Below are 103065 nucleotides of genomic sequence, written 5' to 3' on the forward strand. Positions count from 1 at the left end.
AGGCACAGAGGAGGCTGAACCAGCAATTGATGGAGATGATGCAGAGGATGTACCCGAACGAGGTGTTCCCGGACGTGCCAGACCCGTAGTTTTTTTTTTTTCCAAAAACTCGGAATGTTTTATTTTTATTTGTGAAACTTTGAATATTAATTAATATGATTTCAATTTTAATTTTAATTTCATATTTTCGAATTTAAATTTCAGAAATTTTATTTTTTAAAAAAAATTAATATTTTTTACATTCCGAGGAAATTAATTATATTTTTTACTCGATCGATCGATGCGTTTTTGGACATAAATCCATCGATCGATCTGTTTACAAAAAAACGTTCGGAATATACCGAGGGACCTGTTCCTCGGAATATACCGAGGAACTGTTCCCTCGGTATATACCGAGGGACATTTCCCTCGGAATATTCCGAGGAACCGGTTCCTCGGAATATACCGAGGAATATGTCCGTCGGTATATTCCTATCGATCGATGTATATATGTCCAAAAATGCATCGATCGATGAACGTCCGAAGAAATATCCCGACGAAGTTCTCCCTCGGTATATTCCGAGGACATTTCCGACAAACTAGTGATCCTCGGAATTTCCTCGGAAGTTTGTTTCCTCGGAATTCCGTCGGAAAATTCTGAGGGATTTCCGAGGAAAGAAGAAATTCCGAGGAATTATTTCCGACGACTTGTTTCGTCGGTATGTCGTCGGAATAACGATATTCCGACGATTTTTTCCCTTAGAATCCTTGTTGTTTTCTTGTAGTGCAAGATGATAACAACATCAACAAACATTTAAAAAAAAAAAAACCAATTAAGTCATCGTACGTAGTTACTCAATATGAAGTCAATGTCTCTGCAAACTGATTTAACTTATCGATGAACACTATTAACAACATTGTATAAACAGGCTATCTAAACCGAAATTGGATTTGAGTTATGGTTTAGTTCTTGTCCGGTTTAGAGATTCTATCCAAAAAGGTTTATTCTTCCACGCAAATCTAAATCCAAATTCTAGGGGATATTACGCCATAGAAGACAAAACCCTATACCTCTGTGTAAGCATCAATGGCCGCACCGAAACGTTCTTTCTTAAAACAACTGTTTCCGTCTTCCTTTAACCGCTCCGCTTGCTTTGCCGAGGCCGCGCCTGTCACCATCTATGTCAGTCCGATAGAAAACGAATTTGTTTTGTTACTTGAGTAGCAAGCGAGAGAGATAAGAGAGATAAAGAGAGGTTGTTATGATCAAAATGAACTTTCTTAAGTGTCGGTTACAATGTATAACTCTTTATATAGAGTTTAGTTAACCGAATGAGCTAACCAAAACAATACATTAAACCATATTAAACCCAGAGCCGGCTCAATCGTGTCACGGACCCTGGGGCAAAAAAAAAAATTTAATTTCTAAACTATTATTTTTTTTTTTTAAAACAAATTGATAGATATATGTTTTTTTCAAAAATACCAGAAGTATTTTTAAAAATAAATCTATGGAAATAAAAAATACTTTCATATAAAAAAAATTGGACCTCTTTTTTTATTTTTAATATAAAAATACATATATTTTAATAAAAATATTAAGAAATATGGGGACAACGGATTGGGCCCGGGGCGGTCGCACCGCTAGCCCCCTATCTAAGCCGGCCCTGATTAAACCATTACTCTAATATGTTTCGATATTCCTTCGGCGGCGAGTGGGTAGAGTCTCTCCGGGTGTTTAAGAAGGCGCGAAATTTCTCGAAAGGGAAGGAGAAAAGTAAAGCAAAGGTCTTTGAATTTTTGAAATAATCGAAGAAAGTTCAGGAGTCTTTCCCGGGTCAGCCCGACAAGTCTTGGGCAAAACCCGATTGGGCCGAGCTGATTATAGCACGTAGTATGGGCCAAAATTAAGTTTGAAAATTTGATTGAGCTACTGGCCCAATTAGAATCGGCTTGACGTAATGTAGATTAATCAATGCGCCAATCCATAAAGTACAAATGTTGACCTATCTCATTATGATAGAATGTCTTTTTTAAAACCTTCATAATGATAGAATGTCTTTTTAAAAACCTTCATAAATCATAATGATAGATGTTGAAATCAGTTTGGTGTATCTTTAACGTCAGTCCTTGTAGAATCTGGAATATCTGAAACATACAATTACAAATACTTGAATTTGTTTTGTAATGATTTTATCAACACTGATCAAATATATAACGATATTGTTTAGCATATGTACTAAAACACGGACCAATATAAATAATATACATGTAAATAACGAGCTCAGTATATAATGGTGAGAATTCGGAGATTAATTAACCACTCATGCAAATGTGTTGGGACAATGATTATTGACAAATGACGTCCATAAATATGAATTTAAGGACTAAAAGGTGTGCAATTTCTTCAAACCCTTTTCCAACTAATCTTTCTTCCCGTTTCTTAGGATGCTTCCTTTTTCTTACCTCTTTTACTTTTTTCTCGTCTGCATGGGATTCGTAATACTTTTGGTATAATTAGGTATTGACTGACTTTTTTTTATATTAACTGATGATCTTCTATGATTATTTCCATTCTTTTATCTTGAATAATGCTTTAACGTACATAAAAAGTTGAGGAAATTATATTTTATATAAGTGAAATGCAAACACAAATAAAATGAAAATGTTTATACTCTAGAATTTTGTTATGTCTGATATAAACTAGACTGTCTGTCAATTAACAACAAAACAGAAACAAATGCAAAATAAAAAATGATACACACAAAAAATTCTTACTTCCCCCATATTTCTGCCCAAAACTTGGATACACAAAAAAAAATTCGTATCATATGAATAAAAATACTGTTATCTATCATATGTTTCTTGGTGAAGGAAGGCGATGCTCCGGCCAGTCAAAACCCCTGTTCGGGAACGCGCTAGGCGCTAGTCGGGCGGTCGGATTGGGCCTAGCGCCTAAAGAGAAAATCGGGGATTAATCGAAAATTATGCGGGACGGATTTTTTAGATTGTTTACTATGTTATAAAACATGTTAATCTTTAATTGTGTATAACATTAATACATTTTCATGTTTAAGATTGTATATAACACACAAATAGAATATATAAACTTAATATAGTGTAATTTTCATCAAAATTATGAATATAAATGATATTTATAAATTTTAGATCAAATAAATAAATAAAAATATTATTAAAAATAAAATAAAAAAAATAATTAAAAAAATAGATTAGGCGGCCGCCTAGGCGGTTAGACGGTCACTTAGGTGATCTAGGCGGAGAAAATCGAATATCCGATTTTTTAAACCGATTTGGCATAAATCGGAGCGTAAGAGTGACGCGTAACGCCCAGACGGCCACCTAGCCGTCTAGGTGGCCAATTTTTAGAACAGGGTCGAAACATCTGGAGCGTTAAACTAAATGAATCGATAGAGATTACAATATTTATCTAATATAAAACACATCGGTATTTAAGCAAAAATATAAAGTTATGTCGCCCAATGAAAGATACAATAAATATAAAGAAAATACTATAAAATAGCAGGACAATACTATATTTTCCAATAAAACCATGTGGACTAGAAGACACATTGGGGTTCTGTATAAACGTCACGTATGCAATAATGCTTATGTAAGCAGACTTTCTTTTCTTGTATGTTATCTTCATCTATCGTCTACATCATCTCATGGCAATTCGGAAAAAATGAGGACCATTTCCATTTTTTGTACAAGCAAAAAATACACCGACTTTTCACGTATAGATATTCAATTAAAGAAAATTCCATGAACATGATGCAAACATTTGGTGATCATCTATGGTCTATATGCCTAACTATGTTTTTATTAACTAATGATTTCTAGCCCCATAATAAATGATTCTCTAGTCGGGGTAAGCTATGGGTGCCTTGAATATACCTTTAGTCACCGATTGCGCTTGGATCTGGTTCAGATCTGAGATCTGAGATTCGCCGGAATGTACGACGCGTCGCTGCCGTCACCGCTTCTGTCTCACCGTCTCACTCCAGTCGGTCTCTTCTTCTGTGTAGCTTCAAGGTCTTTATAGAGTTTCTCCTCTCTGTTTAGAGTGAAAGGTGGCTGAGAGGCGCACCACCGAGAACCTCTCTTCCATAGTTCAAAAGACAGCAACCATGGCGTATCTATAGTGGTCGATTGGCTTCTTCTTACTGCTTTCGGCGTCGACCTAGGATTTTGAGGACAACCCTCTGTGTCGGTGCCTCTTGCTTTCGAGGAGGACCTATCAGATGCCGCATAGGTCGTCTGTTCAAGGAGTATCACTGCTTCTTCTGTGCTTCAATTTCCTTCTTCCAAAGCTCCAGCGAATTTCTTTATGTAACTTTGTTGTCTCCACCGCATCTTATGTGTCGCGTAGCCGGATGAGGAGTTGAAATGGCCGACTACGCTTGACCGTAACTTGTCCTTCACTTTCAGCGGAGTTGATACGGGCCAACATTTTTGTCGTCTGCTGCGATAGCTTGGGGTTTGTTTCGTCGGCGTCCTCCTCCAGTGGAGCTCCGGGGTGTGGGCCTGACGCTCCGTCGATGTCTGCTTGGAGCCATTTCGGTGAGTGTTCGATTAAACTTGCCTTCATGCTATTTTCTTGCTTTCTGATTAGTTATCCAGAGCAAGAAGCGCTTAGGATTGGAAGCTTAGTTTGCTGTCTTTTGTTCTTCAATGTTTATTAACTTCAAGCATCAGTGTTGGAAAGATTGAACTTAATCACCTAGGTTCTTTTGGGTTTTTTAAAATTTTTTGCGGTCTTCGAGATCCTGATAAGCTGAGAAACAGATCTTGGTTTCAATTGTATTGTAACCGAACTTTCGTTATGTTTAATGGTATTTACAATTTTGTAAAAAAAATAAAATAAATGATTCTAGAAAGGAGAAGAAAAAGAGAACTGAGGGACACGGGTATTGTATATATTCAAAGTTGCCCAACAACTAGGAAAAAGCTAATAGGGAAAAAGCGAAAACAAATAAATAATAGTTAAATGAATTCTGGCTTATTTCCAATTCACATCAAATGATTTCATTGTTCAACATTATTGACATTGTCAATAAGAAAATATCAAACATTTCGTCCATACACATTGTCTTTTCAACTCGGAACTGAGCTATAAGAAATAATTACCAGTAAAGAATCTATATGATTTTTATAAAATTAAATTAAATCAACTAGAATATGATACATAATTTAATAGTTTATAACATTTTTTTGAGAATCTTTCAAAAAGAGTAAGATATCTTGTTTTTCTCTCTCTTTTTTTTTCTATTTTATAATAAGAGAAATTTGGAGAAAACATCAAGAAAATGTTACAAATTTCAATTTTATCTCACAGTGGAGAATATGCATACAATAAATTCATAAACGCGTTTTACATATATATATATATATATATATTGTTAATAAAATATATGGAAAGATTTTCCAGCTAGTAGTTATGTATATAAACAAACAATGCATTTCAACTCATTTGACTGATGACAATAAACACAAAATCATAAGTTGACAAAAATAATATAACAAAATATCAAAGACGCCACTTGCAGTCAACTTCCCAAAAGAACACGCACTCTCCACATGCTCCTTACCCAAATTCCTCTACCGTATTAAACCATCTCAGACTTTTTTTTCACCATCGGGGACGTGACTTTTCTCATCTTGCAGTCAACTCAACACGTGGCATCATCCTAACGGTTTTACATGATTCCTCCACCGTAGACGCGGTGCACTGAACCAAACTCCGTCTATAAAAACAACGTTACATGTCTATCAAAAACACAACATCACATTCGCACCAGAACTCAGCCATGGCTTCTAACTCTTCTCTTCTTCTTGTCCTAGCCGTCGCTTGTTTCATCTCACCGGCGATTTCACAGACGTGCTCTACGCAGAACGTCTCCACCAGATTCGACAGTTGCATGGACCTCCCCGTACTCGATTCCTACCTCCACTACACTTACGACGCAGCCAACTCATCCCTCTCCATCGCATTCGTCGCTACTCCGCCTCGTTCCGGCGACTGGGTCGCTTGGGCTATCAACCCCACAGGGACTAGAATGCTCGGTTCTCAGGCCTTCCTCGCCTACAGTCCTCGAGCCGGCGCGCGTCCCATGGTGGACACGTACAACATCAGCAGCTACAACCTCACCCCAGGAAGACTTACCTTCGACTTCTGGAACCTGCGCGCCGAATCCATGCCCGGCAACAGGATCGTAATTTACGCTTCGGTTAAGGTTCCGATGGGAGCCAACAGCGTGAACCAAGTGTGGCAGACCGGCGGGAATGTGACTAACGGTCGTCCGGGAAGGCATCCTATGAATCCGGCGAACATGGCCTCTACAGGGGTGTTGAGATTGACCGGTTCTAACGCTCCGAGCTCTGCTCCGGGCTCTGCTCCAGGCTCTGCTCCAGGGTCTGCTCAAGGGCCGACCACTCCTGGTGCGTCGACCACTCCAGGACAGGCGGGAGGTCCAGGGAACGCGGGGTCGATGTCGACCAGCGTAAATTTCGGGGTTAATTTTGGAATTTTGGTTATGTTGGCTACTATTTTCATCTTTTGAGTATGATTTCATCATCTTTACATTACTTTTTTTTTTTTGCATAATAATGGAGACATATACTGTTTGTTTATCTTTTTAGTCTTAGAGTCATTTACTCTTTTTTGTATTCCACCTATCTCCCCTCTCACCCACATTATTTTGAGTTATTATTGGATTTGTATGGACCATTACTATATTATCATCTTGTCTGCTTACAATAACTACGTTTGCATCCCCCTTCAGTAGTGGACTATTGCCATTAGATTCACATAGATATTTATTTTGTCCTTCAGCTTTTATTTTCAAAATGGAATTTAAAAAGCTTTAGGATAAACAAAGCAATATTGACATAGATATTTGTTGTCCAACATTGTTTTTTTGTGTGTTCTCCATTTCATTTGAAAAGTTATCAATTGTTTTGTTTTGTTGTTGTCAGAGAGAGAGAGAGAGAGAGAGAGAGAGAGAGAGAGAGAGAGAGAGAGAGAGAGAGAGAGAGAGAGAGAGAGAGAGAGTCAGAGAGAGAGAGAGAGAGAGAGAGAGAGAGAGAGAGAGAGAGAGAGAGAGAGAGAGAGAGAGAGCGAGAAGAGAGAGAGAGAGAGAGAGAGAGAGAGAGAGAGAGAGAGAGAGAGAGAGAGAGTTTTTTAAATGTTTTTATAATAAGTACTTAACAAATTTAGTTTTACAATTACTCATGGTGTTGAATGCTACTCTATCCGTTTCATATTATGTGTTATTTTAAATTTTTTAATTTATATTATTATAAGTTTTACATTTTTAATATAAATATTAAATATTTTTTCAGTTTTTATCTTTATCTTTAGCTCATTAATTAACAAAATGGAGTAAAATAAAAATTTAATCATTTTCTTAATTTGTGTGCAAAAATGTCAAGAAAACTTATAATGAAACAAAGTGTGGCAAAATTGTTTGGATTCACAAATGCTTTAAAACACTTTGGTACAAAGCAGAGAGCATAGATGATTTAAGGAATATATCAAAGCTTTTATAATGTATGTGTGGAAACGTTATACATTATTTTCATGTAGGTTTTGATATCTTATTGCATATTACAATCCAAAATATACAATTCCCCATAATCATTATGAACACTTTGGGATACAATTCCCTTTTTCACCAAGTATGGTTAGATATATTGAATAACAATGAGACTGAGTTTTTGTGCATAAAACCTTGAGGCTGCTTTTAATTGTTTGCTTTACCCCAACTTCTATGGAAAGGAATGGCATCTTTGATATCAGGAAGTCCAGTTGCAAAGAGAAGCATATGTTCCATCTTTAGGCTTATCCCTGAATGCCTCACTGTCCCATGCCTCCTTAAATCCAAGTACCACTCGTACTTCTCCTTTGTTGTCAATCCAAATTCCTTGACCCTCCCATCCAAAATCTCAAACCGATCTTCGTTTTGGCTCCCACTGATCACAACACCAACCTGCAAAAGAGAAAGTTGAAGACTCAACTTCGAACTTCCTAACAACTTTTAGATCAAAAAGTTTGGTTTGCTTCTCTCTTCACACCTTGGGTACGACCAGATCAAACGCTGCCACAGTCTTCTTATCTTCATTCAACCTTACGTAAAACGGTTTAACCTCTTTCGGGTAGCTATGTATGATCATTACAGAGCCCTTGCAGATCTCATCAGTTAGATAACTGCAAACATTAACCATTGAACAGTGAACAAAGACTCAGTTGCATTCCCCATAAGCAAAAAAACAGTATACCCGAGATGCTCCTCGGTTAAAGCAACGCCCCACTTAGGCTTGGCCTCGAATGTTCTAGTGGTTGCCTGTTTATAGAGAAATGAGATCATTATAACATATCAACAAACTTATTTGGGATTTTTGAAAGTGTTTTTACCTTTTGAAGAAAACTAATCGCTTCAGTATAAGAGAACCTCAAAAGAGAATTAGAAGCTATTGCTACTTGCAGTCAACTTCCCAAAAGAACACGCACTCTCCACATGCTCCCACCCCCAAATTCCTCTACCGTATTAAATCATCTCCGACATGTTTTTCACCATCGTGGACGTGACTTTTCTCATCTTACGGTCAACTCAACACGTGGCATCATCCTATGACGAGTTAACCTGATTCCTCCACCGTAGACGCGGTGCACTGAATCAAACTCCCGTCTATAAAAGTAACGTAACATGTCCATGTGTCTTCTCGAAACACAATCACTTAGCCATGGCTTCAAACTCTTCTCTTCTTCTTCTCCTCCTAGTCGTCGCTTGTTTCATCTCACCGGCGATCTCGCAGACTTGCTCTACGCAGAACATACTATCCGCCGACAGAACTCCGTTCGAGAATTGCCTGGACCTCCCCGTACTCGATTCCTATCTCCACTACACTTACAACGCAACCAACTCATCTCTCTCCGTCGCTTTCGTCGCTACTCCGTCTCGTTCCAACGGATGGGTGGCTTGGGCTATCAACCCCACAACGAGGGGGATGTTCGGCTCTCAGGCGTTCCTCGCCTACAGTCCTCGAGCCGGCGCGCGTCCCGAGGTGAACACGTACAACATCAGCAGCTACAACCTCAGCAGAGGAAGACTTTCCTTTGACTTTTGGAATCTACGCGCGGAAGCCATGGCCGGTAACAGGATCGTGATTCGCACGTCGGTTAAGGTTCCGGCGGGAGCTGAAAGCGTGAACCAAGTGTGGCAGATCGGCGGGAATGTGACTAGCGGTCGTCCGGGGGTGCATCCTGTCAATGCGGCGAACTTGGCCTCTACGGCGGTGCTGAGATTTACCGTCTCTGACGCTCCGAGCTCTGCTCCAGGCTCAGCTCCAGGCTCTGCTCCGGGCTCTGCTCCAGGCTCTGCTCAGGGGCCGACCACTCCTGAACAGGCGGGTGGTCCAGGGAACGCGGGTTCGATGACAGCTAGCGTAAATTTTGGAATTTTGGTTATGTTGGCTACTATTTTCATGTTTTGATTATGATTTCTTCGTCTTTACATTACTTTTTGCACAATAATGGAGCCACATACTGTTTAATTTCTAGTTTTAGATTCATTTACTCTCTTTTTTTTTTCTACCTATCTCCTCTCACCCACATCAATTCTGAGTTGTTGTTTTTTTGTTTGAAAAAACACATTATTCTCATATTCTGAGTTGTTATTGGATTGTAAGGACCATTATTATTATCACTAGGGATCGTTAACCGGGCCAAGGCGCGGAGTTTTTGTATTTTAATCTATTTTTGTTTCTTGCTTACTAATCTAGCATTCAGTTTTTCAATGCATTTTATCTTCATCATCTCCTTTTGTCTTGTTTACATTTGTTTTCACGTTCTGTCGTTTGATTTGTCTTAGTTTTGGCTTGTGTAATAACTTAACCCTACTCATTTTTCTTTCATTCTTTATTGATTGATATTTTTATCTCGTTTAGCTCGGTGTTGCTTCTAATTTGCTCTAATCATTTTTCATCATCTGCTTCGTATTCTTTTCATATTCATTAACTATTGTCTCCAATCTCTTTAAATCCTAAAAATCCTACATGTTCTTTTGTTTATTAAATCACATGTTAAATATTGTTGAAACTGTTTATTTATTCTAATAAATCCTTACGATTATAACTAAGATGATATGGATAAAAGACTGATCATAATTTAGTTGAAATTAAAGTCTAAAATAGAAGTTATTAAACTTGCAATCCTTCTTTTTGTCATCCAAGATAGCTTTAGTCAAATCAATTATATTGATTTAGAAAACCCATAAGCTATTTCAATCCCAAACAACCAAAAAACAGGCGCATTTGTTATTGACGCTGCGTCGGGTTTCCTTTACTATAAACATAATTGCTTGTCACAACTGTTAATAAACCCAAATGTGTTTACGAAAGCTACCCATATAAGAGTTTCATACTCATTTCTCTTTCTCTAGTCATCTCCTATTAGCTATCATAATACAATCATCAAACAAATGACATATCTCTTGGTTCCATATATAATATGCAAAATGACTGTTTTCTGCAGACTCCATGATCACTGAGTATTATAAATATCAAACTCTGTCTATGGTCTATTTATATGTTGAGAAAATGTCTCGAAATGTAGCTTCCAAATAATGATTTCCAGGTCAACACATTGCATGTTAACCTCCACAATGGGATCAACGGATCTGCAGATACCGCTACATGTCGAGTCGAACGCAGCTACACATATGTTCCCTGCTTGTGTCTTTCATTCACAATCTGCAATTCTCTCAAAAACCAGAATCAATGTTAAATGAGGTAAAAGTTTTAGAGTCACAACAGACTTTGTATAGCCAAGCCCAATAAACCAAGCACCGAACGTAACATCCCCACTTGCCTATTTGTGCAGAAAATGACTTGATCATTATATAGTAGCACCGAGAAGTTAAATGGAGAATGAGGTATGAATGCAAATTAGACAAAACAGTTAAAATCTTACTGATTATAAGAAATATAAGAAATCAATTCTCTTGAAATGGCGTACAACTGTCCAATAGCGTGACAGAAGTACTTGTTCATGTTCTCATCAAACTTCCAATTCTACACGTATATATAAATCTATTAGAGTTATTTCCAGCGCTCAGTTGCGATATTTGTTAGCTAAAATAATCCATCCAACATAATAGGAAAAAGAAACCAACGAAATTGTAAAGCTAACCATCAGCTGAGATGCTTTTGCTGTCCTGACACATTGCAAGCTTAGTGATTTCACTGTCAAAAGCAACAAACTCAGCAGTCATATACATCCGAGACATTTATTTACAAACGGTTCCTAGCACAGAAAAAACATATTATTATGTTACGGATGATAAGTTTGATGCATAAATACAGTTTAGAATTTTTTTCAACTGAACATTTGTGTCTACTGAATTACCTTACAACACCCACTGCATTGTGATTTTGGCATGTTAAAGCTGAGAATCAACATTGGAGCTTGTGTTAGCATTTGGAACATGAAATATAGCACCATCAATTTCCAGTGTTAATTCCATTGACAATAACTGTGCAAAAGAACTCTGCTAGTAAGGTAATCGTGATTAGTAATTCTTTACATCTTAGTGTCTTACAACTTCAAAACGATAGACACTTACAATCGACGGCTCTCAAAGATGGACCGCAAACCATCTAATGATATGCTTACCTCGTCATATAAGTAATCCATGTCACTTCCCTCCCACGGGTAACGTTGCTGGTGCAGATCAATTTCCTCCACCTCTTCCTCATCATTAGGATGCTCTGCAATATACCCTCTATAAGGTTCAAATTTATGTCGCTAGAATTATCAGAGAAATAAATATAAAGTACCCTCCAAATCTTCAGGAGCATCGACATTTTCTTTATTCAATGATCTTCATTCAACCTAACAACCATCAAAATAAAAAGAATGTGAGGCACATAATCTTCAAAATCCAAGTTTAATGAATGGAAAAAAAAACCTAGGAAAACAGAAAATGTCAAACACTCACTGGCTTCTTCTTCTTTTACTTCTTGGCTCCCGTGAATGAACTGTCAAAGCCATCATTATTTGCAGGAAAAAAGATTAAACAAAGCAACTGATGAAAAGAAACAAATAGGTTTCACAGCACATAAACTCTTCTTGAACAACCAGGCAAAGGATAGTATGTCTCCCGTGTGACTCGGCTGAGTCCTCGATAGCATCCTGAACGACAAATGTCTTCTTCTTCTTCTTGGTTAGATCAAAGGGTGCAAGCTAAGGATGACCAAAGAAAATTAAAACCACACAATCATGATTTATCAGACAAAATAAAAGAACCGATGATGAATTTACTAAAGATGGGGAGATGTAGAGACTAAAGAAGAAAAACTGATTCATAAAACTCAAAGAGCCAACCTGTGTTTCTTAGATGAGTCATGAACCGATGATTAAAAATTGAAAGCCTTAAACTTCCATTGAAGAGAACGCTTACAGATCAAAGAGGTTTATTGGACTTTTTTTTTAACGAATCTCATTTCAAAACGTGAGTTATAAAGTATTTATTAAATCATTAGATAAAATAAATAAGTGTGGGTCCCACAGAAAAAACCGAAGAAGCAAAGGTTTCCGACCTTCATAAATATATATATATTTGTTTCATCAATGGATGTACAAAAAATCCTTTAGCTCAGTTGTATAAATGTTGTTGTTTAGATCTCAATAACCCGGGTTCGAGTCACAGACTCGTGTCGCATCTGTGACTCGTGTCGCATCGGAGTGATGCAACTGCCCTATTATAATATAGATTTTATCTGCTTAAAATAACTGCGTTTGCAGCCCCGTTTTGTAGTGGACTATTGCCCATAGATTCACATGGATATTTATTTTGTCCATCAACTTTAAAATCAAAATAGAATTTAAAAAGTTTTCGGATAAACTCTCAAAACCAACATTGATTTTTTGTGTGTGTTCTTCATTTCATTTGAAAAGTTACCATTTGTTTGTTTTGTTGTTGTCATCGATGAGTTGAAGAGAGAGAGAGAGTTGATGAGTTATTAGAGATCACTTGAAGAAACAAGTTGAAGAAAGCCACATCTGGTGCTTTTTTTTTTAACTACCCACATCTGGTGCTTAAATGATTGGCCCCTTATATTTGTGTTGTTGTTTGATTGAACTGTGTTACTAGTTTCATCAAACCATTATTCGAATGTTTAAAAAAAAAATCCTAATGAAGTACTTATCAAATTTTGTTTTACAATCATTTATGGTGTTAAATGTTAGTAAAACTGTTTGGATTCACAAAAGCTTTAAAACAATTTGGTACAAAGCAGATAGCATAGATGATTTAATTAATCTGTACTGCAATTTTTGTGTGGTTCCAATGTTAGGCATTGTTTTCATGAGTTTCTCGTAGGCTTTGTTATCTTATTGCATATTTACAATCCAAAATAATACAACCACCACAATCATTATGAACACTTTGGTAAACAATACCTTTTTCTTTTTCACCAAGTGTATATATTGCATAACAATAAGCCTAAGTTTGTGCATAATTCCTTGAGGCGGCTTTTAATTGTTTGCTTTACCCCAACTTCTTGGGAAAGGAACCGCGTCTTTGATATCAGGAAGCCCAGTAGCAAACAGAAGCATATGTTCCATCCTTAGGCTCATCCCCGAATGCTTCACTGTCCCATGCCTCCTTAAATCCAAGTACCACTCGTACTTCTCCCTTGATGTTGATCCAAGCTCCCTGATCCTCGCATCCAAAATCTCAAACCGTTCTTCGTTTTGGCTCCCACTGATCACAACACCAACCTGCAAAAAAAGAGACTAACTTTGAACTTCCTAACAACTTTTAGATCCATAATTTGGTTTTTCTTCTCTCTTCTCACCTTTGGTACGACCAGATCAAACGCTGCTACAGTCTTCTTATCCTCATTCAACCTTATATAAAACGGTTTAACCTCCTTCGGGTAGCTATGTATGATCATTACAGAGCCCTTGCAGATCTCATCAGTTAGATAACTGCAAACATTACGCAGTGAACAAAGACTCAGTTGCATTCACAACAAGCAAAGACAGTATATACCTACCTGAGATGCTCCTCTTTTAAAGCAACGCCCCACTTAGGCTTGGTTTCGAATGTTCTAGTGGTTGCCTTTTGAAGAAGACTAATCGCTTCAGTATAAGAGAATCTCAAAAGAGAATTGGAAGCTGTTGCTTCAAGACGTGTGGTAACGGTCTTGTCAACTCGTTTAGATATGAACTTCATATCTTCATGACGATTTTCAAGAAGATATCTGCAGAGGAACTTGAAGAAGTCATCAGCACAGTCCATAGCATCCTATAACATCCAAAAGAAACAAAGTTACCAACCATTGAGTGGCATTTACCAAAACCAAATGTTATATCTTACATCCAATTCAGAGAAAGCTATCTCAGCTTCCACATTCCACATCTCTGCCAAATGTCTCGCGTTATCGATTTTATCAGCTGTGAATCTCGGTCCAAAGGTATAAACCTTTCCAAGCGCAGAAGCATAGCTCTCGAGATGGAACCTCCCAGACACAGTCAGATAAGTGTCACAGCCAAAGAAATCAAGCTTCTGAGGTTTTTGTTTCTTCTCAAGCTGAGCTGCAAGATCGGTCGTTTTCTTCAAGTCGTGTACAGCAGCAGCCACAGCTTCTCGGTTGCTGTCAGATCTCTTAAGGTGGTCAATGAGCCTAGTCTTCTCCTTTATTGCAGCCTTTACTGTCTCAATGCTCAATCCATCATGCTTCTTCTCCTCTCTATCAAGAGTAGTAGTGACTCTAAACATCTCGCCGAATCCAGTGGTTGTGATAACTGGTACTTGAACATACTGAAACCCATTAGATTGAAAGAACGTGTGGCTCGCTAAGGTTAACGCACTGTGGACTCGAGTCACCGATCCAACCTTCACCAACAATTAGAATACAAAATCTATATCAGCTGAGAAGAAAACAAAAACAAGCTTCTAAATATAGATTCAAACCGTAGTTGTGCGGGGCCTGAAGTGAGAGAAGTCTCTAAGCAAATGCAGAGGAAGCTGTTTCTTGGAGAGTGGATACTTCTCTGGATCAACAGTTCCTACGTGAAGAAGCTTCTCTGCCTCAAGCTCGATCACGTGTTTTGCAGAGGCAGCCAGGGGATGTCTTAGCACACCTTCTGCTACGATACATGTCCCTAGAGACATAAGCTGAGTTGCTGGAATAGTCGACATTGCAGAATCAACAACAACCTGCGAGAAATAAATATAACTTAGTTCCCATAGGCATTTCATCGAACACCTAATGTGCAACATTCATGAAATTGCGGTAATTAAAAGGTTATTGAAAACTAACAATTAAACTAATTATTTGAAATCTAGACAAGGCCTAAAAGTTAACGAATATTTGATATATATATTTTTAATATTTTACACTCATATTAGATTTTTTTAGTTTTGTTGAATCTAGCTATAAAATCATTTTAGTGAGCTATAAAAATTAGATATACAAAATAAAGAAATTAAATTAAAATAAGTTCTCATTGGCATTTCATCTAACACCTTATGTGCAAAAACATTAACCTGGAGACTGGAGACAGAGGAGCCATCACTGATCAAGAAGTATATAGTATACTCAGGTGGTGACGTGGCTTTCTGACCGGTTATCTCCGGTTTATCGAAAATTGGGTAAGTCGTCTTTCCGCCGCCGCTCAAGACATCGAAAAGCTTTCTGAAAATATTCATCTTTGACTGTATGATCTCGGTGCAGCTAATGTTGGACTTCGTCGACGCTGGCGGAGGGACTGTTACTGACGGCTGCGGCGGAGGTGGAGGTGGAGAGTCTTTCTTAACGGCTCGAGAAGACTTAACCCACCCGCCGATCACGACCCTTTTCCCGGCTAATCTTGCGCCGCCGTCGCTGCGTTCGAGGAGAGTCTTTAACTCGACTCGGTTCGAGTACTTCGACAAGGCAACGGGTTTCGGAGAGATGACGTCATCTTCATGCTCTCTCTGATGTGTTTTCCCGTGAGAATCCATAGGAAGAAGATTGATAAGGAGATTTGAGCGTGGAGAGGTTAATTGGATTTGAGAAATCGAAAGGGAAGAACAGATTATATATAAACATGATTACTTGAAGATTAATTCGATTGTAAGAAGAGAAGAGAGGTTAGAGGAAGGTTAGATTGTTGGGAGAAGGAAAAGGATTGTTTTTTTTCTCTTGTGGAGAGACAAGAGAGGGAGAGGAGACGAGGTTTGGTCTTCTTCAAGGAAGTTTAGATTCGCGGGAACTGTAAGAAGATTGATATAATTATTAATTTAAAACCTGAACGTATTTAAATGTAATTATGAGGCCCAAATGACCCAATAGGTGCCCATTTAGATTGCAGTTTGGCGGTTAATTTGAGTGCATAAACATAGCCCAAAAGATTACACTCTCTTCTCTGTTGTCAAATGTTAGATGTTTTGGGTATAATTTTTACCTAGAAAATATCATTAAAATTATAAACTAAAAACTACTCAACCAATTATAAAATAGAACTATTAAATTTGATTGGTTACACAGTTTTTGATAAACTTAAAGTTACATAAAAAAATGAGAACATCTTATATATTAAAACATAAAAAATATTCAAAACATCTTATATTTCAGAACAGAGAGAGTATTTGCTGGTTATGTGCTGAATTAAATAATTATTATTTGTGGAATAGAAAAAAAGAAAAGATGAATCAATTGGAACGCCGACAAAAAAAAGAATGAATTGGAACAAAATTAAAATTATAAGTAGAACTGAATTTCACTCATCATATTTATTCATATATATTTAAGAAGTGGAACATAAAGGATAAATATTACAATTTTATTTTTCTTTACTCAGAAAATAGAATATATGCAATTAATTTTTTTAAAAAAATTATTGTAACTATTACTTTTTTTGAGGAAAACATATAGAATGATGCATTCCAAACAATTTATTCCAAAAAATAAATTTATGTTGAATTCATTGATTTACACTAGTCGTACCAAGAAATATACATGATTTGAAATCTACATTTTTTTAGATATATATTCCAGTATGAATATGTTTTGATTGTGATCTTACTTGCTTATAACTATTTTGAAAATAATAATAATAAACGGCTTGTTGTGTATCGATTGTAATTAGGTACGATCTTGTCAGTAAGCAGTTGAAAGACCAGAGAAAAGAGTATGAATGGGGCCAGTTCACCTGTAAATTGTAATGATGGTCACCACGAGGCTACACGCCGAAAAAAATCTCAACTTATTAGATAATTTACCTTTTCAATAAGATATTCTCTCCAACATCCAACTAAAACGTAGTCTTGAGGTCTAGAATTTGCCCGGAAGCAGCATATGTCTTTAACTAATACCAAGTTGGAAATAAATATATCATAATACCCTAACTAATCTCTATAGAGTGCAGGCTTTTCATAGAGTGTGGCCAATGATCGAACAAAATGCCAACCTCTAACTAAACTCGTGGAAGATTTGGATAAGTAGGAAGGAATTGTTAAGTCATTATGTATAAATATGTGATATGAGGCAGTTCAGTTGTTGTAAGAATTTTTATTATCATTTTTCCGAGGTCTAGTGTGTTATAAATTAAGCATTTGCTTGATCACTTTGAGCTAGATCCATCTTAAACTTGATTAATACTATAATATTCTGAGATGAGAATGGAATATTTTCAAAAAGTTTTACCTCCTCCTACACACCATAGGCCTTAATGATGCTTATAATCATTGCCTCGTTCAATTATTAAAAGCTCTTTTGATTTCAAGCTTTACACATCAACAGTCATCACACACTCGCTTCTCCTACTTATAGATCCACGTTCAAGAACTTGGAAATTATCTCAAAAACTGAAAGCTAAATAAAATAAGAAAGACATATAAAACAAAGAAGAGGAAGAAAAGATGATAAGAAGAAACGCAGTTCATGCCACTTCAAGTCTTCCGTCGAGATTGTGGTGGCCGCAGCAACGGAGGAAAGGAAAACGGGCCGTCGTGAGATTAGGAAACAGGAGACGAGGGTTCTTGGTGGGGCAACCGCGGACGGTGGTGCAGAGATGGAGGATGAACATCGGAAAGCCGTTGAAGATAATGAGAAATATCATTTTGGGAATTATCACAAATGGTGGTAATGTTAAGTTCTTAGATGCTTATCTTTGGTCTTTACCGATCTTACGTCCGCAGTTGTTTCCACTATGTTGACCATTTGTGTTATACCAAACTCTAATTATAAAACTGTAATATGTTTCTTGTTTTTTTCTTTCCCTTTTCCCACTTTTTTTTGTATGAATCTAAATAATTGGCTATATAATGAAGTTATATTTGTTTGTGTAGTGATTGCTATGAAGTGAAATCTCTTTTAGTTTACTATCTGACCAATAATTTTATTTTGACTTCTAAATATACATCTTAACACCCAAAAATCCCCAAAATGTAGCTATTGTTACGAAAGTAAACAAAAGTGGCCACCGTAATGTTTGAAATAATTAAAGATGTGGGTCCCGCTGCACTATTTGAACAATAAATTTTCTTCTATATATACGAACGTTTGCGTTCGTTTATAAAGCACACCTAAAAACACTTCTCTTCTATTCTCTCTCTGTATCAGTGTTATTTCTTTCTACGGGTATAAAATTTTGCCCTTATTTAAATTCCTGCGATACAAATAAATTTCAGTTCTTTTTATAACACGTTATCAGCACGATCACTCTGCGATTCGAAATACAAATGGCAAAAATCGAGAAACTTCAGTTTCCGGCATTGGAAGTAACTGGGACAAACTACACGGCATGGATTACAAACATGGAGCTTCATCTAGATTCCGAGGAAATACTCGGAACAATAAAAGACGGCAATATATCAACCTCTCATGAAAAGGCTAAGGCCGTGATATTCCTGAGAAGACATCTAGATGAAAATCTTACGCATGATTATGCAAGAACCAAAGATCCCTTAGATCTTTGGAAAGCTCTGAAGGAGAGGTTTGATAACCAAAAGAAAATTACTCTCCCCCATGCACTCGATGAGTGGAAAAATCTACGATTTCAAGATTTTGAAAAAGTGGAAACGTACAATTCCGCTATATTGAGAATAGCGGCGCAATTAGATTATTGCGGTAAGCCTGTCTCGGAAGCAGAAATGCTCGAGAAAACTTACCAAACGTTCCATAAAAATCATTATGTTCTACAAGAACAATATAGAAATTGTGGGTATACGAGGTTCTCTGAACTCGCTGTGGCGCTTATAATAGCGGAGAGAAATAATGAACTCCTCATTAAAAACCACAATGCCCGACCCACGGGAACCAAAGCATTTCCTGAGGTAAATGCAACGGATATAAAAAATCCGAAAAAGGAAATTATTCCTATCGTGGGCGTGGTCGTGGCCGTGGTCACAATCGTGGTTTTGGTCGTGGTCGTGGTTATCGATTTAACCGCAACCATGAAAGGAGTAACAACCCAAGAGGAAGGGGATCCAACACATGGAATCGATCTGATCGGGTAAAAGGGAAAGAAACCCAAGAAAACCCTACTCATAAAAATGAGAACGTCTGTTACAGATGTGGATCGAAGGGACACTGGTCTCAAGTATGTCGAACTCCTCGGCATCTATGCCAATTGTACCAAGAATCTATTAAAGGCAAGGCAAAGGAAGTAAATCTCAATGAACACCTTGTGGGTACAACATCGACATACCTCGAATCCTCTGACTTTATGGGAGATTTCGACGAGGCCACTCATCAAAATAATTGAAGTGCTTGTACTGATCAAGCTTAATAATGCCTAGTGATGCCATAAAATATTATGTATTTCACTTTCAAAATAATGTTGTATTTCAAAATATCTAATGTATAATTATTGTGTACTTGTTATTGATGCATAATATGTTTACTTATGAAAGTTTATTTTCTTTATTAATATTAACTGTGTGTTACAGAAATGGATAAGAAAGCAAATGGAACAACAACTAAACAAATTGGTAGAGAAGTTTGCATACCAGATAGTGGCACAACGCACACTATACTGAAGGATAAGAGATATTTCTCTACTTTAAAGTCAGTAAAAATGACTATAAACACAATATCAGGTCCTACAGACCTGATCGAAGGAATTGGCAAGGCGAACTTTATGTTGCCTAATGGAACAAAGTTTTCCATAGATAATGCCTTATATTCTCCAAATTCTAAGAGAAATTTGTTGAGTTTCAAAGATATATACCGTCAAGGGTATAACACTCAGTCTGCAACTGAGAATGGAAAGAAGTATTTGTATATAACTTCTGAAAAATCAGGCAAAGGCCTTGTACTGGAAAAATTTCCAGAACTTCCTTCTGGATTGCATCACACTTATATTGATGCTATAGAATCACATCTTGTGATAAAAAGAAATCCAGAAGATGTTACATTATGGCATGATCGCCTTGGTCATCCAGGCACTACAATGATGCGAAAAATCATTGAAAGCTCACATGGTCATTCAATAAAAACCCAAGATATATACCAAAGTAATAAAATGACATGTGATGCGTGTGCTCTTGGGAAATTAATCATAAGACCATCACCAACCAAAGTTGACAAAGAATCACCAAAGTTTTTGGAAAGAATCCAAGGTGATATTTGTGGACCAATACATCCACCGTGTATACCATTCTACTACTTTATGGTATTAATCGATGCATCGAGTAGATGGTCACATGTTTGTTTGTTATCATCTCGAAATATGGCATTTGCGAGATTTCTAACTCAGATAATCAAATTAAGAGCACAGTTCTCAGATTATCCAATTAAAAGAGTTAGATTAGATAACGCTGGTGAATTCACATCCCAAGCTTTTAATGATTATTGTATGGTATCAGGGATTGAAGTAGAGCATTTTACACAAAATGGTTTGGCAGAATCATTAATTAAACGGCTGCAACTAATTGCAAGGCCATTGATCATGAGATCAAAACTCCCAACCTCTGTATGGGGACATGCTATTCTGCATGCAGAAGCACTAATTCGGATAAGACCAAGTGCATACCATAGATATTCCCCATTACAGTTAGCATTTGGAAAAGAACCAAATATCTCTCATCTAAAAATCTTTGGTTGTGCGGTTTATATTCCAATAGCACCACCACAACGTACAAAGATGGGACCGCAAAGACGGTTGGGAATATATATTGGCTATGATTCTCCATCAATAATAAGATACCTAGAACCACAAACTGGTGATGTGTTTACGGCACGATTTGCCGATTGTCATTTCAATGAGAAAGAATTCCCAACTCTAGGGGGAGACAATAAACAAGTAGGAAAAGAGATCAAATGGAGTGTACCATCGTTATTACACCTTGATCCTCCTACGAAACAGTCAGAACTAGAAGTTCGACGTATCATGCATTTACAAAATATAGCAAATCAGCTACCAGATGCATTTGCTGATACCAAAATGGTAACTAAATCACATATACCCGCTGCAAATACTCCTGCTCGTATTGAAATACCACAAAATGGTGGAACGGCAGTTGATACACGTGAATCAGGAACACGTTTAAAGCGCGGTAGACCTATTGGTTCAAAGGATAAACTTCCTAGAAAACGTAAGGAATGTGAAAAGCATGATACTCCCAAAATAGCGGAAAATATTTTGGAAGAAGCGAATTGTGAATCGAACGACAATATAGAGCATCATGAATCTGATGGAAATCACGAGATTTCTATCAATTACATCCATAATGGAAAGATATGGAAACGAAATGAGATGGATGATATTGATGACGTTTTCTCATACCTTTTAGCAAAGGAAATAAATGAAGAAAACGAAGATCCAGAACCAAAGTCTGTATATGAATGTCAAAAGAGACATGACTGGATAAAATGGAAAGATGCAATTCAAGTCGAATTAGATTCGCTTAACAAACGAAATGTATTCGGACCTATTGTGCTCACACCCAAAGATGTAAAACATGTTGGGTACAGATGGGTGTTTGTCCGAAAAAAAAAACGAGAAAAACGAGATTACAAGATACAAAGCTCGTCTCATAGCCCAAGGTTTCTCTCAAAGGCCAGGAATTGATTATGAGGAAACTTATTCTCCTGTTATGGACGCAATCACATTTAGATTCCTGATGAGCCTAGCGGCCAATGAAAATTTAGAAATGCGTCTCATGGATGTCGTTACGGCATATTTATATGGATCATTAGATACTGATATCTATATGAGAATCCCAGATGGATTTAAAATGCCAGAAATATTAAGTTCCAGACCTAAAGAGTTATGTGCAATAAAATTGCAAAGATCATTATATGGGTTAAAACAATCTGGACGAATGTGGTATAATCGTCTCAGCGAACACTTAACAAAAGAAGGATACACGAATGATCCTATATGCCCTTGTGTTTTCATAAAGAAAACAACATCCGGATTTGTGATAATCGCGGTGTACGTTGATGATCTTAATATTATTGGAACTCAAAACGAAATCCAAAAGGCATCAAACTATCTGAAAGGAGAATTTGAGATGAAAGATCTCGGGCAGACAAAATATTGTCTAGGATTACAAATTGAGCATTCTCGAAAGGGTATATTTGTACACCAGTCTACATATACCAAACGAGTATTGAAACGCTTTAACATGGATAAAGCAACTCCTCTTAGCACCCCGATGGTCGTTAGATCACTTAATGTTGAAAATGATCCGTTTCGACCATCTGAGGAAAATGAAGAAATACTTGGTCCTGAAACTCCATACTTAAGTGCAATTGGAGCTCTTATGTATCTTGCAAATTGTACTCGACCTGACATATCTTTTGCCATTAATCTTTTAGCGAGATTCAGTTCGTCTCCTACGCGAAGACATTGGAATGGAATTAAACATGTCTTTCGTTACCTTCAAGGAACAACTGATTTAGGCTTGTTTTATCCTAAAAGTTCAAAAGGTCAAATGATTGGTTTTGCAGATGCAGGTTATTTGTCAGATCCACACAAAGCTCGATCCCAGACAGGATATGTTTTTACAATTGGAGGCACCGCCATATCTTGGCGTTCTCAGAAGCAGACACTTGTTGCTACTTCTTCAAATCACGCTGAGATCATTGCACTCCATGAAGCAAGTAGAGAATGTGTATGGCTAAGATCAATAAGCCGACACATCTGTTCAAGCAGTGGGATTGACGAAAATACGGAGCCAACTATTCTATATGAAGATAACGCGGCATGTGTTGCTCAAACGAAGGAAGGATATATCAAAAGCGATAGAACCAAACATATACCTCCGAAGTTCTTCTCATACACTCAAGAGCTCGAGAAGAATAAAGAGATTAAAATAAGATATGTTCGATCATGCGACAATGCAGCCGACCTCTTCACAAAATCACTCCCTACCTCGGTATTCAGAAAACACATCCATAACATTGGGATGCGCCATCAGAAGGATCTATGACTGTTCATTCGAGAGGGAGCTTACGTAGTTGTACTCTTTTTACCTTACTATGGTTTTTCCCATTGGGTTTTCCTGGAAAGGTTTTTAACGAGGCAACAAAGACGTTAAGCGAGAGCGGATAGTCACACCGGCCCCCAAGGGGGAGTGTTACGAAAGTAAACAAAAGCGGCCACCGTAATGTTTGAAATAATTAAAGATGTGGGTTCCGCTGCACTATTTGCACAGTAAATTTTCTTCTATATATACGAACGTTTGCGTTCGTTTATAAAGCACACCTAAAAACACTTCTCTTCTATTCTCTCTCTGTATCAGTGTTATTTCTTTCTACGGGTATAAAATTTTGCCCTTATTTAAATTCCTGCGATACAAATAAATTTCAGTTCTTTTTATAACAGCTATACCTTTGATTAATCTTCAATAAAAATGGTTTTCAATAAAATTTCTCAAAACTAAAGGTACTCTCACTTCTTTATTAGTCTTGAACATTGACACTAAAATTATAATTCTCAAGTCTATATTAAAACCGAAGCAATTCGTGATTTTCTTATTACATGCAGAAAATTAGTTACACGGAGGAAAATTGGCAGAACATTTTCCAGGTAACTGGAGAGCGAGAGTGTGGTCAACGCCAGGAATAGATGGTCCATTGGCAATAACGCATAGACAAGGCTGACCAAGCGTTTTGATGGCAGTGCAACATGGCTCGTTCGGAGACAATGTGCTAAACGGCACCACTGATAGTGTACAAGGCACGAGTTCAATCAAAGCGGACAAAAATGTTCGACCACATGGGTGTGCTGTAGCCTTTTTGACCAGGCCTGACTCGACCAAAACCATAAGAATCATCACTGTAAGAACCTCTGTTTTTCTCATTTTAATAATTTATTTGTAGTTTTGAAAAATGTTTGAAAAGGTGAGGCTCATTATATAACTTCTAAGGAGAGTGTTTGCATGAGTAACCTAATGGAGTTGAAAGTAGATGGATCATGAAACTTGGGGTTTATTGTTTGTAGGTTCAAATTTTCAATGCAACTAAAAAGATGTTAAACCTGCATATTCATATCAAAAAATTATCTAATTTTTTTAGTCAATTTTTTTTTTTTATCTAACTATCAGTGTAACGCACAACCAGTTTATTTACATGCATAAAGAATGGGTTGTCAAATTGCATGCTCTTGATCACCATCTTAAACTAATGATCTCTCTTAATGAAACTTGAATCGTTTCTAAGGTTTGAGACTAAAATAGTAAAAATATTCAAGCACTTGTCAGTGTTTAAAAAAGAAAAATCAAGTACTTGTCTATCTTTCTTGTACAGTATAACAACATTCTTTTTGGAGCATCTCCAACCCTACTCCAAAACCCACTCCAAATTCTATTTTGCAGTAAATTTATCTTCAATCTCATTCCAAAATCCACTCCAAAATGGAATAATAGATATGATTACTCCAAATATGAAGTAAACCAACTCATTATTCTAAAATGGAGTTGAACTTTTTTATTTATAAAATGGTCCTCCATATTTAAATATTTCCGTTTTTAATAAAATATTATTATAAATAAATATATAAATATTATTTCACTTTATATATTATAAAAATTACTAATAATATTTCTTAATTATATAAATATCCATCAAGTGAACTATTTTATACAACAAAATATATATAATATAAAACATAAAAGACCATACATATAAAAAATAAAAGATAAGCACCATATAAAAGATATATAATATAAAACATAAAAGATCATACATACGAAAATAGACTATTTTACAAATAGTATAAATAAAAGATGATATTACTAATTTTTTAATAACATAAAACATAATATATTAAAAATATTCTATTTTGGAGTAGGAAATAGAGTAATACATTGAAATAAAACTCAACTTCATTTTGGAGTCACTCTATTTTGGAGTAGAAAATGGAGTAATACATTGGAAATGCTCTGAGCAGCATCTTAGCCGAGAGTTTGATCTATACAATGGCACACATAGAAGACTGATACGCGTTAGTTCATTTTCCATTATATTAGAGAATCTGATCGATTCAAAACCATTTTTCCTAGATCCATTGTTCTGATGTGATGTTTCTAAACGTTCCTCCGCTGATAAAATTCAAACGTATATAAGAATTTGAGTATGAGAAATTCTAGTATGAGTCTCACAAATTTTTGAGCGACTTTCATATTAATTTTTTTTTTGTGAGAGTCATGGTGAGAGATTCTTGATGCTGATGATGGCCCCAAGGGGTTCACAAAACATTTTTTATTATTATATTTTTTTCTGTTTAATTTTTGTTTTTAAAAAAAAAAAATTATTAATAGGATCAATCGCGGACCTCCAAGTGTCGTGGGGTCCGCGCTACAAATCCGGGTTCACTGGAGTGAATTCCCAAGAGACAGATTCACTAATTTTTATTATTTTAATTTTTTTTTTTCAAAAAACCGTGTGAATTCGGATGCCTAAGATAGGTATACACAGTACAAGTTGCTTGAAAGCCGTCAAAATTGTTCGACCACATGGGTGTCCCACATTGACCAAACCTGACTCGACCAAAGCTGTTTTAAGTAATAGTATCTTTGTAAGAACCTGATATTCAGTCATCTCACGGATATATAGTTTTGAATCTCTGCTGTGGCATCTCCCACCTCGTTCTATTTTTCACTTTAAAATACAGTTTAAAGTAAAAATATTTTAATGATATTTTATTTCTCATTCTATAATAAGATAAAAAATAAGTTTATTCCAAATATAGATAACTTGTTTATTTTTAGAAAATACTCTAAGATAGCACTAAAACTTTTTTGTCACAAATATAGATTCTAATGATCAAAATGATCAAAATGTTTTATTAAAAAAGTAAATATACACGTATACCCTTAGGGTTAACTAATCCAAACCTTAGGGTTTAGAGTTAAGGGGTGGAGATTTGAGATTGAATTTAAAATTTTATAAAATAAAAAATAAATATTAAAAATTTGAAAATAAAAATTATAAAAATAGTTTCAAAAAGTATTTTCGAATTACAAAAAGAAAATTTGAAAAAATCGAAAAAATTGAAAAAAAAGAAAATTATAAAAAAGTTTTAATTTAAAAACATATAATCTAAAACTATATAAAAAAATATTTTTTAATTTTTTAATTTTATTTTTTATATATCTAGGGTATTAAGGTCTTTTTACCTATTAAATGAAACATTTTGGTCATTTTCCTCTTTGTGATCTATTTTTGTGATCAAAACTTGAAAATTGTTTATTTAGGAGAATTGCTATTTATTTTTTGTTCATCACTCTATTTTTTAGTCAAAAATAGAGTACCATTGGAGCAAACTCCAACTCTATTATAGAGTTATTCTATTTTAGAGTAAAAAATAGAGCAGACTATCGGAGAAGGTCTTAAACACAAAGTTCATAAGTCATAACTTGCTCATAAAATATTAGGTGAGCAACGAAAATGATTGCATAAGTTTGGTTAAGATAGATCGTTAAACTCTGGCTTGTTGTTTTAGTGTCACTTATAGGCCTGGGCAAAATAACCGGAACCGAAGAACCGAACCGGAACCGAACTGAGAACTGAACGGGTACCCGAATATATAAAAATATTAATTATATATACATATAACATCACTAAATATATATTTTTAATTTAAAATTCTATTAAAAGTATCTGAAAATAGTTGAGGATAACTAAATTATTATAAAGTATCCAACCTACCCGAAAGTATCCGAAACTATCCGAAAATATCCAGATAGTTTTATCCGAAATATCCAAAGTAATCCGAAATATCCAATTTTTTTATCTAAATCATCCTAATTATTTGATATTTTACCCTAAATAACCGATATTTTATCCAAATTATCCGAACTACCCGAACTATCCGAACCCGAACCGGATCCAAATGAGAACCAAACTTTTTTCCGTATATTTTTCGGTTCCTACATTTACTATTCGAACCGAACCGAACCCGAAACTATCCGAACCGAACCGAACCGAAAATAGGTCAAGTACTAAATGGATCCTCTAGCCCCTATCCGAACTACCCAAAACCCGAAATACTCGAACCGAACCGAACCGATACCCGAAATGCCCAGGCCTAGTCACTTATTCTAATTCCATAAGTTTTGACTTTTAGAGTTCAGATATCTGGATCCTAATCTAATATATATCACATTTATATTCTCTATCTTCCATGAAATAGACTATATACTCTATTATCGTCCATTTTTAATATATGTTCATCCACGTCATGGGGCTTAATCACCATTTTAAACTAATATATCTCACCATCTAGTAGTTGATGGATGGCCTGGTGGCATTATCATCTGCGTGACTGTGTTCTAAACCCTGTGATCAATGAGTGTTTTAAAGTGGTCTTGTTACCACGTTGACTAGAAGACAAACATAAAAAGCTGAATATATCGGTGTCTCACTAGCTTAAACTCACTATCCCCCTTTTTAACCACCACATTAAACTAATAATCCCTCTTTGATCACTTACGTCCTCAGCACGATAGCTAAGAAGGAGCTTGAGAGAGTGAGTATTATAAAACCTCTCTTGATTGGAATAATTTTGTGTTACTGTTTCATTGATACGTCTAATAAATTTAGACAATGACTTCCGAAGACAAGCTGGAGACAGATTCTACTTAAGGGTCAGAGTCCTATTGTGTCACACTTGATTGGACTGTAAAACTCTAGGGATCATTTTACCAAAAGCAAAGCAACCAGATATTTTGTGAACTCCAGAGACTTATTTGGCTATATATAGGATAATATCTGTGAAGACAGAGACACTAAAATACAAAATAAAGAAAAACATTCATCACCGCACATCACTGTTATCATCAATCACTTCAACCACATATGGACCAGTCCTTCAACATCTTTTCCAAACAAACCAGATAATGTTTTTTTCTTCCCATCTATCTTCCGCTCACAGATTCTCTCGGTTCATTCCCCCCCCCCCCCCCTCACGATCCGAAAATACAATACAGATAACAAAACTGGAATGGGAAGGCATTTGACCTTGAATCACGCTTTAAGATTTGAGACCAAAAACAGTACAAAGTATTTTCAAGAATTGATGAGAAAAATTGTCTATCTTTCTGATATAGTATAACAACATTTCTTAAAACTCCCCGGCTAAATAATGTTTCTCCCAAGAGATTCATCTACTTGACACAATGACAACATAGAAGCCTGAACCTGCAATAGCCATTGTAGACACATATTAGTTCATGTTCCACCATATCAATGAATATGGTTAATTCAAACACTTTCAAAAACCATCTTTCCTAGTTCCATAGATTTTCTGATATCTTGTCTCTAACTTAGCACTGAGCAGACAAAAACCCAAAACTGAACCGAACCCCGTTTCAAAAATTTGAATCCAGCTAAATAATACCGAACTGATTATGATATGCAGTAATTTGGATCCTAACCCAATAATATCTGGAAAACTCGAAAACCCTGAATTCAAACTTTGGAATGAGAATCTATTAGGGACTTCAGAAGTTGGAATAGATATTAACTCGTAGATAAGAGATACGAGCCAATACACACTTATCACCAATTACCAATTGATTTTATGTTCTAATCTCGGTCTACATAAATAGAATCTCAACTAAAACACCTTTGAGTTATTATCTTCATGTGAACACATTTTTCATAAACTTCATAGCTAGTTCGTTCTACAGAGACATTCATATGAGAGGAGACCAATACTCAGACTTCAACAAATACCTCATTTTCACCGCGAACCGTAACGCAATCTCTAGGCGCATCGAAGAACGACAGTGAGTATTGCTTGCGAACAACGCCAACGTCGAAGTAGATAAGACCAGAGCTCGGCACGTCGACTCGTATTCCTTTAACCGGAAACCACAGGAACAGGTCTTGCGCCGATATCCCCGACAAATCAGCGACGTGAGAATCACCTATCGTCCCCGTAACATTCGCCTGGTAACGCAGCTCTGCCTCGTACTTGGCATCGCAGGAGCGGTTCAAGTAAACAGAGAACCGTCCCGTTTTGACGTCGAAGTTGAACTCCGTCACGCCTTTCGGGAATATCCCCGACGGCAATCCGTTCTGCTTGAGGATCTCGTAGATAGACTCGTCATCGGTGGAGATCGAGATCACGGCGGCGATGGAGAAACAGAGAATAATCGTTACTTGAACTATACGAATCATGGCTCGTTCTATTTCAGAACTCACGATGATTAGGATTCTTTTTGTTTTTTGTTTTTTGTTTTTTTTTTGTTTTGCTGATCTGTTTGTTTCGTTATGAGGAAGAAGAAGCAGAAGAAGACATTTTGCTGACAGCTTGAAACAGAGTGGAACGAGTTTTGTTTTGCTCAAATTATTGATGGCGGAACTCGGATGGAGCAGCGATCCTCTGCTTCTCTGACCATTGACAGGTCAACCAATTAATGAGAGCCACGTGGGTTACATCCTATAGGGTGAGATCCAAACCATTTTAAATTTATGGTAAGAAATTTACTCCCTTTTTAAATTTACTCTACTTTGGTAAGAAATCTTTTCCCAACAGAATTGGAATCTATAACCTTTTAGCCACTATGTTGGTGTCAGTTTTTACTTATTAGTTAAATGTGGGTAGTAAGTGGACCTTATCACATGGGAACAGAAAGAGGCATGGGTTAACGTGGATGGAGAGATGCGGCAATCTGAATGTAATAGTTACTACGACAAGTAGTTTAGGTTTCGTGTCTTAAAAGCTTCAGAACACATGCGACAATTAGATCTGCTGGGAATTAGATCTTTTGTGTAATGACTTTGTGGTGTTTTTCTGTAAATCTGAGTAGGTTTATGTTAACAAAGCGAATGATCTTTTGTGAAAATTAGGAAGAGGCATCACGATCAGATATCTGAATGAAATTAGTTCACTTTAGCTTTCTCGTTAATCTTTCTTTTAAGATCACAGTGACACTATGACAAGAGATTACATCCAAGATACCTCACCTTTGTTGAATGCGATATGTGATAAATTAAAGAAGAGAGCATTCATCAAGTGGCATAGTCATAGTTATCTCACAACCTATGAAAGAACTGGTGAAAGCCCTAGTTCATTAATGGTTATATGTCAATAGATCTCTATTTCAAATAAAAAATATTACACAAAGATTTTCATAGAAAATCTAAAATTGCAGTAAATTTGATAATATTAGAGTGACATTATAATTTCAGAAAAACATATAAACCAAACAGATTTATGATTTATCGATTCATAGAATGATACATATGTAATGCAAGTAGAACGGTTAGATGTAAATCTTCAATAATGCATGTAATATTCTTGGCTGTCACATCATTAGTGTAATTTGGCCTTTAACTGTGGACAAAAGAAATGGTCTCTAAATTTGGATTTTCCATATCGATTGCAAACATGCAACATAACCGTATCATCTTTATGGATTTCTTCGTTCATACTGATGATTATATTTTGTATCCATAGCATTACCGGTGGCGGAGCCAGAAAAACTATTTGATGGGGCCACATATTAAATATATTTAATAATATAAAATTAATAAAATAAAATAAACATTTATTAAATATATATGCTATAAAATGCTAATCAGAAAACATAATTTACTATAAGCTACAAAAAAATAATAAGCAATATTTATTTCTTAGACCATTTACAAAAAAAAAATATTTCTTTTTCAGACATGAAATTTTTAATGAAATTATTAGAAACTTTACAGTTTTAAATGCTACAGTTAAAATTAAATTAAAATATACAAGTCTTTAAGTTTATGTTATATATATAGTAATATGTTTAAATAAATAGTCGCTTCTTTCGGTCATTATATTATAAAGAACTAAACTTTACAATATTAAATAAAAATAATGTATTATTTACTATTTCAATTTTTCTGTTAACTATTTATTATTAATAACTTATATTTGTTTACTAGAAACTATGAATATCTACCGTTAAAATAATAGACTTAGAATGTGTTTCACGAAAAGAAATAAAATATAAAAAGGAAAATATAATAGGGCAAATCTTCAAAATAGTACCTTTCTAAGTTTATATCCTAAACCCTAAACTCTAAACCCTAAATTCTAAACCCCACCATTTAGCTCTAAATCGTAAGTTTGTGAAGAAGCTACAATAAGAAGTATATCAATTAAATATAAAAAAGCAGGAAAATAGTAAGTAGTAAAAGTGTACGTGTCAAACAGCAGATCATTGTAGAGAAAGAGAAGGAAAAAGATAGGATACGGGAGTTCGAACTCCGAAACGAACGACTTAGAGGGGGGGCACTTTACCAAATGTTCCGCAGAAAATAAGTGCTTATCTTAATACCTAAGCGCGTTATATAAAAGAGTCGGGGCACGTACCTATCACTGTAGATCCACCCCTGAGCATTACTCTCACTTGCAAAATAGAGTAGACGGTAAGCGATCAGAAATCATAGTCCGGCTCGTCATGTTCCCCTTGGCTGCAACAGCTACTTAGTGAGAAGGCTCGTCAGTAAAGTTTACGCTTTGTGAATTAGTACAAAAACCAATCCGTTGGTTGGTATAATCTCAATTTTTGGTGTGTTCTATCTATATGCTCTTTTGAGCTCTTTATGTTACCTACTCGTAATTTCTTTTAGTTTATTTAGCTTTTTTTAAAGATATTGTTTGAACTTTGTGTTTTTATGGCTTAAAACTAAACAGTGTTAAAAAAATCATTAGTGTAATAATTCATAATTTATACTTAAATTTATTATGTTAAGAAAATTGTTTGTTTTTTTGGGCAACATAGAAAAAAAATTAACCGAAGAAAACAACTATAGGAAACAAAAATTGCGGTGTACCATAGAACAAAATCTAGCTAAGATAAAATATACAAGAAAGTTTTGTTTGTGTTATATACATAGGATAGATCTATACTTAGTATCTGATTTCTAGAATAAGTAGATGACCAGAATGAATATTCTATCCGTAGGTAGGACATAAAGTAAAATATGATTTCATTATTTTTTAAAAAAATTAAATAGTCATACTTGTGTTTTCAACGGTTTTCATATTTTTTTATATTTTTAAATTTTAGTTTTCTATTTTTTCTATTACAAAAGGGTTAAACATATCCAAAATGGTCAAAAATATCAAAAATCTTATTAAGACACATAAAAGTTGAAAGTGTCTCTTTTTTCTAATTATCCCTAAGAATAATCATATTTCCGAAAATTCAGTTACAAAATATTCTAAAAATATCTGGAAATCTTATTACTTTCCCAAAACGTGTATCTCGATTTTCTTCTCAAAATTAAAATATTTTAATTTGGAAATCTTATTAGTATGCTGTTGTGGTGGTCTCTTTATCTCAGTTCTTGAAGAAGTTAAAGGCATATATAATGTGAAGAGAGCATATAGAATGCTGTGCCTCAGCCTTGTCAGTTTCAATAAGTTTAGGGTTAAAAGGCCATTCCTTTTTCAATTTGGGATCAGATTGCCAAAGGAGGCTTAGGGGAGTTTGGTCTATCATTCTCATAAAACTAGTTCTGCATCTTTCGTTAGGTTGAGTAACATTATATGACTAGGTTAAGATCCGCGCTTTGCGCGGAATCAACATTATATATATAAATTATTTTATGTATAAATATTTTTGCATATTATGAAATAATTAATATATATTAAATAATTAAAGTTCAGTAACTATTAAATATATAATTAAATTGGTGCGAACATATAAATTAATTTTATTAATCCAAATTTTTTTTTATATATTTGATAGGATATGTAATTAAATTTAAATGATACTAACATAGATAATATATTTTCGTATATTTTTAATATTAATATCTATTAAATGATGATTTCTACTCATATAGTTTTTTCGATCATTTATATCTTTTATAGAAAAATATTTAAATTACTGATAACAAAATTTTCATTGTGGGATTAATAGTTTTAGTAATTTATAATTAAAAAAAAATAAGTTGTCAATGATCGTTCAAAACTTTTATCAAAAAAATTGTTCAAAGTAACTTTTGAAACTAAAATATTATATTTTATATGGTTTATAGTTTAATTTAAAATGATATATATATTAATCTTAATAATTAATTAAATTAGACTTTTTACTTATATAATTTTTGTAATCATTTGTATTTTGTCCTAACAAAATTTTTAAACCATGGATCATAAAATTTGAATGTGAGACTCTTAACAGTTTTAGTAATTTATAACCGTTTATAAAAATTCAAAATATAACATATACATAAAAATTTAAAATTTTATTATATGGTTATTGTGTTTGTTTAATTTATTTAATAGTTTAAAATTAAACAAATATGATAGAAAATACACTATTTTTTTTTATCAAATCTTTATTATTCAAAATCATTAATTTCCATATATACTTTAACACATTAGGCAATTCCGTAAATTTTATTTAAGAAAATAATAAAGTACATTAATGATGAATTTATTGTTAGTTTAATAATAAGCTTATTATATAATTAGATGAACCAACATATTTCTCTAATGATTCTAAGAATCATCTTAGTGATGACATGTGGCTACAAAATGAAGTTGTAATGGTTCTCAAATAATATATAGGGGATTCTGAGCTCTAGATTCTGCTTTTAGGGAAAGGAACAAGGTTAGAATGAATGAATGAATGTCATGTGGCATCTTTATGCTGATGGTTTGTTAGATTTCACTCGAGCTCTGTTTAGTAGGATCTGTTCTTAAAACAGTTTTCTGTCATAAGAGGGATTTAATAGTTAATACTTAATACTTAATACTAACATTGAGGATAGAGTGTGGTTAGCTATTGTTTTCCTACTGGTCGTGTTCTCTTCTAAAAAGCGATGGTTTTGTTTTCTAGACGTTGGAATTATGCGGTTTTGTTATTAACCGGAGTTAGGAGTAGTTAGACAGGCCGTATTCAGCCGATCACTAATTGAATTATGTGAATGAATCAAGTACGTCGAAATTTATTGATGTTATGACATCTGTGACCAAATATATTCAAAACTATATTTATCTAAATATACTAAAAACTAGTATTGCGCGGTGGGATGCATGTTATACATAAAACTAATTTTTACCAACTATTATTTATTTGTATTCATTTATGTATTATGCATATAATTAAATTAGAGTAAATATATAAATCAAAACAATACACCTTGTTTATTTACGATACTTTTTTAGTATATAAATCAAAACATTCATTTTATTTATTTTATATGGTATATAAGTAAATTTTAATGACATGGACATAAATATATAGTATATTTTAGCATAAATATTTATTATTGAGAATTCATACTCATATGATAAACACAAAATTTCTAATGTGCGATTTTTTGAATGAAAATTTCAAAATTAAAATATTAAGGTTTCAATACTTTTTCAATACAAATTTAGAAATTATCATATTTAAGTATTTTTATATGTTATATAGTTTAATTTTAAGCTATATTAAAATATAATATAAAATAATATAAATGTCTAGTAAATGAGATTTTATATTCATACGATTTATGGTCATTTGTATCGTGTTATTACAAAAAAAAAATTAAACCATTGATCACAAAAATTTAGTGTGAGACATTTAACATTTTTAGTAATTTATAGTCATTTTAAAAATTCAAAATATAACATATAAAAAATTAATTTTTTATCATATGATTAATGTGGTTGTTTAATATCTTTTCATAATATAAAATTAAACAAAAAATAGCTAAGATACAAAAAATTATTATCGAATATGTATTATTCATAATCATTGATTGTCATATATATGTTAATCATATTAGACAATTCTGTAACTTTTATTTAAGGAAAGTGCGATAATATTCTTTTGTATACTATTTATCAATTTAATAGTTAGTTTAATAAAAAGTATATTATAAGTTAAGATGGACCAACATATTTCTCTAAGAATTTTGAATTTCATTCTCATGGTAACACGTGACTACAAAACAATGTTGTAATATTTCTCAAAGAGAATATAAGAGCATGTCCAAACGAGTATCCAAGGCACTTCTAAATGATGTATCTAAGTATTTATGTGATTAAATTTAAATCAAAAAGACATAATTTAGATAGATATGGTTCTACAATTGGAAGTTTTGGATCCACTTCTAAATGACATGTGTCATTCTATGAGAGATGGTATTTAAAAAAAAATGTTCTTTGTCACAGGTGAGTTCACAACAAAGCAACCATGACCTTTTCTTTGTCACTCACCCATAACAATTAGAAAACTCAGATGCAACCATTGTAAAAAAACAGATTTGATTGAATACATTTTTAACACATTCATTTCAAAAAATAATAATAAGAACTAATCTTTCAAACAAAATACAGACAAAACACATAATCAAGCTATTGTATAGAGACACGAGAATCATCTCCATTGCAGGTCAAGAACATTAAAACTGAAAATCCAACAAAAATTGTGACTAAAAAACCACTAAACAAGAAAAATAAAGAAGAGATTCATCTTTTACTATGTTTCACTTTGTCAAGAATTAAACAGCATTACTATACTAAACTAGCTCCAAGGAAAGAAAAAAAAACTTGAAATCAAAACCACAGGTTGAAGACAAAGAACATACAGTATTTGCTCCATAGAAATTTGCCTAAACACATTAACCAAGTAAAGAAAGTTTAGCTCCATCTTATGCCATTTATACAAGAGTGATGCAAGTAATCGAATCTCTAATTAATTACAAATTTTCAGAATTTTGAAATTTAAAACCTTTAATTGGTTCTATTATTGGAGGGGCTAAAATTAAACAAGTATCTAAATTTTTTTAATTTAATTATTTTCACTTAAAAATTGATTTAGAATTCTAATGGTGGATCTATTGTTGGAGATGGTCTAAGGGATATATACAAGTGGAAGTCTAACAAAAAAGGAAAAAAAAAACAGAATGTTGAGGTCTACTCCAAACAACGAAATTAAAATTAAATCCTTTTTGAATCATAAACAATTCACCATGTCAATCCACGGATCATACACGGATAATACACTACAGCATGATATAAGCCTTTATTCTGTTAAACGCCATCTCGCTCTTTTAAAAAGAGAAAAAAAAAAAGTTTAAGTTGTCTCTTCTATTTCTCAAACAACGTGATATTAACTCACTTTGAGTAAATCACAGCTTATACTTATAGATAATATAAAACTCAAAAAGATTGAACAAACATTTTCAAACTGATAAGTATTTGAATAAAATTCTGTTTCCATAACCTGAACTAGCGGAAAACTATTCGAAGATGATGATGAAGATGTTACGAGACAGTGTACATTCCGTGTGCATCTATCTATAGATAGACTTTAGTTTTTGTGTATTCTTGAAGGACAAGAAACCTATTTTAAGACCAGTTCAACAGAAAGCTGGTGCAGACCACGATCACAGTTGTAATAAATTTTCTAAAATGGCAACCACTCCTTCTCTTTAAGAACCAGTCTTTCTTCCCTTCTCTTTCTCTATAAACCCATTTTTGTTCTCATTCATTTTCTCTTCAAAGCTTCTTCTATAACTAATAAACCATATTAAATATGGATCAAGCAGAGCTTTCCCGGATATTCCAAATGTTCGACAGGAACGGTGACGGAAAAATCACCAAGCAAGAGCTGAATGATTCATTAGAGAACGTTGGAATCTACATGCCGGACAAAGACTTGGTGCAGATGATTGAGAAGATTGATCTCAACGGTGACGGGTACGTGGACATCGAAGAGTTTGGAGGGTTGTACGAGACGATCATGGAGGAGAGAGACGAGGAGGAAGACATGAGAGAGGCTTTCAATGTCTTTGATCAGAACCGAGACGGGTTCATCACGGTCGAAGAGCTGAAATCTGTGTTAGCTTCCTTGGGGCTCAAGCAAGGAAGAACACTAGAGGATTGTAAGAAGATGATAGGGAAAGTGGACGCTGATGGAGATGGGATGGTGAATTATAAAGAGTTTAAGCAAATGATGAAAGGTGGTGGATTTGCGGCCTTAGAATCAAACTTGTAAACAAAGAAAGAAAAAACCCATTTTAGGGTTAGGGTTTGTGACCCGATATCATTGTTTTTTCTTCAGATGATTAGGGCAAAACCTTGAAAGAAAAATAACAAATTGATTTGCAAAGAAAAAACTCGAAAAAACACTTTGTGAGCTTCGTTTTGAATGCTCCTCTACAAAATAGTGGTGATGAATTTGCAATGAACCCTTATAAGGTCATGCCATGCAATTTGAGTCCTTATTACTTTTGGTTTTAAGTGTTTTAGTCATTGTGCTGTGGAGTGTGGACGATGCATTTTACATACATCGACTTCGTTTTTTTGTTGTGGTCTACTTCCTCACCACTTACCTTCCTTTCCCATTCCTAAGTTCAGTTTCAGTCTTTCAGAGATGATCACTTCCTCTCTTAGTTTATACTTGGATTAAGATCAATGCAATTGCTATTCTCTTGCTACTTAAATAAGGTTTAGAAATGCATAGTTTAGAGTTTCTCTTCTCATTAGTCAATTCTCAAGGACCTGCTATCTTTCAAGCATATAATACTGCATTTGATAAGCTGTAAAAATCTTGGACCGCCAGAACCACATCCAGAACCGGTTCTGAAATTTATGCAGCATAAACAATATAGAGTAAATTTTAATAGTTATTTGGAAGCCATACAACCATGTATATATCAGCTCACTAAAATTTGAAGGTCAACGCTAATGTTTCACTATAATTTGTCAAGGACCAACCCTATAAAATGAAAATGAATTCTCTCTCTTATCATTTTGACGGCACATGTTTTCCTGAACTCATGAACTGAGCTCTTATAGTCTTGTACAAACGATATTTTCATCAGGATGAAAAAAACACAAAGATTCAAGAGCTTAACAGTAGCTTGATAATGATATGGCCCCTAAAGGAGATGGAAGAACATTCCAATCATTTCTCCATTAATATCAATAATGTTATCCATAAAGTTAGAGAAATAAAGTCCAATACTTTCACTAAACCCCTCAGCTGAATAAAACAACAAAATACACACAGCTTCGCTTGTGTTCATAAAACAAAGAAATATAGAGAAACTGTTTTAACCAGAAAAAAAAAAAAAAGATTTAAAGACAATGATAAATTACATTGGCCAATCAAAATAAAGCCAATGACTAGCAAAATCATTTTGTCTCTATTATCATCCATTGCCGATGATTCAAATCAGTTTCAATGCCAGAAAGCATAAATAGCAGTAGAGATATAAACCAAGAGAGCAGAGGAAACAAGCGTCACCAGCGTCGCAACCGCCTGAGCCGAAGACTCACTACCACAAGAAAGCAACCCTAAACGGATCTGAATCACATTAACCATAGACAGCATCAAGAACAAACAACCCATCACAGATCCAACAGCAGACGCCATCATTCCCCATCTCAGCACCTTGATACTGATATGAGCTCTGAAAATCTCGTCCACGTCTTTGCTGTTGAGAAGGTTCAGTGCGAGCTTGAGACCCTGAGCCACGAGGGAGGAGAAGAGGAAGAAGCTGAAGGAGACGACTTCGAAAACCAGCAGCTTCTTCGCCACGTCAGCGCTCGCGTCGCAGCTGGACCGGAGCTCGAGGCTGTGCTGTCCCGGAATGGCTATGGAGAGACCTACGAAGACGGCGATGGTGAAGAGAGAGTTCACGTTGACGAGGCCGTCGAGAGCGCTTACGTGGACGCTTGTGGTGGCGACGGAGGAAGAAGCAGGTGACGTCATTGTCTCAACGGTGGGTGTGTAGTTAGTTTTTGGCTCAGATCTGCTCGGAAAAGAAGAAAACAGAGGAAAAAACAGATTGAATATAAACTAAAATAGATTGAGTACGGAGAGAGAGAGAGTTTAGCTTTACGCTTCCATTGAGGAATCTAGTTCTGCGGATGCTTTTGCTTTTGGTCGGAGATTTGTTGGAACTTGGAACTGATAGAAAGAGATGATGGATTGTCTTAAAAGAGAGCTTTTTCAGACCATCTTTTTTTTTTGGCACAAAGCTTTTTCAGACCATCTAAAAGAGAGTTTTTAATGTATTCGATCAAATTAAATAGGGTAATTTGGATGAATTAAATTTTGATAAGTTTCAAAATGTTATTTTTGGTGAATGTAGAAAAAGTTGTTACAAATCACTCAAAAGTAAAAATAATGAATAGTAAAAAATAAATATTTATATATATATTTATCTTAACACTTTGATAAAAAAAATATTTATCACAAACAATAGTAGATTTGAAAGTACTCATTTCAAATGATTAGATTAGTAACTTTAATTGTTAGGTGATATATATACCAATAACAGCATATTTGAAAAGAATTTTAAATACAAAATTGAAGATTACATGGGGTAATATTCAGAAATTTGAAAGTCAACCAAATCTAAAGAAACAAGACGAAATGCATAGTCTTTTTTTTTTTTGAAAATTGTTTTTTAGTCAAAAAAATATCTATGTCCTATTAGTAGGACTGTTCAATATGGTAAAACCGAACCGTACCGAACCGAACCAAACTGAAATAGACAATATGGTTTGGTTTTGGTATATACCATATAAACCGAATGGATATAATTTTATAAAAACCGTAAGATTTGGATATGGTTTGGTATATAACCGATTAAACCGAATAAACCGAACAAAACCGATTAAAAGTAGAAACATGTAAATATGTATCTATTTTATAACAATACATGAAAATCTATTTGTTGCATAAGTTAAATTTGTGTTAATAACTATTACCATAATTTTATAGTAATAAAGAACCTTAATTTGTAAAACACTTGAACTATAATTAAATAACAATACATCGCAATTCAGACATCTTATTTTCTAAGTCTTCTTTTGATCTTTTTGCTTTATTTTAGTCTTCACTAAATTAATATGAAAATTATAAATTTGATGGACAATAATTAATGAAAATTTTTCACAATTTTTTTCTTATCTGTAAACAAACAGAGTTTCTTGTTCAATTGAAAAATCATGACTTTAATGAACAATAAATATGGAAGAGTGGAAAAACTTTTCATTCATGTTTCTGTTTTATTTCATATTTTTATTTTCAAAATTTCAAGCTTTGATTTTAGTTATAGATTTGATTATTTTATTTGATGGTAGAAGCATTTTTACTTTTTTGTTCATTTATTTGAACATGTAATATATTTTTAATAAATGACTGTGTTGACAATATGACTCTAAAATTCATATAATATGATCTCAAACTAAATAATTATGTTTTTTGGTATAAAACCGAATAAACCGAAAACCGACGGTATATAAACCAAACCGAACCGAAGTAAATATGGATTTAAAATGGTAGTTATATTTTACTAACCGAAATACCGAAAACCAAAAAAAAAACGAACCTAAACCGAACCGATATCCTGATTGAACACCCCTACCTATTAGACTACTCTCATATATTTTATGCCATATTAGTCTAAATATGTTCAAAATAGCAATATTGTCCTTAATTTCAATTAAAATTCGAAATAAAAATTAATAAAACAATTGTTAAATATTAAAATATAATTTTAACTAAAACAATTATAAAAAATATTAAAAGTCCCCAATAAAAACCTAAAGTTCCAAGTTTTTTTTTCAAAGGGATCCCGTGCCCAGATTTCCAAATCGATTTCGTCGTTTTCGTCGGTTAAATCTTGTTTGATTCCTACTTTGAACCAAACAAACACGAGCTGAATTCTTAAAACTCAATTTCTAATCAATCAACCCCATTTTTCTCTTCTGCTTAAAGAACAAAGGGGAGAAGAAGACGGCGTGAGAAGTTTCCAAATCCATGTTTTAATTTTTTTAATTTAAAAATTGATTTTATAAATCATGATTTTTTTAAACGATTCAATAAATATACGAAAACTGAATATTTCCAAATATTCTCTTCCCATATTTTTGGAACAAATTATCTTTATCCGTAGAATCTATATTCTACTATATGTTGAACACAATAAACATGTTTGAAATTGATTTCTACTAGTTTTAGATTTATAGTAATGTGTAGATTCTAACTTCTACATGTTTTAGATTTATAGTAATGTGTAGATTCCAGATTCTACATATTTTAGAACGATATATTAAGCGCGGAATGTGTTTTCTAAATATTTTTAGAATACTATTATTTACGTAGATCACCATATTCTAAACATATTAGATTCAATGAAAAAAAAGTGGATTACATTTTCTACTGTGTAGAATGTCAATTGTACTTTTTGTAGAACAAAATATGAAATTATGATTTAAACATTTTTAGAACTGAAAAAATACCAATAAGTTGATATAGGTTTTTCATCGGTATTTACTATTTTTGAATTTTTTTTGTTTGTAAAACTATTTATATGATTTATTTTGGAAAATACTAAATGGTATTAGAGGAAAAATGGTAAAAAAAGTAGGGAAAACTGTTTTTTTAGAGCAAAAAAATAGTAACTATGTCCCTTTAGACTAATCTATATTTTGTGTCATATTTTCCTATAATACCCTTTAATATTTATGAAAATAATTTTAATAAATAGTTTTACAAACACAAAAAATTTGGAAAAATAGTAACATTTGTTAAAATACCTATATGAACTTAATGGTATATTTTCCAGTTATAAAAAAGTTAAAATTATAAATTTCAGATTATGTTCTAAAAAAAGTAGAAATGACATTCTACGAAGTAGAAAACAAAATCTACTTTTTTCATTGAATCTACAATGTTTAGAATACGTGATCTACGTAAATAGGAGTATTCTACAAATATGTAGAATACACATTCCGCGCTTAACCTACCATTCTAAAATTCTTAGAAATCAAAATCTACACATTAATCTAATTCTAAAACATGTAGAAACCGACTTCTACAGATTTACTATAAATCTAAAACATGTAGAAATCAAATTCTAAACATTACTATAATTCTAAAAAACTGTAGAAACTGATTTCTACATATTAGTTGTATTCTACGGATAAGAAATCAGTTCCTAAAAATATGGAAACAAAATATTTGAGAATATTCACTTTTATATTTTTTTTAAAAATCGATTTTTTAAAAAAAAAAAATGAAAAAGGAACAAAAAAAAGCGACAAATCGATTTGAGAATATTCACTTTCATCCCAGAGAAAAATATCCTATTTTTAGAAATTCAAATTCAAAGGGGTGCTACTGGTTGTTGTCGATGGAACATTCTTGAAGAGGCGTGTCCTATTTTTAGAAATTCAAATTCCTATTTTTAGAAATTCAAATATTTGAGAATATTTGAGAATATTCACTTTCATCCCAGAGAAATCGAGTTTAAAGAGTTGAAATCATGCTTGGTCGGTTCAAATCAAGTGGGAATCAATCCGGATATAATCATACAAAACCAAAAAAAACGATTTGGGATTCTTTCCTCGGCACGGGATTGATCGATCTATTCTTACAGATCGGTCGATCTGTGTAAATCGACCTTCGCCGATCGAGTGAAATGGACCAGGTCGATCAGTATATATTTCGCGTTTTTTTTTGTTCTGAATAATGATCGGGATCGATCGATCCACTATAACTTGTAAAGTGGGATCGATCGATCCCCCTTGTCGAACTCAATATATATCTTTTTTAAAAAATTACAATTTTAAGGGCATTACTGCCATTTTGAAAAAAATTAGTCTAATAGGACATAAAGTAGTATAATTTAGTCTAAAGGGACATAGTTACCATTTTTTGATCTAAAAAAACAGATTTCCCAAAAAAGTAAGCTAACAGAACACAGTTATCATTTTTTGGTCTTAAAAAATAATTTTTCCTTTTTTTTAATGCTTGCTTCATGATGTTTTCCCCGGTTTATCCTCTCCACTGGTGTAGCTGTGATATTAAAAACTTTGAAGATGTATGTATCACTACACTGACTCAAACAACTCCAAAGAAGAACATGCACCAAGTTGGTTATATAGTTAGCTCTGAAGCGTAAACTATGGGTTACGTTAGGCTTCACATGGCAGACTTTGTACTATAATATAAGAAAACTCCCATTTGCTAGCTGCTTTCTTTTGTTCAAAGACTGCAAAGTTAAATTTATTTTGGGGTTTGTTACATAACATGATAACTATGTGTGCTAAAGATACAACAAGATTCACTGAAACAAGTGGACTTTACTTTTTATCTGGTAAGGACTTTGCTTTAACGTCTTCTTGGTCGCTGATTCTGTTTCCGGCTATCATATAACCAGCCGTAGCATGCACCTACAAGGAAAAATGCAGCTGCAGCAATGTTGGCTGCTATAATGGCCATGGAATAGAAAGAGTCCGGGCAGGGATCCAGCGGGAAACCACACAGATCCGGATTGTCATCAAAGCTCGAGAGAGATATGTTTCCAGCGGTGAATTCAGGAATGGGGCCTTTAAGATCATTGTGAGCCACCGAGAACTGTAGGAGTCTTGGACTTGAGGCTAACTCGGACGGGATGCTACCCGTGAACCGGTTATGATCAAGCAAAAGCGTGTTTAAGTAGGACATGTTTGGCAAATTAGCAGGGATTTCACCAGCCAAGTTGTTGTTGGAGAGGTCTAGAGTAACAAGATATGGAAGAGATGAGAATGTGTCTGATGGAAGAGTGCCAGTGAGGTTGTTTCCAGTAAGGTTTAGGCTCTCCATGAACGAACATAGTTTAACACCACTAGGAAACTCTCCCTCCAGACCAGACCCGCCAAGATTGATGCTTAGCACCTTATTATGTTTACTACGCCAGCAATACACGCCAAAGAAGCTGCAGATATAACCGTCACTGTAGTTTCCAAATATCCAGTTAGACAGATATGCATGGGGGTCCTTAAGCTGGGACTTCAAGCTTCTCAGGCAAGTTATGTCGGACTCCATTGCACGGGTCAAGATAGGGAGCAGTAACAGCCAGATACAGCTCCGGATGAAAATGGTACAAACTTGCTTAGCAACCATCATCATATAGCCTGAATAGTAAACCAACCCAAAACAAAAAATTATCCACACGGTCCAGAATCAAAATTTCAGAAATCTTTAACAGCTAAACCACACATTGGCAACAAAGCAAGAATCTAGCAAAAAAAAGAAAAAAAAGAATCTAGCGATTGATTTCTAAATGATAAAAACTTTGGAGAAATAGTGAAGCACAAGTAACAGAAAGACTCAAAACTCAGAAGACTCACCTGATGAAGATACGATAGCAAAACTAAGAACGAGACAGGAAGCGTTTTGTTTTGTTTTTGTTGTTGAGCATTCTCTTGATAGCAAGAAAAAAGATGAAGCAAATAACATGGCTTCTTCATGTTCACGAAGAAGTGAATATAAGAAAATGTAGGTAAGTAACAGAGAAGACTGACCAAACATACAAACATAAAGTCCATTTTAGTGTTCGGTGACGGAAATTAGAAAACGCGTTGACTTTTGTGCAAATCTCCTAAATATCACATTTTTAGTTTTTATCATAAAAATATCACTTAAAATAAAAATCCTCAAAATAATATTTTATTAATCAGTAAATGTTATAAAAATAACGGAAAAGTCTATCTTTATTCATAACACAGAAGTTTTTTTTTTCTTTTGAACAAAAACATAGAAGTTTCTTATATAAGAGATTACACCGTCATAGATAAATGGAAAGATTACAAATCATAATCTCTTAGTTATGAATCATCCACAATCTGGTTCATAACACTCCTCCTTGGATGCCATAACCATTTAGAGCTTGTAATGTGCTTTAATGTTACCTCATTAAAACCTTAGCAGGAAAACCCAATTGAGACAAAACCATAGTGAAAGAAAAAGAGTACAACACACATTACTCCCCCTGATTTGGACATTACTGGAGGTCCCTTGGACCTCTCTAATTTTCTGCAATCTGTGGGTGATGAAGATCTTGGGCAGAATATGTTCTGTCCTCGAACATGATAGTTGGTTCTTCTTTACCATCGACCATGCCACAATCTGATCGAACATATTGATTCATCGACCTCAAATACACACACACGAAATCTTGTATGATGTTGTTGTGATATGCGTGTACCACCATGTGTAAAACATAACCTGTCTGAAAACAAATCAACAAAACCAAATAACCCCTCTTTGGGCTGGTTAGTATAAAATAAACCAAAATCAAAGGCTTCTTCATCATCCTTCTTATGGACCAATCAGATCAGTGTCTAAAACAGGACTTATGCATCATCCATCTCAGGACTGAATGGACTTCTTTATCGTCCACCTTTGGACTGAATGGATCAGTGTCCAAAACAAGTGATCTCACGCCCATGTACTAGATAATGGATGAGACTAGTCCATATTAAATCTCTTGAGTACCCTTTTCTGTATATACTATTTGATGCACAAGGATTTCATTGTTAATGTACTCAAGCTGTAATCCCAAACAAAACTTTGTTTTCCAAGATATTTCATCTCAAACTCTTTCTTGAGATATTCAACTGTTTGGAAAATTGTATCCAGAGGTTCCTAGGATATTCAGATCATATATTTTGATGATTATCAATATTGTTCTCGAGAACTTGATGTACTTTCAGCTCAATACCCTCTAGTACTTTCATTATCCAGTGGACCATATAAATATGCAGTCATCAACTTGCTGCAAGTCTAATTTTCTCTCTTATATAGCCAGACTTATGAGAAATCTAAAAGTAGTTGCATCCACCACATGGGAGTATGTCTCCTCATAATCTGTTACTGGTCTTTGTGAGAATCCTTGTGCAACATCAGCTTTATATCTCACGATTTATATTCCTCACAAGACCCATTTATATCCACTGGTTTTAACATCATATGGCGTCTTAATCATATGGCCAAATACGTCTTTCTTCCTTAAACTATTTAACTCCATGTTTCCATTCAATCCAATTTGTTCTACGAGTGCGCACTCTTATATTGACGTGGATTCATGATCCTCGCTTATATTCATAAATTCAAGTGCTACCTTGTATGCAAATAAATCATCTTATGTCGACATTCCTTATTGGTTCCATTATGTTCCAGACATGATATAATCGATTGAGATTCATTATTATCAAGACCTTTAATACTTTACAGCTTGGCGTCCCAAGCTATATTGTTTGGTACATGTACCTTAGAGCCGGTCGGGCTTATCTCCATGTCTGGGATGGTTTCCTTAGTGATTTGGATTTTGATTATCATTCTCTGCACCTTTCTTTTGTTTCTGAGGATTCTTATCTTTTGGAACCTATTTGGTCTACCACGTTTCATACGTTGTCTAGACTCTGTAGCAACTTGATTGTGTCTCTTCTTGGACATCAAATTCGTTGGTGCTTTACAAGCTGGTTTATATATGACTTAGTTATTCTTTTTCGGGTCAGCAAATGTGTCTGGCATTTGATTAGCTAGCTTTGTAAATGTATAATCTTTGGACGTCTATTTCACATTCTTTAGTCCGAGGATCTTGCCAAGACATTGATGGTTGATTCCATTCTATTTCTTTTACCATTCTTTTACCAGCTTTATTATTTTTTTCTCCTCCTGGTCTTAAAATAATCCGTGTACCTGGCCTCAAATATAATCACCTATAGTTGGCTCAAAGTACTTTATTATTGTAGAAGAATCATATCTAACATATATCCCCATCCTTTTTTAAGGTCCCATCTTAGTTCTCTGTGGTGGAGCAATTAGTACATAGACATCACATCCAAATGTCTTATGATGGGATATGTCTGGCTCTTGACCCGTTAATAATTGTTATAGGGGATATCTATGCTCACTAAATGACCTGATGCGTATTAACTTAGGTGCATGTAAATTTCGTGTGGCCCAAGCTGTGAATGGGAGTTTTGACCTCATAAGTTATGGTCTATCAAAGATTTCGGCCAAGCTGTTCTTGGTATGGACATGTATCACAGAATTGTCCACACTTACCCCCATGGACATACCATAATCATTTAAACGCCTGGAACATGTATTCACCAGTATTATCTAGATATATAGTCTTTATTTATGAAAAAGGGGCTCGTAGCCGTTTCACTGGTGATGGCCTAATGAGTTACCCTTGTGTACATGCTACACACATGAGATTCTTTGGGATAACTCTTCTTATCTTTTAATGTGTGTCTTTTGAATATCAATTTTCGCATCATGTTTGGACCAGGATGGCCAATTCGGTCGTGCCATAAAGTGTATATTTTCGCAGGCTTTTAGCCTCTATCATACTGATATATGCATAGTCTATGTCAGTAGAGAATACAGGTATAGTCTTTAAGACTTATTATGGCTTTAGGCGATTTTATACATATATCTGAAGGAACTCTTTGTTTCCTTCGCCCATTGTTTCAATATGGAAACCATTCATTCTTATATCTTTAAAACTCAATAGGCTGTTCTTGCTCTTAGAGCTGGGTGAATATAAGACATCACTGATTTCTAGATGCATACCCTTAGGCAATAATATATTAGCCTAGCCATAGTCTTCTTTCAGACTGGCGATACCTACTTTAGTACTTATATTGGCGTTTTTCAGTGTATTCATATAGAAAAACCATTCATTCATTTAAACTAGGCAAACAATGTAATATAAATAAATTCAAGGAGATAAAAATTAGAGAAATCATACAAGCAAAGCAATCACACAAGTTTGATGTTGAAATCAGATTATCAACTTGATTCTTTTAGGCAATCATAAGTCCCATATTCCATAAGATCATATTGATCATGTTCGAAATTATTTTCACCATCTTTATAGACCAAGTGGGTTTCAGGATTCTTCCCTTTCAGACTCTATTTGATAGAGGTCACAAAAATGTTTGGGAGTCCTTCATATCTTAGCCCAATGGTTCCCCATTCCACATCTACGGCACACTGATTTGGTCGAGCTTTGTGGTTTAAAGGATATACCACGGCCACTGCCTTGACCATAGCTCAAATTGGGTTGATACACACAGCCTCTGCCATAGTGATTCCCACGGCCAAATATATTATAGTGGCCATGGCCGTGGATGGCCACGTCCTTTCCACCCTCCACGGCCATGACCGTGTGATCTATCATTCTGGACGTGGTTACTTTTTTTTTTCTTCTGCGGCCTTATTGGTATCAGGTAATAGGGTTAATACAGGAGGTCTCAATTCACTGTTTCTCATCAGTAATCCATTATTTTGCCCAGCTAGCAATAGACTCATCCACGGACTTATAGTCCTGGATTCTGGGATTCCTCCAATCAAATAGGGCCTTTGGTAATAACACCGTTCTTTGGTGATCATATCTCAATTTTTAACTCTGTCCAAAGGTCTAGAGGATTCTCTATAGTGAGATATTGATCTTTGAGACTCTTAATAAGATGATGACTAATAATTAATATTGATCTGTATCAATCTTTCTCATTGGCATTATTTCCTTCTATGATACATTCATCAAGTCTTTTTGATTTTAGGATAATCTTTGTATCCAATGCCCACCGTAAATAATTATCTCCAGAGAGATTTAGGGCAGCAAAATCCAGGTTGATTTTTGACATCTCAAATCATATATCACTCAATATTTAGGTATAATTTTCATGCGGCCTTACTCTTAAAAACAATCAATTCGGATTTCAATCTTGTGAGGACAATGAGACTATCAATCTTAAAAGCATTTAATCAATCAGTCAATTTCTAGCAAGTCTCAGCAATACTATTTCTATGTGCTCATAATATTATGGTTTATCAAGACTAGCAAAAACGAATTCAATTAATCATGCAATTAGAGTTTAACAATCAATGGATTTTATTAATCACTCAATAAAAAGATTTATTAATCACTCAATCAGTTTCAAGACTGATTTTAGCAATACTAAAATATAGATTTCAAGCATGGATTTCAATGAATCAGTTTCAATGATGATTTTAGCAATACTAGAATATAGATTTCAAGCATGAATTTCAATGAATCAATTTCAAGACTGATTGGTATTTAGCATAAACAATGTGTAAATAATTTATCTAGTATCCGAATTTATCAAACCTCAAAAATATATAATCAGATCCTAGATATGATTGCAGAATCATTCTAATTTTATTAGTTTAATTACTTGTAAGAAATACTCAAATTCAGCTATATCAATTACTACTAGATGAGAATTTGTGGATGATTATTACAAGCGAATTAAAAGATGTGATGAAATATAAAATGTGTTCAAGGCACGTGTTTGTAAAAGTTTGCATCCCTCTAAATACAATCATAGCTTCCAACATTTCATACATACATACAAGTACATAACTACTAGGCAACACAACTTCATCCTCAGTCTTGGAAACCTAAGCCAGAGTACTCTCTTCTTAACTCGCATCCATCTCCTTGCATACATCATCTAGAATGCACAGAAAGTCTCTCACAACCACGAATACTCTCAACACCTGAGCTTCCTCCTTTGCTGAATCTCCATGGAAATACTCTGTGACCTCTTTCACTGCAGAGACCACACAACCTTCTATTGTTTCAATCTTTTTAATCTCCTCAACAGCCGTTTCCAAGAACCGTGTCATCGACTCTCTAAAAGCCCACCACTCTTGTTCTTCACCATCTCCATTCTCGCCATTCAGCAGCAAAAGAACCTCGCTAACTTTCTTGACTCCTTGGTAAATCTCGAACACTTGGCTTCTCAGAACACCGTAGTCCATCTCTGCAGCTTTCTTGACATCCACAAGTACTAAACTGAGACTTCCAACAGCTTGTAACCCTTTGATGCCTTCTGATTCTATGATGTTGTGCACAACAGAATGCAAGATATTGGTTCTTCCAACAAGCTCGAAAAGCGCCTCAAGGCTATTTGTTCCTCTCTCAAAGACAGCTTCAAGAAGTTTCAATAACGTTTTGGTGTTCCTTAGCTCCTCGCAAGCAGCCTGCCAAAAGAATCATATAGACATAAGCTTACGAACAACATGTACTTGTCTCTTTTTAAGTTCAGCTTTGTTATATACCTGTATAACGCTAAATGATTGTTTCAAGTGTTGAATCTTGGAACCAAAAGTAGCAACAGAGAGCAATGCATCAGCGCGTTTGAACACAAACGGTACATTAAGCAGTTCCTGGAGAAACCTCTCTGGTGGGGCAAGCTTGACATCACTATAGCTCTTCAACTTCTTTTCTTCTTCTTCACTCGGTGCTATTCTTGATAAACTCTCAAGAAGCTCAACTCCAAGTGCTTCATAGTGACCTGATTCAATATACAAGTCAGATTCAAATCAATACAATTGAAAACAAACCGAACTTAAAACCAATTGACTATAAGTGAATTAGCCGAAGTTCCTTATATATTATTCATGCCCCATCGAAAACGAGCTAAGCTAAGCTCGTTTGTAACTGAACTAAGCTTTGTAACTGATGATTTTACCATCTTGAAGTGCCTGAAGAACATCATTTGTGGTGAGATCAAGTCTTGTAAGTAGAAGAGCAACACTCTGACACTTTCTTGGATCTAAAACTCTGCTTTCTTGATTCAGCATTGGAAGATCGCAGCTCAGACTTCTCTGCTTTGGATTAACGTTTAAAGAGTTGAACTTGGTACTGTCCCATGTGTTTTTCCGACAAGAACTTGGTCGGAAAGGCAGAGGTTTCGTCTTTGGCTTTGGTCGTTCTGTTGTTTCTTCCCAACAACAACTCTGTGGCAACTCCGAGGAAGATAGTTTCTGTGCCATAAAAGACTGTGACGGCGGGGCAAGAGGAGGTGGCACCGGCGTGGGAGGCGGTGGCCGTCGCGGAGGAGGATGAACAGCCGCCGATCTGCACTGTTCAGCTGAATCAAGCTCAGTTTCTCTAGAAAGGAACAAAGACTTGACGTTTCGACTGAGATCGTTCCACCTCGGCGGCGAAGTTTCGAGAACCTTCGGGAAGAACCGCTCCGGCGTGGTGGAGACCGAAGAGTGCATGGAGGAACGAGCGTAAGCGTCTGGTGTCTTGATCACGCCTCTCTCCGGTGAAGTGGAAGCAGAGGAGACTCGAGGGAAGCCTATGCTCTGGTTCCAGAAGGTGAACGCTCTTTTGTTGTTTCTCACCTGTCTCTCCGGCGACGCCGGAGAAACAGAGGCTGAGGAGGGAGAGGGGGAGAAGTTACTGTAGGGGTTTTTCCTCTGTTCTTTACTGGCTAGAGACGCTTGAGGCGAGTAGAAGTCGTCGTCCTCTTCTTCCTCTTTGAGGAAGCTACGAGACGGCAATGGCGGGAGAGGAGAGATCTCCGGCGACTCGGGTTTGACGAAACGTGACCCGGAAGCTGAAGCTGAAACAACAGAGAGTTTGTTTTCAGTTGTGTTTCTTGGAGGGGGACATGGAGGAGGAGCTTGTTCGGGTGGGTTATTTTCAGAAGCTAAGTTCTTGGATTCGTGACGACGGGTCTGCACTCTCCACCTTCCGTACAGGAACAAGGCGAGGATGATTGCCGTTGCGGCGGCGAGGACGGCGGAGATAACCGGGATTAGGAGTGTTCTTGAAGCAGTGTGTTGTTTTGGGGAGCTAGGGAGGACTAGTGCCGAGATGTTCGCGGGGAATGTGAGGTCCGCGGGGGCGGGAGGAGGAGGCAGAGGCGTCGGGGGAGGAGGAGAAGGAGGGGAAGGTGAGCCGTAAGCTGGGAAGAACGGCAAGCCGCCGGTTACAGGAGCTTGTGAGAGGTGACGGCGAGTGAGAGTGGGCGGTGAGGCGCAAGATAAGCGAGAGGAAGCGTATGATAGCATGGAGAAGATGATGATGACGTAGCGAAGTCCTTTCATTGTGTGTTCTGCAATGCGCGCACTATCTGAGGAGGATGAAGAGTTAGTGAGTGACACTATGATAGTGTAAAAAGAGACGAAGATTTAAGGTAATATACATATATTGAATTAAAAATAAAATCTATGTAAAATGTGAAACTAATAGGGAAAGGGAAGAACGTATATGAAATGCAATAATTACGTGAAAACAAATCTGGGACCTCTCTTTCAAAAAGAATCTTTTTTGACTTTTAACGTCTTCTGTACTGGCATCTTTGTCTTTCTATGCAAAATGATTATTAAAGGTGATGACACCTTTATCTATGAGGAAAACAACTAAGATAAAAACATTTCTGCTGCTAGATAGATAGATACCGTTGTTTTTCCTATGTAACCAACAATAAGAAAGAGGATGAAGAATCATATGTGAACACAAACTCGTAGCTGAAGACTTGTGCTGTATAAACATTGGTGGAAGAATTAATATGCAAAAGTCCAACTACTTCACAACATCCAAGGATACAACTTTTCACTCCATAGTCTTGAGACAAGATTTACTCTTCCTACAGTCCCTACTGCGAACTACAATGTAATTTTAGTGGGGGTTTTTTCCAAATGGGATTTGAAGAAGATGCATGTTAGGATGATGAATCAGACCACTTTGGAAGTAGACCAAGATAACAAAAATCTTGAAATTTCTGTAACTACAAATTTAAACAGCGAAGACAAGTTACCTGACTTTATCTTAATGTTAGTGAAAATCATGAGCAAGTGTCGGATCCAGAAAAAAGCAAATCATCATGTGAGCAAATGTCAAATCCAACAGAAACAGGTCCCATCCTAGTACATCAGCTGGCTTCACAGTCTAAATATTGTCTAATCCATGACACCAATGAGCATTTTCATCAAAAAAATTTCCATCTCCAATATTGTTACCGTTAGTATATATATAATGATAATGTTTAGATTACACAAAGTTATGGTTATGGTTATATCACACTCAGAATCAGGGGACAGAAGAAGTTATGGTTATAGGGCCAAAACAGAGACTGTCTGCACGAGGATGAAGCATCAATCTATAACCCAGCTGTATTTGATTGAAGGCAAACCCCAAGAAAAAGATGCATTTTAGAATATGCTTCAATGTTGTAATACAAAATGAACACAGTTATTAACCGATCAACATTGTTGTTTCAACTCTAGTAAAAGAAAAAGAGAATACAATAATATTTAGGGCAAATCTCCAAAATAGCACATTTCTAAGTTTATATCACAAAAATAGCAATCCAAAACTAAAATGACCAAAATAACACATTTCTAAGTTTATCATTTGAAAATTTTAATTTTTTTATATTTCAAAATTTGAAATCTTATCCCCAAAACCTCATTTCTCAACTCTAAACCCTAAACCCTAAACCTTAAATCCTAAACCCCACCCTTTAACTCTAAACCCTAAATTTATGACTTTTAATAAAACATTAAGTGCTATTTTTGTGATTTTTGACCTTGATTGCTAGTTTGAGAACAAAAACTTGATTTAGTGCTATTTTTGCTTTTTCTCTAATATTTATATGAATACACAACAGATATGTCTTTAAAAAACTCTTACAACTTCACTTTCCATTTTATTGAGTTCGACATAAATATCTGCAACTTGTTTATCACATAACCACAAAGCTGAGAAGAGAGAGACTCAATTTGTAAACAAACATCAGGCTTTCGTACTGCACAATCTACTCATAACCAACTGATTTACCATTTGTGTATTCATAGCAACGTTGAAGGATTTGGCTTAATGAAAGAAGCAACTTAGTTACCCCATACATTATCCCAACCACCACCGCCACCACCTGGTGCAGCCCCACCTTTAGGACCCTCGATGTAGTTCTGGTTACCATGTGGCTGGTGTGGTAAAGGGAGTCCATTAGGCCCTTGTGGCGGCTGCTGCATCTTTCTAGGCTTCGTTCTCACCCCAAGCATACGCAATACAAACCTTGCTAACTCTCCATATAACATACCACCACGATCAAATAGCTGTGAGATGAGACAAATGGTTAACATTTAGAAACAACAAAACCAAGACAAACTAAATAGAAGACAAAAAAAGGAACCTGGAGAAGGGCAGACATGAACATATGAAAAGCCTGTGTGTTTTGGTCTATCAGCATCGCTACACGGCCAAAGAAATTCACAGCACCTTGCATCTGTCATCAACCAAAACAAACACACTTTATCTTATAGACCAATGTTCAAGAAATAGCTAGTCGGTGATTAGGCACTTTATAAGAGATTATCGGTTAATCAGGCGCCTAAAACCGATTTTCGAACGCGTGGACCGATTTTATAAACAAAAAATAATTTTGAATCCGATTTTTAGAATACTATTATATACAGAACTCTTTAAACTTGTCAAATTCCTTGATTCTTTGATTCTTTAAACAACACAAACATGAATGGATGAACCATACCACGCGGAGAAAAGATATCCAGAAGCCTGGAGGAGATGGAGGCTGATTAAAAGGATCATTAGGATCTTGACCACCATAAGGACTCATTCCCATCCCCATACCCATACCAGTCCCCATACCCATACCATAACCGCCACCAAAACTGCTGGTATACATCCCACCACCACCATACATCCCTGAACTCCCATACATCCCACCACCACCACCACCATACCCTCCTCTATTATACATGCTACTACCACCATACATCCCACCCCCATACGACGAACCATACCCACCTAATCCCGAACCATATGTTCCCGATCCATACCCGGAGTTCATACCTACGTTTGAACCATAACCACCACCGTAAGTGCTTCCATAGGTTTGCTGCTGCTCCCAAGGCCTACTCGGCACAGGCCTAGTCAATCCATTCATTGTAGCGGCGGTGTTAGTCCTGTTAACAGACGAAACCAGCTCGCCAGGATTCGCTGTGCCAGAGGCCTCGACGGAATCAGCAGTGCTGGTGTTCGAAGGAGGCCTGAAGGGCTTAGGCCCAGATGTGTTGTTGTTGTTCCCTTCTTGTTCCCAAGGCTTAGGAGGACTTCCACCTACATCCCGCCACAAAACTAAAGTTATTACTCTAACTTGAATATGAAAAGGAATCAAATTGCAATCCGTAAAAAACGGAGCATCAAATTGCAATCCGTAAAAAAAACAGAGCATCAAATTGCAATCAAGAAGAGCCAATAGAATAGATCCACAGGTAAAAGAGATCAAATTGATTGAATACAACACTAATTCAATCACGTATACGACGAAATGTTCTCACTTTCATGATTTTTTCGAAGCGGGGAACAACACGAGCGAACAGAGCTGCAAGAGGATGATGATGATTCGATCCGTGAAAGATTTAGAAAGGCGAAAGCTTTATGAATAGACTAACCTGATGTAGCCATAGGGGAGAGGATTCGAGAGCTTTTTGGTAATCTCCGACGCCTAACCTCAAGCGCGGAGAGAGGAGGAAGAAGAAGAAGACAGATGAGGAGGGACCTCGAAATGAGAGGAGATAACAAAAAAGGCCACGTAATAACTAAAATAGAAAAAAAAAAAAGCCGAGAAAGGATAAATATGAAAATTATTAAAAAAATGAATTTTTTTTCATTACAAAATATTCCATTATTATTAGACGGTCGGATTATCTCTCCCATCTCTCTGTTCCTGTCCTGTCTGAATCCCGGAATTGTCCGAAAATTGACACTCTCCGGTGTAATCTTCTAAGAAAGGAAGCGAATTTTTGGAATCGAGAGATTTGGCGTTGATGGCGGCGAGCGCGAATCCGCCGGGGAACAATCAGGAAGGTTCGTCGGCGGCGCAGAAGGTGTCTCCGGCGGCGAATGGAGCTGCTGTAAATTCGGTGGATAATGGTGGCAATACGACGGTGGATAATTCAGAGACGATAAGCGCGTTGAGGCATAATCCAGGGATCTCTGTTGATTGGACTCATGAGGAGCAATCTTTATTGGAAGATTTGCTCGCAAAGTACTCTTCTTTCTCTCTCTCTCCCTCTCTCTATCTCTATCTCTCCCTCTTCGTTTTAGATGTAAAAAGTTTGCTCTTTTATCCAATGTTTCTGACATTAGCTGTGTCTGAATTTTTAGCTTTCATGTGTAGATAGAGAAGCAGTGATCTTTTGGATGTGTTTAAAGAAATCGCGCTAGGCATTAATTAGGCGATTTATATAAGATTATTGATTATGGAGACAGCCTAAATCAATTTTTTTATTTAAAATGGTTCTAGCAAAACCGTTTTGTTTAGCTAGACTGGTTTTAGAATACTGATTATGCAAATGAGCCTTTGTTATTGATTGATGTTTATATATACAGGTACGCGTCAGAGCCTACTATTGTTCGTTATGCCAAGATTGCAATGAAAATGAAGGATAAAACTGTTAGAGATGTTGCTTTGCGTTGTAGATGGATGACTGTAAGTTTTTCCTTTTTCTTGATCACTCTTCTTCACCTTTAGCTTTGTTCAGTACTAAGAGTGCACCGATTGATGGATTTACAGAAAAAAGAAAATGGAAAGCGTAGGAAAGAAGATCATTCCTCAAGGAAGAGCAAAGATAAGAAAGTATGTGGAATTTTATTCATGTGTGCGGTTTTTATACTAGCGAAGCAGGGCCGGTCCTGTTGAAACATTTGCAAAATTTAGGAAAAAACGCAAATTTGTAAAAAAAAAAAAATGTATATAAACTTTTAATAAATTGTATATAGCCCTTAAAATCTCAGGCTATAGCTATAGTGAAGCTATAAATAAAAGAATGATTGGGTTCTTCTAGCTAGCTTGAACTTTTAGTAATTTACTTGTGGTTTTGGACGGTTAAAGTTTATTGGGTCGTCTTATGATGTTTTTAGAAGTCTAAAATCAGCAAATGAATCTCTGTCTTCACATATTTATTTGCAGGAAAAGACAACAGATTCTTCAGCCAAGTCCTCATCTCATATGAATGTGCATCCGAATGGTCCTTCATATGCTCCTCCTATGATGCCTCTAGATACTGATGATGGCATTTCATATAAAGGTTTGTTTTGTCTCCAAGAATCTTAGTTTCTTTCATCTAGATTGGGGTTAGAAGAAACATCAAGTAGTATTGTCTTGTCTTCTTTGCAGCTATTGGTGGTGTGAGTGGAGATCTTCTCGAACAAAATGCTCAGATGTTCAACCAAGTTTCCACAAACTTCTCAGCTTTCCAGGTGAATGCAACTTCCAACTTTTCACCTTGTAGAGTTTTGTATAGTTTATTTGATTTGTTTCTTTCTTCTCTTTGCAGATTCATGAGAACGTCAATATCTTGTGCAAAGCTAGGGACAACATCCTCTCAATCTTGAACGAGTAATACATTCATTCAATTATATCTATAGATGATTTCTATGTCATTAGCTTTCTTTGGGAAATGTCATTCTTTACCAACTTCGATTGAACAATTTGTGTTGCAGCTTGAATGACATGCCAGAGGTTATGAAGCAGATGCCACCTCTTCCTGTGAAGGTGAACGAAGAGCTGGCTAATTCAATCCTCCCTCGCCCGCCGCATCAAAAGAAGTCATGATGAATCTTAAAGAGCCATCTGTGGTTTGGTTCTGACCAAAAAAGTACTCTCTCCACACACCAGGATCAGTGAAGAAAGGAATAAATCGTGGGATGTAGAGAGAGTTCCAATGGTAATGGATGATGATAGGATGCAGGTTTTCTACTTTACTCATAGAGTTACTACTAGTCTCTGTTGCAGTTTCAGTCGTCTATGGATTTTTTTTTTTAGCATATGGTTACATGTGAGTAGGGGGATTTGTATTGTCGCTTAGGATGTGAATAGATTTCAAATGTTAAGGTAAAAGTTTGTGTGTAAAATTGGTTTCAAGCTGAATTTGAGATTACAAGAGCTATGCTACAGATGATGGTGAGATGTTAGTTTAGAAGGAAACGAATGTACTCATTATTTCTTGTAATAATAAAGCTGAATGTTCCGTAACACAACATGCAAGTCTGGTCCAAGCCGAGTCTATGATTTATTTTGTGACAGGAATATCTATTATAAAGCCGGTTTAGTCTACATCGGTTTATTAATTTTCATTTATGCATTTTTGTTTATCTGGTTTAGTACAAACACTTGTATGTAAGGCTTTACCCATTTGGGGATGAATCAATCAAATATTAAAACCTAATCTCTTAATCCTCTTCTCTCTATCGTCATCATCATTTCATCAACCATCACCATCACAGAATCTTATATCTTCGAGATGGCTCTTCTACCTTCGTAGTCATCTTCTAGGTTCTGATTCTCCAGGTTCTCGGTGAACCTCTGGATTGGGTTTATCTATCATTATTGGTTTTCCTGTCTCATATTTTGGCTTGGAAGCTCCCAGGAGAAGCCTAACTCTCAACCTACAAGAAGACGCAAATGCATGAGAAATGTCACTATTGTGATCTGCTCTCTTTTACGACTTCATCTTCGTTCTCTCTATCTTGTCTCTGGATCTGAAAGTAATGGAAGATCATGATGATGATGACGACAATGAGTTATATATGCTAGGTTTTATGTGTGTGTGTGAATAACCAGTTGAATTATTAAAGTACTAGTATTATTACCCCATGCTAAGCACGGGATCCATTTTTGCTTGCACTTAAATGATCTTTTTTTTCTGAAAGATTGCAATTAAAAGATTTTTTTATTGTACGATTTCAATGTTGTTGTTTCATTTTTGTTTTCATCAAAACTAAATATTATGTTAGGTAACACACACTGGCATCTAAAATTAGAAGTGGATGCATTCAGACAAAGAGTTTGAAGCCTTGTAAGAATTATTATGATTTTTCAGAGAGATAATATACATATTTAGAAGCAATTTTCATAGAAAGTTAAGATATATACAAACATGCATAAATGTAGTTAAAAATAAATTTAATCTATTCAGTTTTTTTTGTTTTTTTTTTGTAAATACGTCTTCTTGAAAATATAAATCTCCTTATTTCTAATATAATGGAAAATAAAAAAAATGAAACTAAACATAAGAGACTCGATATATTTAGAATATTCAACTTGTATATAATAGACATGCTCTATTATAATTTTAAAAAAGATTTTTGAAACACTCAGATCATAACTTACAGATTTGTAAATACTCAGCTGCATCATCAAAGTTGTTAATACTCTTTTTCCCCGGTAGAGTGTTTGGTTTTCAATGTCTTTCCTTCTTTCGAAAGCTGTATCACATCTTTAGTATTGACTGATGGAATTTCTTCAAGTAAAGGCTACAAAAATAAAATAGATATTTTTAAAGAAAAGCATAAAAAAAAATCAGATAAGATCAGTTACAAAAAAAAGAAGAATCAGAGAAGATCTAAATCACCACTTGTTATCAGATTATGGACACCTGATTCTAGTCCTTCGTTTGTTGTAGAAAAAAACTCCTTCATTTTGTTTTGGCCTTTTTTTACTGAATTGTATGTTGATCCAATAATCCAATAATTCTTGTTAAAGCCAGCTTGTTTTGTCTTCTTCTCTCCTGTTTCTGTTGGATGTAGAGGTGTACACTTACATAAAATATTCTATTTCGCTCCCTCTATCTCAGATTTTCATATTTGGAAGAAAGAAGATACAAACCTGATTTCTTCTAATAAACCTTGCATGCGAAAGCTTGATACAAAAATATCATAGTGAAAAAGCATAGAAAATAATGAGATCCAGAAAAATTGAGCAACAGAAGGAGAGAAAATATGAGATGATACATCAGATATCAATTTATCTTGGAGAAGAAAAGTTGTGTGGATTTGAGTAAGAGAAACTTACAATGACAATGTAGAAATATAAATGATGGAATGGAGGTAGTTATAAGAGAGATTGACGTGAATGGTGATCCTGGAGGTGTAGGCAAAAAGAGCTGTTGGAAAGAGATTATTGGATTGAACTGGATTGTTAAAAACGTGTGTTACTCTTTTTTTTTCATTTTTTTTTGCTTTCATTATTTTATAATTTTTTTAAATTTTAAAATATGAAATAGGATCCATGTGTCACAATTTGATTGATAGAATGACTTGTGTTTTAGTATATAAAAAATAAGAGAAAGAGAACGTAAATAAAAATGATAAACAGTTTGAAATTGTGCCATAAAATTAAGAATCTGAGAAATTGAAGGGATTTACCTACAGTTCCAAAAAATAATAGATCGTGGAGTTTTTTTGGTAATAGAAAATTTATTTATAATTTTAAAATTTGTTATCGGCTTAGATCATGATGTCGATAACTGATTTGTTTTTATTTTTTTTGGAAACCATAAATTATGTTCGGTGATTACTTTGTATCATGTTATATAAGGGTTTTAAGACCCTTAACTAAGAAACTGAGAAGACAAGAAACGTTAAACTTAACACATAAACTTGAATGGATATTTTGCTACAATCAAAAGAAAAAGAAAAAAAGTTCAAAAAAAAAAAAGAAAAAAAAAAAGAAGAAACGATGGAATAGAGTGAGACGTGACTGGAAGTTATAGATGACTCTTACCAAGAAAATATGCGTGTTGTTTTTGATTGAAATTTTTTTTAGGAATTTGGATTTTTACAGTTTCAAAAAAGTTAATTATTAACTTTTTTTTTTTTTTTGTTTAAACAAAAAAAAAAGTTAATAATTGAAAGATTTTTTTATTGATATTTGCTTATTAAACATATGTACATGGACATGTATCAAAATTTAATTTGATTGGAGAACATGGTCAGTTAACTTAGAACATGGATGAATGGATAAAAATTCTGAGAATAATAAAATGGAGCATTTTCAAAAAAAAAAAATAGTCGTTGAATTTTTTTTTTCATCAGAGTCGCTGAATTTTTGGGACAGAACATATTTTTTTTGAATTAATTGTTTTTTTAAATATTTTCCAAGTGTCAGATTCGTATTCGCTAGGCGACTTGCGGTTTTAGTATATAAAAGATTTTTGTCGTTTGAATTAGTTTTCTATTTATAGGTAGAATTTTTTAAAAAAAACTCTTGTTACAGTGAGGAGAAGAGTAAAAACATGTGTCGTGTGAAGCAAGTTGCCTTAAAAAGGACACTAGACAATCCTTGTTACATCAAGAAATGGTGAATATTTGTGTTGTAGGAAGTTATTACGTTTCGTTTGGTCTCTCTCACTCGTTGATTATATTTGTGGAAAATGATTGAAACTACTCGTTGCCTTGCACATTTTTATGTGTGATTAATTTTTGAAAAGTGTTGCGATTCCATAGTCAAGCATGACAAAACAGAGAGATGGTACGAAGTAGTCTCGCACGAAACAATCAGAATATATCACAAAAGCTTCTTCAACAATGCATATGGTTTATTTTATTTCTCACGTAAATAGACAATGCATAAATAAAATAACATGGAGATGAAATCAGAGGAAAATCTGAGAAACAAAGAAATCAGTAAATTTTGAGAGCTATGAGACTCATGCAAAAGAAGAGAATTGACGGTGAGAGGCCGTAGGCAGATGAAGGAGAAGGCGGGGACGACGCTGGACCTGGAGACATGGTTGGTCCAAATGTAGCAGGTCCTATTCCAACCAACAAAAAAAGAAAGATAAGTAGATTATTGACTCGAGTAGGAACATAAAATTAAATTATTGCAATTCATAGAGAGACTCTATAATTATCAATGAGTTAATTTATTTATTTGAGGTTGCATAGAGGAGGGACTCTTGGCATGTTACAACACACAAACACACAACTACACAAGTATTAGGCATGACTCGGGTAGGGTTCCAAAATGATTTGGATTAGGGTTTGCCACACGGTGTTCAAAAGCATAGTACAATCTTGTACCACTTCCTAATCGCAAATGTACTTTTTATTCCTCACAAATATTTTTATACATCCTTTTATTTATATATATATATATATATATATATATATATATATCCATTGATACGTGATTAATATGTCAACTAACAGATTAATATTTCAAGATTGACTTTACCTAATTTAGTAATTTAAATAAGCTGATATTTTAAAATAGAAAGAAAGATTAATTACCTGTATTATAATTAATGGTCGTGGTGGTCATGAACTGGTGTTCTCTCAACCTAAAGTCCGGCGAAGATGGGAAGAATTCGGCAGGTCCCCTAGCGTAAAGAAGCCTCTCCCGCGGCAGCTCCGCCGTCAACTGGAAACTCAGGTAAAGACGCGATGACACTGATTCAATTTTCAAGGAGCCGTTGATGATCTTGAGATCTCCTTGGTCAGGTATCACTTCACCCGGTGATTGCCCTCTGAGTAAGTACTGTTTCGCGCTTCCGCTCCTGCTGTCGGAAGTAATCCACCCGACCAATGCGCTGCTTCCGACCATCCGACCGGTGGTCGAGAATCCGATCCCTATGTAGGCACTGGAATCAGGCGCCGAAAGGATGAAACTCCATGTGTTCTCCACCGTTCTAGCATACTATGCGCGCCACATTTCAAAAAATGAGTTAATTTGGTCGGTGTAAATCTATAAATTATTTTCTTTAAGAAAATTAAAAATTACAGTTGTTTCTATTACATGAGACATGCAAAATGTAAGATGATATCTAGAGCGTTATTTCATTGAATGCAGTTTTTTTTAAAATGTATATATATATATATTCATTTTAATTTGGTAAATGCAAGTATATAAATGATTTTCAATAAAGAAAATGCCAAATTACAAAATGTTGCTATTTCAGGATACATGCAAAAATATAAGATGGATCTAGAGCGTTATTTTATTGAATGTAATTTTCAAAAAGTATATATATTTATATTTTCACTACTTCATAAATGGGTATAGAAGACTATTAATCACGTATATAACATGTTTGTAATTGTATGACGAAATAGAAACTCAAATGATAAATAAGTTCTAGTTTACAAAAAAAAAATGATAAATAAGTTCTCAAACAGGAAATATAGTATGATGCGAAGAATAACCACAGTTCCAACACGGCAAAATGTATATGTCTACAACAGATTAAAGAGACTTAGTTATCATTATATCTTGTTTATCTAGAGCAACTCTACATGTATACTCTTTCGAAATCTATGAAAAATAATCAAATTTGAAAATGAAAATATAACTTACTCGGAGGATGTAATTCTGGACCCTCCAAACTTCCACGCATTGAAGTTGGCTCGAGTCGAAGGCGAGGTCCTTGAGAGGTAGAGTTGAATTGCACGAATCCGTAGCTTGCTGACAATTAACTATGGTGAACAGAGGTAGAAGCTGAAGAGCTATTAAGCCGAAGATGAAAGAAACAGAACAAAGCTTCATCTTCTTCGTTATCTCTCTCTTAATATCAACAACGAACGTAAAAGGAAATAAATGGAATGATCAGAATAATTACGATGAAAATGACTTTATATATATATGTAGTGTGTGAGGTAGTGTTAGCAGAAACAGTTGAATAATTCAACAATGTGTACTGCTTTTAATGCTTGTACTACTTGTACACGTTCTTCTATCTTACTATTCTTCTATCTTACTAAGTCCATCGAATTAAAACGACCGTGTCTATCTCTCGATATCATATCTATTTCTTAAGAGAGAAAATACATTTGAAGGAGCGATGCATTTTGTAAACCTTTTTTTTTTGTCAACCAAATTTCATTATAACAGCCCAATGGGCATGTTTACAGAAGTCGGGCTTTAAGACGTCGAGGCCTAACAACAAAATTATAATTAGTCCATCGTGAATCGACTACTCTAGACCTAAGCAAGGACACGTGTTTAATTTCTGGCATCTTGTGACGAGTAATGGACACGCGGCTTTCATGCGTAGCTTGAAGTCGCCGGCACCGCTCTGCCACTGCTCTGCCGTTTGCAATACTCCTCCGCCTTGATGGTCGTTGGCTTTAGCGATGGTTGGGTCCTTCGCAATCTTCTGGTTTCCAGATGCATTTTGTAAACCAATCACCCAAAATGTTATGCCACTGTTTAATTTTCCAAACCTTCTGGTTCTAGTTTTTACACTATCAGAGGCCAGAGGAAATGACTTGGAACAAAAATAAACATTCTTTTATCGATGGAGGCGATCTCAACAAGCACCAAATGTAAGGAATACTAGATCTTGACCCGTGCGTCCGCACGGGTATTTATTTTTGTAAACGTTTAAAATTAAATACATACATTCTTAGACTAATTAAATTAGAAGAGACTAATTAATTAAATATAACTGAGTTATTTTTATTATTCTAAAAATTTAAACGATTTTGATTAATTTAATTTTCAATAAACCAATAAATTAATCTGATAATTTAATCTATTTTATAGTTTTTTTATGGATTGCAAAATTGAATTTTTGATTTTGATTTAAATTAAACGAAGGATTGCATATCTTCTAAATTTATTAGGTAGCTAAATATTAGGCAATTTCGTAACAATTTTTATGGAAATTGCTATTTATAAGGTCAATGGCATTGGATAGTAATTATTGAGAAAAAACTTAGGGTTAAGATTTATTTGTACTTCAGTTTAGATTTCCTTTCCCTATTATATGGTCTAATAGTTATTCGTTTTCTATTGGAATATTGCTATTCCTTAATATATTTGGTGACCAAAGAAATTGAAAATAAATGAGTAATTCCTAATTTATCTCTACTTTGATGGACGGTTGAGATTAATCTAAAGGAAACCCTAAAGAGGAATTAGGTTCTCTCTCCACCTATAAATACATATATTTAGACCATCATAAAGATATCCTAAAAGCAACAACTAACGTTATAGGCGAGGCGAGAGAAACCTAAGAGTTCCTAAGAAGAGATTGAGCTGTTCATCTTCCATTCAGGATTCAATCCATTCAGGAAGATTCTCAGGCAAAATGAATCCATGTAACTCTATAAACATTCATATGATTCTATTATGTGATTAACCTAGATGTTTAAAGATCTTAGGGTTCATGTAAATTTAATTTACATGTGGTATCAGAGCATGGTTATGAACATCTGTTTAATCCATTAAGAATAATAGATCTATGAACTTGATAATTGAAATTGATAGATCTGAATATTAAGATTTCTATATCTGCTTATTATGAGTTTTATTTTCGTATGTGTGCGAACTTTGTACATCTGAAATAATTATTTTTCTGTTTATGAGAGTCGTGCATAGTTTGTGCATCTAAGGATTATAATTTACTGTTTAAAAGAATCATGCATAGTTTGTGCATACCCGAATTATAATTTTCCGCAGTACAGAATCCGTGCAAAAACGGTGTTTTGCAAATTAGTGTTTTTTCGCAAACCCTTTTCCGTGCAAATTTTGGGATTATGTAAATTAGGGTTTCCAAAGATCTATCATGTAAATAATGATTCGTGAAGTTTTTGTGCAAAATTGATAATAATAATTGGTTTGTGCATAATTAGTACAGCGCGTTTGTATATACTGCAGAATCGTTTTGCACAGAATTCGTACAAAACCGATTTTGAACTTAAAGTTATAAACTTTTTTATTCATAATCCGTATAGAAATAATTTATATACTAAAACACAATTAGTAGAAAATATTATTTCACATAAAGTGCTTATTAGGGTTTAGATATCACCACAGTGACTTTACCTTAATAGTTGCAACTAAAAATCATTATTTAAGCCAAATTTTTTATCTTCTTATGAATTATTTAGTTACCCCACAGGTAGACTATAAGTCTATAATCATGAGAATTGATTAATTACTTAAGAGCGTATGTATTGTGTAAACTAAAGACATCAACAGATGATTTGGTTTGAGTAATTCAATACATCACTCAATAATGGAATGATTGTTATCGTGAAAGCTAAGGATATCCACAAATAACTTAGTTTGAATAATTCTGTACATCATTCAATAAAGTTCCATGAATCTGTGACCTTATATGAGATTATGTGATTCGCACATGAAAATTATAATTTCTTGTCATATACATTCAATTTTTTTCGTGTTGATTAAGTTATGAAGCCTAATTAATACTTGTTATATCTCTAAAATGCAGCAACTTCTTCCGCTAGTTTGTCATCTATGGTCTCTTCTGTCCCCATCCTCATTGGAACCAACTTCTACGAATGGAAAGAGAAAGTTGAGTTCACATTAGGTATACAAGATTTGGACTTGGCACTTCGTGAAGAAGAGCCTAGCCAACTCACTAATGATAGTACAGAGGAAGAAAAGGCTTTCCATAAAACATGGGAGAAAGCTAACAGATTGAGCATCATGTTCTTAAGGATGACAATAGCTAGCAACATCAAAACTTCCATTCCAGTTGCAGAGAAAGCTAAGGCTTATCTAGCGGCTATAGAAGAACGGTTTAAGACTGCAGACAAATCCCTTGCTGGGAAACTTATGGCAGATCTTACAACCATGAAACATGATGGCACAAGGTCTATGCATGAACATTGTATTGAAATGACCAATCTTGCGGCTAAGCTAAAGGGTTTAGGAATGAGTGTGGATGATTCATTTCTTGTCCAGTTTATCCTAAATTCTTTACATCCTCAGTATGGACCATTCCAAATCAATTACAACGCCATTGTTGAAAAGTGGACGTCGATTGAATTGGCTAACAAACTGGTCCAAGAGGAATCAAGGCTTGGTCGTGAAGGTATTAAGGTTGCCCACTACGTCCAAGGAGCTGGACCTAAAGCTGGGAAAATACATCAACCAAGTCATAAAAGAGCACCACCCAGGATGAATGATTCTAATCAAGTCAATGAGAAGAAGGCAAGAAAAGATGACCGATGCAACTTTTGCAAAAAGTCTGGACACTTTCAGAAAGGTTGCCCTAAAAGAAAAGAATGGTTTGAAAAGAAAGGTAATCCTATGGGTTCAGTAAGCTTTTTCGAATCTAACTTTGCTCATGTTTCTTCTGATACTTGGTGGATTGATAGTGGTGCTAATGTACATGTAATTAATTCCTTGCAGGGATTCCTTACAACCCAGATATAAATCCAAGTGAAAACTATATACTTATGGGGAATCAAGACAAAGCGCCAGTTGAAGCTATTGGCACTTATCGTCTCATTTTAGATAGTGGATTTTGTTTGGATTTATTTCAGACTCTTTATGTTCCATCTATTTCCCATAATTTAGTTTCAGTAAGCAAACTTGATTTGGCTGGTTTTAAGTCTTCTCAAGGAGATGGTTGTTTCAATTTATTTCTGAACTCTAATAAAATTGGTTCTGGAATATTAGTAAATGGTCTTTACAAATTAAATTTTTCTGATCAAAATTATGAAACACATCTCACCCTGCAAGATAAACGTAAAACTAAAGCATGTGCGAATGATTCATATTTCTTGTGGCATAAAAGACTAGGACACATTTCTAGTGAAAGAATCAAAAGATTGGTAAAAGATGGAGTCGTACCGAATCTTGATTTTACCAACGGTAAAGAGTGTGTAGATTGCATTAAGGGTAAGCAAAGTAAACACACTAAAAGAGGAGCCACAAGAAGTACACAGCTTCTTGAAATCATACATACAGATATTTGTGGACCTTTTGACGTTCCAACTTTTGGAGGTGAAAAGTACTTCATTACTTTTATCGATGATTATTCACGTTATTGTTATCTCTATCTATTGCATGCAAAGTCTCAATCTGTGGATGTTGTACAAGTATTCATTACTGAAGTTGAGAGACAATCAGATAGAAAGGTGAAAATCATTAGGTCAGATAGAGGTGGTGGATTTTATGGCAGATATGATGAAACATGACAACATCCTGGACCATTTGCCAAACTCCTCCAAAAATTAGGAATCGTTGCTCAATACACAACGCCTGGTTCTCCATGGCAGAATGGCGTAGCTGAAAGGCGTAATCGTACTTATATGAGAATGGTTAGATCCATGATGAGTCATGCTAATTTACCTATATCCTTGTGGATGGATGCATTACGAACTGCAGTCCATATCTTGAACTGAGTTCCTAGCAAGGCAGTTCCAAAGACTCCTTTTGAACTGTGGAAAGGCTGGAAACCTAGTCTGTCACACCTCCAAGTTTGGGGATGTCCAGCTGAAGCAAGAATATACAATCCACATGAAAAGAAATTAGATTTCAGAACGGTCAGTGGTTTCTTTATTGGTTACCCTGAGAAGTCTAAAGGATATTGATTTTACTGTCCAACCCATACTACGAGAATAGTAGAAACCGGTAATGCCAGATTTTATGAAAATGGTGAGATTAGTGGGAGTGATAAAATTCAAGATGTGATCATTCAAGAAATTAGGGTAAATATCCCTTTACCCTTAATTCCGAATGTTGGGAATCCTCCTGTTGTAGAACAGTTGCACAACGAGGAAAACCAGTTGAATGATCCACCATTCCGTAATGAAAATATCGCCAATAATGAACATGAAGCACACGAGGAACCAGCATTAAGAAGATCAACTCGTGAGAGAAGATCAGCTATTTCTGATGACTAAGTGCTTTATCAAATAGAATTTAGAGAATGAGATTTAAAAGATCCGATTTCTTATTCACAAGCCATGAAAGATGTTAATTATGATCAATGGATCGAGACCAGTAAAGATGAAATAGACTCAATGGTTAAGAATGAAGTTTGGGATGTTGTTCCATTGCCTGAATGACACAAAGCAATTGAGTGCAAATGGATCTATACATCCAAGTTCGATTGTCATGGCAATGTTAAACGACGTAGATCCATGCTTGTAGCCAAAGGGTATAATCAGAAAGAAGACATTGATTATGGTAAGACTTTTTCACATGTGTCTAGAAAAGACTCTCAGAATTATAATGGCATATGTAGTTGAATATGACTAGATGTTTAAAAATCTTAGGGTTCATGTAAATTTAACTTACACCAAACACCATCACACTAGTCTAATGGGGTTCTCCATCAGTCGAACAAGGACCATTCTGTTGCTAGAAAGTGAATTTCTTGGAGTCAGCAATCCTTGGCGCACTTCAAATGAATTTAGCTTAGGTACACTGTTTCTTTCTGGATCATTTGGTTAAAATACGTTACTTTGACCCCCATGTCACATGTTCTTACCTCTTCATTGGATCCATTTCAAAATTTTGCTCAACATTATTATATAATTTATATTATAATAGATGAGTTTTTGGTCACTCCTCAGCGCGCCATGTTCATGGCTCAAACCCGAGTTATTGAGATATAAACACCAACATTTATACCACTAAGCTAAATGATACTTTGTAAATTGATGGTCGAACCTAATATATACTCCCTCCGTTTCATATTAAGTGTCGTTTTAGAGAATTTTTTTCGTTACAAAATAAGTGTCGTTTTCGATTTTCAATGCAAAATTTATTAATTTTATGCAAAATTTATTTTTCTGTTAGTTGGAATATGGTTATAGAGTTGTGCCATGTGTCTGTTCGTAATCTATTTTTTCACCGGTGAACTCTTCATGTCCACATCTTAAATTGCTTGATCATAAATGTTCATGATTTGTGGCCCCTATATAAACCATATATATAATTCTCATATTTGATAAACTCAATCTACATCTCCACAAAACTCATTGATTCCTCTTAGATTTAACCAACTTCTAGAAAATGTTTCTCTCTGCCTCTCCAATTCGTCAAACCGGCGTCCCGGCGTCCATCACTCAACCTTCGAATCTCTCCGTCTTGGTCGTAGTAGTCAGAGCATAGCCTTTGGCTTCCTTGCTTCGGGGATTCCCTGAACTTCAAGAAAGACAGGGAGTTTGTGGGAATCACGGTTCTCTTCTTTGATGATAAGGTAAGTTAAGCTTCGATCTATAACACTTATTTAACATAATTGTTTTAATTTATTTCTTGATTCTTTGTTGAATAATATTATTTGTAAATTCCGTGACTCATGGGTTTACTCCCGTCGTACGTGCTAATCATTACATGCCATCTTTGAAAGTTGGTTCCATTGTGAAAGTCGATCGTTTTGAGGTTTCTAGGTGCTCAAGCATATACAAGATAACTAATCATCCATTCCTCATTCGTTTCATCTCACTAACCATTATTGATGAAGTCATCACGGGTGCTCCTGAGATCAATCTTCAGTGAAGATTAGACTGTTCGACAATCTCCAAGTGATTGCGAACACAAACCTAGAACTCCCAGATATATTATCATATTGCATCTGAGTTTATATTATGTTTTGATATCATAACTGATATTTAAACTCATAGATGTGATTGGCCAAATCCGTTCTGTCCATGGCTCTGGCCTCACCAAAAAAACAACTCGAGTCGTTATCCGTCTCCTCATTGATCCGTAAGAAACAATCAACACATAATTCCCTTTATATTACTGTCTATATTGTGCTAAACTGTCTATATTGTGCTAACATCAATAATCAAAAATATTTCATACCCAAGATTTGTGGTCGTCTATTTATCTCCCTTACTTATCAATCTAATTTTACACAAATCTTTATTTTACTGTTTAAAAAAAACCACAATAACCCAAACAATCAAAACACCAAAAACTAGAATCCCAAAAAAGACGAATCATTAATGATCACCTCTCTTTTTGTCTAATCTTACAAATAAACTTCAAAACAAATATACCAAACCAATCAACTCAACTAAAACTCAACGACACATACATTGAGCCAGCTAAACAAATATAAATTACACGGCCAAATATTTAACAATTTACAAACTTACTTTCATAGATGCTTACGAAAAAGACGAAGACGACAACCAAGATCAGTGAAATTACCTAAACAAAAAAGCAGAGTAAGTTACAAACTCTGATAAATACAACTAATAATGAGTTTTGTTTACATATTACCCATCGAATAAAAAAAAAAACAAACACAGCCACACCAAGAGATACAAGAGACAATCCCAAAAGACACAAAGGCGGCAACAACATCTCCACCTGCTCACTCCTCTTGTCTTATAAAAATAACTTACATGCTCAATGTCAACATGCCAACACTATTGTCTTCTTACGAAAAATACATATATTCGTTTAAAACCCATTAAGACCCAAATACTAACTGTCACTCATTTTATAGTTATTTCTACAAGATTTCATATATTTGTTTTAAAGGTCCGGTAAAAACAACAAGTTTACAAGTAAAAAAACATATAACCAACATAATAAGAATAAAAAATTTATTACTTAATACACACAACTAAACTGGAGAAAAAATATCCAGAAACAAAAAGTACTCTCAACAAACTTAATATAATTTATGTGATCTCAACAGTACAAGTAATAAATTAAAAAGACAAACAAACAATAAGTCTCAGTGACACAGCAAGCAACAACATGAACTATATCAATCACATTACTAACACAATTTAGTCATTTATGAGTGGAGAACAGTGTATACACAGTACATCATCATAACTCTAACCCTATAACAATAAAAAACTTAAAAATCAATGATCAACCCAAAACGCAAAATTCACAGCTACAATAACCTTAACAAATATTGAGATGAAACAAGAAATATGTCTACAACAATGCCCCTAGTTATCTCTAGTTATCTTAATAAATGACCCCTATTAGAAATTATGCTGGCTCCGCCACTGCTTGGCGCACTTCAGCTCTGTAATTCGTTGGCAATATTGAATCATTGATGGAGGCAATGTCTTTTGCTGAAGCCAGGATCTGTAATTGTTTCACCCCACTAAAAAAAAAAATCGATGGGCCGATGGGCCTTATTATATCTCTTTTCGGCTCAAACTTGTTTAAAAGTGTTTAATATCTTTATTTACCCGATGGATAAAAAAAGTACGGGGTCGGATCCATATCCGCTACTGTTTCAAGATCTCACTTTCACAGCTCGGGCCAACTTCTTCTTCTTCCTCGCACTCAAAAATGAAGCTCGTCAGGTACTTGTTTCAATTCTCGTCAGCTATGGATTACATTCCCATTCTTGATCGCCTGAGCTGATTTGTTTGTTTCGATTTGTTTTTATAGAATCACAAACTCAATAATGAGAAGTCCTCTTATTCAATCAATCTCAAATCATAAAGTCACACACTATGCATTACAATATGCATTCATATATATAGGGACTAACAATTTCCTATTCCCATTATATTTCCTAATCCTTAAGATAAACACAACATAGAAAAGGAAACTTTCATCACAAGTATTATTCAAGCTTATCCAACATTCTCTCTCTTAAGCTTGATGCCATCTTTACTCACATCTTGTACTCCAATAAGCTTTCTCATTTCCTTAAACTTTATTCTTCCAAGCGACTTTGTAAGGATATCAGCTTTCTGTTCACTATCTGGGACATGTTCAACTTCGACTTGTTCCTTTTCGACACACTCTCTTATGAAATGAAACCTCATGTGTACGTGTTTACTTCTTCCATGGAACACTGGGTTCTTTGTAAGTGCAATAGCAGACTTGTTATCAACCATGATGACCACCGGTTTACTTTCGCTTCCAACGACTTCACTTAGCAACTCCTGAAGCCAGATAGCCTGCTTTGATGCCTCAGTTGCAGCCATAAATTCAGCCTCGCATGACAACAATGCTACTATCTCCTGCTTCGTTGAGCTCCATGTAATGGGACTCTCCCCAAGATAGAATATGTGTCCTGAAGTGCTTTTGCCGTCGTCTGTGTCCACATTGTGGGAGCTGTCACTATAACCTACCAGCTTAGCTCCACTTTGTCGTGAGTAGTGAAGCCCAAGAGAACAAGTTCCTCGTAGATACCTAAGGATCTGTTTCATAGCTGCTGCATGAGAGGCTTTAGGTTCGTGCATATATCTGCTCAAAACCCCAACGCTATATGATAAATCTGGTCGCGTATGTAGCAGGTAGCGTAGGCACTCAATGCTCCGACGATACTCTTTTGCATCAGCCTTCTCCTCCTTAGGAGCTTTGGAGAACATCGCATTTAACTCCAATGGTACGTGAGTCGGATTGCATGAGCTCATGCCAGTTTCTTCGAGTATTTTGCGAGCATACCTATCTTGTTTGAGTAAGATTCCTCCTTCATATTGTATAACCTCAATACCCAAATAGTATGTCAACCTTCCGAGGTCACTCATCTCAAACTTTGTAGCCATCTCTCGTTTGAATTCAAGTATCGCATCAAGGGAGGTACCAGTAACCAGCAGGTCATCAACATAGACCACCACGACAAGAACTTCTCGACTTTCTTCCTTCCGATAGAGCGAGGGCTCTTTCGAGCATCTTGTGAACCGCAAGCTGCGCAATATCTCATTAAGCTTTATATTCCAAGCTCTTGGTGCTTGTCGTAGACCGTAGAGAGCTTTCTTAAGCTTGTAAACCTTGTGTTCTTGTCCATCAACGATGAAACCCTCTGGTTGAGTAACATAAACCTCTTCCTTTAGTTCTCCGTGCAAGAAAGCGGTTTTTACATCAAGGTGGTGTATTTCCCAACCGTGTGATCCAGCCAAAGCAATGATCATCCTAATAGTTTCAATGCGAGCCACCGGAGCGAATACTTCTTCATAATCCACACCATGCCGTTGAACGTAACCTTTGGCTACTAATCATGCCTTATACTTACTAATTGTTCCATTAGCATTACGTTTGATCTTGAACACCCACTTAAGGCCGATAGGTTTGATTCCTGTAGGTAGTTCCACGAGATCCCAAGTTTTATTTTTTTCAATAGATACGATCTCATCTTTGCAAGCATCAACCCAAACTTTTAGTTCCTTAGCATCGCTGAAACTCCATGGTTCCTCATTTATGATCACCAACAACTGCTCACCCTCAAGTTCTGCGAGCAGAACATAGTCATCGAGGTAGGTTGGTTTGTTAGAAACCCTCGTTGATCGTCTTGGCTGAAAGTCGTTTTCATCGCCACCCCCAACTTGATTTTCATCATCATGATTATCAAGAGCTTCATGATAATCATTATTGTCGTGATTATCATCATCTGTATCAGATGAAGCTTCGAGTTCGTGATCATCTTGGCCCAAGCCTTTCACGGTGAGCTCAAAGCCCTCATTATCGAGTCTCGTTGTCACACTTTTATCACTCCATCTCCATCGCATTGCTTCTTCGAACACAACATCACGACTTATGACAATTCTCAAGCTCAGGGGATCAAGTAGTCGGTATGCTTTAGACCCCGGCTCTGTTCCGAGATGGACCAGAACTCTGGATCTATCGTCGAGCTTCTTTCTTCCAACCGTTTCTGTCCTTGCGTAGCACATGCACCCGAACACTCTTAGGTGAGACAGGTTTGGTTTTCTTCCTTTCATCACTTCGTACGGAGTTTGTCCTTCCAAGGACCTCGTTGTAACCCTATTAATCAGATAGGTTGCATGTCGTATGGCTTCTCCCCAGAGATGATTCGGCATGTCCATATGTTTTAGGATACTTCTAGTCATCTCCAAGAGTGTTCGATTGCGTCGCTCAACTACACCGTTTTGCTGAGGTGAATATGGCGCAGTCATGTGTCGCTTAACACCATGTTTCTCGCAGTAGGTTTGGAATTCGTTGGATGTGAACTCACCCCCCCCTATCTGTTCGAAAACACTTTAACTTAGTATGTGTTTCTTGCTCCACAAGGTTCTTGAAGCGCTTAAATTTCTCAAAGGCTTCACTTTTGACTTTTAATAGTATTGTCCACATATAGCGAGAGTGATCGTCAATAAGAACAAAGACGTATCTGTTGAGTGCTGGTGTCGTCGGGGAGATAGGTCCACAAAGATCCGCATGTACGAGTTCAAGAAGTGATGAAGCTCGATAGCTCGTTGCTTGTGGGAACGGTTTTCGTGTTTGTTTCCCGTGCAGACAAGATACACAAGCTTCTGTGTCGCGTTTGATGTTCGGTAATCCCTCGACATACTCCTTGCTAGCCATCATTCTCATTGTATCTTTGTTGATATGTCCCAAGCGCGCATGCCATAAGTTTCCGTCTGCAAGGCTCTTAACCTGAAGACACTGCTGCATTTTATCAACCTGTAATGTAACCTTATATAATCGATTCTTTGTCCTTGTAGTCTTGATCATCAACTGTCCTTCACGATCGAATAAAGTTAGAACGTCTTCTTTCATTCGAACTTCACAACCCACTTCAGTAGCTTGACCCAAGCTAACAATATTACTTCGAAGAGCCGGTATGTAGTAGACGTTATTTAACATCTTTTTCACGCCTCCTTTGTTGATAAAACGAATGGAACCTTTACCCATTATGTCAATCCTGGAATCATCGCCAAAACGTACTTTCCCAGTGATAGTGTCATCTAGTTCGTAGAAGAACATACGATTACCACTCATGTGGTTACTGGCTCCATTATCAAGATACCACACATCTATCGTATCTGTATCAGCTTCAAACTTCTTTGGATCTACCTTCTTCTCGTTTAAGTAAACTACTTCATTCATCATGAGGGTATCCGCTTCGTGTGTATCATCATCTTTCTTCTCTACAGTTTCTTGAAGCTTTAGAGCTTTATCGAGACAGTCTGTGGCGTAATGTCCAGTTTTATCACACTTAAAGCAAGTGATATGAGAGAGATCTCCACCAGGTCCTTGTCTATACGCTTCTCGTTGTTGTAGGAATGTTGTGCGACCGCGGCCTCTTCCTCTCCAGTTTGATCGACCGCTGCGTCCTCGACCACGGTTATTGTAGCCGTAAGTTTCGCCGCTTGAGTCTGAGTTAGCATACATTAGCTTCCCGGAGCTATCATCGGTTTCTTCCTCCTCTTCAGTGACTCTTTCTTCGTACGCCTTAAGTCGTCCTACAATGTCCTCAAAGCTCGTTGAGTTAAGGTCAAGAACTTGCTCAAGCGAAGCTACAATATGAATAAATTTTTTTCTTGGCAAGCTCTTTAAGAATTTCTTAACAAGCTTTGGTTCTTCTATCATCTCTCCCAAAGAAGCAGATTTAGAGGAAATTTCGGATATCTTGCCAACGAAGGTATCGATTGTATCTTCATCTTTCATCTTGAGTCTATCGAAATCCGCCATCAAAGTTTGTAAGCTAGCTTCTTTTACCCTCTCAGCTCCAACATATCGTGCCTTTATCGCATCCCATACTGCCTTTGCTGTATCTAAGTCGCCTACTTGTAAGATCAAGGCCTCCGGTATGGACTGAAATAGGTATGTGATGGCCATGTTATTCTTCTTTTCGTCCTTAGCTCCAGGTTCTATAGCTTCCCAAACTTCACTAACTTTAAGCGCTATCTTCATTCTCATGGACCAGACCGTGTAGTTCGAGGAAGTTAGCATCGGAAATTTGATGGTGGCTGGTCCGGTTTCTTTGGTCGTCGCGATATCTTCTTTGACGTCGGCCATGGCTGTGTAAGATTGTCGAGGTGCTTATTAAGCTCTGATACCAAATATAGAATCACAAACTCAATAATAAGAAGTCCTTCTCTTATTCAATCAAATCTCAAATCATAAAGTCACACACTATGCATCACAATATGCATTCATATATATAGGGACTAACAATTTCCTATTCCCATTATATTTCCTAATCCTTAAGATAAACACAACATAGAAAAGGAAACTTTCATCACAAGTATTATTCAAGCTTATCCAACAGTTTTTTACCGGATCGAATAGGTTTTTGATGAAATTGAACAATGAAACTGTGTCGATCGAGCTCAAGAACGGGACCGTGGTCCATGGAACCATCACTGGTACGTTTCTATTTTAGCTTACTAGCATTGGCTTTAATCTAATCACTGTGATCATATTAGCTCAAGTTAAGTTCAATGTTTTGGGGGGTAGGTGTTGATGTGAGCATGAACACTCACTTGAAGACGGTTAAAATGAGCCTTAAAGGGAAGAACCCAGTGACAATGGATCATCTAAGCTTGAGGGGTAACAACATACGCTACTATATTCTTCCTGATAGCTTGAATCTGGAGACTTTACTTGTTGAAGACACTCCTCGTCTTAAACCTAAGAAGCCTGTTGCTGGTAATAATAACGCTCCCTTCATTTTGATATATAAGTTTCTACAACCATAATAATAAGACTGTTTTTATCAATCAATTTATTCCTTCTTTCGTTCTTAGGGAAGCCTGTTGGACGAGGCCGTGGACGTGGTGGTCGTGGCCGTGGTGGTGCTCGTGGAGGCAGAGGTCGTTAAATAGAGCACTGGGAACCCTTTTTGTGTCTGAATTTGTAGTAGGAGAATGTATTGAACTATGTATCTTGCAATGGGAACATCTGATTAGGAAAAATGGTATGATTAACGCTCGTAAGAATGTTACTATGTAATGCAATTTCATGGATATAGAAGATTTAGCTTTTTCATGTTATGAGAGCTTGTACAAGTATTAGCTATTGCGTGGTTTTGGAGCTCAATGCTTTTTTTATTCATGTGACAAATCTTACTGTATAGAAAAAAACTGTGTTATTTTTTCCATAAGTCTTCTCACATGATCCTGCAATTGGGTTCGTGATTGTAGACGGGTTCCTCGGTGTAGCCCTTTCCGTTGTACCCGTAGGGATCACATGGGTGTGGATAGGAAGATGGCACACCATATACATAATGCCATGGTTGATAACATGGCTCTGGCTTTTTCTCCTCCGGTGTCTTGGGTGGTTCGACTTTGTTTACGCTTACAAGCTCCGCAAAGGCTACTTTCTTCCTCAGTGTGTTGGTTAGACAGATCATGTCGACTTCAACACCGGTAACTTCGATCTGGTTTCTGTGGTCTCCCTTTATTTCCGCACCTAACACGCCTGTAGACCATTGCATTAGCTCTTTAGATTCAACAAGGATTATGAGAAGTGAATTACGTATGGTTTTGTATCGTTGTTACCTTGAAATTGAACCGCAGTTTTCATTGCTTTTGCTCGTGTTTTATCATCAGTCATAGAGATTCTTATCAGGATCTTTTGCTGCACACGATTAGAAAACCACTTAACATCACAAGAGAAGTCTATTTCACACGCATAAAAGTATCCTAGTTGGTACTTTTTATTGAGTACACATACATACCTTCATGTTCTTGTCTTCTTCACGACCGGTATTGTGAATGATCAGAGATGATTTGCTTGAGAGTTCGCTTTTAAACGTTTGATGGGATGTTGCTAGTAAATTATTGGGTTTCTCCAGATAAACAAATTTGAGGAAGTATAAATAAGTGTGTGGATTTTTTTCAATGAGTCATTGTCATGCACCAACGGAATAGGATAGTTTGAATTTCGACTTTCATATCGTCGTTCCTTACTTGTTTTATTTGTTCTAGTTGACAATTCATACAAGCTTCTTTGTCAATTTTTTTAGTTTAGGAAAATCGTTGCTGATTAGGTCAATAATCAGATTAAATAGTTCCTAGTGTATCTTCACTATAGTTTTGCAAAGATTAAAATAAAATTCTAATATATACATTTTTGGTATTTCAAGACTTAAGATACTTCTTCAAAGTTATCTCATATCTCTCGGAATATTTCATTTAGTTATGAAGAAATATCTCAATTTTGAAATAACCTTTAACAATATTTCAAGGATTAAACACTTTTATATTTTATGTTGCTAAAAAAAATTAATATTTTATTAGAATAAGTGATACCATTGTCTAATTGTTTTATATATCCATGGCTCAAGAATTATATTTTTAGTCAATATCTGCACAATGATGATTAATAAGTTTTTTCTTATCATCCAGTTGTGCTTACGTAACAATTAGTGGAGCAATTTTAAAAGATTATAAAAATACTTATTTGATTGGGTCAAAAAATCATACCAAATAATACATAATGTACTATATTGTAAACATATACTATGCATGGCTCAAGAATTATAGTCTTAATCGTTAATAGGTTTACTATCCAGTTGCGCATACAAAATAATTAATTGAACAAGTGTGTCCAAGTCTTGGTCTCCTCTAGGGTGCATGTTTCCCTCTATCTTCTTCCTATACTTAATCAAAAATAAGATTGGTTTGACTGCTAACCTGACATCAATTTGTATTAATCAAATACTATATGCTTGACTTGCAATATGTAAGGTCGGTAGTCATATTCGATTTTCCAGTTTTATGAAACAGTCAAATCTTTATAAAAAAAGAAATGGTTCTAGTTGTCTAACCAGTGTTGTCAAAAAAAAAAAAAAAAAAAAACACATCAACATATGGAACCATAGTTATAGACTTATAGTTTTTAAAGCAAAAAAAAAAGAACCACAACACAAACATAAAATATTGATGTTTGAAATACTGAACCAACTTCAAAATCAATAAAAAGGGAAGAATAAAAATCAAATATCTCATGGGCCGATATATTAAATCAGTTTGGCCCATCAACATAATTGAAGAAACCTTTTCTACTGACACTAATGTAATGTGGCCCATTATGGTCAACTCCATAAATGCGTCCATCTAAAACGCCGTCTCAAAAGTGTTGCGTTCTGATTTGTGTTCAGTTTTTTTTTCTCTTCTCTTTGATACTTCATCCTCCTCTGTGTCGTCGACGTCAATGGCGGTGCACACTGTTCGATCACTCGCCACTCATCTTCACACTGGAACCTCCAGAAACATCTCACCATCCCATCGCAATCCAAACGCTGCCATCCGACTCAGCTACAGATCACCAAAACTACGCCGTTTCATATCTGTATCGTCATCACTCCGTGAAGGCAACGAACATGGCAAAGAAAACTCCGTGAGAGCTCTGGAAGTAAAGAATATTCCTGAAGAATCACCTCTCCTTCCTAGTACGAATTCGAATTTTCACTTTCCTAGACATTAGCTTGAATTAGCATCGACTTTGTTGGTAACTGGCTAGTGTTTGTCTTTGTGTTCTGTCGGTTTTTGAAATATCAGAGGCCTTATCATCAAACCAGCTCGCGGAACCTGTCTCCAACGGCTCCCGTGTTCGTGTAGCCTACCAGGTAACATCAATGTTAAAATAAATTACTAGGCACTAATTGCTTTTAGGTAACCACAAGGTGGTGGTCTAGCAGTGGTTGGCTCCCTCTAGGGTGCTAAGCAACAGTTCATTTTGTAGTGACAGTCCATCCATACCAGTTTTTAGGGATTAATTTAAGAACATGTTTATTGCACATCTCTTAGGTTAGGGTTTTTAATATAAGATACAGTCACTTAGCTTTTAACTAAAAAACTAAGAGACATTTCTTAAATAAGAGATATAAGGGACGTCTTTTAGCTTTTTTGAGTTAAAAGTTGAGAAACCGTATCTTATATTACGTTAAGAACTTCAATCTAACAGACCTGCAATAAACATGTTTTAACCTCTCATGTATACCCCAAAAGTTATAAAATAATATTATTATTATTTTACGGGGATTATTGATTAGACAGACAACTAGACTGAGATTTTGAATGTATAGACCGATTTTTATAAATATCGTTCAAGATAAATCTTTTCGTTTATGTGCCACTTAAATAGGGAGTAAGAGGTGCGTACAGTGAATCAGCAGCTGAGAAGGCATATCCAAACTGTGAAGCTGTTCCCTGCGAAGAGTTTGACACTGCATTTGAGGTTACAATCTCACACCAATAACTAACTATTGAGCTTGGTTTTTCTATTACACCAACCTTTGTGTTCTTGTTTTAGGCGGTTGAGCGGTGGCTTGTTGACCGAGCAGTTTTGCCAATTGAGAACTCTTTGGGTGGAAGCATCCATCGAAACTACGATCTTTTGCTGAGACACAATCTGCATATTGTTGGGGAAGTTAAGTTAGCTGTTCGCCACTGTTTGTTGGCTAACCATGGTGTCAATCTTGTCGATTTGAGAAGAGTGTTAAGCCATCCACAGGTAGTACACCACATCACATGTCTTTGTGGATTTAATTTTTCGTCTCTTGGTATGAACTAAAAGCTTTGGATCAGGCTCTAGCTCAATGTGAAAACACGTTGACTAGATTGGGATTGGTCAGAGAAGCGGTAGATGACACTGCTGGTGCTGCAAAGGTTAGTTTTATGTTTTTCAAGTAATGATTCTATATATACTCATTAGCTTACTATAGGAGCTTATTAATTTTGCAGCTAATTGCATTAGAAGGTTTGAGTGACGCAGCAGCAGTTGCCAGCGCCAAAGCTGCAGAGATATATGGATTGAGCGTAGTTGCTGAAGATATCCAGGTTTTTTAGAGTTTTCTTTTGCCTTTACCATGATTTTTTACACTTGTGGTTTTATTTGATTGTGAAGTTCAATTCAATTTAGGATGAGTCTGATAACGTTACGAGGTTTCTGATGCTCGCAAGGGAACCTATTATCCCTGGAACTAACAAACTTTTTAAGGTGAGAAGCCCTAATTTATCTCTCTAATATTTGGCAAATGGATAACGTGACTTTGATCTTCTTGTAGACGAGTATAGTTTTCTCGTTGGAGGAAGGGCCTGGAGTGCTTTTCAAAGCACTTGCTGTGTTTGCACTTAGGCAAATCAATCTCACAAAGGTCAGTTAGTACACTCAAATCTTGTGCAGCCTTTTTGTTTATAAGGAGTCTAGTTCTCATTGCTAACAATCAGTTCCTTGTTCCTTGTGGATTCGGTCAGATGGAAAGCCGCCCTTTAAGGAAAACCCCTCTGCGAGCATCTGGTGGGCTAAAGTAATCTCCCTCACAAACCGCTCCTTTTGTCTCTTGTAACAAACTCACAGTTTCTTAACAATGATTGAAGGATTTTCTCTGTTATTTGCTTGGCAGATACTTTGATTATCTTTTCTATGTGGACTTCGAAGCATCTATGGCTGATGAAGTTGCTCAAAACGCACTTAGGCATCTCGAGGTAAAGCCTTTGTTTCTTTTTTACTTGGTGAAAGTAGAATATCACCAAGGCTCTTGTTTTTTTTAATCCTACAGGAATTTGCTACTTTTTTGCGGGTACTGGGAAGCTATCCAGTGGACACTACAATGCTCTAATCATTTCCAACATGTAAGTAGTTCATTGGTTTGCATTGCAAAGTGCAGAGAAATCTCTGTGACTGTCAAATTCATTTCACCATATTAACATCAGTCTACATATTAGCATTAATCTTTGAAAACATTGCTATGCAGATCCAATGTATAAGAGCTTTTGACATATGGTGACGGCCAAGGAGTCACCGGTTCACCTTGCGAGACATTGCTCTCCAGTTTCCTTAATTTTAATCGTTTCTTCTTTAGAAGATAAGCTCTGTTGTTTTAGAAGTAAGAATAGTAAGATATCAAAAAACAGGATTAAAACAGAGTCATATATTCAAAAACAAGATTAAAGAACCTATATACACTTTTATGGTGTTTGCATCCATAAATAGAGACGATGATTTTCCAAAATTGAATTAAAATAAAACTCAAATGTCGATCCATATTCCAATTTTAATAAAAACGAACGAGAGTTCATTCTTTGGCTCTTTTTTTTAGCTCTCAGCCGGAAATCTTTTCCGGCGATCTGGGTATTTAATTACCTCCTCTCTCTTTTGTGAGTAGAGCATAATTACCGGCTTTTGCTACGGTACCTTTTCGAACAAGTTTGAATTTTCCTTATTATTTCTTTCCTTTTCCTCTACCGCCAATATTTTTAAACAGAAACTTCCCAAATTTTTGTCTTTTGTATGCTCAATACTCCCAATCATCATTATGATTTCGCAAAAAAAGGCATCCGAAATAAGCAACATTAAAGGTCACCGCCAATCACTCGTGATTGACCTATTACCTAAACAAAGCAAGACACGATGGTTCTCCTGAGACGACGACAAACGTAAGCTACCAATGGCTATGGAGCTTAACTCTGTGATGAAAGCAATGTCACTAGAAGATGATGAACCGATCAACCTCCCTGATGAGCCCCGCTTTAGGGTATTTGAAGAGAACAAATGTAGTTTGCTTGGCAGGCTACTAAACCCGGAATGCCAGGCCATGTCACGCATGATAGAAAAGATGCCAAAGCACTGGAGAGTGGTGGGCAGAGTGAGAGGAATCGCTCTCTCTAGAGAGAAGTTCCAGTTTATCTTCAAGCGTGAAGAGGATCTCCAAACCGTGCTGAATGATCGCCCTTGGTCTTTCAATCATTGGACCATGCTCTTGGAAAGATGGACCGAGTCGCCACCAGAAGATTTTCTCACTAAGTTTGATGTCTGGGTGCGCATTAGAAACATCCTGTGTAACTTCTACACGCTTGATACGATGCACATGTTGGCTGAGGCAGTTGGCTTCGTGAAGGAGGTAGCCTACGACCCTAAGGTGTCTCAGAAGGCGGATTTTATCAGGGCTCAAGTGATTTTTGATATCTCTAAACCTGCAAGAGATGAGAAAGTCCTCAACATACCAGGCGGTAAAAGTGTCTACATCACCTTTGAGTATGAGAAGCTCAGAAAAAAGTGTTTTCATTGTCTAAGACTGACTCATGAGAGGGCCCGGTGCCCGATGCTAAAGAAACAACACCATGCTCCTAGGCTACCAGCGTCTGCTCCAAAACCTCTACTAAGTGATACATACAAAGGAAAAGGCAAAGAGGTCTCTACACAGGAAACACGTCTCTTGGAAGGGCCACCTGGCTTTCCTCCCTTGTTCCCTGAACTCTCGAAAGAAGAACAACAAAGTGCCATGTTGTACATCTCACATGCTGACCCTACTGAGCGAAGAGCTAGAATTGAGAGAGTCAATCAAAGCATCCAAGAGAAAAAGGAGAAAGAACGCAACTACCGTCCTGCCTTCACCACAGACTTGTTAAAAGGCGCCGGGATGGTCTTCTGCTACGACAAAGAGGGAGAGCAACTTCAATATATCTCCTCCACGGGAGCTGAGCAAGCTCCTAAGACAAGATCCATCCGTGGTCAACGTGAGATTGATGAGGTCAGATCAGGACAGTCATCAACACCCTCATCAACACATTCTCTGAATGCTGGAAGTCCTACGGGATTCTGTATGGGGGTTCTAGTAAGCCTTCTGCTTCAAGGACTACGAGTACTCAGAAGAAACCAAGGAACAGACCTTTGGCTTGGAAGAGAAGGCTCCGTCTACTAACTGGAGCTTCTACGAAGAACGGGAATGGAGACAATTCAGAGGACATAGGCGAAGGAAGGGCTAAGAGAAAAGCAACAGACTCGACAGGAGAAGGGTCTAAGAAACAAAACCAAACTCAAGTTAATCTGGTGGCTTCCGTATTGAAGCCGCTGCTTCCCCAATGAGCATACTGAGCTGGAACTGTCGAGGGGCTGGAAACACCGAGACAGTTCAACGGATCAGGGAGATGCGTCGGGTGTATTTTCCTGATTTCTTGTTTCTAATGGAGACTAAACAAAAATCTAGTTACATGGAGAGTTTGAAAATGAGTTTGGGTTATGATAAGGTGCTTACAGTTGAGCCTTTTGGGAGAAGTGGAGGCGTGGCTATTATGTGGAAAAAGAGTTATGTTGTTGATATCGTGACAAGTGATGACAGGATAATTGATCTAAGAGTTATTATGGGATCATTATCCTTCTATCTCACGTGCGTCTATGGAGACCAAGTGAGGGGGAGGAGGAAACTGGTTTGGGATCGTCTCTCGAGTATTGGTATACAAAGAGACGAGGCATGGATGTTGATCGGGGACTTTAATGAGCTAAGGAGCAATGATGAAAAGCTTGGTGGAGCCATCAGAGAAGAAAGTACTTTCTGGGACTTCAGAAATATGGATGATACGTGTAAAATCAAGGAACATACAAGCCATGGTAATTTCTTGTCATGGACAGGCTGGAGGGACAAAGTTTGGGTCAAGTGCAGACTAGATAGGAGCTTTGGAAATGATGCTTGGTTTCGCTTGTTTCCAAGATCCAAAGCAGAGTACATGGACATGAGAGTATCAGATCATAGACCCCTTCGCTTGAACTTCGCTCTGGAAGTAGAGGAGAAACACAAAGGCAGATTCTTCTTCGACAAAAGGCTGTACGGGAAGAAAGAGGTTGAGGAAGCTATAGCTCGATGCAAGAGTGTTGATGCTGAGAACTCAGAGGCTAGCATTATGGACTGCATCGCAAGATGTAGAACAGAGTTGGCTAAATTGAAAAGGACTGAAAATCTCAATTCCAAAACCAAGATCGACCAACTGAAAATGGACCTGGAAAAGGAGATGGCTAAGCAGTTTCCGAGTGTTCAGATGATGAGGACTTTAAAATATAACCTCCCAGTGGCTCTGAATGAAGAAGAAAGATTCTGGAGGCAACGTAGCAGGGTGGAATGGCTCAGAGAAGGTGATAGAAATACTGCTTTCTTCCACAATACAATACGAGGAAGAAGACTCAAGAACAAAGTCTTAATGCTAAGAGACTTATCTGGACATGAACACTACTCTGAGGGTTCTAAAGGCAACATAGCAGTGGAGTTCTACAGAGACCTCTTTATGAGCACCAACCCGAATGATATGGAAGCCTTGTTCTCAGGTTTCCCGGTTAAGGTCACTGCAACTATGAACGAGCTGCTAACAAGACCAGTGACTCCAGAAGATATCAGAAAAGCTGCCTTTGGAGTGAAAGGGAGCAGCGCCCCTGGAGAAGATGGACTAACAGGCTGCTTCTACCAACAGTATTGGCACATAGTTAGTCCTAGAATCGTCCAAGCAGTGCAGCGCTTCTTCCTTACATCAGTGATGTCGGATGGATGGAACCACACGCAGATGAGATACCAAAGGTCCCCAATACAGCTGAACTGAAAGATATGAGACCTATTAGTCTATGTTCTGTTCAGTATAAAATCATCTCGAGAATTATTTGCGACAGATTGAAACAAGTCCTTCCAGACATTGTCTCTGATACACAAGGAGCCTTTGTTGCAGGTAGATTAATCACAAACAACATCATTGTGGCCCACGAGATGGTTCATGGCCTAAGAACGAACAAGAAGGTTGGGGAAACTTCAATGACCATTAAAACTGATATGTCCAAGGCTTATGACAGGGTAGAGTGGAACTTTGTGGAGATTTTACTAGAGAAAATGGGCTTTGCAAGAGCTTGGATCATATAGGTTATGTCGTGTATCAACTCGGTTACTTATGCTGTCCTTCTCAACGGCTGCTCACATGGCTTCATTAGACCGGAGAGAGGTCTGAGGCAGGGAGACCCCCTCTCTCCTTTCCTGTTCATACTCTGTGCGGAGGCTCTAGTCAATGTCCTTAATCAAGCGGAAGCTCAGGAGAAGCTCCACAGTATTAAGTTGGCGTCAAAGTGTCCTCCAGTTCATCATCTGTTGTTTGCTAATGAGCGCTTACTAATGTGTGAAGCCACAGTCTTGGAGAGTGAAGAGATCAAGAGTTGCTTAAAACTGTATGGAGAAGCCTCTGGTCAAGTGATCAACACATCAAAGTCGCCTATTATTTTTGGTGCGGAGATCAGCGATCAGACAAAGGTTGACATAAAATAATCTTTAGGCATAGCTCAAGAAGGCGGAGAGGACTCCTACCTTGGGTTACCAGAATGCTTTAAAGGGTCAAAGAAAGACTTACTCAACTTCATTAAGGAGAAGTTGGAAGGAAGGTTGCAGGGCTGGTATGTAAAGACGTTATCTATGGGCGCCAAGAAAATACTAATCAAATATGTCGCTCTTGCTTTACCTATATATGCTATGTCTGTTTTCCAACTCCCTAAGGATCTATGTGCTAGACTCACAAGTGCCATAGTGGAGTATTGGTGGAGTAGTGGGGACGAGAAGAGGAAGATACCTTGGGTCGTTTGGCAACGGCTTTGCAAGCCAAAAGATTAAGGAGGAATGGGCTTTCATAATATTGGTCGTTTCAACCAAGCCTTGCTTGGCAAGCAAGCCTGGAGGATATGGAGTCGACCTGAGTCCCTGGTGGCAAGGGTTCTACAGCGGTACGGGTATGAGACCTTCTTTTGCTTGGCGCAGCATCATTCATGGTTGGGAATTATTGAAGAAAGGTCTGTGTAGACACATTGGCAATGGAACCCAATCAAATGTATGGGCGGAGAACTGGATTGTTGACGTTGTTCTGCGCCCCCTACGTACCGTGCTGATAGTGACGTTAACTTGCCGCTGAAGGTATCAGACTTACTTCTTAATGGCACTACAAATTGGAACAGATACATGGTTTCTGATACCTTTTCTCCGGAGGATGCTGAGCGTATTATGCTCATGAAACAGATCTGTCTAAAGAGGACTCTATCAGATGGAGCTTCACAAAGGATGGTACTTATAGCACCCGCAGTGGTTATCAGTTCACAGATGCCTTGCTGGAATTCCAGAGTCAGCATAATCAAGCTCTGCCACCGATTGAGAAAAAACTATGGAGTAACATATGGAAAATCAAAGCTCCTCCCAAGATCAAGCATTTCATATGGAGGTCTTTAGCCGGTGCTCTAGCAGTTAAAGAAAGGCTTCAAACCCGAGGAATCCCAATTGATGCTACGTGCCTCGGCTGTGGTGCTGCTAGCGAGTCCATATGCCATGTACTGTTCCACTGTGACAAATCTCGCCAAACTTGGAAATTGTCAAATGTCCCTCTCCCTCCTGCAGGATTTTCAAGGAACTCAGTATTTCTGAATATGCTTCACCTCATCTCTGTCATGAACAACAACAGACTAGAGCAGAAGATCCGTCAGGCTATACCTTGGCTCCTATGGCAGATGGAAGGATAGGAACTCTCATACTTTCAAAGCCATTGTAGTACCACCAAGGCAAATAGTTACTTTGGCCTTTGATGAAGCAGAGATTTGGATCGCAGCTAACTCTCTTCAGGCTGAAACAGAACAGGTTTCAAGTGCCAAAGCTTGGAGTAAACCGCCAGTGGGTGCTTTCAAATGCAACTTGGGGACCTCCTGGATTAATGCGCAAAGCAAATGTGGTGTGTCGTGGATCCTCAGAGACTCACAAGGCAATACTATCTCACATAGCAGGAGATCGTACTCCGCAGTAAGGTCCAAACATGAAGCTAGTTTAAGAGCATTATTTTGGGCCATTGAGAGCATGAAAAACATGAGGCAGAATAACATTATCTTTGAAGTTTTGTTATTTTCAAGACCTTCTCCAAACCTCAACTGGATCGTTGCCCAGATAAACGCCCTGCTGGAACATATTGAGTTCTGGAGACTGGACCATGTTGTGGAGGAACGCAATGAGGCTGCTAACCTGATTGCAAAGTCGGTTACAACAGGGCGCAAGTACCACTCTTACATTGCATCCCAAGACCCGGCTTGGCTCCAATCTTTGCTCATACTTGAAGGTCAAAGCCAATAAGATCAAGGCTTTGGTTATTACCGAGAGTATGTAGCAGCTGATCTCTATGGTTCTGTAATCAACCTTTTCCTACATTTCTCTTTATGATGTCTAGTGGCATCTTTTATTTTGGTCTCTTTTCTGCTTTGGTGCTGGTTTTTCCTTATGGTATCTGCTTATGGAACCAAAAACCAAAATGTTATGTTTATTTTCAGTGTTAAAAAAATAAATAAAACTCAAATGTCAGTTTTATCAAAATTGAGAAGGAGAGGGTTTATAACCGCAAAAAGGAGAAAATAGGGACTTCAACGCAAAAAAAGAAAAACACAGGGACTAATCCAAAAAGAGAAAGAATAGCTGCGTCTTGCGCTATAAGCTAAAAGAGCTTGTTCGATCCTCAAAGCTTACGTCTAAACTCTCTCGACGACGGCGATGAAAGTAGCGGAGAAGATTGTTTTCCTCTGGAATGACTCCGACGGATTCGCGGCGACCATCGCCGATGCGCTGAACCCTAATCCAACCTCCTCTCTTCGTAAACTGTAAATTAGATTCCTCCCTTCCTCTATTCCCCCCATCTGTCTTTTCCCGCCTCACTAACATTGTAATCCTTCCGCAGAGAAGAGCAGATCCAGCTTCCGTTGGTTAATTACGGAATCGAAGACGGCGGGAGTGTCGCCCACTTCGTCGATGAAGATGGAGCTTATCAGGTTTCAATTGCTTCTTCCGTGCGGGATGACCTGTTTAATATGAGAACTGGAAGTTAGTTATTGATCCATAGTTAAGCTGAAGATTGTATGATTGATTCTTGGTGATTCGTGTTCGTTTCTCGCTTCACTAGTTGATGACTTGGTTGATTGTAATTACCCTAAACTTATGGCGAAATGTGAAAGAATCTAAGTTTAGAGGTGTGTTGATAATGGCGAGTGGAAGCTCAATTAAAAATGCCTTTTCATTAGTCTTTCTGGTACCTAACTTTATGTTGTGGGGCTACCGAATAAGCTTGATCAGGGTTTATGTTTTAGTGACGATGAACTAGCCTCTTGTATCGTTTGTTCATCATCATCACTGTTATAATTGTATTGCAAGACTTTATTCTTGTTTCCATCTCGAATGTGCATGGTATGTGACCGTAGATAGGAGTCCCTCCGTGGACTAATAATAGCTGAATGCTTTATGAAAATTATGATTATTTATAGTATTAGCTTTATGATTATTTCTTTTTTCTTTTAGGTCTCTGTTTTTCTTCTGCGGAGCTATGAGCCTCCTGCGCTAGTGTGTGCAATGAACGAACTGCTTGACATGATTACAAGGGAAGCTTCGATTCTACCCACGATTGCGGCTCCTTTTTTGGTGGCGGCATCTAAGCTTAAGTTCAATAACAAATCCCTTGAAGCAAGCAGCAGAAAAGCTAGTCTTCGTTACGTTCAAGTTGGTCCAGAAACAGAGGCCACCAGGCTGTTTGCTACTCGCGTCGAGAAACCACCACCGTTGATGCAGATCCTTCATGAGCCTTTGTCATGCTTGCTTCATCTAGCTCGTGTCAAATGCTTGCCTACCTCCATTCTCATAGGGCAGAGAAGTAGTAGCGTATCTCATAAAGCACTAAACGAAGAGCTTCAGGTAATTTTTTCTATTTGTATATATCCATCCACTCAGAACACTGTAAATATTTATAGGACTGAAAATCTATCAACAATTCTTGAGAGATGGTGGATTTCAACTGAATGTGTGATTGTCATCACAGGTGATCCATGAAACAGGGGAGCTTGTGGCTAGTTGGACCGGACTGTGTTTTGCAAGAGACGGAATCAAGTGGAACGCATCAAAGACATCAAAAGAAGAGGAAGAAAGTCCATGGCGAGCTCTTTACGGATAATCTTTCTCAGGTCAGGTCATTTTTCATGACCCAACACTACTGCTACAGTATGGGCTTGGACCTTTGCACGTAATTTCCAGTATTGTTGTAGCTCTTTGTTAAGACTCTTTTGCTCAGCTGAGTCAAAAACCATGTCACTATGCTTTCCTCTTAGGATTTCTATAAGAAACGAAGAGTTTTTTTTTTTTTCCAGCAAATCTTAAAACTTTAACATTAAGCATTTAGTGATTCTGATTAAAAAAGTTAGGTGAAGTTATGGATGGCAGCTTCGCTTTGCCTTGTTCAAAGAAGCTCTATTTATCATCATGCTTTAGTGTTCACGTTTAGGTGAAGGTTTATTTTGATCTGTTTACCCACTTCTTCTATTTTAGATTGGTTCTGGTAATTATCCTTTTAGTCTTCCCGTGTGTGGGACTTTGCCTCTTCGTTCTTGGAGCTTTAGGTTCCGGAGGTTTGAAGAACTTGTCGGACTTTGTAATCCAAAAACGAATCCCACCTATGTAATATTTTGTTAATATAATCAGTGTTTAAAAAAGTTAGGTTGTGTCAACTCATGAGATATTCTCCTTATTAATGATTGGGATTGGTGGGAGAGGCATATATAACTGAGAAAAATGTGGTGTGAAGTTTAGAAAAGACACTCATCCATCCCCTGTATATTAAAAAAGAAACATTACAACATTTTTTTGTAACCACGTGTCATCACCACAATCATTCTTAAAATCCTTAGAAAAATATGTTGGTCCATGAAAATATATAATAAACTTTTTATTAAACTAATCATAAATTCATTATTAATGTTCTTCACTGTTCCTTAAATTAAAATAACAGAATTACCATATGTGGCTAAAGTATATATGACAATTAATGATTTTGAATAATAAAGATTTGTAAAAATTAGTCTATTCTCTATCATTTTTTAAAATTTTTAACCTATTAAAATAAATTAAACAACCACATTAACTATATAATAAAAAATTAGATTTTTTGTATATGTTATATTTTGAATTTTTAAAAACAACTATAAATGACTAAGATTGTTAAAAATCTCACATTGAATTTTTCTGATCCATGGTTTAATTTTTTTGCTATAACAAGATATAAATTATTACAAAATTATATAATAAGAAGTCTCATTTAATAAATATTAATATTGTTAAATATAAATTATGTACCATATAAAAATACTTATGTATTTTAATTTCGAAATCTGCTTTGATTTTTTTTGATAAAAATTTTGAACAAATATTGACAACCTAATATTTAGTTTTAAAACTTTTCATAATGTTTTACAAATTATAAATGACTAAAACTATTAAACAACCTACAAAATCAATTTGTTATCAGTGATTCAAATTTTTTGTTATAAAAAAATACAAATTTTCAAAAAACAATATGAGTATAAAATATTATTTAACATATATCAATAGTAAAAATGTACTATATATCTATGTTAATATCATTAAAATTTAATTTTATATCATATAAAATAGAAAAATGTTTGTTTGAATTAATAAATTTTATTTATGTGTTTGCACTAATTTAATCATATACGTAATAGTTACTGAATTTTTATTATCAATATATATGCATTATTTAATAATATGTAAAAACATATAATAAGTAAAACTAATTTCTATATAATATTTATGCTGCGCAAAGCGCGGATCTTAATCTAGTGTATATTAAAAGAGAAGCATTAAAACATTTTAGATAGTCATGTGTCATCACCACAATGAGTTTTAGAATCCTTGGAGAATTAGTTTGATCCACCTAAATATATAATAAGTTTTTTATTAAATTAACAATATTTTTTATTAAATTAACAATAAATTCATTATTAATGTTTTTCATTCTTTCCTTAAATAAAAATTACGGAATTGCCTAATGTAGCTAAAGTATATATGAAAATTAATGATTTTGATAATAAATATTTGATAAAAATTAGTGTATTCTTAATCATATTTGTTTAATTTCAAATTAATAAAATAAATTAAACAATTACATTAACCATATAATAAATTGAGTTATTTACATCCTAGGGCAGTTTCAAGTTTTTTTATTACAAGATTGAGCAGTTATTGCTCCTAAGGTAGTTTTTTACAACTACCAGCTAACTAAGTTTATTCTTGCAACTAAATGGGTCCCACAATTCTTAATCTCATTTTTCTTCTCTTTTTCTAACAGATAAATAATTCTAAAAGTAACAAAATGAAGAAGTTGATAGATCGTAATCTGAACAAGATGTTGAAGAACAAAATGAAAAATTCTGAGAAATCCCAAGAGAAAATCTGAAAAACAAAATGAAGAATACGATCTCTTCATATCTGCCGCCGAAAACAAAATGAAGAACACGATTGTGGTTCCTCTGTTTCTTCGCCATGAATCACGACCAAGCTTCTTCTTCCACACCGTGCTATGCAACTCATCTGCCTCGCGTTGTGACAGTAATAAAAAAAAAAGAAGCAAAATTTACTTTTTTTGTTGTAGAAACAGAGTAATTTTGAGCTTGAAATAGTGTTTTATACGATATTTCTACAGGTTTAAAAGTATAATAAGCAAGTAAAATGAAAAAAACTGATGATTCAGGTGAGGATAATGGCTGGCGGTTATATAGAGAAATTGCAGAAAATCCTAATTGATTTTGGGGAAGATGAAGTTAAAATTACGAAAATGCCACTCATTAAAAAACATGAAAAAAATGATTCATATGTACATGATATGTTGTACATACAATTACACTATCCACATGTACAACAATCCGTATGTACACTATTTTGAAATATTACAAGTAGCTCAACAATAAATTCAATTAGACATTTACGAATTTGTAACATAGATTTACAAGTTTCAACATTGTATGTTCATATGTACACAAAATTAATGTCACATGAGAATTCAAAACAAAGTCTAAATTGTTTTGATTATGTAAATTTTGATTTTTTCAGACAGAGTTGGAGATATACATCATTTTCGTCTTAAATTTTGATTCATTCAGATAAAGTAAACAAACTCCATGTTGCATTTTTGTTGTTATGTACATCATGTTCATGTACACAAGTATATTGAGTACACGTGGATTTTAGTTCATTCAGTGGATTTGTCACTTATCACTGACTGGATCTATTTTTGTGATTCACATTCGAGGTATGCGTGTACACGTCAAAGGTGTACACTGTTAATGTATAACAGTGTACACTATTTTGAAATATTATAAGTAGCTCAATAATAAATTCAATTAGACATTTACGAATTTGTAACATAGATTTACAAGTTTCAATATTGTATGTCAAAGGTGTACACTGTTAATGTCCACATGAAGTTTATGTACATATGTACACTGGTAATGTCCACATGGATCATTCGAAGATGTGGTGCAACGATATGTGGTGTCATTATACACATATAGATTGATTGAAAATACCAAAATATGTGGTGTCATTATGCACATATAGATGGACTGACTGTTGCTTACTAAAAAAGCCAAAATAAATATATACATGTGTACATGTTAATTAAATGTACACATGTACAGTTTGAATGCAATGTACACACAATTTTTTTTCACAAAATAAGAAAGAACTGTTTCTCCAACAAGAGGAATGTATCATATGTCCATTCTGATTTTTTTTTGTCCTTATATATGTATACATGTAAATTTATGTACAATGTGATTTTGAAAATGTACATTGTGATTTTGTATACCCATGTCGTGTACACTACCACATTTGTTGGACACATATACGCCATAAACCTTTAATTTACACATGTACACTAACGAATGTACACAACTTTACAACATGTTAAACATGTAACATGTGTCTAAAACATATGTGTACATGTAAATAACCGTTAAAAGATAATATGTATATTGTACACGTATGCACTTGTTGATTTTGTACATTCATGTTGTGTACATATTATTAAAGAAATGTACATTTGCATAATGTGAAATATATTTTTGAGAGTTGTTGTAATATTACTGATGTGGGATAAGTTTAATCCTTTAGTAGTTGTAGTACATAAGGTGTCAATCCAAACTCTAGGGGATTTCAAGCACTAAGAATACATGTCATTTGGCTCAATCTAAATGCAATCAATTGGTTGTTTGTTTGTAACAGGTGACAATATGAAACAAGACAGTAACTGAAAGATTTATATAATATGACAAAGCAGAACCCATTGGTGGTAGATAAATGATACAAGGTAACTAGTTCCAAATCAAGGTGTACAACTTCAGACAATCTTAATACATAAAACTATGCAAAATCACAATACATCGATTACCAAAAATAAATGTTGATTTTCTCCAAAAAAAAATGCAATTTTGTATATATGGTTTGGAATTGGAATGTACAAATGCAACATGATTATACACATTACATTTCAGAATATCAGGAAACACAAAAGATGAAAGTGGTGTACATAATATATTGGTGATTTTAATGGTTTTCACAAACATCAACATGTACACTTAATTAATAAACATGTACACTTAGAATGTACATATGTACACATCTCTACGTGTAAGCGATTTTTAAAAATAATTAATTCATTAATGGCATAATCGTAATTATGTCATCTTCTTCCCAAGTTCTTTAGGGTTACGAATTTTGCAGAAATTGAGGATTTTTAGCTCATTGGCATCTTGGACGGAGGAGCTGAGGACAGAGAGGAGGAGGAGAATTGGAGCTCTCGGACTGTAACTCGTTTTTGACCCGTCAACTACAAACACCAAAAGAATCAATTTTTCTTTAGCTTTCATCATCTAGGGTTTCACAGTTCTTGAATCCAGAACTCAAATTCATCAATGTTCGTGTCTTCGACAACAATTTACTCTTACTTTTCTTGGGTTTTCTTCCCTGCAAATTGTACCCCTCTTAGTATTGTTCGCTGCCATTTCGCCTAATCGAACGCCGCCATTGGGTTGTCGATTAGTGACATAGATGTGAAGCTACTTGAAAAAATAAAAAACATCTCGTATGAGATTTAAAAAGAGAGAATTTCAGAGTAAAATCAAAAAGGGAGAGAGAAATATGCTAGAGCCCACGTGCTTTTTAAAAGTTTAGTTGGTTAACTTTATGGTTAGTTAGCTTATTTAATTAGTATATAGGTAGAAAGTGGGTTTTGGTTAAAAAAAACTGCTCTAGTAGTAAGAACTGTCCCATAATGTTATTGAAAACTTAAAATTGTGCTATGGTGTAATATTTTCTAATAAATTTTAGATTTTTCTTTATATGTTATAATTTGATTTTTTCAAAACGACTATAAATTAATAAAACTGTTAAAATTCTCACATTCAAATATTTGTGATCTACGATTTAAATTTTTTGTTATGATAAAATACGAATAATTACAATTTTTTTTTGTTATGATAAGTGTAAAAGATATATATATATATATATATATATATATGTATATTAAAATTAAACTATATACCATACCAAATATATAAATATTTTAATTTTGAAATTTACTTTGAAGAAATATTTTTGGTAAAACCTATTGACAACTAAATATTTAAATTTTAAACTTAGCCTTGAATTTTTTAATAATTTATAAATTACTAAAACTATTAATCACACAATGAAAATTTTGTTATCTGTGATTTAAAGTTTTTGTTATAAAAATATACAAAAATATATATATGAGTAGAAAGCTTCATTTAATATATATATATATATATATTAATTTCATTTAAATTTAATTATATACCATATAAAATAGAAAAAGTGATTGTTTGGATTAATGAAATTTATTTATGTGGCCACATCAATTTAATTATATATGTAATAGTTATTGATTTTTTAATTATTTAATAGTATATATTATTATTTTATAAATATGTAAAAGAACATATAGCATATAAAAAATAATATATATAATGTTCGTTTGCGCGGATCTTAACTTAGTGGAATAGTATAATAACTACTAAGTTAGTTAATGTTATCTTAAAGGAAAATTAAGTGAGTGCCGTCAGTTCTAAGGCGGTGGTTTTATATTGAAGAAAGGAATACGATGTTTTTGTACGATAGTTCGGATCTTTTTTTCAACTCACATTTCAGCATCACATTCATTTTTTTTTTCAAATCTTTCAGTGAGGTTTATCTTCTTTTTTTCTGCTTTTTATCGATGATTAGTATTTTTCACTTGTGTGTTTCAAGCTGATAATTATCCAATTAAGGTTCATGATTTATTCCTAGCGATAACTCACTATTTTATCATTCGTTTTGATTAAACACTAACCTCAAAGCTTGGCCAAGGTTACCTCCTGTTTAGTTTCTTTAAGGCTCCGTTATTGAAGATAAAGCGAACCATTATTGAAGATATTTAAGCAATGAAAACATAAAGTTAGGTAATTGTCCAGGCTATATAGAAAATAATACTAGTTTCAAAGTGTGATTAAAATTTCAACACTTCTTTAACTTTTTTTGTATTTAATATTTTAAAAGTTGTAGATTAAATTCATCACTAAAAATCATATTTTATTGCATGTCCACGTTTTTTTGGTGAAAAATGTCCACGTTTTGCTTTGTTTATTTTGTTTCTTTACATCCTTGAAACTTTTGTTGTTACACTCGTAATAATTTCATTACTATTTTAAATAATATCTTTCTGGTCTCATCATCGTCATTCGTCACACATCCCTTATATATTAATTGAGAAACATTTGAAAAGATATAACTTCAATTTTGTAATAATTAAAAATACTTCTTGCTTATGTGTCAATCAATTAGGTAGTTAATTAGTCCTACGTGTCAGCCTCACATTGAAATTGAAAAACATGTTGGTCCAATTCGATTTTTATATCTCAATAGAAAAATTTAATACCAACTATATGATATCATATGATATTAACTAACGCAAGGTGACTAATTATTATATATTATTTCCTTAAATAAAATCTACGGATTTACCTAATGTGATTATGATATATATAGTAATTAATGATTTTAAATAATGAAGATTTGCTAATAATTTGTATGCTTTCTATCATTTTTGTTTAATTCTTTACTATTAAAATAAATTACCCAATTACATTAATCATATATTAAAAATTTAGATTTTTTTTTGTATATGTTGTATTTTAAATTTTTCAAAACGAGTATAAATCACTAAAACTGTTAAAAGTCTCACATAAACTTTTTTGATCAATGTTTAATTTTTTTCTATAATAAGATACAATGATAATAAAATCATATAAATAAATAATTTTATTTTAATAGGTGTTTATCTTAATATATAAATACTTCATATCGTTTAAATATAAAAGAAATACCCTATGATAGCACTAAAAAAGTTCATGTCACAAATATAGATTCTAAGGATAAAAATGACCAAATGTTTAATTAAAGAGGTAAATATACACTTATACCCGTAGGGTTAACTAATCCAAACTTAAGGGTTTAGAGTTAAGGGGTGGTGATTTGGGATTGAGATTTAAAATATTATAAAATAAAAATTAAATATTAAAAATTTGAAAATAAATATTTTAAAAATAGTTCAAAAAGTATTTTCGAATTACCAAAAAAAAATTTGAAAAACAAATTTGAAAAAAACAAAATTTATAAAAAAGTTCGAATTTGAAAACATATAATCTAAAAATATTAAAAAAATTATTTTTTTATATTTTTATATATATATAGGGTATTAGGGTCATTTTACCTATTAAATGAAATATTTTGGTTATTTTCCTCCTAAATTTAATTATATATCATATACGATAGATAAGATTGATTGTTTTCATTTATTTATTTTAAAATGATTGCGAATAAACAAGAGCGGTCATTTGATTTATATGTGCAAGCCAATTTATTACATAATAGTAACTGATTTCTTAGTTATTTAATATATAATTATTATTTTATTATTTCATAATATACAGAAAAATATAAAATAAGTATTTATTCTGCACAAGGCGCAGATTTTAACCTAAGTATGTATCTCTTTAATAATTTTGAATCTTAAACATTTTCTAAATCTCATGCCAAAATAAAAGAATAAAATAAGAATAAAATCAAAAATCAATATTTATATCGAGCAATAACCAAAACGACACAAAAATGAGAAAAATATCGAAGATAGATAGGATTGGCACATGAACGTAAATTTCTCATAACCATAATTAACTTTTAAATTGTTAAATCATGATATAAAACCGAGTTGAAATAGTTTCATTGTAACCAAATAGTAGGCATGAGATTCTTCGGCCTAAACGTTAGGTTTATATGCGATAAATAATTTTTTGACCTAAAATATTTTTAAAAATGAGACCAGTTCATTAGTAAACAAATTATGTAATTAACAAAAAAAGTTTTAAAAAATTGTTTAAGAGCCAAATATATTAAATCGAACAATAAAATTATTTTTTTTCATACGATATTTCTTAGATAATTTTCATATAAATTTACCTTGCACAAGGCGCATGTCTTATCCTAGTACGTATCTAATTTGGCAGATATTTTTTTGATTTTCCCATCGAAAATATCTTCTATTTTTCTAACCAAAAGATATTTTATTATACGCCCACCGAAAAAGGAAAGAGAGATATTTTGGTTTTTTGTAAGCAAATAAAAGATATTTATCAAAATGGTGAGTGAGCAAAGGCAAAAACAATAGTATATCAGAAAATAGCGTCTCTGATTCGTCTAAAAGCATCGAAAAAGCGAACGCTTGAGAATCCATTATGGCAGAAAATAGCCACTTGTTACATTCCTAGTCGCGAGTACATTGTTTTCAGCACTCGCAGTAGTACCAGAAAACATTAACCCAATTAGATATCTGTGGGGTCCATGAGCTTTCACTATAAATACAACAGGGACCCACCGTACCCTACACCAAACTTTTTTGCATTTTTTGTAATAAAAATTAGGCACTTTTTGATGAATTGTCAGAAGCAGCCTACATGTCCCTTTGCGGAACACCCACCCATTCTCTATCCATTCATTTTTCTAACTGAAGAGAGAAAGAGAGAAGCTGAAGAAATTGAGGAAGAATCGGCTCTGTTTCCAAGGATCTGTGTGTGTTTGTCTTGAAAGTTTCAGGATTCAACTTGAGAAGATAGTTCAGAAGATCTTGTCTTATACGGTGAGTTCTTTTCCTCCTCTCTCTCTCTGTCTTTTTAGGGTTTTTGCAGTGTTCTTATTTTGATGTTAGCGTTTTATCACTGTTTCTGTGTGAAGGGTTGATCCCTCTGTTGTCTATATGTGTTGTGTTGAAATTGGATCTTCGATCTCTTCGTGTTTTCTTTTGATTATTGGATTTTTAAGCTTTGTTCGTATGAGGATGATGATTGTGATGATAAAAAACTTTAATTCTTTTTTTATTGAACTATAAATAAGTGAAAAAAAGATATGTAGATTTACTGATCTTCTGGGGTTTTTAACTTGAAGAGTTTGATTATTACTCCCTCCCTTTTCTTATATAAGGAGTTTTATAGAAATTTTTATGTTTCAAATTATATGAAGTTTTTGGTTTTCTATGTAAAATTTATTAAGACTTAATGTTATACGACCAATGATAATATTTTTTTTTTGACCAATGTTATATGACCAATGATAAAATTTATAAACACTTAATGTTATATGATCAATGATAAAATTTATAAACACTTAATGTTATATGATGAATGATAAAATTTATTAACACTTAATGTTATATGACCAATGATAATATTATTTTTTTTTGTAAAAAAAGAGTTTGATTATTTTCTTTGGGTTTTGGTCTCTGGCTATTGATATGAAATCTCTGACTACTGATTAGTGTTAATAGCAATCTCATGATTTTGATCCAAAAAAGAAAAGAAATCTCATGATTATGCTTGTCCTTTGATTATTAATTCTCAACCTGTTTATAGACAGATCACAAACCTATATTCAGACCTTGGTTCAAAATGGCGCATGGCGAGGTGAGGCGATGAGTGTCTCGCTTCTCGCCTTGCGCCATGGCGACACAAAGCGAGCGCTTTGTGTGTGAAGGCAAAAACTATAGTGCAAAAATATAGGTATAGATAGAATACAAGTTTAGAACCAAAGTGCAAAACAGAGTACTTATTAGTGAACAAAAAGATCAGGAGAAATATCAAACATCAAAGTCGTCAAATAGAGAGAAGAACAATAGCACATGGAACCCTAACTTTAAACTTAGGTTACGGTATATAAGACTAACTTAGGGTTTGAAAAGAGCTTTTATGTGACGCTAAAGATGTGTTACAAATCTAACTCGGTTTAGCAGTTTAAATTTGGCAAACCAATTCGGTTTGACTTAAAATCAATTAAGGCGTTGCTTTAGGAGCCTTAGGTTTAGTAAGACCTCGTCTAGCGCCATGGCGCCAAAAGCGAGCGCTTTTTTAAACCAAGATTCATACATTCCATCTATGTCTTCTTTTCAAGGCTTTGCTATTATAAACCAAGTCTCTTTGTCCTTTATCTAATTAAAGAATACTTTTATTTTTACAGCAGAAATTAAAATCTGGTAAAGAAGATGGGTTACATGTGTGACTTCTGTGGTGACCAAAGATCAATGGTGTACTGCCGATCAGATTCAGCTTGTCTCTGCCTCTCCTGTGACCGGAGTGTTCATTCAGCTAACGCATTATCCAAACGACATTCTCGTACACTTGTCTGCGAGAGATGTAATGCACAGCCTGCCGCAGTTAGGTGTGTTGAAGAAAGAGTCTCACTCTGTCAAAACTGTGATTGGTCAGGCCACAACAACAACTCTACTTCTTCAAATGATCACAAGAGGCAAACTATAAGCTGCTACTCTGGTTGCCCTTCAAGCTCAGAGCTCGCCTCTATCTGGTCTTTTTGCTCGGACTTAGCCGGAGAATCCGCTTGTGAACAAGAAATGGGTATGATGAATATAGACGATGATGGTCAGACCAAACAAAACTGTAATGAAACCAGTTCTGCAGCACAAGCAACAAATGCATCATTTGCTAAGGTTAGCTCAACTAGAAAAGACCATGGCCATTGTGTCAGAGGTCCCCGGCTCAAATTACCTCTGAGAAAAAAACTAATTAATATTACATGTTGTTGTTTCGGATCCAGGGGATTACAAGCTTTGGCCCCCAACCTCATGATATATATTAAAAAAAAAAAAATTATCTTCTAGAAATGTTAAGCAACATCAATGGATTATCATGTTTCTTTTAACTAAACCCTTCAAGTTCTTGTTATGGTTTGAAGGATGTTGGAGTGTGTGAAGGTGACTTTTATGGGAACTTGGGTGTGGATGAAGTTGACTTGGCTCTTGATAACTACGAAGAGCTCTTTGGAACAGCCTTTAACACCTCGGTACATCTCTTTGGACAAGGTGGAGTCGATAGTCTTTTCCAGAAACATCACCAAGCAGCTCCACCTGAGGTACATTTTCAATTAGACAAAGAGATTGCATCTTTGTGTGATTCTAATGATGATCTTTGTTAATCCAGGGAGGGAATCTGGTGCAGCCAGCTGAGAGTAATGATGACTCGTTCATGAGTTCTAAAACGGAGCCAATCATTTGCTACACGTCTAAGCCAGCACATTCAAACATATCTTTCTCTGGAGTCACAGGAGAAAGCAGTGCTGGAGATTTTCAAGAATGTGGTGCATCATCTTCCGTGCAGCTCACGGGTGAGCCACCATGGCATCCTCAAACATCACAGTCAGTAACCCGTAATAACGCGGTTATGCGTTACAAGGAAAAGAAGAAGGCTCGCAAGTACGTTATAACCTTTATTCAATACATGCATCAGTGAAGTAAGTTCAGTGTTTTCTAAAATGAGAGATTGTGGTTTTTGTTTAGGTTTGATAAGAGAGTGAGGTATGCTTCTCGGAAAGCAAGAGCTGATGTGAGAAGGCGTGTAAAGGGGAGATTTGTTAAAGCTGGTGAGGCTTATGACTACGACCCACTCACCCCAACCAGAAGCTATTGAGTGGATTCTTCTCCTTGAGAGGTAAACAATGTTAGATAAAACATGGCGGAAAATCGAAACAAGAAAGGTTTTTGACTTATGGAGAGAGAGTTCTCAAGTCAGAAACAGGACTGGTCTCTGGTTTGAGAAGTTACTAAGCTGGTGATTAGTGTAAGCAATCATTCATTCTTGGGATTTAATCGGTTTTTTTTTTCCCTCAAAAGCTTCAATTTCCATGAGTTTTGTTCTCTTGGTAGTTAAAAAGTCAGGGAGATTTAGGGTAAGATTACAAATATGATTGTACTTTCTTTCAATTTGTATGTATGCTCATAAATGATCTCTCTGTTATTTGCTCTATGGATTCTTGTAAATTAAAGACAGTATCCAGAACCTATATCAGTCAAAGTTATGTGATAACACATCAAGTCTCCAGGTTCACGCTTGACGTTTGTTGCAGCTTTCAGGAGGTTTTGCTTAGCGTCTTAACTGTTTATTGAACATTGATGTAAATTGATGAGAATGCATTACAGTAGCTTTAAAGGACCACTTCCACATTTGAATTTTCTTGAAGACTGTTACAAGTTCATAACCATTTATGGTCCAAAATTGATTACTGACCCGGATATGAAAACATTGATCAAAAGGCTAAAGAAAAAAATAAGAAAGAGTTTTCAGATTCAGACTCGGGCAGCAAAGTTCTTGGCTTAGCTCAAAAAACTTAAAAATGAGAAAGATATAGAAACACCAAAAGACTGGATTCATAAAAATGAGAGTGCTCTGGAAGCTGCAGTTTAATTGTACATCAGTCGTTTAGGAAAATATCAGAATAGTAACTATGTTATAGTTATCAAACGGATCCTCTTCCTTGCCTCTCGTATCACTCTCGTTTACGGCTCCAAACAGGATAAAAAAAAACAAGAGCTGCAAGTAATAAATCAATCCAAAATAAAGGTTTTTCCTCTAATTCAACCAAGAACCCTTTCAGATTGATTGAGTGATATATGCTTAAACAAAGATTTAAAATATATATCGAAAAACTATTTGACATGTTATTGATTTATTGTATTAAGCTCTCCCGGGAAAAAAATTCGAAGTCTTTTCTCAAAAAAAGAATCTTTTTTCCAAAGTTTATGATTTTCATCGGTTAATAAAAAACGTTGATTCCAAAATAGCACATTTCTAAGTTTATATCACAAAAATAGCACTCA

The 103065-nt window shown here is 35.3% G+C and overlaps 18 protein-coding genes and 1 pseudogene across 20 annotated transcripts; 10 read left to right on the forward strand and 9 right to left on the reverse strand.

The window, feature by feature from the left end:
• Positions 1-5308: 5308 nt before the first annotated feature.
• LOC125583360 (auxin-induced in root cultures protein 12-like) lies at positions 5309-6733 on the forward strand. The gene has a single exon (XM_048750155.1). The coding sequence runs from the start codon at positions 5763-5765 to the stop codon at positions 6558-6560; it is 798 nt and encodes a 265-aa protein (XP_048606112.1). The 5' UTR covers positions 5309-5762; the 3' UTR covers positions 6561-6733.
• An 813-nt stretch (positions 6734-7546) lies between these two features.
• LOC106388904 (asparagine--tRNA ligase, cytoplasmic 2) lies at positions 7547-16274 on the reverse strand. Of its 2 annotated transcripts, none has more exons than XM_048750156.1 (6): positions 15555-16247; positions 14979-15224; positions 14382-14900; positions 14059-14309; positions 8074-8206; positions 7547-7988 (listed from the first exon to the last, which is right to left on the reverse strand). In XM_048750156.1, the coding sequence occupies exons 1-6, from the start codon at positions 16008-16010 to the stop codon at positions 7743-7745; spliced, it is 1851 nt and encodes a 616-aa protein (XP_048606113.1). In that variant the 5' UTR covers positions 16011-16247; the 3' UTR covers positions 7547-7742. The 2 variants fall into 2 exon arrangements, with proteins under 2 accessions (XP_048606113.1, XP_013684533.1); XM_013829079.3 differs by lacking the exons at positions 7547-7988; positions 8074-8206 and adding exons at positions 13370-13780; positions 13858-13990 and having other exon boundaries at positions 15555-16274.
• On the forward strand, positions 8727-9742 carry LOC106389007 (auxin-induced in root cultures protein 12-like). The gene has a single exon (XM_013829193.3). It carries the CDS (start codon positions 8743-8745, stop codon positions 9490-9492), a length of 750 nt encoding a protein of 249 aa, XP_013684647.2. The 5' UTR covers positions 8727-8742; the 3' UTR covers positions 9493-9742.
• Positions 16275-16400: 126 nt separating the features above from the next.
• On the forward strand, positions 16401-18337 carry LOC106386320. Its single transcript, XM_048750157.1, has one exon. The coding sequence runs from the start codon at positions 17910-17912 to the stop codon at positions 18204-18206; it is 297 nt and encodes a 98-aa protein (XP_048606114.1). The 5' UTR covers positions 16401-17909; the 3' UTR covers positions 18207-18337.
• Positions 18338-23921: 5584 nt separating this feature from the next.
• Positions 23922-24368, reverse strand: LOC106387376 (annotated as a pseudogene).
• A 3799-nt stretch (positions 24369-28167) lies between these two features.
• Positions 28168-29770, reverse strand: LOC106388903. The gene is made up of 2 exons (XM_013829078.3): positions 29179-29770; positions 28168-28641 (listed from the first exon to the last, which is right to left on the reverse strand). Exons 1-2 carry the CDS (start codon positions 29623-29625, stop codon positions 28579-28581), a joined length of 510 nt encoding a protein of 169 aa, XP_013684532.2. The 5' UTR covers positions 29626-29770; the 3' UTR covers positions 28168-28578.
• A 5666-nt stretch (positions 29771-35436) lies between these two features.
• Positions 35437-38561, forward strand: LOC106386459 (calmodulin-like protein 3). The gene has a single exon (XM_048750158.1). It carries the CDS (start codon positions 36975-36977, stop codon positions 37434-37436), a length of 462 nt encoding a protein of 153 aa, XP_048606115.1. The 5' UTR covers positions 35437-36974; the 3' UTR covers positions 37437-38561.
• On the reverse strand, positions 38352-39807 carry LOC106385655. Its single transcript, XM_013825563.3, has 2 exons — positions 39289-39807; positions 38352-39198 (listed from the first exon to the last, which is right to left on the reverse strand). Exons 1-2 carry the CDS (start codon positions 39294-39296, stop codon positions 38625-38627), a joined length of 582 nt encoding a protein of 193 aa, XP_013681017.1. The 5' UTR covers positions 39297-39807; the 3' UTR covers positions 38352-38624.
• A 3643-nt stretch (positions 39808-43450) lies between these two features.
• On the reverse strand, positions 43451-44917 carry LOC106385654 (probably inactive leucine-rich repeat receptor-like protein kinase At5g48380). Its single transcript, XM_048750159.1, has 2 exons — positions 44573-44917; positions 43451-44356 (listed from the first exon to the last, which is right to left on the reverse strand). Exons 1-2 carry the CDS (start codon positions 44751-44753, stop codon positions 43572-43574), a joined length of 966 nt encoding a protein of 321 aa, XP_048606116.1. The 5' UTR covers positions 44754-44917; the 3' UTR covers positions 43451-43571.
• A 4592-nt stretch (positions 44918-49509) lies between these two features.
• Positions 49510-52280, reverse strand: LOC106388902 (formin-like protein 10). Its single transcript, XM_013829077.3, has 3 exons — positions 50738-52280; positions 50325-50560; positions 49510-50246 (listed from the first exon to the last, which is right to left on the reverse strand). The coding sequence occupies exons 1-3, from the start codon at positions 52104-52106 to the stop codon at positions 49683-49685; spliced, it is 2169 nt and encodes a 722-aa protein (XP_013684531.1). The 5' UTR covers positions 52107-52280; the 3' UTR covers positions 49510-49682.
• Positions 52281-53674: 1394 nt separating this feature from the next.
• Positions 53675-55654, reverse strand: LOC106388901 (peroxisomal membrane protein 13). The gene is made up of 4 exons (XM_013829076.3): positions 55479-55654; positions 54554-55143; positions 54197-54289; positions 53675-54119 (listed from the first exon to the last, which is right to left on the reverse strand). The coding sequence occupies exons 1-4, from the start codon at positions 55489-55491 to the stop codon at positions 53895-53897; spliced, it is 921 nt and encodes a 306-aa protein (XP_013684530.1). The 5' UTR covers positions 55492-55654; the 3' UTR covers positions 53675-53894.
• A 29-nt stretch (positions 55655-55683) lies between these two features.
• BNAC03G35350D lies at positions 55684-58065 on the forward strand. Its single transcript, XM_013829075.3, has 7 exons — positions 55684-56074; positions 56419-56518; positions 56603-56665; positions 56999-57116; positions 57206-57288; positions 57366-57427; positions 57532-58065. The coding sequence occupies exons 1-7, from the start codon at positions 55854-55856 to the stop codon at positions 57641-57643; spliced, it is 759 nt and encodes a 252-aa protein (XP_013684529.1). The 5' UTR covers positions 55684-55853; the 3' UTR covers positions 57644-58065.
• Positions 58066-60643: 2578 nt separating this feature from the next.
• Positions 60644-63828, reverse strand: LOC106385652 (cytochrome b561 and DOMON domain-containing protein At3g07570). Its single transcript, XM_013825560.3, has 3 exons — positions 63164-63828; positions 62101-62506; positions 60644-61622 (listed from the first exon to the last, which is right to left on the reverse strand). The coding sequence occupies exons 1-3, from the start codon at positions 63350-63352 to the stop codon at positions 61492-61494; spliced, it is 726 nt and encodes a 241-aa protein (XP_013681014.1). The 5' UTR covers positions 63353-63828; the 3' UTR covers positions 60644-61491.
• A 7934-nt stretch (positions 63829-71762) lies between these two features.
• On the forward strand, positions 71763-77265 carry LOC106385651 (small nuclear ribonucleoprotein SmD1a-like). The gene is made up of 4 exons (XM_022698168.2): positions 71763-71862; positions 76544-76620; positions 76712-76903; positions 77002-77265. The coding sequence occupies exons 1-4, from the start codon at positions 71849-71851 to the stop codon at positions 77073-77075; spliced, it is 357 nt and encodes a 118-aa protein (XP_022553889.2). The 5' UTR covers positions 71763-71848; the 3' UTR covers positions 77076-77265.
• Positions 77266-77273: 8 nt separating this feature from the next.
• Positions 77274-79005, reverse strand: LOC106385650 (heavy metal-associated isoprenylated plant protein 16-like). The gene is made up of 3 exons (XM_013825558.3): positions 77934-79005; positions 77755-77833; positions 77274-77674 (listed from the first exon to the last, which is right to left on the reverse strand). Exons 1-3 carry the CDS (start codon positions 77937-77939, stop codon positions 77364-77366), a joined length of 396 nt encoding a protein of 131 aa, XP_013681012.1. The 5' UTR covers positions 77940-79005; the 3' UTR covers positions 77274-77363.
• Positions 79006-79238: 233 nt separating this feature from the next.
• LOC106388896 (arogenate dehydratase/prephenate dehydratase 2, chloroplastic) lies at positions 79239-82173 on the forward strand. The gene is made up of 12 exons (XM_013829072.3): positions 79239-79649; positions 79759-79826; positions 80345-80437; positions 80513-80713; positions 80788-80868; positions 80944-81039; positions 81122-81199; positions 81267-81356; positions 81457-81509; positions 81606-81687; positions 81762-81834; positions 81957-82173. Exons 1-11 carry the CDS (start codon positions 79412-79414, stop codon positions 81819-81821), a joined length of 1140 nt encoding a protein of 379 aa, XP_013684526.1. The 5' UTR covers positions 79239-79411; the 3' UTR covers positions 81822-81834; positions 81957-82173.
• Positions 82174-82649: 476 nt separating this feature from the next.
• LOC106384191 lies at positions 82650-83903 on the forward strand. Its single transcript, XM_013824195.1, has one exon. The coding sequence runs from the start codon at positions 82650-82652 to the stop codon at positions 83901-83903; it is 1254 nt and encodes a 417-aa protein (XP_013679649.1).
• Positions 83904-88423: 4520 nt separating this feature from the next.
• Positions 88424-90145, forward strand: LOC111204504. Its single transcript, XM_022699446.2, has 4 exons — positions 88424-88621; positions 88699-88789; positions 89313-89702; positions 89827-90145. Exons 1-4 carry the CDS (start codon positions 88515-88517, stop codon positions 89956-89958), a joined length of 720 nt encoding a protein of 239 aa, XP_022555167.1. The 5' UTR covers positions 88424-88514; the 3' UTR covers positions 89959-90145.
• An 8667-nt stretch (positions 90146-98812) lies between these two features.
• On the forward strand, positions 98813-102214 carry LOC111204505 (zinc finger protein CONSTANS-LIKE 9-like). 2 transcript variants are annotated; one of them, XM_022699447.2, is made up of 5 exons: positions 98813-99045; positions 100416-100902; positions 101148-101324; positions 101393-101664; positions 101749-102214. In XM_022699447.2, exons 2-5 carry the CDS (start codon positions 100441-100443, stop codon positions 101876-101878), a joined length of 1041 nt encoding a protein of 346 aa, XP_022555168.1. In that variant the 5' UTR covers positions 98813-99045; positions 100416-100440; the 3' UTR covers positions 101879-102214. The 2 variants fall into 2 exon arrangements, with proteins under 2 accessions (XP_022555168.1, XP_022555169.1); XM_022699448.2 differs by having other exon boundaries at positions 98876-99045; positions 100419-100902.
• The last annotated feature ends 851 nt before the right edge of the window (positions 102215-103065 follow it).

The sequence above is a fragment of the Brassica napus genome, chromosome C3 (genome assembly GCF_020379485.1).
Source record: "Brassica napus cultivar Da-Ae chromosome C3, Da-Ae, whole genome shotgun sequence".
Classification (NCBI taxonomy): Eukaryota; Viridiplantae; Streptophyta; class Magnoliopsida; order Brassicales; family Brassicaceae; genus Brassica; species Brassica napus.

Excerpts from the sequence above, each read along its gene's own strand:
- LOC125583360 (XM_048750155.1), top strand. The coding sequence starts at position 5,763 with ATGTCTATCAAAAACACAACATCACATTCGCACCAGAACTCAGCCATG.
- LOC106389007 (XM_013829193.3), top strand. The coding sequence starts at position 8,743 with ATGGCTTCAAACTCTTCTCTTCTTCTTCTCCTCCTAGTCGTCGCTTGT.
- LOC106388904 (XM_048750156.1), bottom strand. The coding sequence starts at position 16,010 with ATGGATTCTCACGGGAAAACACATCAGAGAGAGCATGAAGATGACGTC. Across the intron at positions 14,901-14,978 it reads TCAGGCCCCGCACAACTACG|GTTGGATCGGTGACTCGAGT; the intron begins GTTTGAATCTAT and ends TTGTTGGTGAAG. Across the intron at positions 14,310-14,381 it reads TAGCTTTCTCTGAATTGGAT|GATGCTATGGACTGTGCTGA; the intron begins GTAAGATATAAC and ends TGGATGTTATAG.
- LOC106386320 (XM_048750157.1), top strand. The coding sequence starts at position 17,910 with ATGATAAGAAGAAACGCAGTTCATGCCACTTCAAGTCTTCCGTCGAGA.
- LOC106388903 (XM_013829078.3), bottom strand. The coding sequence starts at position 29,625 with ATGATTCGTATAGTTCAAGTAACGATTATTCTCTGTTTCTCCATCGCC. Across the intron at positions 28,642-29,178 it reads CGGTTCGCGGTGAAAATGAG|GTTCAGGCTTCTATGTTGTC; the intron begins GTATTTGTTGAA and ends TGGCTATTGCAG.
- LOC106386459 (XM_048750158.1), top strand. The coding sequence starts at position 36,975 with ATGGATCAAGCAGAGCTTTCCCGGATATTCCAAATGTTCGACAGGAAC.
- LOC106385654 (XM_048750159.1), bottom strand. The coding sequence starts at position 44,753 with ATGTTTGGTCAGTCTTCTCTGTTACTTACCTACATTTTCTTATATTCA. Across the intron at positions 44,357-44,572 it reads TGCTATCGTATCTTCATCAG|GCTATATGATGATGGTTGCT; the intron begins GTGAGTCTTCTG and ends TTTACTATTCAG.
- LOC106388902 (XM_013829077.3), bottom strand. The coding sequence starts at position 52,106 with ATGAAAGGACTTCGCTACGTCATCATCATCTTCTCCATGCTATCATAC. Across the intron at positions 50,561-50,737 it reads TCTTCAGGCACTTCAAGATG|GTCACTATGAAGCACTTGGA; the intron begins GTAAAATCATCA and ends ATATTGAATCAG. Across the intron at positions 50,247-50,324 it reads AATCATTTAGCGTTATACAG|GCTGCTTGCGAGGAGCTAAG; the intron begins GTATATAACAAA and ends TTCTTTTGGCAG.
- LOC106388901 (XM_013829076.3), bottom strand. Across the intron at positions 54,290-54,553 it reads GGATATCTTTTCTCCGCGTG|ATGCAAGGTGCTGTGAATTT; the intron begins GTATGGTTCATC and ends GGTTGATGACAG. Across the intron at positions 54,120-54,196 it reads TCATGTCTGCCCTTCTCCAG|CTATTTGATCGTGGTGGTAT; the intron begins GTTCCTTTTTTT and ends CTCATCTCACAG.
- BNAC03G35350D (XM_013829075.3), top strand. The coding sequence starts at position 55,854 with ATGGCGGCGAGCGCGAATCCGCCGGGGAACAATCAGGAAGGTTCGTCG. Across the intron at positions 56,075-56,418 it reads TTGGAAGATTTGCTCGCAAA|GTACGCGTCAGAGCCTACTA; the intron begins GTACTCTTCTTT and ends TTATATATACAG. Across the intron at positions 57,428-57,531 it reads ATCCTCTCAATCTTGAACGA|CTTGAATGACATGCCAGAGG; the intron begins GTAATACATTCA and ends TTTGTGTTGCAG.
- LOC106385652 (XM_013825560.3), bottom strand. The coding sequence starts at position 63,352 with ATGAAGCTTTGTTCTGTTTCTTTCATCTTCGGCTTAATAGCTCTTCAG. Across the intron at positions 62,507-63,163 it reads TCCAGAATTACATCCTCCGA|TATGCTAGAACGGTGGAGAA; the intron begins GTAAGTTATATT and ends TGGCGCGCATAG. Across the intron at positions 61,623-62,100 it reads GACCATTAATTATAATACAG|GACCTGCTACATTTGGACCA; the intron begins GTAATTAATCTT and ends TGGTTGGAATAG.
- LOC106385651 (XM_022698168.2), top strand. Across the intron at positions 76,621-76,711 it reads GGTCCATGGAACCATCACTG|GTGTTGATGTGAGCATGAAC; the intron begins GTACGTTTCTAT and ends TTTGGGGGGTAG. Across the intron at positions 76,904-77,001 it reads ACCTAAGAAGCCTGTTGCTG|GGAAGCCTGTTGGACGAGGC; the intron begins GTAATAATAACG and ends TTTCGTTCTTAG.
- LOC106385650 (XM_013825558.3), bottom strand. Across the intron at positions 77,675-77,754 it reads AACTGCGGTTCAATTTCAAG|GCGTGTTAGGTGCGGAAATA; the intron begins GTAACAACGATA and ends AATGGTCTACAG.
- LOC106388896 (XM_013829072.3), top strand. The coding sequence starts at position 79,412 with ATGGCGGTGCACACTGTTCGATCACTCGCCACTCATCTTCACACTGGA. Across the intron at positions 79,650-79,758 it reads AGAATCACCTCTCCTTCCTA|AGGCCTTATCATCAAACCAG; the intron begins GTACGAATTCGA and ends TTGAAATATCAG. Across the intron at positions 80,714-80,787 it reads GAGTGTTAAGCCATCCACAG|GCTCTAGCTCAATGTGAAAA; the intron begins GTAGTACACCAC and ends GCTTTGGATCAG.
- LOC106384191 (XM_013824195.1), top strand. The coding sequence starts at position 82,650 with ATGGCTATGGAGCTTAACTCTGTGATGAAAGCAATGTCACTAGAAGAT.
- LOC111204504 (XM_022699446.2), top strand. The coding sequence starts at position 88,515 with ATGAAAGTAGCGGAGAAGATTGTTTTCCTCTGGAATGACTCCGACGGA. Across the intron at positions 88,622-88,698 it reads ACCTCCTCTCTTCGTAAACT|AGAAGAGCAGATCCAGCTTC; the intron begins GTAAATTAGATT and ends ATCCTTCCGCAG. Across the intron at positions 89,703-89,826 it reads CACTAAACGAAGAGCTTCAG|GTGATCCATGAAACAGGGGA; the intron begins GTAATTTTTTCT and ends TTGTCATCACAG.
- LOC111204505 (XM_022699447.2), top strand. The coding sequence starts at position 100,441 with ATGGGTTACATGTGTGACTTCTGTGGTGACCAAAGATCAATGGTGTAC. Across the intron at positions 100,903-101,147 it reads CAAATGCATCATTTGCTAAG|GATGTTGGAGTGTGTGAAGG; the intron begins GTTAGCTCAACT and ends TATGGTTTGAAG. Across the intron at positions 101,665-101,748 it reads GAAAAGAAGAAGGCTCGCAA|GTTTGATAAGAGAGTGAGGT; the intron begins GTACGTTATAAC and ends GTTTTTGTTTAG.